Here is a 144,179-nt window from a genome sequence, read left to right as displayed (position 1 = left end):
ACCTTACAGATAATTGTATGTGTGGGGTACAGAGATGAGGTAGTCATTCAAAAATCATTTTAAACACTATTATTGCACACATAGTGAGTCCATGCAACTTATTATGTGACTTGTTAAGCACAGTTTTACTCCTGAACTTATTTAGGCTTGCCATATCAAAGGGGTTGAATACTTATTGACTCAAGACATTTCAGCTTTTCATTTTAATTAGACCGTTGGCTTTCATACTTTTTGATTTCTCAGTGGGGATCAAGCAATTTCTCCAACTGTCAACACACTGTTAACACATTCAAATGAATAGAGGACGCGTATGCGGAGGTAGGTTGAAATTTTGGGGAGGTGTGCGTTCGGGCTGTGCATCCCCTGCTGACAGTGGTCTCAGAGCTGCACAGCTATGTCACAATGGGACGCCGGACTACCGTGTATCTGTATCATTGCACTCTGAATAACTCTTGAAGGGTTTAATCATAGTCCAAAACATGAGTGGCGCAGTGGTCTAAGGCACTGCATCGCAGTGCTAACTGTGCCACTAGAGATCCTGGTTCGAATCCAGGCTCTGTCGCAGCCGGCTGCGACCGGGAGACTCATGGGCGGCGCACAATTGGCCCAGCGTCGTCCAGGGTAGGGGAGGGAATGGCCGGCAGGGATGTAGCTCAGTTGATAGAGCGTGGCGTTTGCAACGCCAGGGTTGTGGGTTCATTTCCCACAGGGGGCCAGTATAAAAAAATATGTATTCACTAACTGTAAGTCGCTCTGGATAAGAGCGTCTGCTAAATGACTAAAATGTAAATGTATGCATATGCATAGCAGTGTTCTATAATATTGTACCATTGGCTTTCATACTTTTCAAAATCTCAGCACAGCTGAAGCAATTTCTCCAACTGTCAACACATTCAAATGAATAAAGGATGCGTACCAGAGACACGTTGGTTGGGAATTGTGGGGAGGTGCATGTTAGCGCTGTGTGTCCCCCATGGATGGTGCCCCGGGGCCCCAAATGCGGTAGTCCGGCCCTGCTCAGAACTGTGTATATATCTCACTGGGACACAGGACTATTGTGTCTCAGCCTCTGTGGTGGACTAGCTTTAAGTTGAAGTCAGTGGCACTTCAAATGTTGATATTTGGTTGCGTTGACAACCAAACACAATTCAATATCACTTTTGCAATACAGTAAATAGCCTGTTAACTTGTCGACAAGTTAACAAATGATATGTTGGATTCTCCATCTAAACCAAAAACGTAAGTACAAAAATAGGATGAAGCCCGTGGCTCAGACGAAACTATCCAAGCATTAGATGCATCTTCTTTATATGCTGATGTTTGGTTGCATTGCCAACCAAACACAATTCAATATTACTTTTGTAATACAGTAAATAGCCTAACGTTAAGGCTTAAGGCTATCTTACAAACTAATAACAGCATTTATTTAATGTTAAAATGATAAATGGGAGATAATGTCTAGATGCTTTCTACAGTGTAGATCTAGTATATAAATCGCCTGGCTGAGCTGATGAGACAACGGATTGCGCAGTCAGATGGAACAGAGTAAATAGGCATTTCAACTTCATAGATTTAGCCAGTGGTAACTTGTGGAATAGACACCAGCTGGAATGCAGTTTTAACCAATCGGCATCCAGGATTAGACCGACCCGTTGTATAATTAAAAACATATACATTCTGTTTTTAGCATCAACAAAACTCTCTCTATCCTCTATCTTGTTAAGAGTGTTCATGTGTGTTGGCCGCGCCCACTAATTGGCCACACCTGATCTTAATGAGTGCTTGTCTTTGAAATGCGGTCTGTTTGAATAGCCTAAAATAAACAGCTTTGTATGCGTAACAAAAACACGGCATCTTAGCTCCATTCTGCTGGAAAAAGTGGACTAATTCCATAAATAGAGAACAGAATATCATAGGTTTGAATCTCACTAATGCTGTGTCACAATAAAAAAGAAATGTGTTTGCATGATTAATGCCTAAGGCAGCGTTTCCCAAACTCGGTCCTCGGGACCCCAAGGGTGCACGTTTTGGTTTTTGCCCTAACACTACACAGCTGTTTCAAATTATCAAAGCTTGATGATTAGTTGATTATTTGAATCAGCTGTGTAGTGCTAGGGCAAAAACCAAAACGTGCACCTCTTGGGGTCCAGAGGACCGAGTTTGGGAAACCCTGGCCTAAGGAAATGAAATGAATTTCCATGTGTCCAATCTGTGCTTGGAGTTCAAAAAAGTTAACCCAAAATAAGCTAGCAGTGTTATTAAAGGTCTAATTGAAACATTCAGTGAGAGTTTTAAGGAAGTTATTCAAAAACCTCAAAATAACCTAGAATTTCCATTATCTTTAATATAACCTCCAAGGAAAACTTTAAAAGAACCAGAGTAAAACGTTCTCAGAACCTCCCTGCTACAGGTCTTCACCAATATAACCGAGCCTGATTACCCGAGATCTGGCCCGGTATATGACTGGGATCCAAAATTCTGTAGTTGACCCTCAAATCTCGGGTTGGATCACGCTCGGTGGCCACGGACCTCGGAACTGTGTGACAATATGTGAAATACCGACAAGATCCAAAATTGTATTTGAAGAAGAAAATATCTTGATAAGAATATCCTAAATATAATTTATAAATCACTTTTGCTACGCATGGCAGAGTTGGTTCAGGTTCCTTCAATATATTAATCTCGCTCCTCCGCCTGTCTGCCTCTCTCTGTCTGGCTTGAGTTCTAGCTATAGGGAACTTGCAACATTGTTTCAACTGGACTGGTGGGCCCTCACTGTTTCCTGCGCCAACGATGTGCTTGCATGGGAGAAGTGTTCAGGAAGCCTATTTTATGACCACTGGAGATATGGGATCAGAAATATGTTGCTAAATCACACCAAGGCGCAATGGTTAGGCCTATCAAGAAGGAGAGTGTTGGAAAGATTTTTCAAATACAGTGAGGAACTATTGACAATGGATATAAAACACTCTATTGACTTTCTGTGTAAGGTGGCGAAAAAATACTTTGAGAAGCTGCGAAGCTCAAGTGGTGGTTAATCAGAAATACTATCAGACATCACCAAATGGGAACTTTTAGGCCTATGGGCCTACATTTGCACACAGGCCAGGTAGGCTACTTCTATGCGGGCTCAAGCGAAATATAAAAATAATAAACATGAACAAAAAGGGTAAACAATTCACATAATTAAATAATGAATGCGCACAAATTAGCAGGAGACAGAGAGTATGGTAATATTTTATGTATCATTAAGGCAAATGTTGGGAAATGTCAAAAGTAAAATTTAGTAAACATGATTGACATTCTATAATTCAGATGTATGTTTAAATAAGCAATATAGCCAATACAGTGTGTAACCATGCCTTAATGTATGTATGTGTATTATTTTTGAGAAAGGGTCTGCCACCAATATAATGAGATAAGAGGAAGAGGTCATATGGAAAAGTTCACATAGCCTTTTTGGAGAAAACAACATGTGACATCTAGACGTTGAAAGATAAGGGTGGCGTGGCCATGAAAGAAGTTAATCAATTATCCTAAGGGTAGTAACAGTATATGCTATCTAAGGATGACTATGCACTTGTATTTGTATAAAAGGAGATCTTTGAGCCAAGGAGAGCCAGTTGTTCCATGGAGCAAGCTCGGCTTTGTTATGCAATAAAGTCTAATTCTTGGATTCACAAGCTCCGGTGTCTTGAGAGATATTTTTGAGTTGATTATTTATTAGTCAAATATTTCTACGACAAGAGCGCATTCTGGAGAAAGACTGGCCTATGCGTCTCCTCCACACACCCTATCCCTTCTTCTTGTATAGACATTTTCAATTAGGGATGTATTTTATGAAAATACTAAGCTCTAGTGTTGATAACAAATACATTATTTTAGATACATCTGAAAATGCATGTAAATGTTAACGTTCACTGCCAGACAAGTCAAAACAATTTTGCTGGCTTTCGTGGCAATAAAGCAGAATTGTTTTATCTTTCCGACCCAATTTGGATCCAATTCTCCCTCGTCTCTGACATATATTGGGTCGAATCTGGTCCACCTCGGATCCAAATCGGATCGGGTATTGATTTTTGTCAGTCTCGATTGGGGATTTCACGGATCCAATTTGGTTCAGATCTGAATTTTGGGATCCGAGAAGACCTCTACTCCCTGCAACCTAAAAATAAACATTCCCAGAACAGGCAAAACGTTCACTTCTGTTCTCAGAACATTAAAGAAACGTTCAGTTTTACCGTTCAGGAAACATATGACTTTGTTCCCACAACAACTGTCAAACCAAAAACACAACTTCCAAAGAACCATAATGTGCTAGCTGGGTTGCACTATTTGATGAAGGTTAGTGACAACACGTTGTTGTAATAAAATACAAAATATCTGACATTGCATTTCCATTTGAACTTTGTTGTGCTTTTACAGTGAGGGAAAAAAGTATTTGATCCCCTGCTGATTTTGTATGTTTGCCCACTGACAAAGAAATGATCAGTCTATAATTTTAATGGTAGGTTTATTTGAACAGTGAGAGACAGAATAACAACAACAAAAAATCCAGAAAAAACGCATGTCAAAAATGTTATAAATTGGTTTGCATTTTAATGAGGGAAATAAGTGTTTGACCCCCTCTCAATCAGAAAGATTTCTGGCTCCCAGGTGTCTTTTATACAGGTAACTGTCACGGATTCTGCCGAGGCTGCTCCTCCTCCTTGTTCGGGCAGGCTTCGGCGTTCGTCGTCCCCGGAGTACTAGCTGCCACCGTTGAATGTTTCTTTGTTTGATTGCTTTTGTCTGTCTATTGCACCTGTGTCCGTTTGTGTCTGATTATGTGTTCTATAAGTTGCCTGTTTTGTATTGGTTAGGTTGTGTGTTGTTTTTCGCCTGTCAGTTAGTGCTGCGTGTTTGCTCTGTTTGTTGTTTTGGAGATTACGCACAGTTTGCGTAATCGCTCGCCTCTGTGTGTTTTTGAGGCCGTTTATTGTATTTTGCCTAGTGGTATACTAGTAAACTTTGTTGGACTAAGCTTCGGTGTCCTGCGCCTGACTTCCACACCACACTTACATCAGCCCTTGACAGTAACGAGCTGAGATTAGGAGCACACTCTTAAAGGGAGTGCTCCTAATCTCAGCTTGTTACCTGTTTAAAAGAGACCTGTCCACAGACGCAATCAATCAATCAGATTCCAAACTCTCCACCATGGCCAAGACCAAAGAGCTCTCCAAAGATGTCAGGGACAAGATTGTAGACCTACACAAGGCTGGAATGGGCTACAAGCAGCTTGGTGAGAAGGTGACAACAGTTGGTGCGATTATTCGCAAGTGGAAGAAGCACAAAACTGTCAATCTCCCTCGGCCTGGGGCTCCATGCAAGATCTCACCTCGTGGAGTTGCAATGATCATGAGAACGGTGAGGAATCAGCTCAGAACTACACGGGGTGATTTTGTCAATGATCTCAAGGCATCTGGGACCATATTCACCAAGAAAACAATTGGTAACACACTACGCCGTGAAGGACTGAAATCCTGCAGCGCCCGTAAGGTCCCCCTGCTCAAGAAAGCACATATACATACCCGTCTGAAGTTTGCCAATGAACATCTGAATGATTCAGAGGTGAACTGGGTGAAAGTGTTGTGGTCAGATGAGTCCAAAATGGAGCTCTTTGGCATTAACTGCCGTGTTTGGAGGAGGAGGAATGCTGCCTATGACCCCAAGAACACTATCCCCACCATCAAACATGGAGGTGGAAACATTATGCTTTGGGGGTGTTTTTCTGCTAAGGGGACAGGACAACTTCACCGCATCAAAAGGACGATGGACGGGGCCATGTACCGTCAAATCTTGGGTGAGAACCTGCTTCCCTCAGCCAGGGCATTGAAAATGGGTCGTGGATGGGTATTCCAGCATGACAATGACCCAAAACACACGGCCAAGGCAATAAAGGAGTGGCTCAAGAAGAAGCACATTAAGGTCCTGGAGTGGCCTAGCCAGTCTCCAGACCTTAATCCCATAGAAAATCTGTGGAGGGAGCTGAAGGTTCGAGTTGCCAAATGTCAGCCTCGAAAACTTAATGACTTGGAGAAGATCTGCATAGAGGAGTGGGACAAAATCCCTCCTGAGATGTGTGCAAACCTGGTGGCCAACTACAAGAAACGTCTGACCTCTGTGATTGCCAACAAGGGTTTTGCCACCAACTACTAAGTCATGTTTTGCAGAGGGGTAAAATACTTATTTTCCTCATTAAAATGCAAATCAATTTATAACATTTTTGACATCCGTTTTTCTGGATTTTTGTTTTGTTATTCTGTCTCTCACTGTTCAAATAAACCTACCATTAAAATTATAGACTGATCATTTCTTTGTCAGTTGGCAAACGTACAAAATCAGCAGGGGATCAAATACTTTTTCCCCTCACAGTAAATGGATCAAAGCCGGGTGATAACACATTTTGATGACAACTAAACCAAAAATCAGACATTGTTTTCCATTGGAATTTGGTTGTGCTTCTAGATGGTTAAAAGGATAGTGATAACACATCGGGAATTCAACAAACTACTGGCTGTCTTTTTGAGTGGTTGAATAAAGGTTGAAATCTCATTGATCAACATCTCAACCAAATGTTAACCAAGTTGAAATGACATGGTTTGCCCAGTGGGTTATTTACAGGCTGTCAGTATGTAATATTATGAAGATAACGAGGGGAAATTCATTCTACAATAGAATGTAGAATGAATGGGATATTTCCATCATATTCCCATCATTGCTATCATGAGTCATGGCCACAACCTTTTCGTACACTTTTGTAATGTTTTGTTTTGTGATTTCCGAGAGCAGGGCAAGGAATAACGTCAGAGCTAGTGCCTGTGCTATCAGCTGATTGGAGAATGAATCCCGATGTGCGTGCATACCGCCATACAGAAGTAAAAGAGTTACGGGAAAGACGCGACGAAGAGGAAGACGGGTATTGTTAATAAATATCAAACAAAAAGTCTGAGAAGTGAACGTTACGTTTAAATATAGGATTTTGCTTTTCCATTCTCTCGCAATGGAATGTCGAAATGTAAGTATCGATCTCTAGGCTACATTTGTCAAAATTATGAAGTGCAAGCATTTGAAATGTCTTATGTTTTAGGCTACTTTGTTAGATGTATTTCATAATGAAAATAACGGGAGACAAGTTAAAATAATGGATATAGTAAATCAATCTGATAAAACGACATTCAGACATTGACATGACGTTCCAATGCACAGTTTTATTCCGACAAAATTGACGTTCCAAAGTCAATGTGATTTTGGTGCGTTTCTGAAAAGAAAAGTACTCCAAAACAAAAGCTGACCAGAGACTCAACACAAAATTGCACAACGAATTTGGATCAATGTAGATATGATGAGACAATGTAATTATTTGGTTGGGCTAGCCTACTAATAATGGAGTTGGGAGAGCAGCTGCAGGCTCAGACTTGCATTATTTGATTGATTTCAAATCAATAGTGCATAGAACTGTTGACAGATCATATGTGTTTAACTCATCAGATGTAATTTACATTTTCAACAGTTTTTGTACTGTTTTAGTAAACTGTGTTATCGGCTGAATTTCATTTTCAGTCCAATGTTCATTTGCATAATAATTATTGGAAAGATTTAAAACTATGCTAAAACATAGGATGAGAAGTGCCAACCATGGGTGGACTGGGACAAAGAATTATCTACACCAGCCCACATCACATCACTGCCCGCAACCCAACGCCCGCACCCAAATGGTCTGCCAAATGCTCAATATAGATTATTATGACAAATTGCTCAAATGTCATAAAAAAATAAGCAGGTCCAAGGACCGCAGGCAGTGTCATAAAAAAAAGTGTTTATAATTATTTAATGTTTTTAAAATGTAAACCAGCCCACCCTAATAAAAGGTGGTCCGGCCCTTCTGACATTTGGCAGAATTGCCAGACGGCCAATTCGCCATGGTGCCAACATTTGATTGGGGGTGGTGAAAAGATATTGTGCAGGGGTTTGGACTGGTTCCAAGAGATAACATTAACCTTATTGACCTTCGGTATAATAAGCACAGGCGCATGCAAATCACTCAGGAAAATCCAGGCTTGAATAAGGACAAACATTTGGTTAACTACTGTATTACCTGTACTCCAATGACTGGTTTGTGCGGTAATGCAGGTATAATGCATTATACACTACATGACCAAAAGTATGTGAACATCTCATTCCAAAACCATTGGCATTAATATGGAGGCTTTCCACTAGATGGCTTTCCACTAGATGTTGGAACATTGCTGGGGGACTTGCTTCCATTCAGCCACAAGAGCATTACTGAGGTCGGGCACTGATGTTGGGCGATTAGGCCTGGCTCGCAGTCGGCGTTCCAATTAATCCCAAAGGTGTTCGATGGGGTTGAGGTCAGGGCTCTGTGCAGGCCAGTCAAGTTCTTCCACACCGATCTCAACAAAGCATTTCTGTATGGACCTCGCTTTGTGCACGGGTGCATTATCATGCTGAAAGGGCCTTCCCCAAACTGTTGCCACAACGTTGGAAGCACAGAATCGTCTAGAATGTAATGTATGCTGTAGAGTTAAAATCTCCTTTCACTGGAACTAAGGGGCCTAGCCTGAACCATGAAAAACAGCCCTAGACCATTATTCCTCCTCCACCAAACTTTACAGTTGGCACTATGCATTCAGGCAGGTAATGTTTTTCTGGCATCTGCCAAACCCAGATTCATCCGTCAGACTGCCAGATGGTGAAGCGTGATTCACCACTCCAGCTGACACTTAACATTGCGCATGGTGATCTTAGGCTGCTCAGCCATGGAAACCCATTTCATGAAGACGAACAGTTATTGTGCTGATGTTGCTTCCAGAGGCAGTTTGGAACTCGTTAGTGAGTGTTGCAACTGAGGACAGATTATTTTTACGCGCTACGCGCTTCAGCACTTGCCAGTCCCGTTCTGTGAGCTTGTGTGGCCTACCACTTTGCGGCTGAGCCGTTGTTCCTCCTAGACGTTTCCACTTCACAAAAACAGCACTTACAGTTGACCGGGGCAGCTCTAGCAGGGCAGACATTTTATGAACTGACTTGTTGGAAAGGTGGCAACCTATGACGGTGCCACATTGAAAGTCACTGAGCTCTTCAGTAAGGCCATTCTACTGCCAATGTAGAATGCATGGCTGTGTGCTCGATTTTATACACCTGTCAGCAACGGGTGTGGCTGAAATAGCCGAATCCACTAATTTGAAGGGGTGTCCACATACTTTTGTATATATAGTGTAACACAGGTATAACGCATCATAAGACTTGTATGACCCCTTATAATGTCTTATTATCATCTCATAATGACCCTGACTGAATACCAGCCACTTTGAGTCAGTTCAAATGAAATGTGGACACATTATGAGACATAACACACCCCTTGTTTATAAGACATTATAAAGGTTAATACATTCTTATAACAAGTTATAAACCATTACACCTGCAGGCTTTAAGTTGAGTGCTACCAAGTTCATAACCTGGTGTCTGCACAAGCCTGCACCTGCAAGGCTGCCCTGTGTACTGTTACCAGTTCAGTGGAGATTCTTGATTCCTATGGCATAGTAACACGCAAGCTTAACCTTTTACTGCAGTGGACTAAATCAGGGTTGTCTTAAACAAATCTACTTTGAAACAAAAGTATACACCTCACACATATGGTTATGGGCTTAAAAAAAGAAGACACCTGTCAGATATAGAGTTGAAATGTATTACATTTTGAGTTTGCATCCCAAGATTACACTTTATATACATCATAGAAGACTGAAATATAACAAAACTGTCTGACATAGAAACACTGGATTTTCGTCTGGTTTTTTGAAACAATGTTTATTAGCAGCTGCATAATGTGTAGCATACTCACTGAACTTGACTCTGTGAATCATTTTAGAAAATGAGATATTCAAAAGCAATCCGACATAGACAACTTGGTCTATTGGGATTTGAGCAAAGAGAGATATATTCAGTAGGGGTGGATGATTTCATGCAAAGTGTTTGGCTTTCATTTTTTTCCGGTAGGGATAGAACCAGTTGGTACATTACACAACTCATCCTTGCTGAACTGTGTGGGCTTGAAAATTGTGTGTTTGTAGGAGGACCTTAGACTTTCGAGAAACTTCAATTATCTGTGTATAATTTGAAGACTTGCTACCATGTGCTTGTGAGTAGAGTAGACAGATGGTAATTTGTATACTAACTCTCACCAGTCATTTGACCTGCATAATTTCAAGATCTGTTATGTCAGAGATGACTTGGTCAATGATTGATAATTACATAAAAAGTATATAGCTTGACACGTAGCTTGGATATTTTGAGCTAGGGTACATTTCTGTTATGTTTCTGCCCAATAACATGGCATTCTATTGGAATATTAAAAAGAGATGGGGTGGCACTTGACCTAAATATTCCCTCTTCAATCTCTTGTTTCCACTCATAGTATACCCACTAAGATGTGTTTGGTAGCTGAACAATGGGTCTTGGGAAATGTAACTGCCACCAAGTTATTTCAGTGGTAACCACCCCTCAAACCACTCCTCGTCTTTGGTTTTTGTTTTGTGACCACATAATTGAAATTTCTACATTTTACATTTTAGTCATTTAGCAGACGCTCTTATCCAGAACGACTTACAGTTAGTGAGTGCATACATTTTCATACTGGCCCCCCGTGGGAAACGAACCCACAACCCTGGCATTGCAAGCGCCATGCTCTACCAACTGAGCTATAGGGGACAATAACTCAGGTCAACAGGTATAATGTATTATAACTTGTTGTAAGTAGGTATGAGCCCTTATCATGTTTAATTAAGCACTCATTAATGCCTAGGGCTGATTATTCAGGATTAATCAGGAATAATGTTAAGACATCATACGGGGTCATATGTGCTTATGTCAATAATGCATAATGATTATGCATTATTACTGCATCATAATGAATTATGGCCTTTGTCCTTAAGTAAAGTGTCATTGTCTGACGTCAGATGGCGTCACTTCATTACCCTTTGCGAGATACGAGACAGATCAGTGCAGGTGGAATCTGATGTAAGACAATGGTAAAGTGTTGGAGGCCATTATCTAAAGATGGGAAAAAAACATCACCCACTAGAGTGGCCTATCGATTTACCTCTGTGAAAGTCAGATAGTTTAGGCCTCAGGAATATTTTATACCTGCGAGGCCACACTTGTTTTCTTTGGCATGAAATTCACATGAGGATGTTGCTTTCATTTCACCAAACTACCATAATGTACTAGCAATCTTCAGTAGACAAGGAAGGCTTCTGGCCTCTGATCCCTGACACTGAAACAAACATCAGCTGTGTCCAAAATGTCACCCTATTCCATATATAGTGCATTACCTTTGACCAGGGCCAATAGGGCTCTGGTCAAAGTAGTGCACTATACAGGGAATAGGATTGCAATTGGGACACAACTGTCCCCTAACAGCCAAGAAGAAATAGATGTGCAGATGAAACTCAAGTCCCCATAGGACCTGGGTGGAGAGACACAGTCAGAGCACAGGAAGCTAATGTGCTTTTAAACAAAGCGTAAGGGATTCTGTTCCTTAGCCTATTCATTAGAGGTGAACAATGCACTCTGAGAGTCTGTTTATCGCTCCGCAATGATATGACAATACAATGCCCAATGTCACTGTATGTTATTGGTATAGAATGATAAATCGACTTATTAGCAATTCGTTTTTTAAGTAAACTTTTTTATTTATTAAGGTATTGTTTATTAACGTCGATTATCTCGTATTTTCCATGTGCAGACGGATTATTAGGGATAAGCAGGTCCCTGTGGTAGCCTATGTTCTGGTACTACACCTACACTGTGTTCTAACCCTTGTCACTCTGTCTTTTTTATTTTCTTGTCTATTTTCAGTTCATTTTTAGCACCATTTGTGCTCCACTTTCATTTGTATCAAAGTGTTTGGAAATTATACCTCATTACTTGGAGTAGCATATTTGGTCCACTTGACTCATAGCCATACTTGTTGCCCAACTCTCCATGCAGACCATACATCAAACCATGTTATAAGAGCTAGATAGCAACCTAAACGTTTATGAGCTATTTATATAGATGACTACAGTAAGTTACATCTGCCCTAGACAGATATACAGATGGTTGGCCAAATCAATGGAGCTTTCTTATAGCCTGTATCTGTTACTGTATTCAGAATTACAAAAACGTTGCCTTCCATTGTTTGGCTGGACAGCAACAAGTTGGCTAAAGCAGAGACAGACATGGCACCCAGGCTAGCTTTCACATTGTACAAGAGAGACAGACATGGCAGAACAGCTGACATTGGCCTTGGTGTTTCAAAGAGAATAAAATAAAATAAATGGAATTCCAGTTAAATTAATTGAAATGGAACCGACCCCATCCCGGTGTTTGTCCCCCTCAGGATAGGTGTCCCAGGACCCACGAGGATGACATCATGGACATCCCCCTGGACGACCCCGAAGCCAACAAGGCTGCTGCCAAGATCCAGGCCAGCTTCCGTGGTCACATGACTCGCAAGAGAATGAAGGAAGACAAACCAAGAGAGGAGGTGAGAGCTTCTGCAGAATTAGGGTAGCAAAATTCTAGTCTACTAAGCTAACATATGAAATTGTTTTAAGATGGTCATACCATGGATCTTTTAGATATTCCATTTTTTTTTTTTTTTTTTTATAACATATTGAATTTGGCATTTACTACTATCGCTCATAGAAACACATTGAATAACACATTCATTCATAAATGGTCAAACAGACAGTCAAAAAATAATGATAAGGAATAAGATTTTAAAGTGTCTGTCCTATATCTAGGTGATAAAAGAAAGCTCAGGAAATATTTGTGTTTTTTGGACACATATTTAAACCCATTTTTTTTGTTAGCTCAAAACTACCTCCATAAACCTGTACCGGGTTACCTTCAAACAAGTCTCGTGACACTTGTGGGGGTTGTAAAGCAAAACGGAGAACACCATCGTGTTCATATGAGTCTCCCCTTTCCACAGTGGGTTCATATTAGCTCAAACGGTTTGGACGCTACAGACAAAAGATGGCACATCGGCGGTACTGACTTCTTCTATTAGTCAAAGATGCAGAGCAAACCCTTTTCTATTATCATACACCAGAGAATGAGGGGAGATCTTAAGTGCCATCTTTTTGTGTTACAGATGTAGGATCTTAATTTGAGCCAGTTTGCTACAGCAGGAAAATAATCCTGGATAAACAGGAAATGTGAATTATTATGTGGATTATAATTAATGGACATTTTTTGTAGGAGTTGATACATTTTTCTTTGGGGCAAATATATTTTTTGAAAATGTAAAGTGGAAATTACAAACTTTAGAAGAGTTTTAAAACATTGAATACACTACAAGTTTGCATTTTAGAGATATGACTTTGGTGCATACACTGTGATCTTTAAGAAGTTATTCTAGTGAATAAATAACTATGCATAATGAAGATCAACTGTATTGTACAATGTAAGAGGTCATACGAAAGTGAGTTACTTTGTATACAGTGTGGTTTGTAATATTAGAGGACTGGGAAAGAAAGTGGAAAATAATCTTTAGTCACATAGTAGTTACATTGATCCGAAGAGAGTGATTCATTACCATGTTATTACATTATACTAATATGCAATAACACTCACTGTCTATCATTCATTGGACACAACTTCAGGTTTCAAATTCCAATAAATCAAAGGTCATGTCATTGATACCCACAGTAGGGATGACTGGCATATATTAGCTGCATTATCAGTACATAATAATTGCCAAGGCATGTTTCCTGTCAGAGTAAAGGTAGTCTTGTTGCTATTACTTACTATTACTCTTAACGTTAGTCTTATTCTTACTCTTTCTATTACTAATATACTCTTAATCGTTGCGATACGCTCAACAGAGTGTTAGCAAACTGTGTGTGTTCCCTCAGGAATCAGTAACCCAGCCAGCCTCCTATCGCCCAACCCCCGAATGGGAAAAAAAGCTTTCAGAGCGATGCTGACTTAATTGCGTGTTGCTAGGCAATAATACAGATGGTATCCAGTTAATGTCATGAGAGTGCAAGATCTCGACTGTGTTTTGTATGAGTAATTAACACTTACACCAGTCAAATACCTTTGTAGACGAGGAAGAGTTTTGTACACATTTTCTATGATTTAATTTACATTTATAAGTTGTTATAGCATTGTTATAGCATTATGTCTGACAGTTCTTCACGATATGATTTACTTCATAATACTATCTTTGATCTTGATGATCTCACAACTTTTAGCACTACACAACTGCTTTTAGCACAAAATATTTAAAGGTGCGCATCTAGGATTGATGTTCCAAAAAGCTTTCTTTCTTTCCATTTTCACAGTTGCTAATGTACTGGTGGTAATATGCTCTCATCATACAGTGAACCCTTTAAAAGCTGTCTTTTTTAGATCACCTTCATTATGCTAATGTTTTGGACCAGTCATATCCTGCCATTCCAGCCTGTGATGCCGTGTGTGTGTGTGTGTGTGTGTGTGTGTGTGTGTGTATGTGTGTGTGCTTTTCAGAAGCGACGGGAGCAGAAGTAGAGGAGAGAGATGATGCGTCAGAGCTTGAACTGCTAGGTCGTGGTTCCTGGCAGAAAGACGCATGCCACTCCAATATCAAGAGCTCTTATTATGAAGAGAAAAAAATGTCACCGTACCGTACAACACAAATAGAACTAGATCTAGGTTTGGAATACCCCCACATATGAGTGAACTCTCTCTTTCTCTAACACACACACACACACACACACACACACACACACACACTCTCTTATTCACAAACACACTCTCCTTCCTCCTATAGTATCAGGGTCGATAAATGCCTATGACCCAAAATAATATTTTACAGCATGATTTTTTTTGTTGTAAACAAAACAAGTGCACTCAAGTGGAAAATAAGTTTTGATGGATTTGAAGGGTGAAGTGGCACTTTGCTCTTTCCAGAGCAAGTGTAATAGCAAGGTGGCAAGGGAATGGCAAGGTGTGGACAGTTGATTTGGGGGAATGTACGTTTGTACTCACTTAACTGGCTATATAATCGTATACATTTTACAATAAAGAAGTATGACTTTTCTGATCTGACAGTTTAATAACTTTTTTAATGTGTGTGTTTTGTGCAACTCTAATAAAGTGAAATTGATTGAAATAGAATTGATAGGACTGCTCAGTACGTAACGTATTCAATTATGTTAACGTTTTATTATTTAGGGACGGATGATGCAATGGACCCATTTTCTTTGTACTTACTCTTTTATTTGACTTTCCTTGGTTGTCTTGGTTGTCCCTGTGTGTATATATATAGTAACAGTAAAGTATCTACATGGTTCAATAAAAACTGCTAAGTGTGAAAGTCTGGCAGGTTTGATTGCTGTGAAAAACGAATAAATAGAGGAATAGCGATTGAAGCAATAATATGAGCGCAATGTACAGTTTGTTACCTTCTTCTTGCCATAGGCCCTTAAGAGCGTGATTTCCTTCCCTTGTGTTGTGGCTAATCAATCTTTTAAACCTGGCAAATTTGTCTCTCATGTAGAACTGATTGCATGTTAAAAATGTATACAGTGAAATGCGCTCACCACTCACTATGTGCAGTCTTGCAGAATAACACATTACAACACCTTTACACTGAATGTTTGGATTCATCTGTTTGGAAAGCTTTTCGGTGGATATGACTTGTAGCCTACTGCACCAAAGGTATGCACGCCCACCAACCCTATTTCTCTCTCTCTATTTGCCCCTGTCTGTTTCACTCACACACACCCATCCACACACAGGCACCTCCCCAACACACACATACTGTATACAACAACAGCAATGATAAAACCCACTCCTGAACACCTTCCACCTCCCACCTTCCCCTTCATCCACCCCCATCCTCTTTTGACATTCTAGTCGCTCCCCACCCTGCATGGCTCCTCCCTGAGCTAATACACTGTGTGCAACCTTATACCAGCAGCACTCATGTTTTAATTACTATGCACAAATCACAATGGACAGGAGAGGACAAGGGAAACTGGAGCGTGTGGTAATTATCCCATCCTGCCTTCCCTTCCGGATAGTAGCTACCTCAGTTATATTTAACGCCAGCTAAAAGGGCACAGGCTGAATCACGCTACCGATGCAGGATTCATACGTTAGCCACATCAGCAACTGTTAAATAAGACAGACCATCACGGTGCTATTGATTGTGGTGGTGGTGGTTGCTATGGAGTTGCTGGAGGGGGTTGGTGGTTTTTGGTTGGTGGTTGATTGTCGTCTAAAAAAGCCAAGCTGCTGTGTAGGGATTTTATCGCCATTTCTTTTGGAGTTGCCATCTCGGTCAAGAAATGCTTGGCTGTACCATAAAAATTTGACCTAGCTTTGCAACTGTTTCTTTGCTTATTCTCAAGGATAAGAATAGTTTGCTGGTGAAATTGCCTCAAGTGTGCCGTTTTCTGAACCGGAACCCCCACCATGAAACAGACACTGTAGTATAGCCGCAGACTAAGCAGCACAACATATTAATTCAAACACCCTCATTACTAACTATAGCTCATGTAGCCAGTTTTGCCATTTGAATTTATACCAGCAACACAACCTCAGATGCAGAAATAGCAGCGACACAACAGCCCCAGCTGTATGCCATGGAGCCGCACAGCAGATATTTTCAAGTTGCACTTCTTGAAGTTGAACCCTCCTGTGTAGACTTGCACTCGGGCCGCTCAGAGCCCAACGGCCTCCCACGCAGGCTCCCTACCATGGAGTGGGAATCAGCTCTGGGATGCTAATGCAGGCTCAAATCACTGAGGTGGGAGTTATGAAAGATGATTTTTTTTAGAGGGTTTCCAATAGCAACCCACCACCGCCACTGTTATCGCCCTCCGCCCCCTCTGGTCTTGTCGGTTTGAAACATGCCACTTGGAGTTGTGGAGAGCGAATGAGTATGGCTCATGTTTAGCAGATTAACACACAGTTTTAAAGAGAGGCATTACCCACTACTACAACTGGGAAGAGCCTGTCAATGGCTAGCTACATTGTTAAAACACAGACACACTGACATAGCCAAACAAACTCACGTGCAGAGTACAGGTAACTGCCAAAATAAAGGAAACAGAAACACCAACATAAAGTGTCTTAATAGGACATTGGGCCACCACGAGCCGCCAGAACAGCTTCAATGCGCTTTGGCAATGATTCTACGAGTGTCTGGAACTCTATCTGGATCTTCCATAGGTGTTCAATTGGGTTGAGATCTGGTGACTGAGACACACACACACACACACACACACACACACACACTTTAAACCTCCTAAACTCCTTTGAGACCCCTCTTTCAAAGTCACTGAGATCTCTTCTTCTAGCCATGGTAGCCAAAGTAATGGGCATTTTTATACATGATCCTAAGCATGATGGGATGTTAATTGCTTAATTAAGTCAGGAACTGCACCTGTGTGGAAGCACCTGCTTTCAATATACTTTGTATCCCTCATTTACTCAAGTGTTTCCATTATTTGGCAGTACCCTGTACTTCCAGGGTTTAACATGAAGGGTTGGGTGTGATGGAATGGAATTTCACCACTTCAGGTTGGGAGACAACACACAATAACTGTTTTTCCAATAGAGATATTAAAAAGCACCACAACCTACAAAATCACAATCTAAGCCCCTTATAAGCAAGGCTACTAAAGTGCACAAAAGTACTACGTCAAATTCACTGTGAAGAAACGGAAGCAAATGGAGCAAAACAAGGAGGGACTACCTGAACTTGTCCAATTTTCATTGTAAAATGTTTTGCTACGGTGTGCATTAATGAATACGACCCCGCTGACTCCTGTAGACACATTTGCTGAGACGGATTCGTTTGTAAGGAGACACATTGTGGGAGATTTTTTATTAAAATGTTCTACGTTTTCTACATTTCTACAATGAAATTATTATTATTATTATTATTTGATTTTTTTTTTGGGGGGGGGGGGTGAAAATAGTTGGTTTTGTCATTATTGGCCACTATTCTTGTAGCTAGGTATTACTGCACTGTTGGAGCTAGAAACATAAGCATTTTGCTGCACCTGCGATAACATCTGCAAAATATGTGTACATTACCAATGTTTTTTATTTTTATTTTATTTAGTCATGTGGCCACTGGAACTTGCTGTGGTGTAATGTCAACAGCAGAGGGTGTCATCAGAGCATAACAACTGTGACAAGTGCCATCAGCCTAGTCTCATAGACTAGATGTAACATAGTAAATGTAAATCCGGGATGCTCAAATTAGTATGATATGTTACGTTTGGTATGGTTACACAAGGAGGGTGTTAGCGAACCCTTCCCCTAACCCTAATCTTAACCCTTTAACCTAACTCCTACTCTTAACCCTAACCCCTAACCCTAACCCCTAGCTAACGTTAGCCAGCTAGCTAACATTAGTGTTAGCCACCTAGCTAGTGTTAGCCACAACAAATTGGAATTCGTAACATATCATACGTTTAGCAAATTCATAACATATTGTAAGTTAAGCAAATTCGTAACATATTGTACGTTTTCTGAAAATCTTAACATCACATAATACAAAATGGATGATGGACACCACAAATTAATACATACCATACAAAACGTAACATATCATACTAAATGGTGTGTTGCAAATTTACGTACAGAATAATACAAAATGCTCTGAGACCAGGTTGGTGCCAGAGGGGATAGATGGAAACAACCAAATAGAGTAACCTAGAGGTCATATTACACCCATTGATTTGTGAAATTTCAATTAATCGACCGAAGGTAACACAGTTAACAAAACTACCTATTGGATACAGTTTATCTCAATATAAGACTATGTTGATATCAATGAGGTCACTTTGCTGAATTATTTTATTTGATAAGGGGGGTCTGCGCTTTTAATTACATTTAGTTAGTAGTTTTACAGTGTCAGAAGGATGATGAAAGGTGACATAATGGATATTCGTGGGACACCCAATGGGACACCCTGCCCCTTACAATCAGTTTCTGCTTCAGTGACTGATCAGTGAGAACAATTGATGCCCTTGCAGCTCCTCAGGAGAGTGAAACTGCAATATTAACACTTCTATACTTCCTCTACCACCTCTGATCTTAATCTGTACTACCGTAATCATAGTTTATTTGATGAGTTCTTAATGTAATGAGTACTTTAAGTGACATTAAAAGTTTGTCAGATGTTTTCAGACCTCTAATGTCATGGGACGTGGTTTCATAACAATAATAATAATATAATTTCATCTTGACATTACTCTACTTTTGAGGCGTGAAAAGATGGAGTAAACTTCAATTTATGAGTGAAATGTCCCTTTAAGGTAACCAAATAAAACAAAAACAATTTCTTCCTCTCACAATACCTACATTATTCAGCAAATAAATGCAATTTTACCAACCCACCTTCGAATGCTATCAATCCCCCTTCCATTCATCAAGAATGCTGTTGTCTGTTTTTAGCTAGAATGGATGTGGGGGCTAACAGAAGTGCTCTTCTATACAGATGATTGACAAGTTGAGTTCCAAAATGTAAATGAGAACAGCCAAAACAACAAAGGATAGTGCCTCCTGTTCAGTTTTCTCAGGCTTTACGATTTTGATAGTATACCTCTCGCTACCACCCATAAACCATGTTGATGTCCAAATACCAGAGAGAATATTTATCATCCCACAGATGACGTTTTTTAAATGAAAAATCTATGGTTATTGTATAGGAAAAACAATGATTTGAGCGAAAATCCCTCTCCCCATTAAGTGTATTTGGCCCATATACCCTGTTGCGTCCCAAATGACACGCTATTTTGGGCTGTTACGGTGACCGTATTACTGCCACACCGGCGGTTATGAGTCATGATGGCAGTCAAATTCCATGTGACCATTTAGTCACGGTAATTAGGCTTCTCCAAGCTCTGATGCTGCTGATGGTCATTAGTAGCCTACCAAACTTGCTAACTGCCTGGTACTCAGCACTCTATTGTCCCTCTAATCACGCTGACATCAATGCAAATGTGATCGAAAATCTAATCAAACACCTCATGAGTGCCCATGAGCTTATTTACATTTACATTTACGTCATTTAGCAGACGCTCTTATCCAGAGCGACTTACAAATTGGTGCATTCACCTTATAGCCAGTGGGATAACCACTTTACAATATTTTTTTTTTTTTTTTTTTTTTTTGGGGGGTGGGGTAAGGGGGGGGGGGGGTAGAAGGATTACTTTATCCTATCCCAGGTATTCCTTAAAGAGGTGGGGTTTCAAGTGTCTCCGGAAGGTGGTGAGTGACTCCGCTGTCCTGGCGTCGTGAGGGAGCTTGTTCCACCATTGGGGTGCCAGAGCAGCAAACAGTTTTGACTGGGCTGAGCGGGAACTGTGCTTCCGCAGAGGTAGGGGGGCCAGCAGGCCAGAGGTGGATGAATGCAATGCCCTCGTTTGTGTGTAGGGACTGATCAGAGCCTGAAGGTACGGAGGTGCCGTTCCCCTCACAGCTCCGTAGGCAAGCACCATGGTCTTGTAGCAGATGCAAGCTTCAACTGGAAGCCAGTGGAGTGTGCGGAAGAGTGGGGTGACGTGAGAGAACTTGGGAAGGTTGAACACCAGACGGGCTGCGGCATTCTGGATGAGTTGTAGGGGTTTAATGGCACAGGCAGGGAGCCCAGCCAACAGCGAGTTGCAGTAATCCAGACGGGAGATGACAAGTGCCTGGATTAGTACCTGTGCCGCTTCCTGTGTAAGGCAGGGTCGTACTCTCCGAATGTTGTAGAGCATGAACCTACAGGATCGGATCACCGCCTTGATGTTAGCGGAGAACGACAGGGTGTTGTCCAGGGTCACGCCAAGGCTCTTCGCACTCTGGGAGGAGGACACAACGAAGTTGTCAACCGTGATGGCGAGATCATGGAACGGGCAGTCCTTCCCCAGGAGGAAGAGCAGCTCCGTCTTGCCGAGGTTCAGCTTGAGGTGGTGATCCGTCATCCACACTGATATGTCTGCCAGACATGCAGATATGCGATTCACCACCTGGTTATCAGAAGGGGGAAAGGAGAAGATTAGTTGTGTGTCGTCTGCGTAGCAATGATAGGAGAGGCCATGTGAGGATATGACAGAGCCAAGTGACTTGGTGTATAGCGAGAATAGGAGAGGGCCTAGAACTGAGCCCTGGGGGACACCAGTGGTGAGAGTACGTGGTGCAGAGACAGATTCTCGCCACGCCACTTGGTGGGAGCGACCGGTCAGGTAGGACGCAATCCAAGAGTGAGCCGCGCCGGAGATGCCCAACTCGGAGAGGGTGGAGAGGAGGATCTGATGGTTCACAGTATCAAAGGCAGCAGACAGGTCTAGAAGGACAAGAGCAGAGGAGAGAGAGTTAGCTTTAGCAGTGCGGAGAGCCTCCGTGACACAGAGAAGAGCAGTCTCAGTTGAATGACCAGTTTTGAAACCTGACTGGTTTGGATCAAGAAGGTCATTCTGAGAGAGATAGCAAGAGAGTTGGCTAAAGACGGCACGCTCAAGAGTTTTGGAGAGAAAAGAAAGAAGGGATACTGGTCTGTAGTTGTTGACATCAGAGGGATCGAGTGTTGGTTTTTTGAGAAGGGGTGCAACTCTCGCTCTCTTGAAGATGGAAGGGACATAGCCAGCGGTCAAGGATGGGTTGATGAGCGAGGTAAGGTAAGGGAGAAGGTCACCGGAGATGGTCTGGAGAAGAGAGGAGGGGATAGGGTCAAGCGGGCAGGTTGTTGGGCGGCCGGCCGTCACAAGTCGCAAGATTTCATCTGGAGAGAGAGGGGAGAAAGAAGTCAAAGCATAGGGTAGGGCAGTGTGAGCAGGACCAGCAGTGTCATTTGACTTAACGAACGAGGATCGGATGTCGTCAACCTTCTTTTCAAAATGGTTGACGAAGTCATCCACAGAGAGGGAGGAGGGGGGAGGGGGAGGAGGATTCAGCAGGGAGGAGAAGGTGGCAAATAGCTTCCTAGGGGTAGAAGCAGATGCTTGGAATTTAGAGTGGTAGAAAGTGGCTTTAGCAGCAGAAACAGATGATGAAAATGTAGAGAGGAGGGAGTGAAAAGATGCCAGGTCCGCAGGGAGTCTAGTTTTCCTCCATTTCCACTCGGCTGCCCAGAGCCCTGTTCTGTGAGCTCGCAATGAGTCATCAAGCCACGGAGCAGGAGGGGAGGACCGAGCCGTCCGGGAGGATAGGGGACATAGAGAGTCAAAATATGCAGAAGGGGAGGAGAGGAGGGTTGAGGAGGCAGAATCAGGAGATCGGAGGGAGAAGGATTTAGCAGAGGGAAGAGATGATAGGATGGAAGAGGAGAGAGTAGCGGGAGAGAGAGAGCAAAGGTTGCGACGGCACATTACCATCTGAGTAGGGGCAGAGTGAGTAGTGTTGGAGGAGAGCGAGAGAGAAAAGGATACAAAGTAGTGGTCGGAGACATGGAGGGGAGTTGCAGTGAGATTAGTAGAAGAACAGCATCTAGTAAAGATGAGGTCAAGCGTATTGCCTGCCTTGTGAGTAGGGGGGGGACGGTGAGAGGGTGAAGTCAAAAGAGGAGAGGAGTGGAAAGAAGGAGGCAGAGAGAAATGAGTCAAAGGTAGACGTAGGGAGGTTGAAGTCACCCAGAACTGTGAGGGGTGAGCCATCCTCAGGAAAGGAAATTATCAAGGCGTCAAGCTCATTGATGAACTCTCCAAGGGAACCTGGAGCGCGATAAATGACAAGGATGTTAAGCTTGAATGGGCTAGTGACTGTGACAGCATGGAATTCAAATGAGGAGATAGACAGATGGGTCAGGGGAAAAAGAGAGAATGTCCACTTGGGAGAGATGAGGATTCCTGTGCCACCACCCCGCTGACCAGATGCTCTCGGGGTATGCGAGAACACATGGTCAGACGAGGAGAGAGCAGTAGGAGTAGCAGTGTTTTCAGTGGTAATCCATGTTTCCGTCAGCGCCAAGAAGTCGAGGGACTGGAGGGTAGCATAGGCTGAGATGAACTCTGCCTTGTTGGCCGCAGAACGGCAGTTCCAGAGGCTGCCGGAGACCTGGAACTCCATGTGGGTGGTGCGTGCAGGAACCACCAGGTTAGAGAAGCAGCAGCCACGTGGTGTGAGTTGTTTGTATAGCCTGTGCGGAGAGGAGAGAACAGGGATAGACAGAGGCATAGTTGACAGGCTACAGAAAATGGCTACAATAATGCAAAGGAGATCGGAATGAAATGAACTAAACATCTGGGAAAGCGAGAGAGCGGGGCCTCCCTCACTTACGTTTCACTGAAACACCCAAATTTAACTCTCCCAACTTCCACCTCAGAAACTATAATTGTTGTAAACTACAGCGGTTCAATGTTTTCTAGGAATAGACTAACTTAGTTTATTCAGCTAGCTAACTTGGTACAGTTTTCTTCCGTGAAAACCGTCCAGGGCACCTAGTCATTTGACGCCACAGCCAACTAGCATGCCGGACTCCAACAACACGGTTTAGCACCAATACTCGGCCACAACAAACCACCAGTGTGTCAACACGCCAAGCAGATCATTCGTGTCCGTGTCTAACGTTGTGGGTTAGTCCCGACAGTAGCTTCGTGCTTCACCGGGCGATACTAACCTACAATAATTACATACAACAACCCACGATAACTACCTACAATAGCTAACTAACTAACTACAATCTAAATACATAGTTTAAGCTTTACTCAACAAAGCCCAAACTATGTATATAAGCCATATAAACCAAGCTTACCTCCCGCCAGAGAGAGACACAACCTCACCCGACGACGACGAAGCACGAGGGTTGCGCTTATGTTGCGCAACATTTCTATAGGCTATGCAATTGCGTGAGAAAACAGAGTTTTGATGGCCTCTATTAAAAAGAGGAGGATCCCATCAGCTTTCTATAGACTAGGCCTGCAAAATTTTATTTATTAACTTTCCTAATATTAAGCACATTGATTCGCTTTAACACAGGAACATAGCCTACCTGGATGGCATGAAAATGAACCATGGGAAATGCATCCTCCATTCGCTATTTAAGTGCATAAATGACATGTATTTTTTTCCCATGTCCCTGTTCCGAGACAGTTGCATGATAATGGTCCATTATAAATCAAAACTAATTTCACACATATATTATTTAGTATATATAAAGACAACATTAAATGAAGAATAGTCTGATGGGTGACAATATTAGCCTATCACTTGTGAATTATGTATTATTACTTGTGAATGATGCCCAGCTTGTGCATTAAGGCAAGAAACAGTTGCACACCTCATGTATCCTAGCCCATAGGCCTATATGTTTTGATAAGGTTTGTATCACAACTAAAGTGGCCAAATAACTTCAGCTTTATAACCGGTGTAGAGCCTAACTGGCATACATAGGAAGTTTGGGGAAGCTAATTTTCACCATAAAAATGCACCTTTATAATAAAGCAGTACATGCATAATGACATTTGCCATCACTTTCGAGAACAGTTTTTTCCCGCTAATTGGTTGCATTTTGGAACATCCGCGCTTATAGCCTACTGCTGTGTGTGTTCATTACTGCGCTTATAATGTGAAAAAATAGTCTAATAGTTTATCAATATTTTAAACTAAACGATCAGCCAAGTTTTTTTGATGCGAGTGGTTGTATTGATTTGGGATCTATCGCATCCCACAACTGTCCCAGAGTATGTTTGGAATATTTATTTATTGCACAGAAGGACAAGTTGACCAATATAATATGTCAACTTTTATACTATGGGGGATAGTAGATTGACATAGACTAGTGCTTTTGCTGTTCGTTAGGCCTACTCATCTTTTTGGCTGATGAAAAGTAGGCTAAATGTGGACAGTTCCTCGGAATTCGATAACAGGGTCACACAGTTGCGTCCCAGATGTGTCTGCCTTCATTCACTTGTAGCCTACTTCTTAGCTGAAATGCCTGTGAGAAGGACCCGATCACATGACGGGCATTGGCTACATCTGAGAGAGCCATGTGAGTGAGAGGTGCTTCGGAGCAAGGCAGCCGGGAGAAGGGAATTATAATTAACCTATTATATTCAGGCCAAGGGCACAATGGCCAGTTTGGCCGCAAAAGGCATGGATTTTTTAGGGTGCATTACGGCCACACAAGGGGGATGCCGGCGAGAAATTCGAGGCCTGGTGAGAATATTATAAAGTGCTTGTCAAATTGTGAATGTGTCACATCTACTCCCGCTCCCCCGCTTGACGTCACTGGTCTACTAACCACCGGTCCTGGAAACCATCATTATGCACACCTGGACTTCTTCACTCCCTGATTACTTCCCCTTTATCTAGCACTCCGTTGTATCACCCATTAGGTAGTATTGTTTCCTGTTTTCATGTTTAGACGCTACTCCTGTTTTTGTATTCACTCTATGTTCGTTCCTATTAAACTCACTGACTGCAACTGCTTCCTGACTCCCTGCGTCTCTGTTACAGAATGAGAGACTGATGAAGTGTGTGCAGCTTGCGACTTTTTTCAAATCATCATTAGAGTCCCATCATGCAGCCTTATAATGTATTAAAAATCAAAACATATAGCCCAATGTTTGTATCACAACTAAAGTTTCATAAATAACTCTAAATTAAGCATATAGGACCAGTTTCTTTGTTAACCGCTCAACACAGAATAGCCGCATGTGCATGCTTCCTTTGAAATCATTTGGATAAAAATATTTGTAGGCTGTGTGTGGAAGCCAGGAGATGCTAAACGTGTTTGTGCTAATTAACGGTCAATTACAGTGAGACGGGCAGTGATTTGCTTGACAATCACCGGCTGACAAAATTTCATGACCGCCACAACCCTAACCCTATTCCCTTTATAGTGCACTACTTTTTACCGGGGCCCAAATAGCACTATAGGGAATAGGATGCCATTTGAGACGCAGACCTTTCCTTTACTCAGCAGGACCATTAGAGGAGGGCCCTCCTCTCTATGCCCCTTATATTGAGAACAGAGGAACAACAAGTGGCTCCAGACTGAGGCAGAGTATAAACATTCAGTTGCCAGGGTAAAACCTGAATAGCCTAGGTCTTGCCATGGCATTGTCAGCTCATTTTGGCCATTTCCATTTCAGGAGTGTATTTGAATAAGCTTAAGTGACGTTTTAAAGGGACATTTATGTATTCATTGAGGTGCTGCACTTGGAATGTAACTCATGCTTAGAAGCTTACTATGCAAGTTTTAAAAGTAGTCTAACTGCAAATCCAGAATTGTACAGAAAATAAACAAGATGTGTGCTTTATTTTCTGTACGATTGTTCTACTAAACACACACACACACGCTGCTGTTGTGTTGCTTTGTTGTGCTGTGCACCCAGTCCTAGTGGAGCCCTGCCTTGGAGGAATGTCTGTGTGCTCTTTCGGGGGACGTGCCCAGAGTTGACAAATCATGCTAATTGTCTGGGAGAGAAACGGAGCGTTAGACCCAAGATGAAGGCAGAGAGGGAGGCTCTCTCCAAAGCCATAGCCGCTCCTCAACTTTTGCTGCTCTGGTGTCTTCTTGTCTCATCACAGTCAGGTAAGGGAAACTATCCCCTGTTTTGGGGCAACACATCTGTGCTGACTTAAAGGAATGTGTAGTGTTCACTTGCAAGGCTAAGACAATGTGGGTGGGAGGTATTTAGAGTGGGGTGGGCAAGTGTACAGTAGGTTGGTTTATGCATATTTTCTGACTGACATATTTGTTTGGCTGATAGGTTGGACACATACATTTTGTGTTTTTCATATCCTACTTGCAAGAATATGTTAAATTATGGCTACTTTAAATGTTTTCATGTAAATTAATCTATTCAATAAAAATATATGACTGTCTTAATCATTCAACACCCCCTAATAAGGCCCCTATTATGAATTTAAATGTCTCAGCATATTTATTGAATGAATTTGATTAGCATATATGCATAAATAGCATTTAATTACAAAAACAACTACATAAAACACAATTTCCATGTCAAACAAGCAAATAAACATTTCCTTGTTGTGTACTAGCTTATATTCCGATAAAACCCCATTTAAAACATTCAAACTGACTGCACATTGCCACACAGTACGTCTTTATATTACTATTCCTAAATTACTAGAAAGAAAATGACACTCTGATGACACTCATAAAACTATACATAATCTGCAAATATAAAAAGAGATTGATGAAGATATATTATTTGGCAGAAAGCAGTCACAATGGGACCCAGATTAAATCCTGGAGTAAAATGTACTTTCAATGTACATTCTCTATTGAGAACGATTTTTAGTCCAGGACTGCTTAGTCTGGGTTTGGGAAACTGGCAAATAGTTTCCTTTAGAGAGTTTAGGCATTCGTTCTGGAGTACAGAAGCTGTTTAGTTCATATCAATGGTATTTGATCTCTGTAGAGCCCATGTGGAAACTACGCTACTCAGATGTCTTCCAGTTGGTTCAGCAGGTTAGCCAAAGCCCTCCACCAGTATTCACGGTGATGTCATTGAACCAAACTGCTCTGTGAGAATGGCACAATCAGAGGATTCTCCAAGATTAGAGGATCATGGTTAGAAGGAAGATGTTGGTTGGTATGACGTTGGCGAAGGACCTGATCTCATGGTATTGAGGTGTGACCTAGATACATAAATGGGAAGCTATATGCGGAGTCTATACTTTTGTACATACACTACCAGTCAAAAGTTTGGATACACCTACTCATTCAAGGGTTTTTCTTTATTTTTACTATTTTTTACATTGTAGAATAATAGTGAAGACATCAAAACTATGAAATAACACATATGGAATCATGTAGTAACCAAAAAAGTGTTAAACAAATCAAAATATATTTGAGATTGTTCAAATAGCCACCCTTTGCCTTGATGACAGCTTTGCACACTCTTGGCATTCTCTCAACCAGCTTCATGAGGTAGTCACCTGGAATGCATTTCAATTAACAGGTGTGCCTTCTTAAAAGTTCATTTGTGGAATTTCTTTCCTTCTTAATGCGTTTGAGCCAATCAGTTGTTGTGACAAGGTAGGGGGGGGGTATACAGAAGATAGCCCTATTTGGTAAAATACCAAGTCCATATTATAGCAAGAACAGCTCAAATAAGCAAAGAGAAATGACAGTCCATCATTACTTTAAGACATGAAGGTCAGTCAATATGGAAAATGTCAAGAACTTTGAAAGTTTCTTCAAGTGCAGTCGCAAAAACCATCAAGCTCTATGATGAAACTGGCTCTCATGAGGACTGCCACAGGAATGGAAGACCCAGAGTTACCTCTGCTGCAGAAGATAAATTCATCAGAGTTACCAGCCTCAGAAATTGCAGCTCAAATAAAATAAATGCTTCACAGAGTTCAAGTCACAGACACATCTGAACATCAACTGTTCAGAAGGGACTGTGTGAATCAGGCCTTCATGGTCGAATTGCTGCAAAGAAACCACTACTAAAGGACACCAATAAGAAGAAGAGACCTGCTTGGGCCAAGAAACACGAGCAATGGACATTAGACAGGTGGGAATTTGTATTTTGGTCTGGAATCCAAATTGGAGATTTTTGGTTCCAACCGCTGTGTCTTTGTGAGACGCAGTGTGGGTGAACAGATTATTCCCACCGTAATGCATGGAGGAAGAGGTGTTAGGGTGTTGGGGTGCTTTGCTGGTGACTCTGTGATTTATTTAGAATTCAAGGCACACTTAACCAGCATGGCTACCACAGCATTCTGCAGCGATACGCCATCCCATCGGTTTGGGCTTAGTGGGACTATCATTTGTTTTCCAACAGGACAATGACCCAACACACCTCCAGGCTGTGTAAGGGCTATTTTACCAAGAAGGAGTGATGGAGTGCTGCATCAGATGACCTGGCCTCCACAATCCCCCGACCTCAAACCAATTGAGATGGTTTGGGATGAGTCGGATGTCAGAGTGAAGGAAAAGCAGCCAACAAGTGCTAAGCATATGTGGGAACTCCTTCAAGACTGTTGGAAAAGCATTCTAGGTGAAGCTGGTTGAGAGAATGCCAAGAGTGTGCAAAGCTGTCATTAAGGCAAAGGGTGGCTATTTGAAGAATCTCAAATATAAAATATATTTTGATTTGTTTAACACTTTTATTGTTACTACATGATTCCATATGTGTTATTTCATTGTTTTGATGTCTTCACTATTATAGAAAATAGTAAAAGTAAAGAGAAACCCTTGAATGAGTAGGAGTGTCCAAACTTTTGACTGGTACGCTATATCAATCTAATTGTTTATGAGATATATCAAAAAGGTGTGCAGACTCAAACATAGAAACATGATACTTGGTACTTTTAGAGGTGCGGTTGTGTCATGTCAATGCAGTTGTGTTGTCATCAGCAGAATCACTGGGGCCCTCTGTCTCCGGGCTCAGCCAATCGGGGAGCTTGTGTTGCTCTGAGGCCTCTTTTCATGGGCTGCCAGGGAGGAAATTGGTCCAAACAATCCCCCCTTTTGTCAGCTTATCCCAGCCATCCAAGAGGACTGTGAGCCGTTACCACGGCGATGCAGTGCTGCCACGCAGGCTCGCTCCAGCGCACTCTGCCCCGACGGAGGAGGGGGCCCGGTGCCCACAGTCGAGTCATCAGCAGCCTGACGCCCACAACAACAGCCAGCAGAGTTAGCTACAGTCATTTGGCTTTCACTTTATAAGCCCACTCTGATCACATACTGTAGGCTATTTCCCTCAAAAAGAAACCTCTGGTCAATCAACTGAAAGAATTGCTGCAAAATCTGTTGGCCATAAGTTAGACAGTTTGAGATATGCCTTGTAGTGAACTTGTTGAACTAGCTAAGGGGCTGAGAGGAAGCTTAGCATAACCCAGACAATAACCTGTTAACGATGTCACACCTTCCATCCACAAATGCATGTCACTTAATCAAGGACGGTTTAGACACGACTGGGATGGTGGTATTGGTGGTGTGGAGATTGTGGACAGTCCAATATTCTTCAGAATACTAACCTTCACAGTGTAATGGAATAGGAAAGGTCCACAGGAGGCTGCTGAGGGGAGGACGGCTCATAATACTGTCTGGAACGGAGCTATGGAATGGCATCAAACACATGGAAACCATGTGTTTGATGTATTTGATACCATTCCAGTAATTCCGCTCCAGCCATTAACACGACCCCGTCCTCCCCAATTAAGGTGCCACCAACCTCCTGTGGAAGTGGGCCAAGTGTCCTTGGGTACACGATCTGGTTAAAGTTTGTTATTGGATGGCTTGATAGTGTAACCAGTGTGAAATGGCTAGCATTTCAATCGTTGAGGTGACAGAGGGTCCCTTGTTCGAGCCCAGGTTGGGGCGATTAAAGGGACGGAAGCAACACTGTTACACCAGGCCTATTTAAAAGACACTTGTAGCAACCTGAAATGGCATTGCAGGTAGGATACACCTGTACCCTATTGCATTGTAATGCATGTATCAGTTTATCCATGTCACACATGCGTGTAAGTGGTGGAACACATGTTCCATTCGTATAAACTGAGACGGGTATAGAATAGAAATCTGCTAAATATACAGTATAACCTGAATAAATAGACTCTGTTCCATCTCCTCTGTATCCAGGAAGTGTCAAGGGGGTCAACATCACCAGCCCTGGCTCTCTGATCCGGGGCACATTGGGCGGGGAGGCTCTCCTCTCCGTTCGCTACAGCAGCTCCAGCCCTGACGCGCCCGTCATCAAGTGGCAGCTGAAGAGGGATGACAAGCCCGTCACCGTGGTCCAGTCCATCGGCACCGAGATCATTGGGAACCTGAGGCCCGAGTACCGGGACCGCATCCTGGTGTTTGAGAATGGCACCCTCCTACTCCACAACCTCAAGCTCTCTGATGAGGGCACCTATGAAGTGGAGATCTCCATCACGGATGATACTTTCACCGGAGAGGGGAGTATCGACCTGACTGTGGATGGTAGGTGGTCCATAGTGTAAGCAGGAGCCTATCTCCTGATTCTGTAGCGTGAGGCAGCTTGATGTACAAGTACACCCCCTGGACAGGATGCTAGTCTATCACAGGGTCTTACCTCCTTAATGCTGAGATGCATTGGGCACCATTTTTAGAGTCTTTGGTATGACTCGACCCTGCAACCTTCCAATCTCAGGGAAGACACTCTAACCACAAGGCAATTGAGATGGTTGGTGCATAGTCTAGGATAAGTTTACTTGTCCTTCATGACATGACTTGCATGAAAGAGGCTCTGCTTGTAGGAACTTCTGGGATTGTCTGTTATAAAACCAAATTATTTTTTATCCTTTTTGTTTATACAGTATTTCTCACATATTTGTATGACCTTAACATTGTCTGAATTGTCAAGGAAAGTGCGGGGGACAATGGTCCAAACCGTGTTGTTCCTGTAAAGTCATCGTCGCATATAGGGTCACCTGAGAAGTTGTTTATGTACACCTGAGTTCATTAGCTCACCTGTAACTCACAGATTTTTTTTCTTCTTAAACTCATCATATCAGTATAACATTTGACCCAGAAGGAACAAGAGATCCTAATCTTTTAGTTGGGGACATGTCTTGACGTGTCTGACTACTATACTTATTCTCCATAGAGCCCATATCCAGACCTTACATCCACATGGAGGCCTCCTCAGTACTGGAGCTCAGCGAGCACTTCACCCTCAACTGCTCCCATGACAACGGAACCAATGCGAAGTACAGCTGGCAGAAAGGCGGGAAACTGTTGACCAATGAGACGCGTCTGCAGCTGTCACCTGACCAGAAGCTCTTGACGATCGTGCGGGTGCTGATGGTGGATGATGACATCTACGGCTGCTCTGTGGAGAACCCTATTGGCAGCATGAAGAGCCTGCCCATCAAACTCACTGTCTATAGTAGGCTACACAGTGGTACTATAGGCTTGAACCAGTGGCAATTCAAAGCCACAATCTGTAATCCGGTTTTTGGTCAAACGGCAACCCTGCCACTTGCTTTGCTATAAAATTGAGGGATGGGGCTGGATGACTCCTGTTATACTCTCTGGCTCTCTAACCCACGATATAGATGACTTTAGAAAGTACTCACTAAATCAATGTAATCTCAGAGCGCTTTTCCCTATAGTCCTACTTGGTACTGGTTCAAGCCTAGGGCATGCAACAAATACTTCACTGAAAAGCAAGCCCTTGTATGTGAGAGAAGGGGTGAAAAAAAGGCAAATGCAACTATAGATAGTTTTTATTTTACTAACTGTAGCCTAATGTACCAGCAGCAAAAAGATAATGCGTGGGAGGGAAGTTGATCACTGGCTATACATCCAGTACATCACTCCATCACAGAGACATGAGTGTGTGCGTGGGATGACGGGGGAGGAAGTACATACTGTAATTCTGCTTGAACATATTGTTAAGTAGTTCTACTGTGCAGTTTGTTTTCCTATTCCCTATATAGTGCACTACTTTTGAACAGAGCCTTATGGGCCCTGGTCAAAAGTAGTGCACTAAATATGGAAAAATGTGCCATTTGGGACACAGTCTATGACCCTCTTCCCCTCCTGACCCTCCCCCAACAGGGAGGAGTTCCCTCTACATCATTCTCTCCACCGGGGGTATTTTCCTCCTTATCACCTTGGTTACGGTGTGCGCCTGCTGGGGGCCATCAAAGAAGTAAGAACCAAACCCACTTTTGTCTCACTCTCTACATGTTTCTGGATGCTTCTGTCTGTTCCCGGTCCTACGGGTTGGGAATACAGTGAGAAGCTTAGTAAAATGGCAGAAGCATATTGATAGTCAAGTTCATTAATGCAATCCAGTTAACGTGATAATAATTATTGAATTATACAATTATTAATCAAATGTTTTATTAAAATAATAATTACAATGTTATAATACAATAATTGTACTGATATACTGTAGTGTTAAATTTGACATGAACAATGTTGTTTTGAACAGTTTTATACTGTATAATTTTAGCACACAGTTGAATCTCATTTACATTGTACGTTTATTGTGCAGAGAGCGGCAGAAACGGCAAATGAAGCCCAGAGGTTTGGCAGGGCTGCCAAGACATTTAATAGAACACCCTGATTATTCCCCAATCAATCATGCAGGTAAGGAACCTACAAATTACTTTGATTTATATTTCCTAATTATTCATAAGAATGTATAAATTGTTTTGCTGCACCAAAGGTTTTCATCCAATGTCATTTTCATCTTGTACAGTTGACGTTGTACCAAAAATGATGACTGAACATGAACACAAGAATCCAGTGGCACTCTACATCCTCAAAGAGGTACCTCTTTAAATAACAAAAAATATATAAAGCTGTCATCAGTATCTGACTCAAAACATAGCTAAATAAACCTTTGTTTGAATAAATTTGAATGTAATAAATCGATAAAATGCCCAGAGATATGGTGGGGGCTTGTAGGTGTTTATTTCTCAACCCTCATTCAGCTGTTAAGATGACTACAATAGCTCAATGTAGAAAACAATACAGCCAATACACCTTAGTATTGTTTGGGACCTGTTCAGAGCATTGTGTGTGTGTGTGTGTTTCTGAGTATTGACTTGGTTTCCCTCGTTGTAGGATTCCCATCAGGGCGACCATGACTCACCCGGCAACATGGGCATGGGCCCCCCCTCTGAACCACCCAGCAGTCCCCCCAGCTACAGCAGCTCCTTGCCCCCCTCCTCACGCTCCCTTGACCCCCCCGCCCGCTCCTCTCGCAGGTACCCCCGCACTCCAATCAGCTCCCCCCCTTCGCATCACAACAATAAGGTGCAGAGCAAGTCCTCCACCCCCTCCCCACCCCGCACTCGAAGCTCCGGGCGCATATTCCGCGCCCCAGTCGGCGTACCGCCTGCCTGTCAGTTGGAAGAGCCCACCCCCACACTGGAGAGCAACGGTACCACTCAGCCGTGATTGTCTATCTACAAGTCCTGGAGGGATAAAGTGTGTGCAGACTTATGTTTCAGCCCAACACTAAGACATCTGGTCTAAATTGAAAACTGTGACTAGTTGAAACAGGATCGTATTCATTAGGCACCAAAGGGAACAAAATGGCCTGAAACAGGGAGGGACTAACTGGAATTGTCCAATAAGAAATATTATTTTTCTTTTTTCGTTGCAAAACGTTTTAAATCATTTTGTTTTGAGTGGCCTAATGAATATGGCACTGGTGTGTTGAAGCTGGGCTAGGAAAAAAGCTGGCACACAGTGTGGCTCCTGTTGTCCACCCCTGGTCAACATGCTCTTCCCCCCTCCATGCCTTGGTGCTGCAGAGAGACATGTATATCTCTGTATGTTCACATGGTGACTGTATGTATATACAGTACCAGTCAAAAGTTTGGACACACCTACTTATTCCAGGGTTTTTCTTTATTTTTACTATTTTCTACATTGTAGAATAATAGTGAAGACATCATAACTATGAAATAACACATATGGAATCATACAGTAACCAATGTTTATTTTTTAAAATCTAAATATATTTTATATTTGAGATTCTTCAAATAGCCAACCTTTGCCTTGATGACAGCTTTGCACACTCTTGGCATTCTCTCAACAAGCTTCATGAGGTAGTCACCTGGAATGCATTTCAATTAACAGGTGTGCCTTGTTAAAAGTTAATTTGTGGAATTTATTTCCTTCTTAATACATTTGAGCCAATCAGTTGTGTTGTGACAAGGTAGGGGTGGTATACAGAAGATAGCCCTATTTGGTAAAAGACCAAGTCCATATTATGGCAAGAACAGCTCAAATAAGCAAAGAGAAACGACACTCCATCATTACTTTAAGACATACGGAAAATGTGCAGTCGCAAAAACCATCAAGCGCTATGATGAAACTGGCTCTCATGAGGACCGCCACAGGAATGGAAGACCCAGAGTTACCTCTGCTGCAGAGGATAAGTTCATTAGAGTAACCAGCCTCAGAAATTGCAGCCCAAATAAATGCTTCACAGAGTTCAAATAACAGACATATCTTAACATTAACTGTTCAGAGGAGACTGCGTGAATCAGACCTTCATGGTCGAATTGCTGCAAAGAAACCACTACTAAAGGACATCAATAAGAAGAAGAGACTTGCTTGGGCCAAGAAACACGAGCAATGGACATTCGACCGGTGGAAATCTGTTATTTGGTCTGATGAGTCCAAATTTGAGATTTTTGGTTCCAACCGCCGTGTCTTTGTGAGACGCAGTGTGGGTGAACGGATGATCTCCACATGTGTGGTTCCCACCGTGAAGCATGGAGGAGGAGGTGTTATGGTGTGGGGGTGCTTTGCTGGTGACACTGTCTGTGATTTATTTAGAATTCAAGGCACACTTAACCAGCATGGCTACCACAGCATTCTGCAGCGATACGCCATCACATCTGGTTTGCGCTTAGTGGTTCTATCATTTGTTTTTCAACAGGACAATGACCCAACACACCTCCAGGCTTTGTAAGGGCTATTTTACCAAGAAGGAGAGTGATGGAGTGCTGCATCAGATGACCTGGCCTCCTCAATCACCCGGCCTCAACCCAATTGAGATGGTTTGGGATGAGTTGGACTGCGGAGTGAAGGGAAAGCAGCCAACAAGTGCTCAGCATATGTGGGAACTCCTTCAAGACTGTTGGAAAAGCATTCCAGGTGAAGCTGGTTGAGAGAATGCCAAGTGTGCAAAGCTGTCATCAAAGCAAAGGGTGCCTACTTTGAAGAATCTAAAATCTATTTAGATTTGTTTAACAACTTTTTGGTTGTTACATGATTCCATATGTGTTATTTCATCGTTTTGATGTCTTCACTATTATTCTACAATTTAGAAAATAGTAAAAATAAAGAAAAACCCTTGAATGAGTAGGTGTGTCCAAACTTTTGACTGGTACTGTATGTAAATATGTTTTATATGACGTTATAGTGCAGTAATGTTTGTCTCAGAACCCAACACCGAACGTAATAATCTCAATAGGTTTGTAAATACACTGTCATCCTCCACAACTGTATGGGTCAGTTTTAGGTTTTAAGTTATGACACGTTAGTTAGCCTACTATTTTTTCTTCCATTCTATTATGTCCTATTCTTTAAGACCTGTTAAATTGTATAATGTAGAAAACCTCTCTTTAAAGATACCAATTTCTTCATATGTTGGTACATTTTGTATTGTGTGGATGTTTGTTATTTAACTAATAATTTTCTGTTTTATTGGGTATCATAGCTGAATAACCATTAAATGTTTTTCCTTTGTATAGATTCATCGAATTTTTAAGAAAATCAAAGGATACATTGTACATATCAGTAGAGATGTTTATTAAAGGCATGATGAGGAGGAAATATTGGTTGTCATTTATACATTTGTTTCACTCAAATTAAACTTCAGTGAATCTTTGAATGTTTCAAACACTTTATCCTCAATATTGTCAGTTTGCATCTTCATGTGAGCATGCAATTTTGCTATTTATCCATGCAGAAATGAATTGGAAAAACAAGTTAGTGTAGCAGATGGCAATCTGTAAAACTCACTCCTCAGCTTGAAGAGTCTCCACTTGCGCTGCTGAATAGCTACTTTTTCAGTGGCGCAACTGTATAAGACGCTTCAGGAGGGCGGTTACGTGTCGAGGCAGAGGTCCTGGGTTCGAGCCTCGGTATGAATGAATCAGGAGGAAGCGGTAATCGCTAAGCAAGCAGCGTGACGTCTTTTACAATGGTGCTGTGTTCCGGATCATCAGTTGTGCTCAGCTCAATGCTGGGGTCGCTGTGGAGTGGGTTTGGGGGGTGAATGTAGCAGATGGCAATCTGTGAAACTCACTCCTCAGCCTGAAATGTCTCTACTGGTGCTGCCGAATAGCTAGCTTTTTGGTGGCGCAACAGGGTAAGATGCTTCTGGAGGGTGGTCAGGGGTGTTAGCGAGGAGGAGGTGCTGGGTTTGAGCCTTGGTATGAGCCGAATCAGGAGGAAATGGTACTCGCTAAGCAAGCAGTGTGACCTCCTTAACATTAGCTTATGTGGGACTTCTTCAGACCGTGGTAGGCTGCACCCATCGTTGTCGACATCAATGTAATCTCTTCTTCTCTCTCCACAGAGAATGTTTGTGCCCTGCAATAAAACAGAGGGGACATACTTTCAACACAGTACAGTACAAGCTTCATGTAATTTGTTCATTTTTGTCAAATGCTCCTCATTCTGTTCTCACACACACACACAGAGAATTTGTTTGCTGATTCACAGTCATAGGACAATAGTATGCCTGTTCAGTGACCACTACAGCTGTGTAGTTGAGGCATGGAGAAGAAAGAAAGTGATTCATCTGCCTATCCCAATATATACATTAATGTATACGTTGGAGTAGAGACATTACACAATTTGTCCACAGAACAGGGACAGATTATTACATGCCTGGATAACAATTACGTGTTGTTACTATGTTTTCTCATGAGAAAACTATGTCACTGTGTACTTGGACTTTTCAGTGGGCCTAAATCAAACTGCCTATTTCCATAGATGGAAATTAGCAATTTATCTGCAAATGTATTTCAAGCCAATCCAGCTTGATTCAGCTACCTGAGAAGAGTTTGACATTAGGTTTCTGTAATGCAATTGTAGCTGACCAGTGTAGAGAGTAACAACAGCTGAAGAGGGGGCCTGTAGTGCAGAGCAGAGCGTCTATGGTCACGACCTGTTCCACAAAAGCCGGGCCTCGGGTCCTGGCACATACACATTCCCCCTCTCTTGGAAAAGTGTATTCACACAAAATAGGCAGCTGCGACAGCAGCACACTTCCAACAAAGGCCTGGGAATTATCGCACCACGGTAGCCGGCCAATGTAGAGGGTGAGAAGGTGGACTCGATCCGTGGACTCAGCGGTGCAGACGAGCACCAGGACAGCGATGTGTGTGTCTGTGTGCAAGCTTTGTCAGTGGTTTATAACCTAAATAAAAGCTTGGCCTTTAGTCGTAACGGCAGTATACTGTCCACCACTTAATTGCTACTTTATTACCATGTATCAAATAATTGTCCCTCTTTTAATCGTGGAGGACAGGAAATACACAGGGGGAGGTTGAATACATCTGTTTAACAGATTCTAACAGCCTAAATATAATTTTATCAACTCACTTTTATGCCTTGGGTGCTTCTGAGCAGAGAGGAAGTTTGGAGCAGGCTGGACTGTGCATGGTTGAGTCAAACTAAATTTTGATTGACATCTGGTACGACCATTCAGATCGCAGATTCTCTAGAAGGAACCAATATAAATTAAGTGTGGGGAGCCAAAATGGTCGCACTTTTAATACGTCACCAACAACAACAAGCGTCTACTGTGGCAGTTGAGAAGCCAAACACACTTGAATAATTCAGAAAGGTTATGTTCACAGATGTAATACTCGCAAATGATTTATAGGCCTCCGGACATTTAATACTCATTTCAACGCTGTTGCAGATCGTGAAACGTATTAGGTTGGTTGAAGAAGTAGCTAGCTAACGTTAACTCAGAAGTTAACAAACGTTGCCTGGATAGCTAGCAATCTGGCTAGCAACATGGCCCCTATAAATCTTAAAGTAAAGGGCACAACCAAAGTTTCAATTAGTGGGATAACAGTACATGCTCAAAGCAAACATGGTCATCGAAATAATGTATTGGCCGAGAGGAATCAAGCAGTTGCACCTGTTGGCGCCTGGGTGGAGAGTGGACAAGACTACCAGGAGGATGAGCATCCAACTGTAAGTGTAGCCGTACATAAATTATTCTACTTGAATAGGTAGCTAGTTAGCATATTTACCTGTTGACTTATTCTCTCGTATGAGCCAGGTTCGTGCCCTGCTAACTGAGGAGCTACAGGTGGAGATGCAACGGGAGAAAGAGGATAGTCTTCGCCGGTTTCAGGAAGAAGTGCGCCGCCGCGTGGCACAACAGGCTCAAATCCTCAAGAGGCGGCAGCTTCAGAAGTCATGCGAGACGGTGACTAGCCTATATTATGTGGATAATGGACATATTGTATTACAATTGCTGTTCATGGTGGAGCACAGTTAGTACGCCAACATCATTTTTAAAAAAACATAAAAACAACAAAGCCTTACAAATGGCAGGAATACAGTTATCTTGTTTTCCAAGTATAGTAGCTAGCTACTACACATGTAAATGACATTGACTATGGGTAAATGAGCACCACCTCTATCAAGAGCCTGCACTGTTTCTCTTTACAGGTGGAGCGTGAGGGGAGAGTACTCCAGCAGTCCAGCGATGCAGCGCAGAGGTTGACCCCCATGAAGAATCCGTTCCCCTACTCCCCACAGCGAGAGCTAGCCATCTGCAGCCCCAACTCTCGCTGGGTCCGACCACAGGGCCATGAGAGCAGCAACAGAGAAAACAGGACAGATCAGCAAACGCATCAGGTGGCTAAACTTATCTGTGATGATCTACATTGACATTTACATGTTAGTCATTCTATTCCATGCATTCAATGGATGTAAGAAAAACATCCACATATCTCGGTCATTGCAAGAACATAAAAAAACTTCTAAATACCAGTAGCCTTGCATAATCTGTGCTTGTTACAGTAAAGGAAAAGCAAGTAGTATTTGTTTTTTATCTGTTGTTATAAAAACATTGAATGAAGCCACACACAAGCACTGAGTGGATATTGTTATTGATTCGAATCTATATCTAACGTGCGTCCACGGCTGCGTTTACACCGGTCTTTTGACCAATCAGATCAGATCTTTTGGGTAAAAGATTAGAATTGGCAGCCTGTGTAAACATCTCCATCATTGAGCTCTGCAACAAAGGCTGCATTTACACAGGCATCCCAATTCTGATATTTTTGCCACTAATTGGTCTTTTGACCAATCAGATCCTTTGTCTGTAATTGGGCAAAAGATCACAATTGGGCTGCTTGTGTAAATGCAGCTATATAGACCTAGGCTACCTACCTGTTTATCCTCAATAATGCCAATGGATTATTTACACAGATGTTGAAGCCATTCTGCTCATATTAAGTCAGTGACATTGCCATTACTTCTGTCATTAGCTCTATAGATAAAATAGGTAATCATACGGGTTGGTTTTGGTATTTCAGCTCAGCAAAGTCATGAGGCAGGTCAGGCACAGACTGGCAGCCTGTCAGACGGTCCGAGACGGAGAAGTGATGTCAGAGCTCCCTGGGGGAATATGGAAGGTGTCTCCTACCAGAGATGTGAGTTTGTTTATACTGCCCCTTTCTAACTGGCCAAAGTCAGTTATTACAAAAATGTCAGATAACCATAGAATTAGAATGAATTTATTCTACCTCTATATATTTGGCCAGCAGCATACCACCCTGCATCCCACTGCTGGCTTGCCTCTGAAGCTAAGCAGGGTTTGTCCTGGTCTGTCCTTGGATGGGAGACCAGATGCTGCTGGGAGTAGTATTGGAGGGCCAGTAGGAGGAACTCTTTCCTCTGCTCTAAAAAAATAAAAATCCCAATGCTCCAGGGCAGTGATTGGGGACATTGCCCTATGCAGGGTAAAATATTGATGTTTCTTTGGATATAACTTTATAATTTGGAACTCTCAATTGCAGGAATACTGTAAGACATTTCATGCTTTCTAACTCAAAACAGAAACCTGTATCTCGGGTGACAAGAGAAGAGGAAGGAGAAGAGGAGGATCATGAAGAAGAAGAAGAAGAAGAGGAAGAGGAGGAAGATATTCCTTTGATTGGGCAACACGACTGCCCTCTTCAGAACTTTGATCCTCACGAGGGTCACAGGAGCAAGACTGTCACCTTTGACAACAATCCGGTCGGTCACCACAAGTGTTCTCTTTTTAACACTTCTCCAATTTCCAAACACTCCCATTTCCCCAAACCCCACACAGTCAATAGTCCTGTGACTCACATCCTTATCCTAACATTCCTTTAGTCAGGCTATAGCAAGTTGTTTGTTTATCAATCTATATAGTTTCCTTTGTAACTCCAACTAAGCGACCCTAAAGGTTTAATCTTTCATAATGCACAACGAGAGGTGCTCAACTCTTACTAAGTTCTGTAAATGAGTCTTTGGGTGCCTTTGTCCAGGAGTCACCCAACTTTTCTGAAAAAGACTGCTTGAAGGCCAAAACGCATCTACTGTGACAGCTAATAATCAATATTTCACACCCGTGTGTGTTGCAGGTGTGTCCGAGGCTCTTTAGTGAGCCTTATCCTGCAGGTCATAGTAATGAGTTTAGTACTGACCATAGAGCTACTCAAGTGCTGTGGCCCCAAGAAGACCAGGAGGAACTGAAGAGACAGGTGATTAAGGCCAGTTAGAACTATATTATAGGGTTTTAGTGTTTATGAATATACACCCCTTCTTGGATGGCTATCAAATAACTTTTATCACTGACCATATTTACACACAGCCCTCCACCAAATCCCCCCTTTAGAGATTAACTAATACTGTATGAAACACAATGATTCATGCAGTACGGTGGCTTAGTGTATTTTCAGCCCAAAAAGTACAACATTTTTCAAGACACACTTTCAACTAGTTAGCATTTAGTAAAATACACTACATGGCCAAAAGTATATGGACACCCCTTCAAATTAATTGATTCAGCTATTTCAGCCACACCCGTTGCTGACAAGTGTATAAAATCGAGCACACTGCCATGCAATCTCCATAGACAAACATTGGCTGTTGTTTGGATGCCACCTTTCCAACAAGTCAGCCCTGCTAAAGCTGCCCGGTCAACTGTAAGTAATGTTATTGTGAAGTGGAAACGTCTAGGAGCCAGGAGAACGCTACCTGCCCGAATGCATAGTGCCAACTGTAAAATTTGGTGGAGGAGAAATAATGGTCTGGGGTTGTTTTTCATGGTTTGGTCTAGGCCCCTTAGTTCCGGTGGAGGGAAATGTTAACGCTACAGCATACAATGACATTCTAGACGATTCTGTGCTTCCAACTTTGTGGCAACAATTTGGGGAAGGCCCTTCCCTGTTTCAGCGTGACAATGCCCCCCTGCACAAAGCGAGGTCCAAACAGAAATGGTTTGTTGAGATCTATGTGGAAGAACTTGACTGGCCTGCACAGAGCCCTGACCTTTGGGATGAATTAGAACGCCGACTGCGAGCCAGGCCTAATCGCTCAACATCAGTGCCCGACCTCACCAATGCTCTTGTGGCTGAATGGAAGCAAGTAACCCACAGCAATATTCCAACATCTAGTGGAAAGCCTTCCCAGAAGAGTGGAGGCTGTTATAGCAGCAAGGGGGGGACCAACTCCATATTAATGCCCATGATTTTGGAATGAGATGTTTGTCGAACAGGCGTCCACATACTTTTGGCCATGTAGTGTATTTGCTTAAAACTTTGGTCTTTGCTTCCACATTTTATAAAATTATACCCCTTGACACCATAAAACAACTTTACCTTAACTCTAACAATGTTTGTTTGTAGCGTCAGTCTCAGTTTCTGATGTACCGGCGCCTAGTCATGGACATTGAGAGAGAACAAGTCAAGGAGCATCAGAGACACAGGAAGCACCTGAGGAGAATCGGAAGGTGACTCGGCACAACCACAATTAACGCATGTATTTCCTCTTCTGGATATACTCTCTTCCTGTTTGAGCCATATGTGGTTTTCAAAACATGTCACTTTTAGTAATCGGTGCTGTCAAATGTTGAATTCATATCAGGGTAGGGGTACATCTCATTTCAATGCAGTCAATTGAGATATTAAACAGAAATTCTAGATTTCCTTAGTTTTTCCAATTTGAATCTGTGTACTTGTTGAATTGACTTTATTTAAATGGAATTAAACCCAACCCTGATTCATATATACATTCATACTCCATAATTGTTTTTGTTTTTTTATGTGGAACAATGTAGATAGTGGCATTACATCCAATTGCTAAATAAGCACACATTTTAATGAAGTTTTGTCTGAATGTCTTTTTCCACTGTAGGATAAAAGCAGAAAAGGAACAGAAGAGGTTGGAAGAGGAGAGGAAGCTGGAGAGACTGCAGCAGCTGGAGGAGGATAGACTGGAAATGGCTGAGAGGGAATTTCTCATTCTGGAGCGACTGAGACTTGAGGAAGAGGAGAGGGCAGAGGTGTTAGAGAAGAAAGAGAGAGGAAAGAAAGATAAAGAAGCCACAAGGTAACTTTATTAATCAATACAATCTGAAATTAAATGGGCTAGATACGGCCCAGAAGGTTTCTGATAATTGTACAGTATCTGTCCCTTTATTCTATCTTCTGCCAAATATTCTGCCAATATATTATTTTTTTGTCCTTGAGCAACACTACTTGAGTGCACTACTCCTCCAAAAGTCACATTGGGAAATATGAAAGACGTTATTCTTTCTAGAAAATACCAGTGTAAAAAGTTGAATTCTGATGTTTGCTCGTGATAATCATGGCAAACAATTTTTTGATACTTTAGAAAACACATACATCTAGATTCTAGCCTACTCCTGACCCTACTCCTAGACTAGAAATCATGCTGAATGTTTAATATCCATTTAAAGTACTTTTTAGTCCAGGAATAATCTGGGTCCAGGTAACCGGCCCTAAATGTGTTTGTGCTGGTGAACCTAGAGAATAAGGCCCTGTGTCCCAGCCTGTGTTGTGTGTGTTATTATGTGACAGGTTGGGTACTTTGACAGAAAATGGAACAATACAGATTGTATTGTGTCCTGTGGCAGGTACATCGAGGCTCTGAGAGCTCAGATGAAGGAGAGGATAGCTCTGGAGAATACAGAGCTCCCTCCTCTCTGTTGCTGCGGAGACAGTTTCTGGGACTCCCATCCTGACACCTGCGCAAACAACTGTGTCTTCTACAACAACCCTAAAGGTACAAACGGCACCACATGTCTCAACCACAAGCCAATAGGCTACCTCCAAAAGAACAGTATGGTAATTATTTGACCTGCTGCAAGCCAAGATAGGTGACTTGCACCCTTGATGTATGTTTACCATGTAGAGTATGTATCATTTCCACATAGAATATGTTCATCAATTATTACGCAACTATGTCAAGGTCCCTCAACATGAACCTACTGACGTTTATCAGTTACCCATTTATAGTAACCTGTTCATTCAAAGTATCAACTTCCTTCCATATTTTCCTCATTTTGATTCTTTCCTATTTTCCCTATTCTAGTTTACCTGCGTCGTGTTCATTAGGGCACGCAATATATATATATATATTTTTAAACATTGCAACCGAAAATGATAAAATGAGGGTTTCTTATTGGGCAAGTCCATTTTTCAGTCCGTTTTCCTACGTTTGGTCCCTGATGAACTCGACCCTGAGGTTCAGTATGATGTGCTATGAATGGGATGGATGTGTTCATGATTCTGTTTGTCTTTCATCCAGCCTATGTCCAGGCTCTGCAGTCTGCGCTGTTGAGCTGTGATCTCAAGGACGGCAGCCACTCCACTCACCAGCGGGCCTCGGCTCGCCAGATCGCCTCCATGCACGCCCTTTCACCCAGGAAGGAAACCACAGCTCACAGGAAGTTAGCCGCCTCGCACAGGAGCAAAAAAAAAGAGGACATTTGAATTTCAGCCCTCTTTGTTTTTTAAAATCAATAATGACCTTTAAACATGTCGTTTTGTCATGCTATTGATTTTGAATCAAACCTTGCCGTCTCTCACTCTTGGATACTTATCAGTTGTTATTCCTTGAAACGTGATGTAATTTATTTTGTATGGTTTTATTTTAATTATCTGTCTTTAACTATGTCAAAGATGTACACTTGGTTTTACTCTGTCCTTAATTGCTGAAAAATTGCTGATTTAAAAACCTGACATTTTATCTTTTGAACCTCGGGATGATGCTTCAGTGGTGTTTTTTAGTCCTATAATGTATTTTGGATGCAGCAGTGGGCGTAATCATGGTAGTATCCTAATCCTTCTTATTACAGTATATATTATTCCATTCCTATGGAAAAAGTGTGGGCTGAAAATGTTGTCAGCTGGTTTAAAATTAGTTTTTTTTTTTTATATCAAGGTATTATTAATCTGTTACTCATTGCATTGTTAGGGTGATTTGTCACTGTTTCCTATCGCACGCAGTAAGATGAGTGAATTTATTTTTTTGTGTTCACCAAAACTGAATGAATGTAAAAGGCCTTCCTACATGATAAAAATGCTAATGTTTATTCATGAAAAATGAGAAGCTAAACTTGTAGGATACAGTGCATTCGGAAAGTATTCAGACCCCTTGACTTTTTCCACATTGTGTTACCTTACAGCCTTATTCTAAAATTGATTTTAAAAAATCTATAAAAAATCCCCCTCATCAATATTCACTCAATACCCCATAATAAAGCAAAAACTGTTTTCTTAGACATTTTTACAAAAAATAAAAACAGAAATATCACATTTACATAATATAAGTATTCAGACCCTTTACTCTGTACTTTGTTGAAGCACCTTTGGCAGCGATTCCAGCCTTGAGTCTTCTTGGGTATGACGCTACAAGCTTGGCACACCTTTATTTGGGGAGTTTCTCCCATTCTTCTCTGCAGATCCTGTCAAGCTCTGTCAGGTTGGATGGGGAGCGTCACTGCACAGCTATTTTCAGGTCTCTCCAGAGATGTTAGATCGGGTTCAAATCCGGGCTCTGGCTGGGCCACTCAAGGACATTCAGAGACTTGTCCGAAGCCACTCCTGCGTTGTCTTGGCTGTGTGCTTAGGGTCGTTGTCCTGTTGGCAGGTGAACCTTAGCCCCAGTCTGAGGTCCTGAGCGCTCTGGAGCAGGTTTTCATCAAGGATCTCTCTGTACTTTGCTCCATCAATCTTTCCTTCGATCCTGACTAGTCTCCCAGTCCCTGCCGCTGAAAAACATTCCCACAGCATGATGCTTCACCGTAGGGATGGTGCCGGGTTTCCTCTAGATGTGACGCTTGGCATTCTGGCCAGAGTTCAATCTTGGTTTCATCAGACCAGATCCTCTTGTTTCTCATGGTCTGAGAGTCCTTTAGGTGCCTTTTGGCAAACTCCAAGCTGGCTGTCATGTGCCTTTTACTGAGGAGTGGCTTCCGTCTGGCCACTCTAACATAAAGGCCTGATTGGTGGAGTGCTGCAGAGATGGTTGTCCTGGAAGGTTCTCCCATCTCCACAGAGGAACTCTGAAGCTCGGTCAGAGTGACCATCGGGTTCTTGGTCACCTCCCTGACCAAGGCCCTTCTCCCCCGATTGCTCAGTTTGGCCGGGCGGCCAGCTCTAGGAAGAGTCTTGGTGGTTCAAAACTTCTTCCATTTAAGAATGATGGAGGCCACTGTGTTCTTGGGGACCATCAATGCTGCAGACATGTTTTGGTACCCTTCCCCAGATCTGTGCCTCGACACAATCCTGTCTCATATCTCTATGGACAATTCCTTCGACCTCATGGCTTGGTTTTTGCTCTGTGGGACCTTATATAAACAGGTGTGTGCCTTTCCAAATCATGTCCAATCAATTTAATTGACCACGGGTGGACTCCAATCAAGTTGTAGAAGCATCTCAAGGATGCTCAATGGAAACAGGATGCACCTGAGCTCAATTTCGAGTCTCATAGCAAAGGGTCTGAATACTTATGTTAATAAGGTATTTCAGTTTTTTATTTGTAATACATTTGCAAAAATGTCAAAAAAACTGTTTTTTCGCTTTGTCATTGTGTGTAGATTGGTGAGGGAAAAAATAATGTAATACATTTTAGAATCAGGCTGTAAAGTAACAAAATGTGGAAAAGGTCAAGGGGTCTGAATACTTCCCAAAAACTCCAAGGCACTCTTACCAGAAAATAACCTTTATTGACTTGGCATCCATTTTGGAAAATTAAAACGAGGTTAACGTCAATGCCACAACTAAGCCTGGGAAACGAGAGCACCTTACCATAAACTATTACTATTAAAGAGTGCACACATTTTTCTGCTTTTTAACAAATTGCATGTGTGTAGTTATAATTTGATGGTTAAGACACCTAATAATTAAAGGTTTTCTCAACGCTTTATTTGAAATTCTGGTGCGTGTTTTTCCACTCTCACTGTCAATGTAACACAGTTCATAAACTCTGTAATCATGAGACTCATCATGACCACCCTCAAGGTGTTTGTACATCAGTAACTTTTCAATAGCCTTTTCACAAACTGTTATAAATACTATTTTATTTTCACACTGACCTTTTCAGCACTTCCGGGGAAAGGAGATATTTAATCAGTTGTACACCTGAATGCGTTCAACCGAAATGTGCCTTATGCATTCAACCCAACCCCCTCTGAAATCGACATCCATGTCATCCGCGCCCGGGGTGCAGGTGTTGTTGGGGGGGTTAACTGCCTTGCTCAAGAGCAGAACGGCTGATTTTTCCACCGTGCCGGCTTGGGGATTCGAACCTATGGTTGATGCGTAACCAAGCTTGGTATAGCTTTGTTTGGCTCAGCAGTGTGTAAAGCCCCCAACATGACCCTAGAAACGTTTCAATTTGTAATTTTAGAGAATGCATAAAAATAGCAATATTTACTTTTCAAAAAGACATATGTATTTTCATTTTCTGCTGTAGGTAGGCTATGCCACATTTCACATAAGACAAACCGTACTTCTCTGCTACTTGAAGAGTTAATGAACGAGATTGTTTTCTCATGGCCCGGTGCCCCGGATGAGTAGAGATTACATTTCAGGTACAATAGAACGGTCTGAAATGTACAAACTCCGTGCCCCCATAGCACCGGGCCATGTAAAACGAACTCGCCCATTCAGTTGTCACTCCTTTAATGCCGTGACGTCAGACACGGGAATCACATGTCTACACACTTCGGAATATAGATTTTGGTGCGGCGTCTGGCCTGAGCTTGGAAAACATTAGGGAAGGACTGCCTTCAAACTATTATGGACACAATCTGTTAACATATGTACACATTTCCATGTGACACGGTAGAGAAGTGCATAGAGTATTTATAAGAACCGGCTTTTATAACGCTATCAGCGGACTCGAGCAAGTATGGAAATCGATGAGAATTCATTGTTTGCGGAGATTCACCCCCATCATCATGAAGTAGGAATAGCCAAACGACTGAAACTTTTTTGATCAGTGCTCGGAGTGTTTTTATTCTTTATATTTTAAATTAATACATTTAAATAAATACAAATAAAAATCGGTGTGTTTTTAATCAAAGAGGAAAAAATATCAAGCTAGAACCTGTGAGAAAAGAAGCTGTCCCATGTAACGTTATCGTTTAAGTTTGTTTTTAGCTAGTTTTAGAGATTTTTTGTAGTCCTAGTTTTTGTACAGATAATAAATCATCAATTGGATGTATAGAAGGCGCACGATATAACTTTTGAAGCCATGTCTGAGAGAAAATTGTAAGCGGTTTTAACACGTTTTACGAAGTTATCTAGGCTACTCCACCAAAGATGAGGTCTTCTTTGGCTCCCGGCATTAGACTTATCACGTCCTTCTCAAGAGAGAGCTGGTAAGTTGACACTATCTTTGAATTATATTGTGACACCCTTTATGTAAACAAAACTAAATGTATTGCATTATACAGTATGTACGTTGATGATGGGGGAGGGGAAACGGCGGTTTTGTCCCTAATCAGCTAGACGTCAATGATTGGCGAGAGATTTGGTGTCATTCTATCTATACATTACTGACATTCTAAGATGGGTAGAATGTTAGGAATTAGTCACGTCTAGATTTAATTTGAGTGTTTCATTAGGTATAGTTAAACCCCATATTCAAAGATGTATTTTGCAAAAAGAAGCATAGGCAATCAGACTGACAAGCATTTTACATGCAAACATCCTAGGTGAAGGCTGTTGGATTTGGAAGGCTGTTGGATTTCTATAACAATTATGCAATCAACGAAGCGTTCTGCATTATTGCTGTCACTGATACAGTATGCTCAAAGGTTTAAAGGTCACAGCAGGTTTAGTCTCAGGCACTACACTTCCTCCCGAATGGCTGTGTCCGAAATGGCACCCTATTCCCTATGTAGTGTACCACTTTTAACGAATAACTCTCTGGTCAAGGACGCATCCTATGTGTTGTGTGCAGTTAGCCTGAGGATGAGGAGGTTACACCAGGTTCTAAGTGAGGCGTTAACTGAATCTAACTGTGGTAAAACCTGCCTTTCCACTCCAGGAAATGTAAAGTCAATACAGAGTGTGCACTGTGTGTGGGTTGTAACTAGCTGCCTTCATGTGCAGTGTGCACCTAGTGTTATGAGGTAGCTAGGTCCCTGTACTGCTCCCAGCACTGAAGAACTCTTCTGAATACCCTGTTTTGTTTCCATGTCAGGTTCCCACAAAAAAAAACAAGCTTATGTGTACTGTACAGACAAGGCCATGTGAGCCCATGTGAGTGATGGTTTTGTGTTCTCCTCAGAACCCTCTCCAGGATGGTAGTTTGAAGCCTGCCTCTCTATCTCTCTCCCCTCTCCCTCCCTCCCTCCCTCCTGGTCCTATGATACTAACATCCCATAATACCCAAGCCCTGGAGACCTCTAGCCTAGACCATGTGAAAGAGACTGTCCTAAAAACTGGAGAGGGTGTGCTTTGACTTACAAAGAGGACGAAGTTCATGGCATGGTATTTGCTTTGGATAACATTAGAATGAGCTCTTCTACTCTCTCTGTCCAGGTACAGAGGTTTCACCCTCTTCCTCACCTTCCTCTTCTATACCAGCTACCATCTCTCCCGGAAACCCATCAGCATCGTCAAGGTAATACACTGACTCCATAAACCTGTATTAAACATTATTGTAATTTAAGGCCACACTGTTCAGCTTTATATTGTAACATCTCTAGGTGTTCTAGGCCACAAACGCCCTAGACCACTTGAGCCGCACTACAATAATTAGCAATATATACTGAACAAAAATATAAAAGCAACATGTAAAGTGTTGGTACCATGTTTCATGAGCTGAAATAAAAGATCCCAGAAATGTTCCAGATGCACAAAAAGCTTATTTATCTTAAAATGTTGAGCACAAATTTGTTTACATCCCTGTTAGTGAGCATTTCTCCTTTGCCAAGATAATCCATCCACCTGACAGGTGTGGCATATCAAGAAGCTGATTAAACAGCATGATCATTACACAGGTGCACCTTGTGCTGGTGTCAATAAAAGGCCACTCTAAAATGTGCAGTTTTGCCACACAACACAATGCCACAGATGTTTCAAGTTTTGAGGGAGCATGCAGACTGCAGGAATGTCCACCAGAGCTGTTGCCAGAAAATGTAATATTAATTTCTCTACCATAAGCCGCCTCCAACGTTGTTTTAGAGAATTTGTCAGTACATCCAACCGGCCTCACAACCGCAGACCACGTTTAACCATGCCAGCCCAGGACCTCCGCATCCGGCTTCTTCACCTGTGGGATAGTCTGAGACCAGCCACCCAGACAGCTGATGAAACCTAGGAGTATTTCTGTCTGCCCTTTTGAGGGGAAAAAACGTATTCTGACTGGCTGGGCCTGGCTCCCAAGTGGGTGGGCCAGTCTCCCAAGTGGGTGGGCCTATGCCCAGTCATGTGAAATCCATAGATTTGGGCCTAATTTATTTATTTCAAATGACTGATTTCCTTATATGAACTGTAAGTCAGTCAAATCTTTGAAATTGTTGCATTTATGTTTTTGTTCAGTATAGTTTGTGAGAAAGTGATTTCATAGTTGCTGTTTTTCTTTCGAGACGTTTAGTTATTTGCCGTCTTTATGCAGGTTGTCTTGAAGGCTGAGTGTTTTGTTTCCTTGTGTGTAATCTCTGGTTATTGCCCCATGCATGTACAGAGTCAGCTGCACAGAAATTGTTCCAGCCTCATTCGGCCGCCAAACCTCAATGGAACTGACAATGAAACCTGGTGTGACTGGGCACCCTTTGGTGAGTCCTCTGCTTGATTCGAGTTCATTGTTAATTTTAAGAAGGAATAGAAATTCTTCCAAAGTGTTTCCAAAACTAATATATTGAAAGCATACCATGTCAGTAGAATGGGACAGCAGATTTCATTTGGATATTTTCTGTGTCATCTTGTTCTGTCCAGACCAGGAGAACTACCAGACACTGTTTGGAGCCGTCGACAACTCCTTCCTGGTTGCTTATGCCATTGGCATGTTTTTCAGGTAGGCAGAATGATGTCAATTATTTGTTTTATGTTTTGTGTGTGTGCTTGCATGTGTGTTAAAACTCACTACAAGGAGTTGACCACATTATGTGTTGTGTGGTTTGACAGTGGGATATTTGGAGAGCGCGTGCCCCTGCGCTACTACCTGACCATCGGGATGCTTCTCAGTGGTCTCTTCACGTGTCTGTTTGGCCTCGGCTTCTACTGGAACATCCACTCGATATGGTACTACGCCTTTGTCCAGGTACAGGTTAAATCTCCTCCAAAACCATTCAGTCACTTGCTCACACTTTGCAGCAGAGTTACCATTTAAACATTTTTGTATCTATTTTTTTTTTCGCCATACCCTACCATCCCTACCCTGATTGGAGTAAACTAACAGACAACAATACTTCTACTGTGGTCCTCTGTAGCTCAGCTGGTAGAGCACGGCGCTTGTAAAGCCAAGGTAGTGGGTTCGATCCCCGGGACCACCCATACACAAAAATGTATGCACGCATGACTGTAAGTCGCTTTGGATAAAAGCGTCTGCTAAATGGCATATTATATTATTATTATTATTACTGCTACTTACAGCTATATTCGCTCACATCTACGGTACATGTAGTTAAATAATACATATATTCCTAATTTACTCTTTCTTCAAGTGCTGGATTTTCACCCTTTGTGGCCAATCCACTATTCATTCTGATCTTAACTCCAACCCCCCGATATCCAAAGATGAACCCATCTTTCCCAGGGAAGTAATATACATCCCTCCATTTTACTATGATGTCTTATGAGGGTCCTGAACTTCCTTATTTATAACATTTCTACCGATATTGCCCTAAAAATAAATACTTTACCCAAGAGTATAATGATATTTCCCATTGACTGATCGTGGTTTTTCAGATCACCTAACAATACCGTTTGCAGGTCCATCTGAACCCTGATATTATGACATACAGTGAGGGGAAAAAAGTATTTGATCCCCTGCTGATTTTGTACGTTTGCCCACTGACAAAGACATGATCAGTCTATCATTTTAATGGTAGGTTTATTTGAACAGTGGGAGACAGAATAACAACAAAAAAATCCAGAAAAACGCATGTCAAAAATGTTATAAATTGATTTGCATTTTAATGAGGGAAATAAGTATTTGACCCCTCTGCAAAACATGACTTAGTACTTGGTGGCAAAACCCTTGTTGGCAATCACAGAGGTCAGATGTTTCTTGTAGTTGGTCACCAGGTTTGCACACATCTCAGGAGGGATTTTGTCCCACTCCTCTTTGCAGATCTTCTCCAAGTCATTAAGGTTTCGAGCCTGACGTTTGTCAACTCGAACCTTCAGCTCCCTCCACAGATTTTCTATGGGATTAAGGTCTGGAGACTCCAGACTCCAGATTCCAGGACCTTAATGTGCTTCTTTTTGAGCCACTCCTTTGTTGCCTTGGCCGTGTGTTTTGGGTCATTGTCAAGCTGGAATACCCATCCACGACCCATTTTTAATGCCCTGGCTGAGGGAAGGAGGTTCTCAACCAAGATTTGACGGTACATGGCCCCGTCCATCGTCCCTTTGATGCGGTGAAGTTGTCCTGTCCCCTTAGCAGAAAAACACCCCCAAAGCATAATGTTTCCACCTCCATGTTTGACGGTGGGGATGGTGTTCTTGGGGTCATAGGCAGCATTCCTCCTCCTCCAAAAATGGCGAGTTGAGTTGATGCCAAAGAGCTCGATTTTGGTCTCATCTGACCACAACACTTTCACCCAGTTCTCCTCTGAATCATTCAGATGTTCATTGGCAAACTTCAGATGGGCCTGTATATGTGCTTTCTTGAGCAGGGGGACCTTGCAGGCGCTGCAGGATTTCAGTCCTTCACGGTGTAGTGTGTTACCAATTGTTTTCTTGGTGACTATGGTCCCAGCTGCCTTGAGATCATTGACAAGATCCTCCCGTGTAGTTCTGGGCTGATTCCTCACCGTTCTCATGATCATTGCAACTCCACAAGGTGAGATCTTGCATGGAGCCCAAGGCCGAGGGAGATTGACAGTTGTTTTGTGTTTCTTCCATTTGCGAATAATCGCATCAACTGTTGTCACCTTCTCACCAAGCTGCTTGGTGATGGTCTTGTAGCCCATTCCAGCCTTGTGTAGGTCTACAATCTTGTCCCTGACATCCTTGGAGAGCTCTTTGGTCTTGGCCATGGTGGAGAGTTTGGAATCTGATTGATTGTACTCCGAGCATGTGCTGACCAACTGGCAAGTGTCTTCACTGACATTTTCAACATGTCCCTGACTGAGTCTGTAATACCAACATGTTTCAAGCAGACCACCATAGTCCCCGTGCCCAAGGACTCTAAGATAACCTGCCTAAATGACTACCGACCCGTAGCACTGACGTCTGTAGCCATGAAGTGCTTTGAAAGGTTTGTCATGGCTCACATCAACCGCATTATCCCAGAAACCCTAGACCCACTCCAATTTGCATACCGCCCCAACAGATCCACAGATGATGCAATCTCTATTGCACTCCACACTGCCCTTTCCCACCTGGACAAGAGGAACACCTACGTGAGAATGCTATTCATTGACTACAGCTCAGCATTCAACACCATAGTGCCCTCTAAGCTCATCACTAAGCTAAGGATCCTGGGACTAAACACCTCCCTCTGCAACTGGATCCTGGACTTCCTGACGGGCCGCCCCCAGGTGGTAAGGGTAGGTAACAACACATCTGCCACACTGATCCTCAACACGGGGGCCCCTCAGGGGTGCGTGCTCAGTCCCCTCCTGTACTCTCTGTTCACCCATGACTGCATGGCCAGGCACGACTCCAACACCATCATTAAGTTTGCCGACGACACAACAGTGGTAGGCCTGATCACGACAATGATGAGACAGCCTATAGGGAGGAGGTCAGAGACCTGGCCGTGTGGTGCCAGGACAACAACCTCTCCCTCAACGTGACCAAGACAAAGGAGATGATTGTGGACTACAGGAAAAAAAAAAGAGGACTGAGCACGCCCCCATTCTCATCGACGGGGCTGTAGTGGAACAGGTTGAGAGCTTCAAGTTCCTTGGTGTCCACATCACCAACGAACTATCATGGTCCAAACACACCAAGACAGTCGTGAAGAGGGCACGACAAAGCCTATTCCCCCTCAGGAGACTGAAATGATTTGGCATGGGTCCTCAGATCCTCAAAAAATTATACAGCTGCACCATCGAGAGCATCCTGACTGGTTGCATCACCGCCTGGTATGGCAACTGCTTGGCCTCCGACCGCAAGGCACTACAGAGGGTAGTGCGTACGGCCCAGTACATCACTGGGGCCAAGCTTCCTGCCATCCAGGACCTCTATACCAGGCGGTGTCAGAGGAAGGCCCTCAAAATTGTCAAAGACTCCAGCCACCCTAGTCATAGACTGTTCTCTCTGCTACCGCACGGCAAGCGGTACCGGAGTGCCAAGTCAAGGTCCAAAAGACTTCTCAACAGCTTCTACCCCCAAGCCATAAGACTCCTGAACAGCTAATCATGGCTACCCGGACTATTTGCACTGCCCCCCCACCCCATCCTTTTTACGCTGCTGCTACTCTGTTAATTATTTATGCATAGTCACTTTAACTCTACCCACATGTACATATTACCTCAACTACCTCAACTAGCCGGTGCCCCCGCACATTGACTCTGCAACGGTACCCCCCTGTATATATAGCCTCCCTACTGTTATTTTATTTTATTTCTGCTCTTTTTTTTCTCAACACTTTTTTTGTTGTTGTTTTATTTTTACTTTTTTTGTTAAAAATAAATGCACTGTTGGTTAAGGGCTGTAAGTAAGCATTTCACTGTAATGTCTGCACCTGTTGTATTCGGCGCATGTGACCAATACAATTTGATTTGATTTGATTGATTGCTTCTGTGGACAGGTGTCTTTTTATACAGGTAACAAGCTGAGATTAGGAGCACTCCCTTTAAGAGTGTGCTCCTAATCGCAGCTCGTTACCTGTATAAAAGACACCTGGGAGCCAGAAGTCTTTCTGATTGAGAGGGGGTCAAATACTTATTTCCCTGATTAAAATGCAAATCAATTTCTAACATTTATGACATTCGTTTTTCTGGATTTTTGTTGTTGTTATTCTGTCTCTCACTGTTCAAATAAACCTACCATTAAAATTATAGACTGATCATTTCTTTGTCAGTGGGCAAACGTACAAAATCAGCAGGGGATCAAATACTTTTTTCCCTCACTGTAACAACCATTCCTGGACCTGACTTCAAAAGCGCGGCACCGATGGACAATACCAGAAAATAGGTTCTATTGATTCTGTTTCCTGCACAAGGCTGACTGTTCAATGCCCCATATATTGTGCATTCTTTTTGTAGCAAGTATTTCATAGTTACCTTTGAATTCAGGCCCGACCTGGGGCATGTTCATAAGTGTACGTAACGGAAAACAAAAAATGAGCGTTTCTTTATGCACAAGTCCAGGTAGCCCCTCTCTGTTTCAGTATCATATGACAGTGATAATGTGAGGGAGGCTGAGAGTGTGTTTCCATGCCAGTGCTTTTCTCAAGGCTGTGTGAAAATATAATGATGTGGGTAACCGGCCCACCCCCTTCTCTCTTTTTCTCTGTCTTTGTATCTCTTTCTTTTTCTTTATCTCTCTTTCTCGTGGGGATACAAAAAGTATCTCGATCTCCCTCTCTTTTTCTCTCATGGGGTCGTGTGTAGGGACATATTTAATGTTGAAATAAAAAGCATTTAAAATCCTAAATCTCCCTCTCTTACTTCCCTAGGCAATGAATGGACTGGTGCAGACGACGGGCTGGCCTGCAGTGGTGGCCTGCGTTGGGAACTGGTTCGGAAAGGGGAAGTGAGTGATACATATCCTTACTGTAGACCGGTTCAGCAATGCTGACTACACAGTATCAGTACCCTCTTTTCCATCTAGTGCAGGGTTTTTACTGTTGCTCAAGGTCAGTCACATGATGTGAAAGTGAATACGAAACTCTCCGATCGGCGCCTTTTGGTTGAACAGGTTTGAGTGTAATGAGTTTTTGGACATTCAAAATAGGAACAATTTACAGGCATCCAGTTCCAAATTCAGCATTTGAATGCCAAAAGCTGTCCTCAGTATTTAGGAAGCAGTCTCACTGTCTCACTGTTCACTGTCAAGCTATACAATGTATCTCAAGGTAAATCCACCTCTCTCATTTCCATCCTATCTGTGTGTGTCTGTCCCTCTCCCTCCAGACGAGGGTTCATCATGGGTGTCTGGAACTCCCACACCTCGGTAGGCAACATCCTGGGCTCGCTCATCGCTGGCGTCTTTGTATCCTCGGCCTGGGGCATGTCCTTCATCGTGCCTGGCATCATCATCGCCTCCACGGGCGTTCTCTGCTTCTTCTTCCTGGTGGAGAGTGAGTGTGACCTCTGACCTCTTGGCCCGTATTCATAAAGCGTCTCAGAGTAGGATTGCTGATCTAGAATCAGTTTTGCCTTTTATATTATAATGAATGGACAGAGGGGGCTTGATCCTAGATCAGAGTTCCTACTTTGAGACGCTTTATGGATATGCCCAGACCTCCTTCAAAACACGCCTCAACATGTCCATAGTGCTGACTGTGAAATCCATTACAACCTATTGAAGCTTGATAGATCATAGTCAAAATGAAATGTTCATTGCCACTATAAGGTTATTATGGATGATACGCTTTTATTAAGCTAGTTTGAAAAAGGATCATGTTGCATTCTCAGGCAGCATTTATCAGAGTTTTCACTGCAGGCATTTCATCTTAAACCTAGACTGTTCACGTTTAGACAAAATGTAAAATGAGAGTTGGCTTGTCCCAAGACTGTATTTTGACATGAAAATATTTGTGAGCAAAATATTTATTCTGTCACAGAACCAGAAGATGTCGGCTGCAGCCCTCCGCAGCACCATGTAAGTACAACCAAAGAACACATTAAGTAATTGGTGTCCTTAGTAGTATAGAGAAGGGCTGCCTTGCTAAAGGCCACAAGGCCAGTTGGTGTAGGTGGCACCTGAGATATGATGCATGGCCCGCTTCACTAATCTCTAGGCTACCAGCCACGCCCAGATTTTGACAATTTTTTTGTGATGACCACCATTTTGTGATTACATTATTTTCCTTTCCTTCGAAATACTTGATATTATAGAGTAATAGAAGAAATGTTAGACAGAATATACTCAACCTTAAAACAGTCAATAGTTGCAGCCCTGGTTAGAACACTGCTAATTGCTGTTCACTTAAAGAACTCATCCAGTAATGAGGAGATCTTCAGCAGTCCTGGTCAGTCCAACTCTATCTCCTCTGAGCCGGCAGAGGAGCACACCAAGGCCATCAGCTTCTGTGGGGCCCTCAGGATACCTGTGAGTGGGGATCACTATCTACTTTCATTTCAAGCCGTTTCAGTCGCTGAATCTCATCAAATGTTACGCAAGTATTCCTCTGGCAAAACAGACACAGGCAATCAACTTAATAATGGGATGTATTTTATGTCAAGCCTTGAATTCCTGTTTCACCTCTGTGTTGTGACTCATTGTTGGTAATTACTCTCCAGACCCACACTGTTGTTATGACAGTTGCTATGACTAATATGTGTGTTGTTATCTTACAGGGCGTGATGGAGTTCTCCCTCTGTCTGCTGTTCGCTAAGCTGGTTAGCTACACCTTCCTCTACTGGCTTCCTCTCTACATTGCTAATGTTGGTACGTGCTCAGTTTAGCTCCTATTTGTTTACAGTTTACATTTACATTTTATTCATTTAGCAGACGCTCTTATCCAGAGCGACTTACAGGAGCAATTAGGGTTAAGTGCCTTGGTCAAGGGCACATCAACAGATTTTTCACCTAGTCGGCTCGGGGATTAGAACCAGCGACCTTTCGGTTACTGGCACAACGCTCTTAACCACTAAGCTATCTGCCGCCCCGTGTCATTTCACCTGAGGGTTCAAATGCTAACAATGTTAATAAGCTGATAATGATTTGCTTTGCATTGTGAGATGCGCTGTAAGTTAATTTGGCGTACTGTGTCACTTAAAATTCCCAATGTTTATTTCCTCAGCCCATTTTGACCCCAAGGAAGCTGGGGACATGTCAACACTATTTGATGTAGGAGGAATTGTTGGTAAGCCTTAACAGTTTTGTTGCTGACTTTATATGGCATTATCTAACCTCTATAGCCCAATAATCTGTAAGATCATATGAGGAACCAGGAAGCTCTTCTCTGATTGACCTGGATGTTTTGTCTACACTGTAGTCATAACAAATTGTAGAAATAACGAGTGGTTTCTGTATTCATTATGAATCACCAAGTAATATACATATGTGGTTTCTGTACAAAGAGCAGGGAGCTTTTCTAAAGCCTCATAAAGAAGGGCAGTGATTGGTAGATGGGCAACAATAACAAATCAGACATTCAATATATCTTTAAGCATGGTCAAGTTAATAATTATGCTGTGGATTATCTATTAAACCACCCAGACACATCAAAGATACAGTCGTCCTTCTAAACTGAATCCTGGCTTAGGAAGACCACCAAAAACTCTGAAATGTCCATCCCCAACTACAACATTTTCCGTCTAGATAGAACTGCCAAAGGGGGTGGAGTTAGCCTGGTCTGTGCCCAAACAGTTTGAGCTTCTACTTCTAAAAATCCACCTCTCCAGAAATAAGTCTATCACTGTTGCCGCTTGCTACAGACCCCCCTCAGCCCCCAGCTGTGCCCTGGACACCATTTGTGAATTGATTGCCCCCCCATCTATCCTCAGAGTTCGTACTGCTTGGTTACCTAAACTGGAATATGCTTAACACCCCGGCCGTCCTACAATCTAAACTAGATGCCCTCAATCTCACACAAATTATCAAGGAACCTACCAGGTACAACCTGGTAAACATGGGCACCCTCATAGATATCATCCTGACTAACTTACCCTCTAAATACAGCTCTGCTGTCTTCAACCAGGATCTCAGCGATCACTGCCTCATTGCCTGCGTCCGTAATGGGTCCGCGGTCAAACGACCACCCCTCATCACTGTCAAACGCTCCCTAAAACACTTAAGCAAGCAGGCCTTTCTAATTGACCTGGCCCGGGTATCCTGGATGGTTATTGACCTCATTCCGTCAGTAGAGGATGCCTGGTTGTTCTTTAAAAGTGCTTTCCTCTCCATCTTAAATAAGCATGCCCCATTCTAACTAAGAACAGATATAGCCCCTGGTTCACCCCAGACTTGACTGCCCTTGACCAGCACAAAAACATCCTGTGGCGTACTGCATTAGCATCGAACAGCCCCCGCGATATGCAACTTTTCAGGGAAGTCAGGAACCAATATACACAATCAGTTAGGAAAGCAAAGGCTAGCTTTTTCAAACAGAAATGTGCATCCTGTAGCACTAACTCCAAAAAGTTTTAGCACCTCCTCCCAGCTGCCCACTGCACTGAGGCTAGGAAACACTGTCACCACCGATAAATCTACGATAATCGAGAATTTCAATAAGCATTTTGCTACGGCTGGCAATGCTTTCCACCTGGCTACCCCTACCCCGGCCACCACCTCTGCCCCAATTACAGAGATCATACGTTTCCTGAAGGTCTTGACCAGGTTTGCACACACTGCAGCAGGGATTTTGGCCCACTCCTCCATACAGACCTTCTCCAGATCCTTCAGGTTTCGGGGGCTGTCGCTTGGCAATACGGACTTTCAGCTCCCTCTAAAGATTTTCTATTGGGTTCAGGTCTGGAGACTGGCTAGGCCACTCCAGGACCTTGAGATGCTTCTTACGGAGCCACTCCTTAGTTGCCCTGGCTGTGTGTTTCGGGTCGTTGTCATGCTGGAAGACCCAGCCACGACCCATCTTCAATGTCTTACTGAGGGAAGGAGGTTGTTGGCCAAGATCTCGCGATACATGGCCCCATCCATCCTCCCCTCAATACGGTGCAGTCGTCCTGTCCCCTTTGCAGAAAAGCATCCCCAAAGAATGATGTTTCCACCTCCATGCTTCACGGTTGGGAGGTGTTCTTGGGGTTGTACTCATCCTTCTTCCTCCAAACACGGCGAGTGGAGTTTAGACCAAAAAGCTCTATTTTTGTCTCATCAGACCACATGACCTTCTCCCATTCCTCCTCTGGATCATCCAGATGGTCATTGGCAAACTTCAGACGGGCCTGGACATGCGCTGGCTTGAGCAGGGGGACCTTGCGTGCGCTGCAGGATTTTAATCCATGACGGCGTAGTGTGTTACTAATGGTTTTCTTTGAGACTGTGGTCCCAGCTCTCTTCAGGTCATTGACCAGGTCCTGCCGTGTAGTTCTGGGCTGATCCCTCACCTTCCTCATGATCATTGATGCCACACGAGGTGAGATCTTGCTTGGAGCCCCAGACCGAGGGTGATTGACCGTCATCTTGAACTTCTTCCATTTTCTGATAATTGCGCCAACAGTTGTTGCCTTTTCACCAAGCTGCTTGCCTATTGTCCTGTAGCCCATCCCAGCCTTGTGCAGGTCTACAATTCTATCCCTGATGTCCTTACACAGCTCTCTGGTCTTGGCCATTGTGGAGAGGTTGGAGTCTATTTGATTGAGTGTGTGGAGAGGTGTCTTTTATACAGGTAACAAGTTCAAACAGGTGCAGTTAATACAGGTAATGAGTGGAGAACAGGAGGGCTTCTTAAAGAAAAACTAACAGGTCTGTGAGAGCCGGAATTCTTACTGGTTGGTAGGTGATCAAATACGTATGTCATGCAATAAAATGCAAATGAATTACTTAAAAATCATACAATGTGATTTTCTGGATTTTTGTTTTAGATTCCGTCTCTCACAGTTGAAGTGTACCTATGATAAAAATTACAGACCTCTACATGCTTTGTAAGTAGGAAAACCTGCAAAATCGGCAGTGTACAGTGGGGGAAAAAAGTATTTAGTCAGCCACCAATTGTGCAAGTTCTCCCACTTAAAAAGATGAGAGAGGCCTGTAATTTTCATCATAGGTACACGTCAACTATAACAGACAAAATGAGAAAAAAAACTCCAGAAAATCACATTGTAGGATTTTTAATGAATTTATTTGCAAATTATGGTGGAAAATAAGTATTTGGTCAATGACAAAAGTTTCTCAATACTTTGTTATATACCCTTTGTTGGCAATGACACAGGTCAAACGTTTTCTGTAAGTCTTCACAAGGTTTTCACACACTGTTGCTGGTATTTTGGCCCATTCCTCCATGCAGATCTCCTCTAGAGCAGTGATGTTTTGGGGCTGTCGCTGGGCAACACGGACTTTCAACTCCCTCCAAAGATTTTCTATGGGGTTGAGATCTGGAGACTGGCTAGGCCACTCCAGGACCTTGAAATGCTTCTTACGAAGCCACTCCTTCGTTGCCCGGGCGGTGTGTTTGGGATCATTGTCATGCTGAAAGACCCAGCCACGTTTCATCTTCAATGCCCTTGCTGATGGAAGGAGGTTTTCACTCAAAATCTCACGATACATGGCCCCATTCATTCTTTCCTTTACACGGATCAGTCGTCCTGGTCCCTTTGCAGAAAAACAGCCCCAAAGCATGATGTTTCCACCCCCATGCTTCACAGTAGGTATGGTGTTCTTTGGATGCAACTCTGCATTCTTTGTCCTCCAAACACAACGAGTTGAGTTTTTACCAAAATGTTCTATTTTGGTTTCATCTGACCATATGACATTCTCCCAATCCTCTTCTGGATCATCCAAATGCACTCTAGCAAACTTCAGACGGGCCTGGACATGTACTGGCTTAAGCAGGGGGACACGTCTGGCACTGCAGGATTTGAGTCCCTGGCGGCGTAGTGTGTTACTGATGGTAGGCTTTGTTACTTTGGTCCCAGCTCTCTGCAGGTCATTCACTAGGTCCCCCCGTGTGGTTCTGGGATTTTTGCTCACCGTTCTTGTGATCATTTTGACCCCACGGGGTGAGATTTTGCGTGGAGCCCCAGATCGAGGGAGATTATCAGTGGTCTTGTATGTCTTCCATTTCCTAATAATTGCTCCCACAGTTGATTTCTTCAAACCAAGCTGCTTACCTATTGCAGATTCAGTCTTCCCAGCCTGGTGCAGGTCTACAATTTTGTTTCTGGTGTCCTTTGACAGCTCTTTGGTCTTGGCCATAGTGGAGTTTGGAGTGTGACTGTTTGAGGTTGTGGACAGGTGTCTTTTATACTGATAACAAGTTCAAACAGGTGCCATTAATACAGGTAACGAGAGGAGGACAGAGGAGCCTCTTAAAGAAGTTACAGGTCTGTGAGAGCCAGAAATCTTGCTTGTTTGTAGATGACCAAATACTTATTTTCCACCATAATTTGCAAATAAATTCATTAAAAATCCTACAATGTGATTTTCTGGACTTTTTTCCCTCAATTTGTCTGTCATAGTTGACGTGTACCTATGATGAAAATTACAGGCCTCTCTCATCTTTTTAAGTGGGAGAACTTGCACAATTGGTGGCTGACTAAATACTTTTTTTCCCCACTGTATCAAATACTTGTTCTCCCCACTGTACCTAGGTGTCTGGTTAGACCGTAAACTGTCCTTCCAGACTCACATTAAGCATCTCCAATCCAAAGTTAAATCTAGAATCGGCTTCCTATTTCGCAACAAAGCCTCCTTCACTCATGCTGCCAAACATGCCCTCGTAAAACTGACTATCCTACCGATCCTTGACTTCGGCTATGTCATTTACGAAATAGCCTCCAACACTCTACTCAGCAAATTGGATGTTGTATATCACAGTGCAATCCATTTTGTCACCAAAGCCCCATATACTACCCACCACTGTGACCTGTACGCTCTCGTTGGCTGGCCCTCACTACATATTCGTTGACAAACCCACTGGCTCCAGGTCATCTATAAATCACTGCTAGGCAAATCCCCGCCTTATCTTAGCTCATTGGTCACCATAGCAACACCCACCCGTAGTATGCGCTCCAGCAGGTATACAGTCATATGAAAAAGTTTGTGCACCCCTCTGAGGCTGCATAATAATTTACTCTGTCGTCACAGAAAATGATCACAGTGGCATGCCATTCATTTTCTAATAAAAGCTGAGTACTGGGGTATTGTCCAGACAAAGATTTTTAGTGTAGCAATATTAAGTTGTATGAAATTAAATCAGATGTGAAAAATAGGCTATGCAAACATTTGGGCACCCTTGTCATTCTGTTGATTTGAATACCTGTAACTACTTAGCACTGATTAATGGAACACACAATTGGTTTGGTGAGCTCATTTAGCCTTGAACTTCATAGACAAGTGCATCCAATCATGAGAATAGGTATTTAAGGTGGCGAATTGCAAGTTGTTGTTCTCTTTGACTCTCCTCTGAAGAGTGGCAACATAGGGGCCTCAAAACAACTCTCAAATGACCTGAAAACAAAGATTGTTCAACATTATGGTTTAGGGGAAGGCTACAAAAAGCTATCGCAGAGATGTAAGCTGTCAGAGTCCACTGTGAGGAACATAGTGAGGAAAAGGAAGACCACAGGCACAGTTCTTGTTATGGCCAGAAGTGGCAGGCAAAGTAAAATATCGGAGAGGCAAAGGCGAAGGATGGTGAGAATGGTCAAAAACAGCCCTCAGACCACCTCCAAAGACCTACAACATCATCTTGCTGCAAATGGTGTCACTGTGCATCGTTCAACAATTCAGCGCACTTTGCACAAGGAGAAGCTGTACGGGAGAGTGATGCAGAAGAAGCCTTCTCTGCACACATACCACAAACGGAGTCGCTTGAGGTATGCAAACGCACATTTGGACAAGCCAGCTTCATTTAGGAATAAGGTGCTGTGGACTGATGAAACAAAGATTGAGTTATTTGGTCATAACAAGGGGCGTTATGCATGGCGACAAAAGAACACAGCGTTCCAAGAAAAACACTTGCTACCCACAGTAAAATTTGGTGGGGGTTCCATCATTCTGTGGGGCTGTGTGGGCAGTGCCGGTACTGGGAATCTTGTTAAAAGTTGAGGGTCGCATGGATTCCACTCAATATAAGCAGATTCTTTGGAATAATGTTGAAGAATCAGTCACAAAGTTGAAGTTACGCCGAGGCTGGATATTTCAACAAGACAACGACCCAAAACACTGCTCAAAATCTACCCAGGCATTTATGCAAAGGAACAAGTACAATGTTCTGGAATGGCCATCCCAGTCCCCAGACCTGAATATCATTGAGAATCTGTGGGATGATTTGAAGCGGGCTGTCCATGCTCGGCAACCATCAAACCTAACTGAAGTGGAGATGTTTTGTAAGGAGGAATGGTCCAAAATACCTTCATCCAGAATCCAGACACTCATCAGAGGCTATAGGAAGCGTCTAGAGGCTGTTATTTTAGCAAATGGAGGCTCTACTAAATATTGATGTGATTTTTCTGTCGGGGTGCCCAAATTGATGCACCTGTCTAATTTCGTTTTGATGCATATTGCACATTTTCTGTTAATCCAATAAACCTAATTTCACTACTGAAATATTACTGTTTCCATCAGTTATTCATAGATAGATCAAAATGAAATTGCTGATCCAAACACCCAATTATTTATAAATGGAAATCCTGTAAATTGTCAGGGGTACCCAAACTTTTTCATACGACTCTATCTCACTGGTCATCCCCAAAGCCAACACCTCCTTTGGCCGCCATTCCTTCCAGTTCTCTGCTGCTAATGACTGGAACGAACTGCAAAAATCTCTGAAGCTGGAGACACTTATCTCCCTCACTAACTTTAAGCATCAGTTGTCAGAGCAGCTTACCGATCACTGCACCTGTACACAGCCCATATGAAATTAGCCCACCCAACTACCTCATCCCCATATTGTTATTTATTTTGCTCATTTGCACCCCAGTATCTCTATTTGCACATCTTCTTCTCCACATCTGTCACTCCAGTGTTAATACTAAATTGTAATTATTTTGCACTATGGCCTATTTATTGCCTTACCTCCATAACTTACTACATTTGCACACACTGTATATAGATTTTCTATTGTGTTATTGACTGTATGTTTTGTTTTATCCCATGTGTAACTCTGTGTTGTTGTTGTTTGTATCGCAATGCTTTGCTTTATCTTGGCCAGGTCGCAGTTGTAAATGAGAACTTGTTCTCAACTGGCTTACCTGGTTAAATAAATAGAAAATAGAAATAAACTGAGCTGCAGGACAGGAATGAAACTGCTCAGGGATGTTACCATGAGGCCATTGGTGATTTTAAAAGAGCTACAGTTCAATAGCTGTGATGAGAGAACTGAGGATGGATCAACATTGTAGTGACTCCACAATAATGACCTAAATGACAGAGTGAGAAGAAGAATACAAATATAACGAATACAAAATATTCTAAAATATGCAACAAGGCACTAAAGTAATACTGCAAAAAAACACGGCAAAGCAATACACTTTTTAGCCTAAATGCAAAGCCTTATGTTTGGGGCAAATCCAACACAACACATCACTGAGTAACTGCCTCCTTATTTTCAAGCATGGTGCTGGCTGCATCATGGTATAGGTACGCTTGACTTCGGCAAATACTGGGGAGTTTTTCAGGATTAAAAGAAACGGGATGGAGCTAAGCACAGGCAAAATCCTAGAGGAAAACCAGCTTCAGTCTGCTTTCCACCAGACATTGGGAGAGGAATTCACCTTTCAGCAGGACAATAACCTGCAACACAAGGCCAAATATACCCTTGAGTTGCTTACCAAGAAGACCGTGAATGTTCCTGAGTGGCCTAGTTACAGTTTTGACTTAAATCTGCTTGAAAATCTATGGCAAGACTTAAAAATGGCTGTCTAGACATGATCCCCAACATCTTGACAGAGCTTGAAGAATTATGAAAAGAATAATGGGCTAATATTGCACAATCCAGGTGTGTAAAGCTCTTAGAGACTTACCCAAGAAGACGCACAGCTGTAATCGCTGCCGAAGGTGTTTCTAACATGTATTGACTCAGGGAGCTAAATACTTATGCAATGACTATATTTTAGTTATTTAATTTTGTAAACATTTTTTACAATGAAATCCATTTTAATCCCATTTTGTAACACAATACAGACCATAGTCATAACAAGTAACTGCTCTAGTAGTCTGCCAGAAGAGTTCATTAGAATTGGTCAATTAATGGCTCCTACTGTATGGTGTCTGCGCACTTCCCATATTATTGATCTTCAATGTAGTTCCCTAAATGCCATGGATTAATTTTTTTCAGATTATGTAGGACTGCTGTCTTCCCCTATGTGTTAAGGGTATGTGTTAAGTGTGTGTTGTCTGTCTGCAGGGGGCATCGTGGCTGGACTGGTGTCGGACCAAACTGGGGGCAGAGCCTCTACTTGCTGTGTCATGTTAATCCTGGCTGCCCCTATGGTGAGTGTGCATTCACACAAGACATCACTGGCTTTAAACCATGTGTAACACCATGGCCATTTTTAGTGTCACTTTATTATAGTACACTTAGGACTCCTTAAATTCTAAATGTGGCATTCAAGGGTAATCTGCACATTTCAAACTTTAGAAAACCGGTGCTGGGCAAAATATACTGTAGATCAAGAAAGGAAAGGCCTGAATTACAAATGTGGACAAGACACTTTTATATTCACTTATGAAAAGGGGCAATTCTCTCTGTCAAAGTTTTGATCACTTAATCACATATATGCAATGTAAATATGACTGCATGATGGACGCAGAAAAAGGAATTTGGCTGCGCTTGGAGCTCTCTGGAATTGGCAGTGAACTTCACCCGCTGCCCAAGCCTAAGAAACATTTTGTGTTAGGTCGTGAGCTCCTTGACAGTAGTGTGTCAATCCGTTTTTCAGCATAGCTCAATGTTTTCCTTTTGGGTCTGCATGTGGGTTAGTAAATCATTAGTAAATCCTTCAAGAGTGCCACATTTTACCCACGATCCAGTCTAAATGTTTGTTTTTGTTGCTTTCCTAGTTGTTCCTGTACAACCACATTGGACAGCATAGCCTAGCAACCACAATCGGTAAGAGTTAAGTTATTTTGTATGAAATTTGACTTTGAAGCCATAGAGCCATTTTGGTCTCAACCCCTCTTACTGAAAACAACATAAATGCTCCAATTTAACACATTGTACATTGTACTTTACTGTGTGTCGGTTGTGTGTTTATAGCCTGTGGATTTCACATTTACGCTTAGTCATTTGGCAGACACTCTTATCTAGGGCGACTTGCATTCGGTACATTCAACTAAAGTAGGCAACCAACATAACAACCACATATCACTATGAAAAGCTTCTTTAAAAATAGCCTTGATCTGCTAGCTAGCGTCCTGTACATGCCTGATCTCCATGTTGCTGTGTTCCTCTGCCCTGTAGGGATGCTGTTGGTGTGCGGAGCCCTGGTGAACGGCCCCTACGCCCTCATCACCACCGCCGTGTCTGCTGACCTGGTAAGCTCATCCATCCCAGACTGCACTGCTGCATGCCACTCTCACATGAGGTCCTCAGCTCTCCCAAAGTCACACAGAGGAGATAAGCTCGGCATTGCCCCCTCACCCCAAATTCCCCAGGTCCCCTGTTAGTCCAAGACTGTGTCTAATGCGTCTTTCCTCGATTCCTCGCATTCTATCTCCCTCGCCTCTTTCTCAAACCGTATTGGAGAAGAAGATCCAAGGTCCCTCCCGTCAGACCTTCACCTTCCATGTGTTTTGAGGAGAGGAGGTGAGGAGAGAGGATGCAAGGAATCGAGGAGAGACACATTTGGAAAGAGCCCAAGTCTTTTATGCAGTCACGGACTGAATGTTGATTCATAATGAGGGTTTTTCCTTTCATAGGGGACGCATGAGAGCCTGAGAGGAAACTCTAGAGCCTTGTCAACGGTCACTGCCATTATTGACGGCACGGGGTCAATAGGTATGTGGGGAATTTCTGGGACACACGGGGGATTGGTACTCTTGATCTTTTTTCTTTTTATTTGATGCTTGTAATTGTCCTCCCGAGTGGCGCAGTGGTCTAAGGCACTGCATCGCAGTGCTAGCTGTGCCACTAGAGATCCTGGTTCGAATCCAGGCTCTGTCGTAGCCGGCCGCGACCGGGAGACCCATGGGGCAGCGCACAATTGGCCCAGTGTCGTCCAGGGTAGGGAATGGCCGGCAGGGATGTAGCTCAGTTGGTAGAGCATGGCATTTGCAACACCAGGGTTGTGGGTTCGATTCCAGTATAACAAATAAAAATGTATGCACTCACTAACTGTAAGTCGCTCTGGATAAGAGCGTCTGCTAAATTACTAAAATGCTATGATGCATTTGTGTGCGCCTGTGTCAATGCATGAAGGAAGGTTTTTATTTTAGGTCACCTATGTTTTGAGATTAACTTCAATGCTCAGTTATTGCAGTGTTATGTGACAATGACTAATTGTATACAGTTTATGTACAAGGTCCATGGCTCATACAAAACTATTTTCCATTGTAAATCATGTTGTGTTCTAAAGGCAGAATTGTTATTATTGTTGTCCCAAATCAAATTGTATATCCAGTCCTGGTTTCAGGTGCTTGGGTTCCCCTGCGCAAGTGTTTCTCTTATTCTCTGATTGTCCTCTAGGTGCCGCCCTAGGTCCTCTGTTAGCAGGGCTGATCTCTCCGACGGGATGGAACAATGTCTTCTTCATGCTGATCACTGCCGATATCCTCGCCTGTTTGGTTAGTTTTTAGTCTTTATGTTTTTATTAACATGTTTTATAAATCACTGCAATATTTTAGCCACATGTACAAAGAGGGTGCTACACCTGTGGATTGTGGACAAAATGAATGATACTCTTAATACCATATGACAGTGTTTCCCGACCCTTGTTTGAGTACCCCCAACAGTACACAGTTTCGTTGTAGCCCTTGACAAACACACCTCATTCAACTCATTTGAGGTTTTGTTGACAAGTTGAATCAGGTGTGCTTGTCCAGGATTGCAATAAAAAGGTGTACTGTCATGGGATGCCACCTTTCCAACAAGTCATTTCGTCAAATTTCTGCCCTGCAAGAGCTGTCCAGGTCAACTGTAAGTGCTGTTATTGTGAAGTGGAAATGTCTAGGAGCAACAACGGCTTAGCCGCGAAGTGATAGACCACACAAGCTCACAGAACGGGACCGCCGAGTGCTGAAGCGCATAGCGCGTAAAAATCGTCTGTCCTCTGTTGCAACACTTCTACTGAATTCCAAACTGCCTCTGGAAGTAACGTAGAACTGTTCATCGGGAGCTTCATGAAATGGGTTTCCATGGCCGAGCAGCCGCACACAAGCCTAAGATCACCATGTGTAATGCCAAGCGTCGGTTGGAGTGGTGTAAAGCTCGCTACCATTGGGCTCTGGAACAGTGGAAACGCATTCTCTGGAGTGATGAATCACGCTTCACCATCTGGCAGTCCGACGGACGAATCTGGGTTTGGCAGATGCCAGGAGAACGCTACCTGCCCAAATGCATAGTGCCAACTGTAAATTTCGGTGGAGGAATAATGGTCTGGGGCTGTTTTTAAATTGTGTTTATAAATATATAGAAACATATATATTTTTCGGAAAGTATTCAGACCGCTTGACTTTTTCCACATTTTGTTATTTTACAGCCTTATTTTAAAATTTATTAAATAGTTTTTTCCCCTCATCAATGTACACACAATACCCAATAATGACAAAGCAAAAACAGGTTGTTATACATTTTTGAAAAAAAAACCCGGAAATATCACATTTACATAAGTATTCAGACCCTTTACTCAGTACTTTGTTGAAGCATCTTTGGCAGCGATTACAGCCTTGAGTCTTCTTGGGTATGACGCTACAAGCTTGGCACACCTGTATTTGGGGAGTTTCTCTCATTGTTCTCTGCAGATCCTGTCAAGCTCTGTCAGGTTGGATGGGGAGCGTCGCTGCACAGCTATTTTCAGGTCTCTCCAGAGATGTTTGATCGGGTTCAAGTCCGGGCTCTGGCTGGGCCACTTATGGACATTCAGATATTTGTCCCGAAACCACTCCTGCATTGTCTTGGCTGTGTGCTTAAGGTCGTTGTCCTGTTGGAAGGTGAACCTTCACCCAAGTCTGAGGCCCTGAGCGCTCTGGAGCAGGTTTTCATCAAGGATCTCTCTGTACTTTGGTCCGTTCATCTTTCCCTCGATTCTAACTAGTCTCCCAGTCCCTGCCGCTGAAAAACATCCTCACAGCATGATGTTGCCACCACCATGCTTCACCGTAGGGATGGTGCCAGGTTTCCTCCAGACGTGATGCTTGACATTCAGGCCAAAGAGTTCAATGTTGGTTTCATCAGACCAGAGAATCCTGTTTGTCATGGTCTGAGAGTCCTTGGGTTCTTGGTCACCTCCCTGACCAAGGCCGGGCGGCCAGCTCTAGGAAGAGTCTTGGTGGTTCTAAACTTCTTCTATGTAAGATTGATGGAGGCCACTGTGTTCTTGGGGACCTTCAATGCTGCCGACATTTTTTGGTACTTCCCCAGATTGACACAGTCTCGGAGCTCTATGGACATTTCCTTCGACCTCATGGCTTGGTTTTTGCTCTGACATGCACTGTTAACTGTGGGACCTTATATAGACAGGTGTGTGCCTTTCCAAATCATGTCCAATCAATTTAATTTACCACAAGTGGACTCCAATCAAGTTGTAAAAACATTTCAAGGATGATCAATATAAACAGGATGCGCCTGAGTTCAATTTTGAGTCTCATGGCAAAGGGTCTGAATACTTATGTAAATAAGGTATTTCGGTTTTATATTTTTTATACATTTGCAACAATTTAATCCATTTTAGAGTAAGGCTGTAACGTAGCAAAATGTGGAAAAAGGCAAGGAGTCTGAATACTTTCTGAATGCACTGTATGTTTAAAAACAGATCTATTTTAGTAAGCTATGTTGAGTGTGCTGTCTCCCTGTTTTCCAGCTGCTGTCCAGGCTGGTGTATAAGGAGGTGAGGGGCTGGTGTGGACACAGCCCCAGACAAAGAGGGTGAGCCGCTCACAACTACACCACTGGGAATCATATAACCATTCAGGAAACCCAAATTAATGTTAGTCATAAAATCATACCTGTTTTATCCAAGGAGTGAACAAATACTGGCTACTTCACTTAAAAGGGGCAAAACACAAAATGCAATTGAACTTGAGTGTGGACTAAAATGACTATTCCTTTAAATACAGGTCAAAGCCACAAATAGAGTTTAATGTGTCAAATCGGAGGGCCTGTTGTCTGGACCTCTGGCAGTCGCTATGGTGGTGCCACAGGGTTCAATTCTCGGGCCGACTCTATTCTCTGTGTATATCAATGATGTCGCTCTTGCTGCTGGTGACGCTCGGATCCACCTCTATGCGGACGACACCATTTTGTATACATCTGGCCCTTCATTGGACACTGTGTTAACAAACCTCCAAATGAGCTTCAACGCCATACAACACTCCTTCCGTAGCCTCCAACTGCTCTTAAACACTAGTAAAACTAAATGCATGCTCTTCAACCGAACACTGCTTGCACCCGCCCACCCGACTAGAATCACTACTCTCGGCGGGTCTGACCTAGAGTATGTGGACTACAAATACATACAGTGGGGAGAACAAGTATTTGATACACTGCCGATTTTGCAGGTTTTCCTACTTACAAAGCATGTAGAGGTCTGTAATTTTTATCATAGGTACACTTCAACTGTGAGAGACGGAATCTAAAATTCCAGAAAATCACATTTTATGATTTTTAAGTAATTAATTTGCATTTTATTGCATGACATAAGTATTTGATCACCTACCAACCAGTAAGAATTCTGGCTCTCACAGACCTGTTTGTTTTTCTTTAAGAAGCCCTCCTGTTCTCCACTCATTACCTGTATTAACTGCACCTGTTTGAACTCGTTACCTGTATAAAAGACACCTCTCCACACACTCAATCAAACAGACTCCAACCTCTCCACAATGGCCAAGACCAGAGAGCTGTGTAAGGACATCAGGGATAAAATTGTAGACCTGCACAAGGCTGGGATGGGCTACAGGACAATAGGCAAGCAGCTTGGTGAGAAGGCAACAACTGTTGGCGCTATTATTAGAAAATGGAAGAAGTTCAAGATGACGGTCAATCACCCTCGGTCTGGGGCTCCATGCAAGATCTCACCTCATGGGGCATCAATGATCATGAGGAAGGTGAGGAATCAGCCCAGAACTACATGGCAGGACCTGGTCAATGACCTGAAGAGAGCTGGGACCACAGTCTCAAAGAAAACCATTAGTAACACACTACGCCTTCATGGATTAAAATCCTGCAGCGCACGCAAGGTCCCCCTGCTCAAGCCAGCGCATGTCCAGGCCCGTCTGAAGTTTGCCAATGACCATGGGAGAAGGTCATGTGGTCTGATGAGACAAAAATAGAGCTTTTTGGTCTAAACTCCACTCGCCGTGTTTGGAGGAAGAAGAAGGATGAGTACAACCCCAAGAACACCATCCCAACCGTGAAGCATGGAGGTGGAAACATCACTCTTTGGGGATGCTTTTCTGCAAAGGGGACAGGACGACTGCACCGTATTGAGGGGAGGATGGATGGGGCCATGTATCGCGAGATCTTGGCCAACAACCTCCTTCCCTCAGTAAGAGCATTGAAGATGGGTCGTGGCTGGGTCTTCCAGCATGACAACGACCCGAAACACACAGCCAGGGCAACTAAGGAGTGGCTCCGTAAGAAGCATCTCAAGGTCCTGGAGTGGCCTAGCCAGTCTCCAGACCTGAACCCAATAGAAAATCTTTGGAGGGAGCTGAAAGTCCGTATTGCCCAGCGACAGCCCCGAAACCTGAAGGATCTGGAGAAGGTCTGTATGGAGGAGTGGGCCAAAATCCCTGCTGCAGTGTGTGCAAACCTGGTCAAGACCTACAGGAAACGTATGATCTCTGTAATTGCAAACAAAGGTTTCTGTACCAAATATTAAGTTCTGCTTTTCTGATGTATCAAATACTTATGTCATGCAATAAAATGCAAATTAATTACTTAAAAATCATACAATGTGACTTTCTAGATTCCGTCTCTCACAGTTGAAGTGTACCTATGATAAAAATTACAGACCTCAACATGCTTTGTAAGTAGGAAAACCTGCAAAATCGGCAGTGTATCAAATACTTGTTCTCCCCACTGTAGGTGTCTGGTTAGACTGTAAACTCTCCTTCCAGACTCACATTAAGCATCTCCAATCAAAAGTTAGATCTAGTTCGCAAACAAAGCCTCCTTCACTCATGCTGCCAAACATGCCCTTGTAAAACTGACTATCCTACTGATCCTTGACTTCGGCGATGTCATTTACAAAATAGCCTCCAACACTCTACTCAGAAAGCTGGATGTAGTCTATCACAGTGCCATCCGTTTTGTCACCAAAGCCCCATATACTACTCACCATTTTGACCTGTACACTCTTGTTGCCTGGCCCTCACTACATATTCGTCACCAAAGCCACTGGCTCCAGGTCATCTATAAATCACTGCTAGGCAAATCCCCGCCTTATCTTAGCTCACTGGTCACCATAGCAACACCCACCCGTAGTCTGCGCTCCAGCAGGTATATCTCACTGGTCATCCCCAAAGCCAACACCTTTGGCCGCCATTCCTGGAACAAACTGCAAAAATCTCTGAAGCTGGAGACTCTTATCTACCTCACTAACTTTAAGCAGCAGTTGTCAGAGCAGCTTACCGATCACTGCACCTGTACATAGCCATTCTGAAATTAGCCCACCCAACTACCTCATCCCCATATTGTTATTTATTTAGCTAATTTGCACCCCAGTATCTCTATTTGCACATCATCTTTTGCACATCTATCATTCCAGTGTTAATACGAAATTGTAACTATTTTGCACTATGGCCTATTTATTGCCTTACCTCCATAATTTACTACATTCACACACACTGTATATATATTTTCTGTTGTATTTTTTACTTTTTGTTTTGTTTACCCCATATGTAACTCTGTGTTGTTTTTATCGCACTGCTTTGCTTTATCTTGGCCAGGTCGCAGTTGTAAATGAGAACTTGTTCACAACTGGCTTACCTGGTTAAATAAAAATTAAATATAAAATAGAGCTACTCCACAGGGCTTTATACATTAGCCTTTCCCTAGAGGTTAAGGGTGCTCATTATTCTACTCCAAAGTGGCCTCCAGGCTGCTGATTAATTGGCCAGCTTTAAGTGAAAAATTGCAGTTGCACCTCAGGCTATTTTTAGAGATCAGAAGTTGTCAATTACGATTAATCTGGGACCTTGATTGCGTCTTGAGAGTTGTATATTTCCACCAGGTTCCCATAGGATTTAAGACATGATTGTCTTGAGTTGGTGTTATTAGACACTGGATCAAATAAAATCAAATGATCTACATATGTTTTTTAATATATTAGTCAAATGCTTACTTACGTGCCCTTCCCAACAATGTAGAGAGAAATAATAGAAAAGTAAAAACACGTAATAATAAATACACAATAAGTAACGATAACTTGGCTATATACATGGGGTACCAGTACAGAGTCAATGTGCAGAGGTACGAAGTAATTGAGTTGAGTATGTACATATAACTTGGAATAAAGTAACAGATAATAAACAGTAGCAGCAGTGTATGTGATGGGTAAAAAAAAAGTTTGTGCAAAAAGGGTCAATGCAGATAGTCCGGGTAGCTATTTTGTTAACTATTTAACTAACTATTTAGCAGTCTTATGGCTTGGGGGTAAAAGGGTCCTGTTGGTTCCATACTACGCTTGCCGTGCAGAGAGAACAGTCAATAATTTGGGTTTAGGGCCTTCCTTTGAAAATGTTTAGGGCCTTCCTCTGACACCGCCTGCTATAGAGGTCCTGGATGGCAGGGAGCTCGGCCCCAGTGATGTACTGGGCCGTACACACTGCCCTCTGTAGCGCCTTGCCGTTGGATGCCAAGCAGTTGCCATACCAAGCGGTTATGCAGCCAGTCAAGATGCTCTCAGTGGTGCAGCTGTATAACTTTTTGAGGATCTGAGGGCCATGCCAAATCTTTTCAGCCTCCTGAGGGGAAGAGGTGTTGTTGTACCCTTTTCACGACTGTGTTGGAGTGTGTTGACCATGATAGAGCCTTAGTAATGTGGACACAGAAGAACTTGAAGCTGTCGACCCGCTCCACTACAGCCCGTCAATGTGCATGGGGGGCGTGCTCGGCCCTCCGTTTCCTGTAGTCCACGATCAGCTCCTTTGTCTTGCTGATGTTGAGGGAAAGGTTGTTGTCCTGGTACCACACTGCCAGGTCTCTGACCTCCTCCCTACAGGCTGTCTCATTGGCATCGGTGATCAGGCCTACCACCATAATGTTGTCGGCAAACTTAATGATGGTGTTGGAGTTGTGGGTGAACAGGAAGTACAGGAGGTGACTAAGCACGTACCCCTGAGGGGCCCCCGTGTTGAGGGTCAGCGTGGCGGTGATGTTGTTGCCTACCCTCACCACCTGGGGGCGGCCCTTCAGGATGTCCAGGATCCAGTCGCAGAGGGAGGTGTTCAGTACCAGGGTCCTTAGCTTAGTGATGAGCTTGGAGGGCACTATGGTGTTGAACGCTGAGCTTTAGTCAGTGAACAGCATTCTCACATAGGTGTTCCTCTTGTCCAGGTGTGAAAGGGCAGTGTGGAGTGCATTAGAGATGATCTGTTGGGGGCGGTGTCTGGGATGATGTTGTTGATGTGAGCCATAACCAGCCTTTCAAAGCATTTCATGGCTACAGATGTGAGTAGTCATTTAGACAGGTTACCTATGGCGTTCTTGGGCACAGGGATAATGGTGGTCTGCTAGAAACAGGTAGGTATTACGGACTGTGTCAGGGAGAGGTTGAAAATGTCACTGAAGACACTTGCCATCTGGTCACCGCATGCTCTGAGTATGCGTCCTGGTAATTCGTCTGGCCCAGCAGCCTTGTGAATGTTAAGCTGTTTAAAGGTCTTACTCACATCAAATGTTATGCAGAATCGTCTCTTCTTTATTCTTGCACAACATCAAGTAACGGATTCTTGATTACAAGTACCTTTCCATGTTAATGCAGATCTATATTAACGCTGGGCAACTGTGCTTAAGAGCCATTGTTACAATGTGGCTGTTTTATCACAATATCAAATCATTTCTGGGTAACAATTTAAGTACCTGACTTTGATTGTTTTCAATTAAAATGGTCAAAAAGACACCGCTTCTTAGCAAAGAGCAATTTCTCAAGCACTAATTTTGCTAGGGCTGTCTGGGAGTGGGGAGGGGACACTGAACTAGCTAATGGAGTTTTGAACGCTCTTTCTTATTGGTCCCACCAAAACAGGCTGAAATTTCAGACTGTGTTTTCGAACAACTCTTTCACTAAAAGGGCTTTATCATTTTCACAATTTGACAGTATTATTCCATCCTCATAGTGTGGAAATTATAAATAAAACACAGAAAAATCTAGTTTTTGACTGCACTGGGCCTTTTTTGGAAACTATAGTAGGACTACATTACCCACAATGCACCGTGTAACATGTCTGGTTTTGTCATAATGCAGTTACACTACAGGCCAAGGTGTCCGTCTCTTTGTGCTACAAAACGGTGTCGAAGGTAAAAGGAAGCTGTATCCACCCCATTATCCACAACTGTGCATGGCGCCGGACACTCTCACGCTGTCCCTTTTATTCCAAGTCCCAAACTAACCCTCATATCCTGTGAAATAATGCTGCTTTCAAATAAAGCAAGACTCCATCCCCAACAACAATTGTGCACCTCATGGCTCTATGCTGCCCCCCATTTATTCCACCTCCCAAACTAACTCGATAGCATTAGCCTCTCTCCAGCAAAATTGTGAATAGGCTAGGGGTCATATTGACTTGCAAATTCTTTTGGAGGGTATACTCAGTTGAAGATTCTGTGGTGGTTCCTTCACCGCCAGTCCTCAAATATGAAATTACATTGAATTAATCAGATCCAATGATCTGGTGCCTATGTTAATGACCGGAATAGGTTTGCATTCGGTCCATTCTGAAATAGGCTAATCTAACCTTGTGTTGGCAGGTTCAAAGAAATCTGAGTGGCCGTCTGGGACAAGAGACCGTATCACACCTGCGAGGAAGGACGCAGGAAAAAGGACCCAGTATTAATCCCTGAGGCACACCACGATTCATACAGTACTGGTCCTTTCATCCTTCATCCTTCAGCCTTAATGGACCCAGACCCCGTCACCAGCGGATGAAAGGAGCTGAAAAAGGAGGAAGGGGCCATTGATATTCTGGGATCGTCTGATGGAGAGAACATGTCCCTTCCTCAAGTAGCCGCAAAGCTCTTTCTCTTTTAAACAACTAATGCCTTTCTTATAGCCCCTCTCGGGGCTGTGTGCGTCTTTTATCATAGAAATTCTGTGCACACTGTGCATTTCCCCAATCTCCTGCCTCTAGTTAAGATCACGTGCCAGTATTGGGCAAGTTACATTCGGGGGAGCTCATTTTACACAGCCGGGGGACAACAAACTACATAAGCAGCAAGGGAGGAGTTTTTAATCAAGTGCTGTGGCGGCGAATGTCATCACTAACTAAAACACAACAGAACAATTGTCTGACAGATCAAAAAAGCAATAATCATTTCTCAGACGGCACCATCACATTATTCTATTTGTTTCTGATGCAAATAGTTGTTGAAATGTTTGTTGACCAATGATAATAATAATAATATAACATGCCATTACAGGCTTACAGTCATAATGATTAGAAGTTAGTTAGTATCCACCATGTGCACTTCGTTGTTTCGTTTTTGACTCCACCTCTCATAGCGGGCCAAGTCGTCAATTTTGAGCAGGGTGTGGTGATACTGATGGTTTGTCGGGACTAATAGTTTCTACGGTTGTGGATAGATCAGGAGTTCCCAAACTTTTTGGGCCCGCGACCCCCTTTTAGATTCTTTTTGAGACCCTGCCATGTAAAAAAAAAAAAAAAGGTGATGTAATAAACGGCCAACGTTTACTTTTTTAATTGTGTCTATGACCGTCTATTACAAATTAGTCTGACAGCACTTTTGACAGTATTTCAATCTGAAAGAAGTATGGTTTGAAGTGAATGAAATGCATCAGAAAGGTATTGGAAAGTTTAGAAGATCATCAGGCAATACGTTTTAGAATGATATTCTGTGTAGAAAAGAACATAATCATTGATGATGTTCTTTTCCCCCCAGTCTGATTTAGTTAGCGCCTAGTCTTTTGCACTCTGTTCTAATGAGTCCTGCGTGGCTTGTGGGCATTGTAGAGGGAAACAGAAGACACGTGTTCCTGAGAGTCTTATCTTTCAGTGATGGGTTAAATATAATTTGGTAGCTTAAAGATGGAGCCACGTTTGTAGGAAGAAAACAGAAACCGCTATGTTTATTACAACTGCAACTAGTGGCTTCTATGAAATATGCACAATTTCAGACTTTCTCTCGCGAACCCCATTGGGAAATGGTGGGCTAGATGGAGTTAATCTACGGAGAGAAGTTTCTGTAACTAGCAGGTTAGGAGAATTAACGTAGCAGCTTAAGAGAATGAAGTTAAGGTTAGGAAAAGGGTTAGGCTTAGCTAAAATGCAACGGCTGTCAACAACTGTTGTCCTCGACGCGACAACTAGATGGAGCTGTACTCCATCTAGCCACAATCGTAGAAACCATCAGTCCAGACAAACCATCAGTATAATAGCAAGGGCATTTGACTTTTGCCGTCGGGCTCCTAGATTGCAAGTTGAGCACTAACTCCTCCCACGCGGCCAACAGCCGGGGGACCGGGCCATGCAAAACGAGCTCACCCAATGTTTTCATGTGTGACTTTGATTGTAAGTGTATCTGTTTCAGTGGCACGTAACAACTACTCTCCTACATATTTATTTGGGCAGGGAAGCTAAAACTTTTAATTTGGCTGTATACTCCAGCATTTTGGATTGGAGATCAAATGTTTTGAGATCAAATGATCCGACAATACATAATGTCACCTTTTATTTTAGGGTGTTTTCATACAGATCTGTTTAACCATTTAGAAATGAAAGCATTTTATGTATCTAGCACCTCCATTTTGTAAGTATTTGGACAAATTCAATTAGTGTATTAAATTTAGTCAAGTTTAGTATTTGGTCCCATATTCCTAGCACGCAATGACTACATCAAGCTTGTGACTCTGCTAATTTGTTGGATGCATTTGCTGTTTGTTTTGGTTGTTTCAGAATTTTCTGTGCCCAATAGAAATGAATGGCATTGTGTCATTTTGGAGTCACTTTTTTATTGTAAATAAGAATAGGATATGTTTCGGAACACGTCTACATTTTAATGTGGATGCTTCCATGATTACAGATAATCATGAATGAATCGTGAATAATGATGAGTGAGAAAGTTGGAGGCATAAATATCATACCCCACTGTTATTGATAATGGTGAACGGTTAGCATGTTTTGGGGGCATGATCTTTGTGCATCTAACTTTCTCACTCATCCTTATTCACCCTCAAATAACAGGTGACATTCTGTCTTGTAGGCTCATATAAAACATTTCATGTCAAATCCAAAATGCTGGAGTATAGAGCCAAATGAAAAGTTTTAGCTTCACTGTCCAAGTAAACACCTAGGGGACCAGTGTCCACTTGGTGTTTCATTCCTTGTAGATATTTATTTTTTGTTTAAAATTTTAGTCATTTAGCAGACACTCTCTTATCCAGAGCGACTTACAGTAGTGAGTGCATACATTTTCATACTTTTTTTGTACTGCTCCCCCGTGGGAATCGAACCCACAACCCTGGTGTTGCAAGCAGCATCCTGTACCAACTGAGCATCCTCGCTAGTGGAGGTGATAATTGTACTTCAGTGACCCTCTGTTGCTTTGTTGTAGTCAGATGTGTTGCTAGAGGTGGCGTAAATAAAAAATTAAGGAGGGATGCACATCATTGTAGTGCCCCAAATGAAGTCCGACGTTATGACATGCATAAGCTATGCAGAGGGCAGGCTTTATTATGTTGTTATATGACTAATATTCAAAGTAGGTTTAGAAAAGTTTTATATGATGTAGTGTATGTACATCTGATGTCTGATTAAGCTGAATAAATCTGAGCATGACCAACTGTATTTCAATTCCTGAAAAGGGCATGTTTTACTTTTATATAGAATGAATATTCAAAGGGGAATTATTTATTAAAAGGAAGTCTACCTAAAATCTGAAATGTAAAATGCAACTCCTCACTATAAAAACAGTTGACTGGTGTAAACATGCTCCAGGATGTTTTTATCTTGTCATATTTTATGTAATGTGGAAAATTGGTAACAGCACAGAAACGGCTGATACTCGCTTATCTAAATCCCATATTACTCAAAAACATCTATTCTGATACCACATCACCCATGGCTGCATCTCAAATAGCACCCGATTCCCTTTATAGTGCACAACTTTTGACCAGGGCCCATAGGACTGGTCAAACAGTGTACTATATAGGCAAAATGGTACTATTTGGGATGCACTAAACTTCTAACACCATCTGGACCTTTCATTTCCACGACCCTAAGTGAACTATTAATTAATCAGAACAAGCCCACTTTATTAATTATGTTAATGATGTATGAATGTGGTTTGAACTCAATGTGGAGACACCTGACGTGCACCATTCACCATTCAAATCTGAGGTAACCCATTGAATAGGCATTACCTAATCAGACCATCAAAGCTGAACACATGCACATGATGTCAATGTTTGATTCTATTCTACCACCGTGGGTGCATCTCAATAGTGTTTCCTCGCGTCCTCTTTCCTAGCCGCCTCCTCAAATTGTGTTGGAGGCGAGGAGAGGACGCGAGGACTCAATTAAATACTATTGAGATTCTACCACCATGATCTGAATTCATAGTTTCCTGAAAGGAGTGGATGATGTGAGAGGGTCAGGGGATAGCCTACTTCGCCGTAGTAACGGTACCTTAGCAACTGCAGAGTTTAATGGGTGATATTTAAAGGGCTGGTAGTGGATCCCTCCCCCAGGTTTCATACAGGTTGTATTCCATCCCCCTTGCATATCAACAGGCAGGAGAGGTTTGCTTCTGACAGTGACTGACTGAAGTATGTAAGTCTAGTTTCGTTAGATTATTTGCAAGATGAATTAGCATTAAGATGTTTTTGATCTTGATATTATTTTTTGCTACAAGAGTGTCTTTATATTTCAATGTGTTATGTACCAACTGGTTGACAGGAAAATGCTAATATTTATATTAATCTATTAATTTATTTATTCAAATATATGCAATTAATATTTTTAAATGATGATAAATAAGGTTACTTTTACTTGCTTTTCATGGTAATGATCCAGCATGAATGTAATAAATGGAATGGATGAATAGCTGCTCTGAATGAAAAACATAAAACTTTTTTCCACACATATAATATTTCATATAATTTATTAATTTCAACCTAGACATCAACATCTGTATTTCCTTCTGTACCTGCATACTTACTCTCAACCCCACGGTACACCACAATGACATGAAATTAATTGTAGACAGGTGAGCATGGTACCAACGATCCACATGAGTAAAGGACAACTGTCATTTGTGCCTTTCCCAGTTCCCATTTAATTTTTTCATAGAGAGACGAGGAGCGAGGGACAAAGTCACTATGGGTACCAGCTCCTCATCATACGCACCCAAGACGGTCTACCTAGATGTGGATGGGAAAATGCAGAGGGTGAGTGAGACTAGAAATCTGTATATAATGATGAGATGCTCATGGTCCAAAATAAGCCCATATAAACGGATTGGGCTTATTTTTAACAGATTTTGGCAAGAGTGAAACCTCTCGCTTCGCCTCTTCCTCTCTGGTGAGACTGAGTGACAGAACTTATGATCCTGGTACACCAGCTGCCATTATCAGTTCATTACAGCTGATATAATGCAAATAATATCAACAACAATGGCATGCATGTTTTTAAGGCATTATATAACACTTTATAAGGAGGAGCTTTAAGTAGTGTAACTGAATCATAAGTATTGAAGGGATGCTTGAGGTATTTAAATTATATTAATTTGTAATTGTCATGACTGAGGATGGAAAGAAAGTTGAAGGAAAATGTGTTTTGGTTTTGACATTGATTGCCATAGCGGATTTTTAGATACAGCAAATTACATTGTAGTAAATGTGAAGTAGTTTGATGGATAGAACTTACAACTCAAACCACTTGAACTCTCTCTGCCTTACATGTGGCCACCTTGTGTTAATCTCCTGTGAGAGTATGGGGGCTCTGGTCAGGTCAAGAGGTGACGAGAAAAGACGGGTGATGTGTGTCCCAGGTGGTTGTGACACAAAGGCAGCCGTAACACCTAGAGTGAACATGCTCTGTCTCTCATCATTATTGATATTCATTCTATTGGTTTCAGTTTACAACACCATAAGGAGTTTACGGTTATAAAGAAAATCATTACTTGAGGAGTATTATTTATCTTCAGTATCCCTGAAATACTTTGTATGTGCAAATACAGTACCAAGACAGTATTAAGTATGAAGATAGACAGTTTGATCTACATCAGTACTATTTGTATCGATATTTGTATTTAATGTTTTTGCCAATGTTTTTAGGTGATTTTCAGTCGATACTGCAGCCCCTGTGACATCCGAGAACTGCTGTGTTCTTCCTCTAACATAGCCAGGTCAGTGGCACCTCACTGCCCTCTTTCACTCGCATACATACAGATGTAGGATCTTAATTTGAGCCAGTTTGCTACAGCAGGAAAATAATCCTGCAGAAACAGAAAATGTGGATTATAATTAATGGACATTTTTGTAGGGGTTGATATATTTTTCGTAAGGGGAAATCAAGTCTGAAATTTCAAAGTGGAAATTACAAACTGCAGAAGCCTTTTAATCCACAAATACACTACAGGTTTTACATTTCCTGCATTGCAGGAAAGTTCTCCTGCAACAGGGTGGTCAAATTAAGATCCTACATCTGTACACCCTTATGTCCTGCACTTATCAACAACGTTAAATCAATATGCTAACTGCCTAACATTACTTATCATGCTAAAACTCTTGAGTTTGCATTATGGATCTCCTTGCCTTTGAAACTTGCATTGTCTGTCCTCATAGTTTAAAGTGTTCTTTTATTTACCATTTCTCTTTTCCCCACTTAACATGATGCAGCCTACAATACTTTGATGTATTTAATACTTTGTGTAATACTTTGATTTTCCTCAGAAATACAGCTATAATGCTGATGGACTCAGAGGGAGCGTTGGTCTCCATCGATCCCACAATGCCTACCAACACCCCAAAGTAATGACACGTGTTTTTGGAAACACTTTATTTTTTACAGTCCACTGTTTGCCCTGGTATTTATTCAGACAATACATTGTGAATAGGTAATGACCTTATATTAGTCATTGGTTTGGTGTAGACATACGTAGCAGAAAGTTTACATTATTAGCATATAATCTCCTATAAAAAAAAAAATAAAAAATAAAAATGTAAACAACAACAAAAAAATCTGCTGGAACAATACTGTAAGATAATATTGTGACTCTATGTAGGTAAACGTTTTTCCAGATGGTTCAAGCTAAATCACTTAAATTGGAGGGTGGGATACTAGCTGCAATTACAGTGTTTACTGAAATCTGCCATCTGTTGTTGTTGTTTTCTCTCATCGCAGCTCCCTGTACAAAGTAATGCCTCAGTCGACTGGTCAGCTGGGAGGTACGCTACAACTCGAAGCATTTGCGAATTCTATCATTTCCAGTCACATACAGTAATGGTAAATAGATAATACAGAAGCAAATTCAGAACCACAGAAACATATTTTTCCTCCTTTCAGACAAAGAAGACATGTTCCAGAATGTTTTGTCTCAGGTGGCAGAGCAATTTAGCAGGTGATATAGAAGTATTACATTTTTTATATTTTAGTCATTTAGCAGATACTCTTATCCAGAGTGTATTGTTTAGTATAGTTTATCTGCTCAAGTTTGAAAAGAAAATATCTGTGGCCATCGCACCAATGTCTGGTTTTGTCTCTCTTTTCATTGATCTGTTCAGTCTAATGTGTTGATTTTATTGATTTTATTTGTAAGAAAATAAGTATAAAACATAGGTGTCAACTGTTGCCTAGGCTCACACAGATTTCTGCTCAAGTAAAGGAGTTATGTTTTCCTCCATTTCTGTTTCAGGGCTTTTAGAATCAATGAGTTGAAGACAGAGGTGACCAATAGGCTCGCCATGTTGGAGAAGAGAGTGGAGTGTGAGTGATGCCGTTACTGTATTAACGTTGGCACCACTGGCTTTAGTTTGTGGGAATATTCACACATACACAGTATATGCAATATAAAAATAGAATATATAAAAATAATATATAGTTTTTGTTGTGAAATATTTAATACTGTATACAATGACTCTCTGTTGCAGTAGAAGGGCTTAAAATGGTGGAGATTGAGAAGTGCAAGAACGACCTGAGGAAATTACGGGATGAGATGAACTCAAAGGGAGGAGGAAGGTCAGACAACTGCAAATAAACCAAATTAACATATCAGATAGTAGCAGTAATAATAATCATAATAATGAATTAAACAGAATCCAGAGGAATATGTTTACATTTACAACATTGAAGTTTAAAAGGTCAATGTTGGTATGGTCAATGTTGAAAATATTATATAGAAGACGCTCTTAAATCCATGATGATTGATTCAAAGGGCCTTTTAAGGGCCCAAAGTAACATATTGTTCAGTAAATTTCCCTTAAAGGGGCTATCTGCAATTGCTACATCCATTTTTGGATTGTTAAATTAATTATATCCATTGATTCTTGAAGAATATAACTTATAAATGCCTCATGAGCTAAGTTCAACTGCCGTACCCCTTCAGAACCCAAAATATAAGCATGTTTTACAATTTTTTTTGTAAACAATGTAATTGTAAACAAACACTGTATAGCCTCAAAACATGGTTAAAACTATAATGGTTTAACTGCAGGTTGTCTCATTAATACTGTATGTGTGGTCTATTATGATTAAAATCATGTAAAATAAGAGCCTCTTAAAATGTACTAAGCCATATGTTGCCCTTAAATCAGTGTTGATTGAAGGCCCATTACATGAAAGACCCTTGAATATGTTCTTATATATACTTAACCTAAAGGCTACAGCTCTTCTGTTTTCCCCAATGTTGCTTCTTATTATTAGAGTGACTTGTGGCTGCAAATATAGCTTCACAGGGGACGGCAAGAAACTGTCCCCAAGACGAGATGTCCCAAATTACCCAAAGGTAAACAGTTAAAGCTGTGTTGGAAAAACTTGTCAATAATCAACTGACTGGCTTTCTTGATGTCTATAGTATTCTCTCTGGTATGCAATCTGGTTTCCATTCAGGTTATGGATGTGTCACTGCAGCCTCAAAGGTCCTAAATGATGTCACCATTGCCCTTGATTCTAAGCAATGTTGTGCTGCTATTTTTATTGACTTGGCCAAAGCTTTTGATACAGACGATTCCATTCTTGTGGGCCGGCTAAGGAGTGTTGGTGTCTTTAAGGGGTCTTTGGCCTGGTTTGCTAACTACCTCTCTCAAAGAGTGCAGTGTATAAAGTCTTAACATCTGCTGTCTCAGCTACTGCCTGTCACCAAGGGAGTACCCCAAGGCTCGGTCCTAGGCCCCACGTTCTTCTCAATTCACATCAACAACATAGCTCAGGCAGTAGGAAGCTCTCTCATCCATTTATATGCAGATGATACAGTCTTATACTCAGCTGGCCCCTCCCCAGATTTTCTGTTAAACGCTCTACAACAAAGCTTTCTTAGTGTCCAACAAGCTTTCTCTGCCCTTAACCTTGTTCTGAACACCTCCAAAACAAAGGTCATGTGGTTTGGTAAGAAGAATGCCCCTCTCCCCACCGGAGTTAATACTACCGCTGAGGGTTTAGAGCTTGAGGTAGTCACCTCATACAAGTACTTGGGAGTATGGCTAGACGGTACACTGTCCTTTTCTCAGCACATATCAAAGCTGCAGGCTAAGGTTGAATCTAGACTTGGTTTCCTCTATCGTAATCGCTCCTTTTTCACCCCAGCTGCCAAACTAACCCTGATTCAGATGACCATCCTACCCATGCTAGATTACGGAGACATAATTTATAGATCGGCAGGTAAGGGTATTCTTGAGCGGCTAGATGTTCTTTACCATTCGGCCATCAGATTTGCCACCAATGCTCCTTATAGGACACATCACTGCACTCTATACTCCTCTGTAAACTGGTCATCTCTGTATAACCGTCGCAAGACCCACTGGTTGATGCTTATTTATAAAACCCTCTTAGGCCTCACTCCCCCCTATCTGAGATACCTACAGCAGCCCTCATCCTCCACATACAACACCCGTTCTGCCAGTCACCTTCTGTTAAAGGTCCCCAAAGCACACACATCTCTGGGTCGCTCCTCTTTTCAGTTCGCTGCAGCTAGCGACTGGAATGAGCTGCAAAAAACACTCAAACTGGACCGTTTAATCTCCATCTCTTAATTCAAAGATTCAATCATGGACACTCTTACTGACAGTTGAGGCTGCTTCACGTGATGTATTGTTGTCTCTACCTTCTTGCCTTTGTGCTGTTGTCTGTTCCCAATAATGTTTGTACCATGTTTTGTGCTGCTACCATGTTGTGCTGCTGCCATGTTGTTGTCATGTGGTGTTGCTACCATGCTGTGTTGTCATGTGTTGCTGCCATGCTATGTTGTTGTCTTAGGTCTGTCTTTATGTAGTGTTGTGGTGTCTCTCTTGTCGTGATGTGTGTTTTGTCTTATATTTTTATTTTTAATCCCAGCCCCTGTCCCCACAGGAGGCAATTTGGCTTTTGGTAGGCCGTCATTATAAATAAGAATTTGTTCTTAACTGACTTGCCTAGTTAAATAAAGGTTAAATAAATAAATTAAATAAAAAATAAAGCATAATAACCAGTACACCTTTTGTTGATGCTGAACAAATGACTTCCATTACTCTTTGCTCTACGTCTACAGTATACTCTATCCCAGGAGACCATAGAAGCTCTCAAGAAACCTACATTTGACGTTTGGCATTGGGAGCACAATGAGGTTGGGGATATTTCATGTAGCCTAATTTGGGCAAATACGCATTGCATGAATGAATGAAAGAAAAATGTATTTTTATCTGACAAATGATTATTTTTGCTCTGATACTTTTTCCAAGGCAATCTATAAAGATAGCTAATCGCGGTCTTAGTCACAATTGCTATGTGTAGCGTTAAACATATTCTGATAGTACTAATTACTGTATTGTGTTTCCAATGTGTAGATGTTAAGCTGTCTGGAGTACATGTATCATGATCTGGGCCTGGTGAAGGAGTTCAATATGAACCCCATCACACTGAAACGATGGCTGGTGAGTGAGAGCCACACGTGGAAACCCCTATCTTTACCCAAGTAATCATTAGCCTCAATTTCCATTCTTTATCTCATGAAAGAAAAAATATGCACTTATGAGCTGACTCAAAATGTGCACACTATTAAAATGGGCTTGATTTCTTGTTTGTATGATGTTTGTTGCTTTGTGTTTCAGCTGGGAATCCAGGAGAATTACCGCAACAACCCGTTCCATAACTTCCGCCACTGCTTCTGTGTCAGTCAGATGATGTATGGAATGATTCACCTGTGCAACCTACAAGTGAGAACACACCTCAGATAGTGTGTGGGTGGTTGTGTGGGTGGGTATGTGGCACACTGACTCTAGCTGTGTTTCTCAGGAGAGGCTCACCATGACTGACATGTGCGTCCTCATGACAGCTGCCGTGTGTCACGACCTAGATCACCCAGGCTACAACAACACGTAGGTCACATTACATATACCTTTTTTTAAATATATACAGTGCCTTAAAGTATTCACACCCCTTGACTTATTCCACATTGTGTTGTGTTACATCCTGAATTCAAAATGGATTAAATGGGATTTTTTTCTCACCCATCTAAACACAATAACCCATGATGACAAAGTGAAAACATGTTTTTAGACATTTTTGCAAATGTATTAAAAATGAAATACAGAAATATCTCATTTACATAAGTATTCACACCCCTGAGTCAATACATGTTAGAATCACCTTAGGCAGTGATTAAAGCTGTGAGTCTTTGTGGGTACGTCTCTAAGAGCTTTGCACACCTGGATTGTACAATATTTGCACATTTATTATTTGAGAAATTCTTCAAGCTCTGTCAAGTTGATTGTTGATCATTGCTAGACAGCCACTTTCAATGTCTTGCCATATATTTTCAAGCTGATTTAAGTCAAAACTGTAACTAGGCCACTCAGGAACTTTCAATGTTTTCTTGGTAAGCAACTCCAGTGTATATTTTGCCTTGTGTTTTAGAATATTGTCCTGCTGAAAGGTGAATTTGTCTCCCAGGGTCTGTTGGAAAGCAGTCTGAACCAGGTTTTCCTCTAGGATTTTGGCTGTGCTTAACTCTATTACGTTTCTTTTTATCCTAAAAAACTCCCTAGTCCTTGCCGATGATAAGCATACCCATAACATGATGCAGACACCAGCATGCTTGAAAATATAAAGAGTAGTAGTAAAAAATAAAATAAAAAATAGTAGTCAGTGATGTGTTGTGTTGGTTTTGCCCCAAACATAACGCTTTGTATTCAGGACATACATCTCATTTATTAGCCAATTTTTTTGCAGTTTTACTTTAGTGCCTCATTGCAAACAGGATACATGTTTTGGAATATTTTTATCTGTTCATGCTTCCTTCTTTTCACTCTGTCATTTAGGTTAGTGTTGTGGAGTAACTACAATGTTTTGTTGATCCATCCTCAATTTTCTCCTATCACAGCCATTAAACTCTGTTTTAAAGTCACCATTGGCAAAATATACACTGGAGTTGCTTACCAAGACAACATTGAATGTTCCTGAGTGGCCTAGTATCCAGTTATGACTTAAATCGGCTTGAAAATATATGGCAAGACTTCAAAATGACTGTCTAGCAATGATCAACAACCAACTTCACAGAGCTTGAAGAATTCTAAAAAATAATAATGTGCAAATATTGTACAATCCAGGTGTGCAAAGCTCTTAGAGACTTAACCACAAAGAATACTTTGCTAATGTTAAGCAAATGTTTACTCCTGGACTTATTTAGGCTTGCCATAACAAAGGGGTTGAATACTTATTGACTCAAGGCATTTCAGCTTTTCATTTTTAATTAATTTGTAAAAAGGTCAAAATGTCTATTCCACTTTAACATTATGGGGTATTGTGTGTAGGCCAGTGACACAAAATCTCAATTTAATCCATTTTAAATTCCAGCTGTAACACGACAAAATGTGGGAAAAAGTCAAGGGGTGTGAGTGGGCCCCGTGTAGCTCAGTTGGTAGAGCATGGCGCTTGCAACGCCAGGGTTGTGGGTTCGTTTCCCACGGGGGGCCAGTATGAAAATGTATGCACTCACTAACTGTAAGTCGCTCTGGATAAGAGCGTCTGCTAAATGACTAACATGTAAAATGTAAATGTAAATACTTTCTGAAGGTACTGTATATATATTGACAGTAGCAGCACCAGCCATGCTTGCAGTAGCTGTTGATTTAGAAGGCTCTTGTTGCTATAGTAGTGGTGTCAGCGTTGGGGTGTACATTTCTTTTCAAATCAGTCAATTCAGGAAATAAACTGAATTTCTATTTTATTTATTTAAAAACATTCTCATGGAGAATTGGAATTAGAATTGAAATGTCAGTTTACTTCCTGAGCTGACTGAATTTAAATGGAACCCTAGTTGTTCTATAGTAGTGAATAGCTGTGGTTGTAGCATCCTCCATACAGTAGCCTATATGACCATAGCTATCATATAGATATATGAACACATACAGTACTCCTGTGCTAATGCTATGTCCTGTGGCAGGTACCAGATAAACGCTCACACAGAGCTGGCGGTGCGCTACAACGACATCTCGCCCCTGGAGAACCACCACTGTGCCGTGGCCTTCCAGATCATCTCCATGCCAGAGTGTAACATCTTCGCCAACATAGAAACGGAGGCCTTCAAACACCTCAGACAGGTGAGGCACCAGGTTTCTCACAGCAAGGGCCTCACTGCAATATGAATAACAAAGCATTTGTGAAGTAGCATGTATTATAGTTTAGAAGCTAAAAATGGGGTTTAGTTACGTTAGGTTAAACATACAGTGAGTGTACAAAACATTAGGGACACCTTCCTAATATTGAGTTGTACCCCCTTTTGCCCTCAGAACAGCCTCAATTCATCGGGGCATGGACTGTACAAGTTGTCCAAAGTGTTCCACAGGGATGCTGGCCCATGTTGACTCCAATGCTTCCCACAGTTGTGTCATGTTGGCTGGATGTCTTTTGGGTGGTGGATCATTCTTGATACACACGGGAAACTGTTGAGCATGAAATACCCAGCAGCGTTGCAGTTCTTGACACACTCAAACTGGTGCGCCTGGCACCTACTACCATACCCCGTTCAAAGGCACTTAAATATTTTGTCTTGCCATTCACCCTCTGAATGGCACACATACACAATCCATACATACACAAGTCTCAAGGCTTAAAAATCCTTCCTTAACCTGTCTCCTCCCCTTCATCTACACTGAAGTGGATTTAACAAGTGACTTCAATATGGGATCATAGCTTTCACCTGGATTCACCTGGTCAGTCTATGTCATGGAAATAGCAGGTGTTCCTAATGTTTTGTACACTCAGTGTATAGCCTACCATGAATAGAAACCAACGTTATTGTAAAATGAATGGTATTACACATCACCACCTAAACATAGGGATAGTTTCGCACAGAGGATGGCTTTTGGTCGTGATTTTGGTCAGGATTGGTTTCTAGTATAGTATAATGATATTATTTGCGACCTTGGCAGGCTATCATCACTCTCATCTTAGCCACAGACATGGCCAGACACGGTGAGATACTGGACTCCTTCAAGCAGAACGTGGACAACTTTGACTTCACCAACGACGAGCATGTGAAATGTGTATGTATGCATTTACGTATATCCTCAAGTCAGGGTGGTCATGGTTGATATACAGTATGTGTCAAATGTATTGCAGAGACTTTGGCGGAAGCCCAAACCCGGGTCTAGCAATGGACAACCCAGCACCTTAGCCTTAATGCCAAGACCTCTTGACAAGGTTGTTAGGTGTTACATCCATTATGTTTGAGGATTGTTGTTGCGTCTCTGTGCAGCTAAAGCTGGTGCTGATCAAGTGCTGTGACATCTCCAACGAGGTGAGACCCACGGAGGTGGCCGAGCCCTGGTTAGACTGCCTGCTGGAGGAATACTTTATGCAGGTGAGTTACTGCTCTTTTGAAAATTATTGTCAATTAACTCACCATTATTTTAAATAATAACAGTAATTGTGAAGAAAAAGTATAGTCTTGACTAATCTGGGACACACAGAACAAAAATCATGCAAATTAAGTTCTGGGGGGAGACATGTTAGAAAACACTCTTACAAGACTAGCAAAGTCTCCACCCCTCCAAATGAAAACTCTCAGCCAGTTTCGGGCAAGTCTATGGGCCAAATGTACCTTCCCCTTCCGGAATTCAAAGATGCAGAGCCTATGAAATTTAGATTTGTCCAAATGATCAGTGACGAAACATCAGTGTACCAGAACAAAGTTCTCATTAGTCATTGCATCCTGTCGACAGATGCTACTACCATTTATGGTACGTGCATCTGTCCACGAGAGATGTCCACGAGTCTTGAACAACCTTCAATGTTGCAAGGAAGTATTTTCACCTTAAAAATATTTAAATTTCTTATCTCATGAAATCACACAAATCCTTGGTTTAAGGCAAACTATATATGCTTTTGCCAATGTGTGTGGGGAGGTTTGCCCCTTTCTTTCCAATGAGGAAAGAAGCAAATGTTCTGTATAGGCTTTCATTATCTGTTTTTGTGTTCAGAGTGACAGAGAGAAATCTGAGGGTCTCCCAGTAGCTCCGTTCATGGATCGGGACAAAGTGACCAAACCCACCGCTCAGATCGGCTTCATCAAATTTGTCCTCATTCCAATGTTTGAGACTGTTATGAAGGTGTGTTTCTTCTTCCGAGTGCGCCTGTGACTGGGTTAGATCCAGAGATGGGATTCAACAACCCAAAATGTCTGCCAACAAAAATGTATGCTATAACACTGTGGGACGGTTTCCTGGACACCGATTAAGCCTAGTCCTGGACTAAAAACAAGTGCAATGGAGAATCTCCATTGAAAATGCTTTTTAGTCCGGGACTAGGCTTAATCGGTGTCTGGGAAACTGCACCTTAATCTATGGATGTAAATCAGTGGCAGCAGGTGACTTAAAAAATTAAGTAGGATAATGGATGAAAACTATTTTGGGACAAAAAGCTAATGGGATGACAATCTTTCATGTTCTGAGACACTCTTAAATGACTACATCTTAATGTGTGTCCTAGCTCTTCCCCCAGATTGAGGAGATTATGGTGCAGCCTTTGCGGGATTCTCGAGACCACTATGAAGAACTAAAACAGATTGACGATGCCATGACAGAGGTAAAACCCTTCTCCTCACACCTCGTTGACCACAAGAATTGAGGTCAATCTCATTTGCATTGTTTGTTAAAAATAAAAGGAAAAAACATGGAATACAATATGGCTGACTCATTATACAGACTCTTGAGAAAAAAAGCAATTGAGAACATTGGCATTTGTAGTTAAAATTGTGCGCTGAATTATTTTCCTGAATTGACTGAAGTTAAGCTGAATGTGTCATACCCATTGAAACTGGGGGCCCTTTTATGCATTTGTTTGCTGAAAATATAAAATATATGTTTCTTCAATGCATAATTAACTAAAAGATATCGAATTTGGCCATCAGTTCCCCTTTGAAAAAAGTGCATGACACCTCTGCCTCAGCTTTGCTTTCCTTGTATTGTGTGTAGATACAGTATGTCCTGTTACAAGGCACTACTACAGCAGGGTAGCACTGACAATAACTGGCTCAGGGGTGACGTTTCCCCTATGTGCAGATCTAGAATCAGCTTCCTCAGTCCTAACCTTAACACTAGTGGGGAAACTTTTAAACTGACCCAAGACCAGCGTCTAGGGGCAACTTCACCCTACACCCAATAACTGTGGCCTTGGACCTTATACTATCTACCAGCTTTATTACTCTATAAAATCCCTCCTTGTGTTAACATAAAGGTGTCTTTTGTTCTACGAGGCACAGAAGAAAAAAACTGAGAGCAAGTCATTAGGAGGAAAGAAGAAATAAACCTGCAAACTCTTTGGTACCTTATAAGTAAGTTTAAATGTTAGATAGATCTGACATGTGCCCTCCTCTTTCCCTCTCTGACCAAACTTTATCCCTCTAATGATGTAGTTTACATTTATCCCAATATGAACAGGATATTTAGAGGGGACCTGATCCTAAATAAGCACTTCTACTCTGAGACATGTGGCCCATATAGCATTAGTAGGCACTAGAATGGCTTCAATAGTGAGTGTCATGTCACATCTAGTGGTCATACCAGTGTTACCATACGATTTATTAGGCTTCAGATGAAATAAATTGATGAACTTCACAGGGTGGTGAAAGTGCACAGTGATCTTGATGCTCCTTTCCAATAAATATCGAGTGTCTTATTCTGGTGACATGATGATCGATGCTTGACTTCCGTTTGACAAATAAACATTCTCGCTCTTATCCATAATAATCTCGTCATGTAGACGCAGGTGCCAAGACCAGAGTAGGCACATTTGCAATTTAACGGAACAGTTTTTGTGACAAAACTATCGGTAGAGTTGCAAAATGCAATGGACATTTTTATTCAGTACATAAAAACGTAAGCGAAAAATAACATTCTGTGTCAATGGAAAGCCAAAACCCCTGCTCATGCAAACGTTGTGATTAGAAGGTCCTGTGTAGATTGTATTTTCAACCAGCAACTATCAGAAAATAATAGTGATATCTTTTTTTACAATGAGGAAACAGTGTTTCATCAGCTGTTGTACAATATGATACAAAACACAGGAAAATCTGAATTTTGACTGCACTGGTCCTTTACATCAACTCATATTACATAGCAGTATTGCCTATTTATCATATGATTTATATTGTTATGTCATTCTATAAAAGGTAAAGCTTTTATACTAACTTTTATACTAACTATTTTAGAAAAATAAAGCAGGCATATTGACATGGCTGTTATATTGTAAAGAAGTGTGTGTGTAATTATGTCATTGATTCCCCCCCCTCGTTTGAAACCTAGTTCTGTGTGACCTTTGATCTCCAACAGATGCATATTATGCAATCCTTCTCTCTTATCCTGTTCTCCTCATTTGACCCTTGACCTGATGTAGAAATCATCCAGGATCACAACTCTGGAGGCTGGGATCTGTTGTGTCCTAATCATGTACTTTCCTCCCCCTTGAATTGCATGTGTTGATATGTCAGCTGTGGCTGGTGTCATTTTAAATCGGAGGACAGGTTCATTGTAATGGCTATCATTCCATTCAAGCCATTACTATGAGCCATCCTCCCTTTACCTGCCTCCACTGTTAAATGTATTATCTGTATATTAATCTGCCTTTAAATAAGATCCCATTGATGGATGGATATGTAAATAACACCTCACATTACAATGTAGATCTTCTGATGTACTGTTAGAACGGTTGTAACACTTGTTGAAAGCCATAATGTGACAAGGCATAACATGAGACATAAATAGAATAAGTAATTTGACAATTTTTTGTGTCATGACACAGTGTTGATGTTAACTACCATGGCATTTTGTAGTAGGCGCTATGTTGTTAAATGATAGTGTTGACTGTCTTATGGCTGTGCACTTACACAATGACCCTCATTCCCAATTAACTGGTTATGCCCACCTCTTTGTTTTCTGGCTTTAGAGACCTCGGATGGTGTTTCCATTCCGAGGGGGAAGCAAGGCATCTGCCTGAGCAACCGTCTTGGCTTGGTTTTGGCCATAGAAAAGGAGACTCCTCCCCTAATACCACAACTTCCTATAGTTATGTCCACTACTTCCTGTGTCCAGCCTAGGCAAGTAGGGTGAAGAAAAATATGAATTAACCAATCAGCACCTTCCTTCTCTCCTTAGCCCCACCCAACATAAAGCGAGAAGAGGAGAGAAGACGACAATGATATTATATTGTTTGGCCTTAGGGATGGCCACACTGGTGCTGGTTTTGTTTCTTCCTCTTCTTTTTTCACCAGCTTTTCTTTTGGTAGAGAAGGATGAAACATTTAGGGACAAATATAAAGAGATTGTATCTTCTAAATTAATATGTGAGGTAGGTTAAATAATAGTATTATAATATGGATTGTATTTACATAGGGCTTTTCATTGTATAGGGGTAACGTACTGTACCTCAGCCACCTTATTGGCATTTTAAAGCAAAGACAGAGTTGGAGATTAGGGATATATAGCAGGTCTGCAGTATTTGAACTTAGCCAGTTTTGTAGAAATCACTACATGATTTACAGTGAAAGGACAAATACATTTCTACCAGTGTATATTTTGACACGTGCGTGTATGACTTTGCATATCAAATAAAATAGCAATACTTATTGGCCGATCATCTCCTAGATGTATGTCTTTATTTTAATGTTACTTTTAGATACACTTGCATCTCCTGAGAAACTTTCAGTGACACTGAAGGTGGAGAGGTCAGTGTGAGACAGCTATTACACTACATTGTATTTCTCCACCTGCTGGTTATTTGGTACACCTTTTCCTTTCTGAGGCCCAATGACACTTTTTTGTCACACTAGTTATACACTTTAGAAGAAGTCATCCATCATCATTATCAACCTGGTCTCATACATACTGTACACACAAACACCCAGAAGCACCAGCCAGCCATAACACATTCACAATGCGGAGTGATATAACATCACAACTTTCTATATCAGGGAACAGCAACTAGATTTAGCCGCAGGACACATTTTTTTTTTGAGAGAGATGTTCAGGGAGCCAGAACATAATTACAAATAATTTGTAGACTGCAAATTGACAGCAAGAAGGCCAAACAGATATAATATTTGACTAAAACATTATCATTTCAAACCTTGCTTACATTTTGTATACGATCACATAAATCCAATCAAAATCAAATGAAATGTTTTTTTGTCACATGCTTCGTAAACAACAGGTGTAGACTAACAATGCAGAAGGAAAGAAAAATAGAGAAATTATATTTAAAACATAACACTAAATAGTCAAAGTTATAATAATATACAATGAGTAACGATAACTTGGCAGTGAGTAATGATAACTTTGCTATACACTGTAGTGTTTTCACGATACCAACATTTTACTAACGATACAATACCAGGCCAGAGAAATAATAGAAAAGTAAGAACACGTAATAATAATAATAATAATATACAATGAGTAACGATAACTTGGCTATGAGTAATGGTAACTTCGCTATACACACACTATATCGCTCTATTATGCGTCAGAATACTTGGTAACAGATTTCCAAAATTAAAATGACTGGTAGTTGATTTGCTGGTGTTTTTAGTCTTTTATGTCCAAAAATTAATTATTGTTCTTTTTTTTAACCCTTTATTTATTAAAAAAATGTCTCAGAAAACTTGGGGTGCCAAATAAAATCACCCACGGGCTGCCAGTTGGGGAACCCTGCTCTATATGATGATAATAATTGCACTACTATGAAGAATCTGTGAAAAAGATTTCAGGTTGTTTTGTGGTTCTATCCTCAACTCTAGTGCCACCGGCAGGACAAGGTGGGAGATGCGGCTCCATAGTCCACTGAACTTGTCCAGGTCTAACATGTTGTAGGCAGCTGGGTAGTTGGAGTCGAGGAACCTCTTCTGGAGGTAGTCTTTCACCATTTCCTCCACATCGATCAGACTGGCTGGCAGCTTTTCCTTCTCCTCTAGAAGCACGGTGAAAATGAGCAATGCTTTCTTGTAGGAGGCGTTCTCGGGGTCGCAGTAGCGGTAGAAGATCAGTGTGGAGCCTGGGGGCAGATCATCGAAATGGTGGATGACGGCCACAGGCTGGTCCCACTCAAAGGCTTTTTGCAGCTGGCCGTCGATGTCCCGCTTGACTCTGTCGCCGTCCTGGTCGGCCTTGCTGACCTCGTCGATGTGGAAGACAGAGCCATTGAGGGAGGAGGAGAAGGCGGAGGCCAGGCGCTGGGCCTGGCAGTGCAGTGTCCTCTTCGCCCTACTGCCCGCTGTCAGCATCAAGGTGACCGGCTCTGAGGGCTGGGTCGTCTGGAGGTGCCTCCCCAGGTGGATCGTACTCCTCAGAGCACTGGCTGGGGAACACCTTCGTCACTCTCTCTATCTCCCTGAGGAAGGTGTATCGCTGTCCCTCAGGGTTGAACAACCTCACTGCCAGGAAGGCCAGCAGAAGCCCCAGCAACCCAGCAAGGATCAACGCTCGCACATTATCTATGGAAAAAGCAGAAACGGGTAGATAAGGCTACTCTATTTGACAATCATTCCGTACACCTAAAGCTGAGTTCACAGAGACCATCTGAGAAAATCTAGATTAATCTCAACTAGCTGGTTTAGATTTTGTAACACTGGAATCTGTTCACATAGAAAATCAGACAAAATCCGAGACTGATCAATCCACATGTTCAATCTTTCTAAACTGAGAAATCTCAGTTTTAGAACTTTGAAACTGGATTTTGTCAGATTTTCTCTGTTTTTTTGCCCTTTCTCAGATGGTCTTTGTGAAAATAAAGTAATTCCTTTTTCACCACAGCAACCACCCAAGCCATAGACTGTTCTCTCTGCTTCCACACAGCAAGCGGTGCATCAAATCTGACACCAACAGGCTCCTGAACATCTTCTATCCCCAAGCCATAAGCTAACTAAATAGCTTACAAAATGGCTACACGGAGTGAGTTTAACCTAATTTTGCACTGTCTCTATGCACACTCACAGGGCCCTACACAGTTACGCACACTGACACTCCAACACACATACAATCACTCACTCCATCGTTTGCTCACACACACATAATATGCACATACATATATACTGACTCTACACACACGCACACCCACTCACATACAATCATCATATACGCTGCCGCTACTCTGTTTATCATATATCCTGATGCCTAATCACCTTACCCCTATACATACACTATATACACAAAAGTATGTGGACACCCCTTCAGATTCGTCTATTTATTTTTTATTTTTTTTTATTTCACCTTTATTTAACCAGGTAAACCAGTTGAGAACAGGTTCTCATTTACAACTGTGACCTGGCCAAGACAAAGCAAAGTAGTGCAACAAAAAACAACACAGAGTTACATATGGGGTAAAAAAAACATAAAGTCAGAGATACAACAGAAAATATATATACAGTGTGTGCAAATGTAGCAAGTTATGGAGGTAAGGCAATAAATAGGCTATAGTGCAGAATAATTACAATAGTTTCAGCCACACGCGTTGCTGACAGGTGTATAAAATCGAGCACACAGCCATGCAATCTCCATAAACAAAAAAAGGGCAGTAGAATGGCCTTACTGAAGAGCTCAGTGACTTTCAACGTGGCACAGTCATAGGATGCCACCTTTCGTCAAATTTCTGCCCTGCTAGAGCTGCCAATGTCAACTGTAAGTGCTGTTATTGTGAAGTGGAAACGTCTAGTAGCAACAACGGCTCAGCCGTGAAGTAGTAAGCCACACAAAGTCACAGAACGGGACCGCAGAGTGCTAAAGCGCGTAAGAATTGTCTGTCCTTGATTGCAACACTCACTACCGAGTTCCAAACTGCCTCTGGAAGCGATCTCAGCACAAGAACTGTTCGTCGGGAGCTTCATGAAATGGGCTTCCATGGCCGAGCAGCCGCACACAAGCCTAAGATCACCATGCGCAATGCCAGTGTCGGCTGAAGTGGTGTAAAGCTTGCCGCCATTGGACTCTGGAGCAGTGGAAACACGTTCTCTGGAGTAATGAATCATGCTTCACCATCTGGCAGTCCAACGGACAAATCTGGGTTTGGCGGATGCCAGGAAAACGCTACCTGCCCGAATGCATAGTTTGGTAGAGAATAAATAATGGTCTGGGGCTGTTTTTCATGGTTCGGGCTAGGCCTCTTAGTTCCAGTGAAGGGAAATCTTAACGCTACAGCATACAATCACATTCTAGACGATTCTGTGCTTCCAACTTTGTGGCAACAGTTTGGGGAAGGCTCTGTCCTGTTTCAGCATGACAATGCCCCCGTGCACAAAATGAGGTCCATACAGAAATGGTTTGTCGAGATAGGTGTGGAAGAACTTGATTGGCCTGCACAGAGCCCTGACTTCAACCCCATCGAACACCTTTGGGATGAAAATTGGAACGCCGACTGTGGGCCTAATCGCTTCCATTCAGGCCTAATCGCCCAACATCAGTGCCCGACCTCACTAATGCTCTTGTGGCTGAGTGGAAGCAAGTCCCCGCAGCAATCTAGTGGAAAGCCTTCCCAGAAGAGTAGAGGCTGATATAGCAGCAAAGGGGGACCAACTCCATATTAATATCCATGATTTTGGAATGAGATGTTCGAAGAGCAGGTGTCCACATACTTTTGGTCATGTAGTGTATCTACCTCTATCGATCCAGTATCCCTGCACTTTGTAAATATGGTACTGGAACTGACCCTGTATATAGTATGCTTACTTACTTTACCGTGTTCTTATTTTTATATCTTGTGTGTTTTTGTTCTACCTTGTTACTTTTAGTATTACATTGTTATTGATCACTGCATTGTTGGGGTGAGAGCTTGCAAGAAAGGTATTTCACTGTACTTGTGCATGTGACATTAAAACTTGAACTGTACTGTGGAAATTTGCACTGCACATTTTATGAATGGATAACCCATGTTATCGTACTCATTTTTTGTTTCCAATTTATGTAATCCATGTAATCTACCTCTAACTAAAGCTTATTTTTTTGTGACCAATTTTTTATTATTAGATTTTCAGTCAAGGGTACAGGTACAGTACATGATTATAGAATTGTATCTACAATGTCATTTATCATCAGCATAATCATCATTGTTTCCTTAATCATTCATTATAAAAGTTATACTAGTTTACTTTAATTGCATAAAGGCCTAAAGGTTGCAGAAAAACATGTTAAAGAATCCATAAGAAACCAAAGTAACTGCCTGGTAATAAGCTAAGAAGGAGTCTCCTGAGTGGCGCAGTGGTCTAAGGCACTGCATCGCAGTGCTAGCTGTGCCACTAGAGATCCTGGTTCGAATCCAGGCTCTGTCGTAGCCGGCCGTGACCGGGAGACCCATGGGGCGGCGCGCAATTGGCCCAGCGTCGTCCAGGGTAGGGGAGGGAATGGCCGGCAGGGATGTAGCTCAGTTGATAGAGCATGGCGTTTGCAACGCCAGGGTTGTGGGTTCGATTCCCACAGGGGGTATGAAAAAAATAATAATAATGTAAGTCGCTCTGGATAAGAGCGTCTGCTAAATGACGTAAATGTAATGTAAATGAGAAAAAAAGAGGAGGCCAGAGGTTTCAAATTGCTAAAAGCTATTCTGAGCCATATTCATCCTCTTGGGAATCCCTTTCGTTAGAGATTTCTCAACCTTCCTTCTATGGTTTTCATATTTCAATTTGGACTGTATTCCATAAGAGGCATATTATTTTGGCATTTAACTTTTGCCCATTTCCTCCCTGCTTGACAAGTGAGATGCCAAGCAGTCGCTTGGCTGAGCCATGATGGGGGTTTGGATGTCTCAACTCTCTGACTTGATTTACGACTCAAATGTCACTCAGTTCAGCATTACACATACGGAAAGTAAAACGTCTACAGTAAAATGTCCTCATAACTTTCTCTCTCCCCTTCTCTTTCACCTCTACCCTCAAAACTGAGTCTCAAAGAAGATTGAGGAAATTAAGTAACCTACTGTAAGCTCACAGACACAGTATCAGGTTACTTTCAGCAAAGCCCCCTGGATAACTCATCTGTTTGGCCAACAAAGCAGTGACAAATCACTCCCTCAATCACTCTGCTCACCTCCCCTGAAATACCACACTGCCTGAAATTAAGTGTATTTTAACTGCAATATAAATAACAGTTTTGTCAATTCAAAAAGCAACTCTCCAATGAGTTCAGAGAGTTTGAGTAGCCGTGTCTCCGTCACTCTCAGCCAAATATTGAAAGCCGAAGTGCAGATCAGGTGACACATTCTTGTTGTTCCCTTATTTGGGAATGGTGTTGCCCTAATGAAGTGTGCGTGTGTGTGTGTGTGCTTGTGTGTGCCCATTTGATGGGAAGTTTTGAAAGATTTCAGAAAGGTTATAGATAATATAACCAAATAAAATATTATTTGTCACATGCTTGGTAAACAACAGGTGTAGACTAACAGTGAAATGCTTACTTACGGGCCCTTCCCAACAATGCAGAGACAAAGATAATACCTTCATTGTAGAATAATCCGACAAATTGAGATATTTACCAATGTACTTACAAAGTTTGCAAGAGTATTGCATTTTAAACTCAACGAGGAAAATGTGATGCAATAAAAGTATAACAAAAATGAAAGACGAACAATCACTCTTCACATCTGCTTCGGTAGATAGCTGATGTGTGGTGAACGTTTGGAACCAAATAGTTGCTTTGCATCACCCAGGTGCCAAGACTAAATCAAAAATAGGTGGCAAAATTATCACTGGTCAGTTACCCCGATACAATAAATTGCTTTTAAAAAAAGACTGGTTTAATGAGAACACACTGGGAAAAAACGACCTCTTCCAATTCAAGGTTCTCGCTGCTAACCTAGCGAATCTGCAGTCTACTGCACTCAAGGCTTGCCTTGCCCCCATCAGAGGAGAGACCCAGAGAGCCCGTACCATGGAAAATGAATGCTGGGTAAAAAAATGCAATGAATACAACATGCTGACAAAAACACGCACAGATTCTACGATGCCGTCAAGTCCATCTACGACCTTCAAAGAAAAAACATAAACCCGGTGAGATCCGTAGATGGACCCACACTCTGATCCTAAAAAGATGGGCTGAGCGCTTCAGTACCCTTCTCAAAAAGAGCAATTCAACAGAGCACTCAACATGCTACCCAATGAGTTATAGATCTATCATTCTACTTAAAAGCAAGTCTAAGAAGCGGTAGATATGTTCTATGGGTGCTATTTCAATGTTTCCCGTTCATAAGTTTAGTTTTTCGTCTTTTACTTTCAGTTTTGTACACCAGCTTCAAAACAGCTGAAACAACAATATTGTTGGTTATGGAAAATATATTTTACAGCGGTTTAGATGGTATAGAATAATTATCTACACTATACTATCTTATTTTGTCACATAAACTGAAATTAGGCGAACTATTAGAGTTTTAGCAACCAGGAAATGGCGGAGCGATTTCTGCATAGTGCAACTTTAATTTGTAAAAGGAGGAAAAGACGGGTGCCGTGCCGCTCTCATGTTTAAACATGACATACCATACTCAATGGCAGCAATGTCATGTTCAAATCATCCTAAAATAACTGTATTAAGCTACACAATCAATTGTAGACACTTTGGATGATTTGGATATGAAATTGACATTAACTTGCATTGGTTTCTGGACAGAAATGCTAAACGTTAGCATTTGGAGATAGGGGCCAGGTAAACAAAACCAAAGCATGGATTGCCATCTTACCTTGTCCATAGACTGCTTACAGTTTAAGAAACCAATATGTCATTTTGTAATTTGGGTGATCTATGCCTTTAAAGCTACAATCATTAGTTGCTAAATCCATGCTTATAAATTGACTTATAAATTAATAATACCCCACTGGGCAAAGTTGTTTCCACGTCATTTCAACACCAGAAATCTATGTGATGATGTTGAATAGTCATCAAAGTAAGGGCATTTCGTATTTTTTTCACCCAACCTTTAACCTAAATCCAATGACCTGGTGAAATGTTTTGTAGATTTCATTTTGAATTCACTTTAGTTGACTACTCAACCAAATGTAAATCAAAACTAGACATTGAACTGATGTCTGTGCCCAGTGGGATATACCCATCAATTCTTGAAGAATATAAGTTAAATGCCTCATGAGCTTAGTTCAACTGGAAAATATAAGCTTGTTTTCCTCCAATGTTTGTAAACAATGTAAATGTAACCAAACACTGTTTAGCCTCAAAACATGGTGATCATTTTGCCATTTTGGTGCTGACACACTAACATATTGAGGGGCAGCAGACTATCAGAGTTCGAAGTTCTAGCTATGGAGGTTTTTGAAACTTTTGGACAGACTGAAAAACGCAGAGGTAATGTCACTTGCTGTGGACGAGTTAACGGACAATTCTGACATTGGACAGTTGTGCTTTTGTAGTGATGGGACTCTTTTTGGTCAACATCGGGAACCGAATTGCATATGTGGAAGAGACGTTAATTTGGCTCCCTGATTTGCATACTGTTACTATTACTTTTTGAGCTCCAGACATCGATCATCTGCAGATAAATTATAAAAACATTATTTGAAGATGGTAATTCCGTAATGCAGGAACAATATAGTGAGAAGAGAGCCTCATTCTGGTCCACACATTTTTTCAGTGCCTTCAATTTTGTCTTCATTTCTTTTTTTTTGCTGCCCATCTAATAATTTGGTCAAGTAAAAATGTATTTGAACTCACATTTCACGATCTGACATAATGGTAGGCAACGTTTTAGACTTTAATTTGAGATTGACAATTTGTTCATGGTTTTATATCAATTTCTAAGCATTACTGAATGAAGAGCCGTCTGGGAGATAAATGAACGGCTCTTTTAGGTGAACGAAGCCAAATGATCCGGTTTACAGAAAATACACAGAATGCCCATCACTACTTATTTGTGAGATTGTTTGATGATGTAGAGTGCTTTTGGGAGGACACTACTGGTGAGATATTTGTTTCCTTTTTCAATGAGAATGGACTGGATTTGGCGCGAGTTAACATACATGTCACAGATGGCGCTCCGTCTATGGCGGACAGGGTATAGCATCTGTCTTCCTGGCTATCGGCTCTCACAGCAGATGAGATCACTATACCAAAGATATAGACAACTGACAAGATACATGTCTCTCCGCCCTAACAATGGGAGTCGTCCACAAAGCGGCACGGCGGGCTGTCTATCTCCCGCCTATCCTTTCTTTGGATTGGTGGTTACATCTCATTATTGTAATCAGTTTTTAATATTTGATGAGGGTTGTTGAGGTCAACCGTCTGCATTCACAGCAAAGAGACGCTATTCTACTAGTCTCATGTCATGAATATGCATAGCCATCTCAAGACAACTCCGATATAAAGTGTATTTTCTCAAAGTTGCCGGGGTGTCACGTGTCCTACTTATATCAGTACACTCGTAACAACTTTAGTACTACGAAACTTCTATTCGATCAAATAAACCTCATGTAGTAGGGTGAGTGTTGGAAAAGTGGGACACTTTCTGAAAATGTGCTTTGCGGAACAGTTTACAGAATCATGCCATTGTCTTAACCCCCAACATGATACCATTCTAGATAGTGTAGTGTATTAAGATTATGACTTGGTTAATGTTTTCAAGTGGAACCTGAGGGGATGTATATTTAGGTTCAAAGAGAGACGTTTTTAGTGTGACGCCACATAGGACAGTAGAGGGAGCCATTTTGTAGTGACACCCCTGTTCATTGGAGACAGGTGATTGGACAGCAGAGGGAGCCACCCATATTTTTGCATACCTTATAAGTATAGGCTAGAGACAAAGGGGGTTAGAACAGACATATTATCTTTGGACACTGTTCTCCAGACACTGCAGGTGTCTGTAAACTTATGCTGAAATCTTGTGATATAAATAAAACGTATAATCAAAGTACAGCCTAAGCGGACTCTTTGTTTGACAGCAATAACTACCAGCATTGACTCGACACTACAATTGGCGACGAGGATGGGATCGGTCTGCATCTTTCCTGTGTTGCATTCATGAGCAGCGAGGTGACTCCCGCTCAAGCCGGCTTAAGGTGAGATTCCTCACAAATTTTGGGCGCTAGTTGGTTCGCTGGCTTATGGGTGTGTGCGCTGGGGAGATGTACCGTGTAAATTACTTGTGTGTGCTGATGTGGTTTTGTTGCTGTCGACTAAGGGTCTGTCATAAATATTCTAAATTTTGTTTGCTCTGGTAAACGGCGCAAATAGGGGGGAGTGGCTATAGAAATATGTGGCTTGAATAGGAATTGAAGAACAATCGATGGAAGTGAATAAGGCAGAGATACGTATACACATTAGGGCATTGCGAATCTGGAAAGACCTCTAAACGAGGCGATCTTAGGATGGGCCGAAAATCCTCTAACGCATTATGTGTTTTGGGGTCAGTCTGGGACTGGTTATAAATTCTATTGCAAGTTACTGCTCATCTTGTATCCGACGGGGTATATGTTTGGGGGAACCTCTCATAGAATATCCAGAACTCACGGCAGCATAAAGTTAGGGACAAAGGAAAAAGGAATTTAGGCGCAATGTAGGTTACAGTGCTACATGTTACATGCCACATGTTACATACATGCTAAGGCTAAATGCTAATGCTAATTATGCTGCATGCTACATGCTAACATGTGACCTTAGAGGGCCATTGCGATGGAATAAAGCCTCTTAAATTATGTTTGTGTGTGTAGAATTTAGGTTCTATGCTTTGTGAGCTCTGTTAAATGTTGTTTGACTATGAGGAGAAAACAGAGTTACAGCGGGACTGTTAACTTTCTGTTTGGGTTGGGGAGAGAGCTGAGGCGCTCCCTTCAACGGTGAAATCGTATTGGTGAATGTACTGCGCATGCGTGTGATTTTACGGCACTACATTACGACACGTGTGATTTTACGGCACTAGATTACGACACGTGTGATTTTACGGCACTACATTACGACACGTCTGATTTTACGGCACTACATTACGACACGTGTGATTTTACGGCACTACATTACGACACGTGTGATTTTACGGCACTAGATTACGACACGTCTGATTTTACGGCACTAGATTACGACACGTCTGATTTTACGGCACTAGATTACGACACGTCTGATTTTACGGCACTAGATTACGACACGTCTGATTTTACGGCACTACATTACGACACGTGTGATTTTACGGCACTACATTACGACACGTGTGATTTTACGGCACTACATTACGACACGTGGGATTTTACGACACTAGAGTGACGTAGGGGTAAATAAGTCAATCCTCTGATACACTGTGCTGTGGGGAGACACAGACACAGACGGAGGAACAAAGATTTAGACATTTAGAGTCTAATGATGTATTCTGGTTGTTACATCGGCTGTTGTTTAAAGATAAAACTGTTTTTTGTGACCTATTGAATTGATAAATGAGAGAGAGATGTTGACAATTAAAATTAAAATTATTAAGTAAATAAATAAAATTAAAATGTTATTGAGCTATTTATTCCTGAGTTAATTCTTAGAGCGAATGTGACTGGAGGAATATTGAATGGTTGAAGTGACTCAGTGATTGCATAAACTGCTAAATTCTTGTCTGTTTCTATGCTCTTTTGTCATATGAGAGGCGATAGGACGAGAGGAGAGAGAGAGAAAGAGAGGAGGTGCTGACGTGTACATCACGTGACAAGGGGTGACGCGACAGAGGATCGAGTCAAAATCAGGCTAGTGCTGTTCTGTTTACAAAATCTTCCCCTACAGGATATTTCATGTTATAATAATAATAATATAAATAATAATAATAATAATAATAATAATAATAATAATAATAATAATAATAATAATAATAAATAATAATAATAATAATAAATAATAATAATAATAATTATGTTATGACAATTTCGCAAAGACTTGGCAAAAGACTGATTGAATAAAAATTGCATTTTGGAGTTTCTGTGAATGAGTGGGTTTGATTAGAGTTCTGTTGGAAATCGACTACTGACATTATTCTGTAAAATTAAGATAATTGGATGCTTATTGAGCAATGGGATTTATGAGTACTGTAGTGTTGCTGGATTATAGATATTATACATACCACCTTCAATCAGGAGGGGTAAGATAGCCACTAATTGATAAATTAGTAAAATAGGAAATATAAATAAAAAAAAATATTTTTGATTATTCATAAATTTATTGAGTAATTGTTTAATTGGGGAAATTTTTTTAAATTAATTATTTTTGAATATTCATATTTGTATTGATTAATTTGTATTATTTGGATTTAAAAAAAATAAAAAAATAAAAAAATGTGGGGTTTATATTAAAAATTAAAGGGAGGAAGCCATAGGCTATATATTCTAAAATAATAAAAATAATGCACATTAAAGGAATATAAAAGAGTTGTTACAATGGGGAAAAAGTATATCAGGACTAAGAAGGTAATTACACCTGTTGATATAGTTGAAAATAGTAAACATTGCAATACCATTAACTAAAGGTTGTCTGGAAAAGGGAACAAAAGTTGGCCTGACATTGAACAACCATAGCTAGTAGAGGGAATCTTAACCCTGACGTCATCAACATGATGAAAGTGATTGAATAATAGAGAGGGGAGAAGCAGAAACGACCATAAAGATAAAAGAAAACTCCAGAAGGAAGAAAATGAGATGTCTGGAAGAGAAGAGTGAGGTTAAGGAAGATGGAACTTGAAGATGATGATCAGAGTGATTGAGAAGAGATCATGGGTGGATATGACTCTGTGATCAGAAGGAAGTTGGCAAGAGAGGAAAGAAGAAGGATACTAGAGATTTGATCTCTGATGGAAGTTGAAGGAAGAAGGATACAAGAGATTCGATTTCTGATGAAAGCAAAGATGAAGACAGCGATGGAGATTTGGAGATTAAAGGTGCTTCATATTCAAGAGGATTTTATCCAACAATGATTAGCAAAGAAGAAATAGAAAGAGATATAGACCGATGCGTATCATGCCTGGATAAAGCGAATAGTTTAGAAGAAGTAACACAACTGGAGGAACAACTCTAGAAGCTGAAGAAAAGTAAGAAGATGATGGAAGATGATATTTCGAGGACATAACTTAGAATATAACCTTTTGAAGAATACTGATATGTCAACAACAAGAAAGAGCAGGACCAAGAAACTCTCAGAAAACTCAATCAAATACAGTTGGAGAAGAAGAAAGAGAAGAAAAGCTTTGGTTATGAAGAATCAGGGTGAACCAAATCAATAATCACTGCTATAGCTTCAACTGAACAAGGTCAAATGCAATTGTACCAGCCACAACAAGTGGTATAAGTTGTTTCATATCCACTGCCAGTTTCTGGACAGACACAGAATTGGAGAGGAAGAGGACGAGAAGGCTTAGAAGGAGGAGGAAGGTTTCAGCTACACTTCCAGCAACTTTTAGAAGCGTGTTATAATTGTGGACAGGTTGGTTACTTTACCTGTGAGTGCAATGCGCCAGGAGGAAACAACAGAGGAAATTTCTGAGGAAGATAAAGGAGCAAGTGAAGATCACCTGTTCTCCAGGTAAACCCTTAAAGGAGCAAGGATTCTAGAGTGCCTAGAAGATCCGAAGGGGGGTGTCAGCTGATAGCACCAATTAGGGAAAAAATATCCAACAAGTGAAGTGAAAATAAAAAGGACTAGGAGAAGGAATAGAGGAAAAGCTTTTATCTGTGTTGAGCCTAAAGAGGTTAAACACCTCACTATGTAAAATTAACTAATTAGGATAGGGATTTGAGAAGGTAAAACAGTTGATTACTCTTAAGGAACCAATTGAGATCTGCTATAAAAATCAAAGAGAAATTAAAATACACATACTGATATTAGAACATATACCTATTGCATTGTTGGGAAGAGATGCATTGTGTAAATTGAACTGTACAATAAGATGTACACTAGACGGCTGTCTGGTAGAAGATTTTAAAAGAGTAGGGTTTTTGGGAATCATATCTGCTTGAAAAGATAATATCATAGGAAGGATGACAATCTATTAGACTGCCTATTAGGCAATCTGTCTGGAAAATAAAGTTAAAAGGGGTGACTGTTATTCTTGGTTACATTCCTACACCAAGAGGGGAAAGAGATTTCAAACTAGGCTAAAAGATGTTCGATCGTTTGCCAAGTCTGTGTGTAAAGAAGTCAGAAGCAGGTGGGGACTTCCCAATCACATATTCAAAAAATTGGTGGTAAAGGGATTTTGTGAATAAATCAGTGGAAAATGAGTTTTTAAAGGTTAGGAGGAAAAGTTAGAAAAAAGTTAGGAGAACTAGGGTTGAAGGAACTCTAAGACAGTAAGCTAAGTTTCAATGTTAGTAGGAAGAGGGAGTGAATGGAGAGAACTAGTGGTGATAGATGGAAATACAAGTAAGGAGTTAAAAGTCTTAGGGAGAATGGATGAAGTAGCAACAAGGACATCAACACTTCAGTCTATTATAACAACAGTGAGAAGCAATTTAACTCTTTCAACATTGATAGTTATTAAAGCCATAAATATATCGCATTTGATTACAAGGGAACCAATAGCTCCAGCACCAATTTTAGAAGAAAAGACTGTTATTAGGGTTAGGATGGGTGATACAGCTCATCTTCCTTGTAGCTGTGAGAGATGGAGTGGGGGAGGGGACGTTCCTCCCACATGGAGAGATAATTATGGAGAAGAAGTATTGTTATCAGGACCAGATGTAGAAGCTGTGCCCCCTAGTCAAAGGAAGTATATTTTGTACAACGATATGAAGTGGAAGAGGGTTATGAGTGATTGTTCACTTATTTTGCGTAATGTTACAGAGAAAGATCAGGGAGAATATATGTGTACTTATCTAGTGCAAGCATTAAAATTTGTTCCGGTTAAGAATTATTGGTTAAAAGGCTATGTAATTCGTAAAGTGACGCTTATAATGGAAGAGTTGAAGTCTGTTGAAGCTTCCACAGTCACCAAAGGAGTTCAGGAGAAGTATATTACAGTAGCCACTCCAACAGTAAATAATACACAGGGGATATCGGTAACTTTCCCACTAGAAGTAGTTAAGGGTGTTAATACATCAACTAAATCAACTACTTTAATGGTAACTTTGAAAGGGATTAATGGTACGACGGCAATAACAAATGTAGGAAGTATGACACCGACACCAACAACAACTTTTCTGAAATTAAAGGATGTAGCAAGAGTGACTCAGGAGTTTATGGTACGGATGGAGAGTGCTGTCAATGGTAGTAAGGATAGGGTTAAAATAGGAGAGCTGATGGTGGTAGAGAAGAATATAGATTCATCTGAAATAGTGCAAGATACTATCATGGAGGTACAGGATGAGTTCTTTGATTTCAACATAACATCAGAAGATACATCTGATCAATACCGCTCGTTAGGGAAAAGAGAAACTAAATGGAAGGCCTATGGATTTGATTCTTCTGTTTTGAAGATTAAAGATGAATGGGCAGGTAGGAATCTTTGGTTCCAACAGTTAACTCATTCTGTAAGATCAGTGAGGAATCTTGAGGGTCCATGTCTGTTGAGAATTCCAGCACCAGGCACGTGGGGTTCCATTTTAGAGACGGTCGCTCAACCTCTATCAAGTACGTGTCAATCTTATGCTTTGTCATGGCTGTTGTATCAGCAACAATCATTAACAGATAAAATAATGTCGTTGTCAAAACATTTGTTTAAGCCTAGGTTTAGGTGTTCTTGGTTAAATGAATTACCCTATGTGAATTTGTTAGATGGGAAGGAAAATCAGGTAACAGCGAACCCTGAAGCATTGGAGGTGAAACCAGTGAGGGCTAAAAGTTGTTTTTGTTCTAATAAAACATATGATGGAAAGGGTATGTTCATGGGAATATCTGATGACTTTGGGTAAGCATGAACATAAGGATAGAGATGAGAAATATAATGTTACTTTTTATGTTCCCGTTAGTAAGAACAGCAGGACTTTGATGGTGGAAGATCAGATTTTGCCTGGCAATGTGACTATTGGGAATTTTAGAGATATTTGGTGGGTTTGTGGTGATAAAGCATATATATTCTTACCCTATGGATGGACAGGATGTTGTTACATGTCAACGTTGAAGCTTCCATATGAGGTTTTTACCATTAAAAGAGGGGTAGCACCGGACACAGATACATCTGATTCTAGGTTTGGAAATAGGGTGAAAAGAGACATGGCGACATTTCATAGTCTTGAAGCCTACCATTGGAGGATAAGTCTAGGAGAGAAGTGGGGACTTGGACTTTTTCCATGGTATGGTGTAACATTTTTGGCAGATCATATTGATAATATTACCTATACTTTGCAGGGGTTTGCAAATGAAACAATAAGAGGGTTTAACCTTCTGTCAAATACTCAAAGAAGTCACAGACTGACGCTGTTGAAACATGACATGGCTCTTGACTATATTTTGGCAAAACAAGGTGGCTTATGTTTGGCTATGAATCAGACGGGGGATGATTGTTATACTTTGATCCCAGATAGTTCAGATAATATCACTAATGTTATAAATGCATTGAAGAATATAAGGGATGCATTTGGTAGATCTGAAGGAGCTGGATGGCCAGCGAAGTCTTGGTTGCAAGATCAGTTAGGCCCAGTGGGAACAGTGATGGTTCAGATTTTAGTAGCAGATTTGATAGGACTGTGTGTGATGTTTTCTTTTGTAATTTGTTACTGACCTTTGAGAAAGCTATGATATTGAGATAGGTAGGAGTAGTGATGCCTGGAGACAACACTCAGATGCCGTTGTTGACTGTTCCTGATCTGGATGAAGATGGACAAGTGGGACTGGATGGAGTATTGATGGATAAATATCCATTTTGATTATCTTATAATTTTTCAAATGTTTTTCAATATTAGTGTGATTTTAGTATTTTGTTATGAATCAAAGGGGGGAAATACAATGTGATTCATTTATATATCATTTTCTATATCATTTTTATATTCTTAGTTGATATTGATGTTTTAATTTGAATGTGTTGTTTTGCAAAAGATACTGTTTGGTCTTTTCTTTTCTTCCAGAAGCATTTGGGGGAATATGTAGAGATTGAAATACTCAAACAGGGACAATATGAAAGGAGAATGACTGGAGGAGATGGAACAAGGAAGGTGTGGAAAGATTCCGATTCCATCATCAACGATGCATTGGAAGTCGAGACTACGGGGGAGAGGAAGTGTAGTGGACTACATTCCAGTGTCTGCAATGAAATATAGACATATTTGCATGTGTAATACATAATGTGTGTCATATTCTTAGGTATTAATTTTTGTAGAATGATATTTGATGTTATTGGATACATGTGGGGATCTTAGATGTTTTTGTTTATTTCGTGAATGCTTAGGGAAAGGGAGTCTAGGCAGGGATAGAGATCCACAGTAGGGTCCGATGGGTCGACCAGCCTTAGTGTGGATATTTTTTGGATAGTATTTTGTTTGCTGGGGCTTTCATGTGTATTTAATTACATCATAGTTTCAAATGCATTGATAAAGATTTATGAATTGATCTGGAGTACCTAGGTGGTTGCCTGGGGCAGAGGGGCCGTGAGAGAATTTTACTGTCTTGATTGATGGATGGATATTTGGAAAGAAGGCTGCCAGACAGTTTTTCGCTCTCACACTCCATAAAGATTTGTTCATATTTCATAGTAATGTATTCACACTTCATAAAGATTTGTTCATATTTCATAGTAATGTATTCACACTCCAGAGGGAAATGTTTTTGGTTTATTGTTAAAGATACTCAATAAGATAAATTGTTACTTGTCATAATCCTATTCTGTTTGTTTTCGAGACTTTTAGTTAGTCTCGAAGGGGGGAATATGTAGTGTATTAAGATTATGACTTGGTTAATGTTTTCAAGTGGAACCTGAGGGGATGTTTATTTAGGTTCAAAGAGAGCCGTTTTTAGTGTGACGCCACATAGGACAGTAGAGGGAGCCATTTTGTAGTGACACCCCTGTTCGTTGGAGACAGGTGATTGGACAGCAGAGGGAGCCACCCATATTTTTGCATACCTTATAAGTATAGGCTAGAGACAAAGGGGGTTAGAACAGACATATTATCTTTGGACACTGTTCTCCAGACACTGCAGGCGTCTGTAAACTTATGCTGAAATCTTGTGATATAAATAAAACTTATAATCAAAGTACAGCCTAAGCGGACTCTTTGTTTGACAGCAATAATTACCAGCATTGACTCGACACTACAATAGTTTAAGAACTCTACTAGACTATACAAAATAAAAAAATTAAGAAATATTAAAAACAGGATGGATGACTCTTTTTCAAACACATATTGTCCTGAGACCACATTTTTTCTGTTGATACTGGCAAATTGGGACACCTTGATTGGCAAAGTGGGACACAATTCTTATTGTAAAGAAAGGTCAAATAGAGAGTATGTGAGTAATTTCTATATTTTTTATGATAAACTTCAATTATTAATACAAATTAAATGTATTAAAACATTATTTAGGTATTTTTGTAGAACATTAAGAATTATAATTTATTATTCTTATTGTTATTCTTATTAGGCTATTATTCGTATTATTATCATCATACTTGGTTATATTATATGATGTAGTTTATATGTAATTTTGTAGCCTATAATTAAAATACAATTAACTTAATCTAAGCTTATCAGCTCAACATTCTCAACACTATACTCTAGTGGACATTTTGTAGAATGAAACCAGAAAGACCTCAACCCTCAACAATTTCAATTACTGTTTTATTGTCAAATACAGCAAAATAAACTTTTTTTGTCATTATATACCTGTATGGTTATGAATATAGCTATCTACAGTGGGGGAAAAAAGTATTTAGTCAGCCACCAATTGTGCAAGTTCTCCCACTTAAAAAGATGAGAGAGGCCTGTAATTTTCATCATAGGTACATGTCAACTATGACAGACAAAATGAAAAAAAAATCCAGAAAATCACATTGTGTCAAGGTGCTGATGTGGATGCGGTGGTGAAGTCAAGCGCAGGACACAGAGGAATAAGTCAAGACGACTTTACTAATCACATCTACAGGTACACACAAACAAACGGCCTCCAAAACACAAGAGGCTAAACAAATACGCGAGTGCGTAAAATCACTCGAAATGCCAAGGTACCGAACCTATACATCCATGACAGGTTTACAATAACACACAAAATACAAACATAACATAGGGGAACTTATAGGTGACATAATCAATACAGAATACGAAACAGGTGCACTAACTAGACATGACAAAACAAACATCGAAAACATCAAACGGTAGTAGCTAGTACTCCAGGGACGACGAACGCCGAAGCCTGCCCGAGCAAGGAGGAGGAGCAGCCTTGGCGGCATCCGTGACAGTACCCCCCCCTTGACGTGCGGCTCCAGCCGTGCGCCGACCCCGGCCTCGGGGACGGCCAGGAGGACGCAGAGCAGGGCGTGTGGGATGACTCCGGTGGAACTCCGTCAGGAGGGAGGGATCTAAAATGTCCCTCCTAGGCACCCAGCACCGTTCCTCCGGACCGTACCCCTCCCACTCCACGAGATACTGCAGACCCCCCATCCGACGTCTCGAATCCACGATGGACCGGACTGAGTACGCCGGAGCCCCCTCGATGTCCAGTGGGGGCGGAGGAGTCTCCCGTATCTCATTGTCCTGGAGTGGACCAGCTACCACCGGCCTGAGGAGAGACACATGGAACGAGGGGTTAATGTGATAATCATTAGGCAGTTGTAACCTGTAACATACCTCGTTCAATCTCCTCAGGACTTTAAATGGCCCCACAAACCGCCGACCCAGCTTCCGGCAGGGCAGGCGAAGGGGCAGGTTTCGAGTCGAGAGCCAGACTCGATCTCCAGGTGCCTACACTGGACCCTCACTGCGGTGGAGATCGGCGCTCGCCTTCTGCCTACGGATAGCCCGCTGCAGGTGTACATGCGCAGCGTTCCATGTCTCCTCCGAGCGCCGAAACCACTCATCCACCGCAGGAGCCTCGATCTGGCTCTGATGCCATGGTGCCAGAACCGGCTGATACCCCAACACACACTGGAAAGGGGTCAGATTAGTAGAGGAATGGCGAAGAGAGTTCTGGGCAATCTCCGCCCAGGGGATATACCCCGACCACTCCTCCTGCCGGTCCTGGCAATATGATCTCAGAAACCTACCCACATCCTGGTTCACTCTCTCCACCTGCCCATTACTCTCAGGGTGGAAACCCGAGGTAAGGCTAACCGAGACGCCCAAGCGTTCCATGAACACCCTCCAGACTCTAGAGGTGAATTGGGGACCCCGATCAGACACTATATCCTCGGGTACCCCGTAGTGCCAGAAGACGTGGGTAAATCAAGCCTCAGCAGTCTGTAGGGCAGTAGGGAGACCCGGCATTGGGATGAGACGACAGGCTTTAGAGAACCGATCCACAACAACCAGAATGGTGGTATTCCCCTGGGAGGGGGGAAGGTCCGTAACAAAGTCTACCGAGAGGTGAGACCACGGCCGTTGTGGAACGGGAAGGGGTTGTAACTTCCCCCTGGGCAGGTGTCTAGGCGCCTTACACTGAGCGCACACCGAGCAGGAGGAGACATAAACCCTCACGTCCTTAGCCAATGTTGGCCACCAGTACTTTTCGCTAAAACAGTGCACTGTCCGGCCAATACCAGGATGTCCAGAGGAGGGTGACGTATGAGCCCAATATATGAGACGATCCCGAATCTCGAGCGGAATGTACTTCCGCCCCACTGGACACTCTGAAGGAGTAGGGTCGGTGCGTAACGCCCGCTCGATTTCCGCATCGACCTCCCACACCACCGGTGCCACCAGACAAGACTCCGGCAGTATGGGAGTGGGCTCAATGGACCTCTCCTCTGTGTCATATCGCCGGGACAGGGCGTCTGCCTTACTGTTCTGGGACCCTGGGATCTAAGTGAGCTTAAACACAAACCGGGCCAGAAACATGGTTCACCTAGCCTGACGAGGGTTCAGTCTCCTAGCTGCCCGGATGTACTCCAGGTTACGATGGTCAGTCAGAATGAGAAAAGGGTGTTGAGCCCCCTCAAGCCAATGCCTCCACACCTTTAGGGCTTGAACCACAGCTAGCAGCTCCCTGTCCCCCACGTCATAATTACGTTCCGCCGGGCTGAGCTTCTTAGAGAAAAAAGTGCAGGGCCGGAGTTTAGGGGGCGTGCCTGAGCGTTGAGACAGTACAGACCCAATACCGGCCTCTGACGCGTCCACCTCCACCTGGAACGCTAAAGCGGGATCCGGATGCGCCAGCACTGGAGCAGAGGTGAACAGGTCCTTCAGTTTACCAAACGCCCTGTCCGCCTCAGCTGACCACTTCAAACGCACCGGGCCCCCCTTCAGCAGGGAGGTGATGGGAGCTGCTACCTGTCCAAAACCCCGGATAAACCTCCGGTAGTAATTGGCAAAACTCCTGTGCGCTCCTCTTCCCCTGTCGGAGGTGGAACAGACGCTCCCCCGCCGCTTAACCCTCTGGGGGATGATCGAAAACAGCCCTGAAGCGGCGGGAGAACTCCGCGTAGCTGATGGTGGCGGCGTCTATTCCCCTCCATTCGGCATTGGCCCACTCCAAAGCCTTGCCGGAGAGACAGGAGATGAGGGCGGAAACGCTCTCGTATCCCGAGGGCGCCGGGTGTATGGTTGCCAGGTAGAGTTCCACCTGAAGGAGGAACCCCTGACACCCGGCTGCGGTGCCATCATATGCCCTCGGGAGCGAGAGCCGAATCCCACTGGACTCCGGAGCTGGTATGATGGGGCTGGCCGATGGTGGTGGTAAGGTAGGAGGAGGTGTGGGCAGGCCTTCTCTTTCCCATCGGCGTAGAGTGTCCATGACGCCTTGCATGGCGGAGCCGAGTCGCTGGATCATGGCGTCCTGGCTGCTGACCCGATCCTCCAGTGACTCGGTCACCGCCGCTGCTCCTGCTGACTCCATAGGTGGTGTGTTATTCTGTCAAGGTGCTGATGTGGATGCGGTGGTGAAGTCAAGCGCAGGACACAGAGGAATAAGTCAAGACGACTTTACTAATCACCTCTACAGGTACACACAAACAAACGGCCTCCAAAACACAAGAGGCTAAACAAATACGCGAGTGCGTAAAATCACTCGAAATGCCAAGGTACCGAACCTATACATCCATGACAGGCGGACAATAACACACAAAATACAAACATAACATAGGGGAACTTATAGGTGACATAATCAATACAGAATACGAAACAGGTGCACTAACTAGACATGACAAAACAAACATCGAAAACATCAAACGGTAGTAGCTAGTACTCCGGGGACGACGAACGCCGAAGCCTGCCCGAGCAAGGACGAGGAGCAGCCTCGGCGGCATCCGTGACACATTGTAGGATTTTTTATGAATTTATTTGCAAATTATGGTGGAAAATAAGTATTTGGTCAATAACAAAAGTTTCTCAATACTTTGTTATATACCCTTTGTTGGCAATGACACAGGTCAAACATTTTCTGTAAGTCTTCACAAGGTTTTCACACACTGTTGCTGGTATTTTGGCCCATTCCTCCATGCAGATCTCCTCTAGAGCAGTGATGTTTTGGGGCTGTCGCTGGGCAACACGGACTTTCAACTCCCTCCAAAGATTTTCTATGGGGTTGAGATCTGGAGACTGGCTAGGCCACTCCAGGACCTTGAAATGCTTCTTACGAAGCCACTCCTTCGTTGCCCGGGCGGTGTGTTTGGGATCATTGTCATGCTGAAAGACCCAGCCACGTTTCATCTTCAATGCCCTTGCTGATGGAATGAGGTTTTCACTCAAAATCTCACGATACATGGCCCCATTCATTCTTTCCTTTACACGGATCAGTTAGTCTCTCGAGTGGTGCAGTGGTCTAAGGCACTGCATCGCAGTGCTAGCTGTGCCACTAGAGATCCTGGTTCGAATCCAGGCTCTGTCGTAGCCGGCCGCGACCGGGAGACCCATGGGGCGGCGCACAATTGGCCCAGCGTCGTCCAGGGTAGGGGAGGGAATGGCCGGATGTAGCTCAGTTGGTTGAGCATGGCGTTTGCAACGCCAGGGTTGTGGGTTTGATTCCCATGGGGGGCCAGTATGAAAAATATAAAAAATAATGTATGCACTCACTAACTGTAAGTCGCTCTGGATAAGAGCGTCTGCTAAATGACAAAAAATGTAAAAATGTAATGTCCTGGTCCCTTTGCAGAAAAACAGCCCCAAATCATGATGTTTCCACCCCCATGCTTCACAGTAGGTATGGTGTTCTTTGGATGCAACTCAGCATTCTTTGTCCTCCAAACACGACGAGTTGAGTTTTTACCAAAAAGTTATATTTTGGTTTCATCTGATCATATGACATTCTCCTGTTACTTTGGTCCCAGCTCTCTGCAGGTTATTCACTAGGTCCCCCCGTGTGGTTCTGGGATTTTTGCTCACCGTTCTTGTGATCATTTTGACCCCACGGGGTGAGATCTTGCGTGGAGCCCCAGATCGAGGGAGATTATCAGTGGTCTTGTATGTCTTCCATTTCCTAATAATTGCTCCCACAGTTGATTTCTTCAAATCAAGCTGCTTACCTATTGCAGATTCAGTCTTCCCAGCCTGGTGCAGGTCTACAATTTTGTTTCTGGTGTCCTTTGACAGCTCTTTGGTCTTGGCCATAGTGGAGTTTGGAGTGTGACTGTTTGAGGTTGTGGACAGGTGTATTTTATACTGATAACAAGTTCAAACAGGTGCCATTAATACAGGTAACGAGTGGAGGACAGAGGAGCCTATTAAAGAAGAAGTTACAGGTCTGTGAGAGCCAGAAATCTTGCTTGTTTGTAGGTGACCAAATACTTATTTTCCACCATCATTTGCAAATAAATTCATTAAAGGATTTTTTTTCTCTCAATTTGTCTGTCATAGTTGACGTGTACCTATGATGCAAATACAGACCTCTCTCATCTTTTTAAGTGGGAGAACTTGCACAATTGGTGGCTGACTAAATACTTTTTTCCCCCACTGTAGCTGATAGCAGATTTGAGGAAAACTATATTAAACATTTGATCCTATTTATAAAATGGATTTCTGTTAAGAAAACATGTATTTAATAACCCCCTGGAATATTTTTTCTGAATTAAAATGTCCTAGAGGAGTGTCCCAGTTTGAAAGTAACAGGGTGTCCCAGTTTGAAAGTAACAGGGTGTCCCAGTTTGAAAGTAACAGGGTGTCCCAGTTTGACAGTAACAGGGTGTCCCAGTGTGACAGTAACAGGGTGTCCCAGTTTGAAAGTAACAGGGTGTCCCAGTTTGAAAGTAACAGGGTGTCCCAGTTTGAAAGTAACAGGGTGTCCCAGTTTGAAAGTAACAGGGTGTCCCAGTTTGAAAGTAACAGGGTGTCCCAGTTTGAAAGTAACAGGGTGTCCCAGTTTGACAGTAACAGGGTGTCCCAGTTTGACAGTAACAGGGTGTCCCAGTTTGAAAGTAACAGGGTGTCCCAGTTTGAAAGTAACAGGGTGTCCCAGTTTGAAAGTAACAGGGTGTCCCAGTTTGACAGTAACAGGGTGTCCCAGTTTGACAGTAACAGGGTGTCCCAGTTTGACAGTAACAGGGTGTCCCAGTTTGACAGTAACAGGGTGTCCCAGTTTGAAAGTAACAGGGTGTCCCAGTTTGACAGTAACAGGGTGTCCCAGTTTGACAGTAACAGGGTGTCCCAGTTTGACAGTAACAGGGTGTCCCAGTTTGAAAGTAACAGGGTGTCCCAGTTTGAAAGTAACAGGGTGTCCCAGTTTGACAGTAACAGGGTGTCCCAGTTTGACAGTAACAGGGTGTCCCAGTTTGACAGTAACAGGGTGTCCCAGTTTGACAGTAACAGGGTGTCCCAGTTTGACAATAACAGGGTGTCCCAGTTTGACAGTAACAGGGTGTCCCAGTTTGACAGTAACAGGGTGTTCCAGTTTGACAGTAACAGGGTGTCCCAGTTTGAAAGTAACAGGGTGTCCCAGTTTGACAGTAACAGGGTGTCCCAGTTTGACAGTAACAGGGTGTCCCAGTTTGACAGTAACAGGGTGTCCCAGTTTGAAAGTAACAGGGTGTCCCAGTTTGACAGTAACAGGGTGTCCCAGTTTGACAGTAACAGGGTGTCCCAGTTTGACAGTAACAGGGTGTCCCAGTTTGACAGTAACAGGGTGTCCCAGTTTGACAGTAACAGGGTGTCCCAGTTTGACAGTAACAGGGTGTCCCAGTTTGAAAGTAACAGGGTGTCCCAGTTTGACAGTAACAGGGTGTCCCAGTTTGAAAGTAACAGGGTGTCCCAGTTTGACAGTAGGTGACTGGCATACTGGAACACTGTCAAAATGTCAATATTCTAAAAAGGTGAGCGTAGTAAGAATTTACAGTCATTTTGATTTACTATTACATCCCATTATAAAATATCCTTTCATAGTTTTTCATAACCTTAACATTATTTACCTCAGAACCCTGTCATTTTACTTACCATTGTGCCTCTAGAGACAAGTGTCATTACACAGGATGCCACGCCCACAATGATGACGCCATGCCCATTGAACATCTTTTTTATCATCACATACTTCCTCACTAACACACAGGCATTGATTGTTGGTTATGTTATTGTACACATTTAAAGATATCCATTACAAAGTTTAAGTGTCCCACTTTGCCAGGTGTCCCACTTAACCAATACTCACCCTAAATAAGCCATAAATGTTTATGTTGACAAAATTCTACACTCTTATTGACCTCCATACATAAACTCGTTGCTTGGTGGGCGAAACAACGAAAAACGCCACCTGCTGGAGAGAGACAGATTTTCTGCCGAGTTGGGCCTCTCTTCGTCTTCGTCTTCCTCTCTGACTACACTGCCTGATACACCAGAGCCTGCTTTGCGCTAAACTTAGCGGTGAGTAAAAAAAAACATGGACTCAGTTATGGCTATCTTAAACTTTATCCGATCAACATCGCTTGTTTTGTAGTCTGCTGAGCATCATGATCTACTTTTATGTAATGATGTGTTAGGTGGCAAAGCAAGTGTAGCAATGCTCTCAAGAGAGTATGTGAGCTTAGGGAGGAGATAGTTACTTTTCTCCGTGATTGCCGCCACAAGAAAGCCAACACATAGGCCTATCTAGCGAAAATGCTTGATGAGGAGTTCGTAGCAGAGGTTTGTTTTTTGAGTGACTTGAATGGACTGAATTTGTGACTACAGGGAAAGGACAAAACAGTTATGGGTTAGTTTATCCTCAAACAAAATGCTCAATTTCCCTAAATACACTGTGCAACTATATCCAGTCATCATCATCAGCACAGATCAATGTGATGTCTGAGTTTTTAGATAAACTGAAAGCTACATTTTGCAAAGATATTTGATTAGTTTAATATAACAGAGGTGATGCAGTTTGTTAGGGACTCATTCTCTATTGATGCGGGGGGATAATTCTCAGCAAAAGCTAAACAAAGTTTTAGACTGAGCATATTATTGCAGAGAATTTCCCAAACATAAGAGCATTGGCGTTTTTTCTTCTAACGATGTTTGGATCAACATACACCTGTGAATCCAGCTTCTCTCACATGAATGACATAAAAACGTTCCTCCCTGTCAAACGTGAATCTTTATCACTGCCTGCTATAACGTTTCAGGAGAAGACCCAGATGAAGACAGTGTCGAAGTAACAAAAGTTTATTACAAAACCAGGGGGCAGGCAAACGACAGGTCAAGGGCAGGCAGAGGTCAGTAATCCAGATCAGAGTCCAAAAGGTACAGAATGGCAGGCAGTCTCAGGGTCAGGGCAGGCAGAGGTCAATAATCCAGGGTGGTGTGACAAGGTAAAGAACGGCAGGCAGAATGGTAAAAAAGGGGAAAACTAGAAAACAGGAACTTGAGAAAGACAGGCGCAAGGGGAAAACCGCTGGTAGGCTTGACAAAACAAAACGAACTGGCAACAGACAAACAGAGAACACATGTATAAATACACTGTGGATAATGGGGAAGATGGGCGACACCTGGAGGTGGGTGGAGACAATTACAAAGACAGGTGAAACAGATCAGGGTGTGACACCTGCAGGTTGCCCTGACTTCTTATGTCCCAAAGTTTTCTGCTGTTTCCCAATATGAAACGTGCAATTTCTCCCATTAGAAGGGAAACAAACAATTCTGTGTTTTTCTTATGGTAAAAACAAACACAGGAAATTATGAAATGATAGCTATAGAACAGAATGTGATGCTGGTCAACTGAGATATGCCATGTTTAAAAGGTTTTCTATGTTTAAAAAAATTAATAAGACATTGAAAATAATGAAAGGATAAAGAAATAAAAACAAAAGATGAAGCTGTGTATCTACAGTGCATTCGGAAAGTATTCAGACCCCTTGACTTTTTCCACATTCTGTTACGTTACAGCCTTATTATAAAATTGATTAAATAGTTTTTTCCCCTCATCAATCTACACCAGGGGTGTCAAACTCATTTTAGCTCAGGGGCCACATGGAGGAAAATCTATTCCCAAGTGGGCCGGACCGGTAAAATCATGGTATATATAACTTAAAAACAACAACTTCAGATTGTTTTCTTTGTTTTAATACTATCAACATAAAACATCAAGCTGGAGCCTGAGGACAGTGTGTCCAAAATAGTACAAGCACAACATCACTATTAATCATAAAACACCTCAAGTTTATTTGAAAATTCTAAAGAAAAAGAACACACAAACACACAATGCCTCAGTGATTCACAGAACTGTTTCACAGATCACAGAACTATTTCAGGGTGTCTCATGCAGCACTTTAAGTGGGGTTGCATAGTTTATTTGACTCCTGATACCTGGCATCTTTTAGCTTTCACCAGCGCATCAATATCAGGCGTCACATCCTGAGTGGCAGCCAACTTCAGGATGTGATTCAAGTGCTTGTGCGTGAGCCTTGAGCGCAGCTTTGTTTTATTTATGCTCATTACAGAGAACTTGCTCACAAAGATATGTGGTTCCAAACATGCACAACAGTTTTGCAGCGAGGGCTGTCAAGTTGGGGTAACCTGGCAAGAGATTCTGATAAAATGTGTCCAAGCCAGCTGCGGCAAATTTGCCCTTCAAATCCGAGTCACACTGCAAGTGTATTATTTCAAGTTGGATGCTGACGGGCAGATCAGAGGGATTCACGGTTAATGGCGAACAAAAAACGTTGAAGTCTTTCTCCAGTTCACCAAAAATCTGAAAGCGTTGCTCAAACTCCCTTAACAGTCCCGTTATTTTATCTTTGAACCGCTTCATGTCTGCCACATGTTGGGTCGCGCACACATTTTTCAGACAGGGGAAGTGAGCTGCATCACCACCGGCGAGTTGTGTCTCCCACAATGACAGCTTCAACTTGAAAGAACATATGCTGTCATAATACTGCATGGCAACTTTGTTGCACCCTTGCAGCTGTTTGTTCAAGTTATTCAGGTGCTCTGTAACATCCACCATAAATGCAAGGTCCTGCATCCATTCTGCGGAATGAAATTCTAACACTGGTTTGCCCTTTTCTTCCATGAACTGTTCAATTTCTTCTCATAAATCAAAGAAACGCCTCAGCACAGCACCTCGGCTTAACCATCTTACCTCAGTGTGGTATGGCAGGCCATAGATGTGGTCTTTCTCTCTGAGAAGGCTGTCAAACTGACGTTGATTCAGGCTTCTGGATCGGATGAAATTAACAGTTTGGATGACCACCTTCATGACGTTATCCATCTTTAATGACTTGCAACACAAAGCCTCCTGGTGCAAAATACAGTGAAAAGTCCAAAAATCACGTCCTCCATTTGCAGATTGCACTTTCTCGCTGAACTTTGTCACAACGCCTGTTTTTTTCCCGATCATTGAGGGCGCACCATCTGTAGCCAGGCTGACAGCGCGGGACCAGTCCACTCCGACCCTGTCCAGCGCGCTGACGAGTGCAGTGAAAATATCAGCTGCTGTCGTTGTATCTGTCATCGGCACCAACTCCACGAACTCCTCGGTGACGGTCAATGTGTCATCAACTCTGCGGATGAAAATGGCCAGTTGTGCAACATCTGTAATGTCCGTGCTTTCATCAATTGCAACCGAAAACGCAATAAATTACTTTACTTTTTGCTTCAACTGGCTGTCCAAATCCACTGAAAGATCGGAAATCCTGTCTGCAACTGTGTTTCTTGTCAGGCTGATATTTGCAAAAGCCTGGTGCTTTTCAGGGCACACAATCTCCGCTGCCTTCATCATGCATGTTTTTACAAATTCACCCTCACTAAATGGTTTTGAAGCCACTGCGATTTCATTAGCAATGAGGTAGCTAGCTTTCCCTGCAGCGCCACTGATGTCTCGGCTGTGAGTAAACACAGACTGCTGTTTCTTCAGACCCGCCAACAGTTCATTCACCTTCTCTCTTCTCCGCTGTCCTTGAAAGTTGTCATATTTGTCGGCATGAAGAGTCACATAGTAGCGACAAAGGTTATATTCTTTCAGCACTGCAACATGCTGTGAACACACCAAACATACAGCTTTCCCATTCAATTCCGTGAATAAATAGAAGGATGACAATTTTTCTTGGAACACTCTGCGTCCACTTTTCTCTTTTTTGACAGAGACATATTGGGGCAATGAGGGTGCCAAAGCACATAATGTTAAAAGTAGAAGCCGTAATAAATATCGCGGGCACAACAAAGTAGCTCATCCGGACTGGCTGCACTTGCTTGACCTATTTGCTCTGCCCTGGTATAAACAGTTTGCTTGCTTAACACAATTGCTATTGCGCCATCCAGTGGACACAATTGGAACAGCAGTTTTTTTATTGAAAAATTGCAGCTCATTTTTATACTTTACAAAATCATCTCGCGGGCCGGATTAAACCCGTTTGCGGGCCTGACGTTTGACACCCCTGATCTACACACAATACCCCATAATGACAAAGCAAAAACAGGTTTTTAGAAATATTTGCTAATTTATTAAAAATAAAAAAACGGAAATATTCAGTTTACATAAGTATTCAGACCCTTTACTCAGTACTTTGTTGAAGCACCTTTGGCAACGATTACAGCCTTGAGTCGTATTGGGTATGACGCTACAAGCCTGGCATACCTGTATTTGGGGAGTTTCTCCCATTGTTCTCTGCAGATCCTCTCAAGCTCTGTCAGGTTGGATGGAGAGCGTCGCTGCACAGCTATTTTCAGGTCTCTCCAGAGATGTTCGATGGGGTTCAGTCCGGGCTCTGGCTGGGCCACTCAAGGACATTCAAAACTTGTCCCGAAGCCACTCCTGTGATGTCTTGGCTGTGTGCATAGGGTCATTGTCCTGTTAGAAGGTGACCCTTCACCCCAGTCTGAGGTCCTGAGCACTCTGGAGCAGGTTTTCATCAAGGATCTCTCTGTACTTTGCTCCGTTCATCTTTCCCTCGATCCTGACTAGTCTCCCAGTCCCTGCCGCTGAAAAACATCCCCACAGCATGATGTTGCCACCACCATGCTTCACCGTAGGGATGGTGCCAGGATTCCTCCAGACGTGACGCTTGGAATTCAGGCCAAAGAGTTCAATCTTGGTTTCATCAGACCAGAGAATCTTGTTTCTCATGGTCTGAGAGTCCTTTGGTTGCCTTTTGGCAAACTGTCATGTGCCTTTTACTGAGGAGTGGCTTCCGTCTGGCCACTCTACCATAAAGGCCTGATTGGTGGAGTGCTGCAGAGATGGTTGTCCTTCTGGAAGGTTCTCCCATCTCCACAGAGGAACTCTGAAGCTCTGTCAGAGTGACCATCGGGTTCTTGGTCACCTCCCTGACCTTCTTCCCCGATTGCTCAGTTTGGCCGGGTGGCCAACTCTAGGGAGAGTCTTGGTGGTTCCAAAATTCTTCCATTTAAGAATGATGGAGTCCACTGTGTTCTTAGGGACCTTCAATGCTGCAGAAATGTTTTGGTACCCTTCCCCAGATCTGTGCCTCGACACAATCCTGTCTCTGAGCTCTATGGACAATTCCTTCGACCTCATGGCTTGGTTTTTGCTCTGACATGCACTGTCAACTGTGGGTCCTTATATAGACAGTTGTGTGCCTTTCCAAATCATGTTCAATATATTTAATTTACCACAGGTGGACTCCAATGAAGTTTTAGAAACATCTCAAAGTATGATCAATAGAAACAGGATGCGCCTGAGTCTCATAGCAAAGGGTCTGAATACTTATGTAAATAAGGTATTTCTGTTTTTATTTTCAAATTCACACATTTCCAAAAACCTGTTTTTGCTTTGTCATTATGGGGTATTGTGTGTAGATTGATGAGTAAAAAATGCATTTAATCAATTTTAGAATACGGCTGTAAGGTAACAAAATGTGGAAAAGGGGAAGGGGTCTGAATACTTTCCGAATGCACTGTACAACAGACAGGAGAGTATAAATGAATTAATGTGATGCAGGTCAACTGTATTATAAGTACAAATGTGTTCCATTCTTTCAAAAAGTTGACACACTGAATTACTCTTAAAGCACTTAAAAATCTTCTTTTAGCAACATGTACACTACCGGTCAAAAGTTTTAGAACACCTACTCATTCAACGGTTTTTCTTAATTTTTACTATTTTCTACATTGTAGAATAATAGTGAAGACATCAAAACTATGAAATAACACATATGGAATCATGTAGTAACCAAAAAAGTGTTAAACAAATCAAAATATATTTTATATTTGAGATTCTTCAAATAGCCACCCTTTGCCTTGATGACAGCTTTGCACATTCTTGGCATTCTCTCAACCAGCTTCATGAGGTAGTCACCTGAAATGCATTTAAATTAACAGGTGTGCCTTGTTAATTTCAGTTAATTTGTGGAATTTCTTTCCTTCTTAATGCGTTTGAGCCAATCAGTTGTGTTGTGACAAGGTAGAGGGGGTATACAGAAGATAGCCCTATTTGGCCAAGTCCATATTATGGCAAGAACAGATCAAATAAGCAAAGAGAAACGACAGTCCATCATTACTTTAAGACATGAATGCTGTCGCAAAAACCATCAAGCGCTATGATGAAACTGGCACTCATGAGGACCGCCACAGGAATGGAAGACCCAGAGTTACCTCTGCTGCAGAGGATAAGTTAATTAGCGTTACCAGCCTCAGAAATTGCAGCCCAAATAAATGCTTCACAGAGTTCCAGTAACAGATACAGCTCAACATCAACTGTTCAGAGGAGACTGTGTGAATCAGGCCTTCATGGTCGAATTGCTGCAAAGAAACCACTACTATAGGACACCAATAAGAAGAAGAGACTTGCTTGGGCCACGAGCAATGGACTTTAGACCGGTAGAAATGTGTCCTTTGGTCTGGAGTCCAAATTTGAGATTTTTGGTTCCAACCGCCGTGTTTTTGTGAGACGCGGTGTGGGTGAACGGATGATCTCTGCATGTGTATTTCCCACCGTAAAGCATGGAGGAGGAGGTGTTATGGTGTGGGGGTGCTTTGCTGGTGACACTGTCTGTGATTTATTTAGAATTCAAGGCACACTTAACCAGCATGGCTACCACAGCATTCTGCAGCGAAACGCCATCCCATCTGGTTTGGGCTTAGTGGGACTATAATTTGTTTTTCAACAGGACAATGACCCAACACACCTCCAGGGCTGTGTAAGGGCTATTTTACCAAGAAGGAGAGTGATGGAGTGCTGCATCAGATGACCTGGCCTCCACAATCCCCCAACCTCAAACAAATTGAGATGGTTTGGGATGAGTCGGACCACAGAGTGAAGGAAAAGCAGCCAACAAGTGCTCAGCATATGTGGGAACTCCTTCAAGACAGATGGAAAATCATTCCAGGTGAAGCTGGTTGAGAGAATGCCAAGAGTGTGCAAAGCTGTCATCAAGGCAAAGGGTGGCTATTTGAAGAATCTCAAATATAAAATATATTTGGATTTGTTTAACACTTTTTTGGTTACTACATGATTCCATATGTGATATTTCATATTTTGATTACATTTACATTTACATTTACGTCATTTAGCAGACGCTCTTATCCAGAGCGACTTACAAATTGGTGCATTCACCTTATAGCCAGTGGGATAACCACTTTACAATATGTTTTTTTTCTTCTTTTTTTCTTTGGGGTGGGGTAAGGGGGGGTAGAAGGATTACTTTATCCTATCCCAGGTATTCCTTAAAGAGGTGGGGTTTCAAGTGTCTCCGGAAGGTGGTGAGTGACTCCGCTGTCCTGGCGTCATGACGGAGCTTGTTCCACCATTGGGGTGCCAGAGCAGCGAACAGTTTTGACTGGGCTGAGCGGGAACTGTGCTTCCAAAGAGGTAGGGGGGCCAGCAGGCCAGAGGTGGATGAACGCAATGCCCTTGATGTCTTCATTATTATTCTACAATGTAGAAAATAGTAAAAATGAATGAGTAGGTGTTCTAAAACTTTTGACCGGTAGTGTACTTTTAATAAAAGGGCTTCATAAGATTATAATTGTGATTGTGCATTGTTTTTTATACCAGTCTTAGGAAGAGTAATCCCATGTAGAACATTTCTGGCCCCCCTGTAAATAACCTTTTTCAAATCTGCCCTCGTAAGAATATAGTTAAATATAGTGTGGTGTTGGTCAGGTGACAGGATTATTTGTACTTTCAAGACAACTGGGAACTCAGAAAAAAACTAGGTCAAATCATGAGGTCAGTGATCTTCAGGTCGGATAGTCGGAGCTGTAGAAAGATGCCTGAGTTTCCGACTTGGAATTCCGAGTTGAATGACCATTCAAAAAGATTTTTCCCAGTCAGAGTTTTTTTCCAGTTGTCTTGAACGCACTGAAGTTGGAAGTCTGAGATTTCCGAGTTCTCAGTTGTTATATGAGGGGCTACTGTCATCATAATGTCTGTGATCTGGAATATGTCCTCCTCAGTCAGCGGCTGCATCCTGCCAGTGCAAGGGTGGCCATAGCTCTGGTGCGTATGCCACAGAAGTATGCAGTCTGCGAAGTATGCTAAGCAACACATGACTGCCTTTGACAAACCCCCATGCAGCAACATGCTCCATGGCTGGATCTGAAAACTATAACAGCTGTCAAATCCTTACTTCCTCCACGTTTGTTTCCTCCAATTCCTCACGTTTCTCTCAAAGCACATTGGAGAACAGGAGTCCAATACTGACCAAGGTCCCTACCTAGGAACTTATCCTCCAGAGTAAGGCATTCTTAAAGACATGCTCCAGTACTTTGGCAACTATTAAGTATTTTTAAACCTCCCGCTTTGGGCTGGATGTGTCAATGTGTAGTTCATACATACATAATCTATGAACAGAATTACTGTCTTACCTCAATTAGCCACAACATCTCTAGTTTGAAAGCTGTGCTGCGCCATTTTACCCACATTTCCCCCCAGGTGGGCAAGCCTCCTAGCAATTCAAGTTCCTCGCCATTTGAGTGACAACTAGCAAGAATCACACACAGCAGAGAGAGAGAGCAATGATGTGGTGCACCTCATTTGGAGGACCACTTTTGGCTGGTGGGTGCTACTTTCAGAACTACTGGCAAAAAAAGTATACAAGTACCTGAGAATCCCTTTAAATTGATAATAGAATTCCTAGAAATAGAGCCAAAACTATGCCACCTCATCCTGTATTCAAAAGTACACTGTAAAAAATAAAGTCTCAAAACACCATGATCGTGTAATGAAACCATGAAAAGTAGTGCACCTAAGATGAGATCTGGTGTTTGGAGGGTGTTTGAATGTAAACCCAATGTAAGTGTTTTCATACACATAATGTGTTTTAAAACAGAAATGTAGTACTCTGAAACACCCAAAGTGGTTCTTCAACCTGAATGTTGGTGTTTTTAAGAGAGTGTTGTGAAAACACTTTTTGGGGTTTCAGTGCATGTTAAAAGGCAGTATCAAAATACAAAAACTGTGTTTCTCATACAATCAATGGTTTAGAAATGCAAATGGTTTATAGCCTAAATATTGATTGATGATAAGGGTCTATGGATAATTTTTTTTGTGGAATTACACCTTAATTATTGTAATGCTTTATTTTGACATATTAGAAACAGGAGTGGCAGTAAGAAATTATTCTGGGGTGAATTAAAATTGACAAAAAACAACAACCAACATATACTTAATAAAAATGAATGCAAGTCGTGCAGAGCCCGTGGTCTAGCGGTAACGCATCCGGTTTAGACAGGTCACACCTCTCCCCACTCCAACCCTTCAATCTGTTTCTCCCACCTATCTGTATCCCCTCTGTCATTTCATAACTTTGTCAATAATGTGTCAAAATATTCATGCAAGTCGTTTCAATGATTTGTTAATTTCATTTTACCAAAATAATGTATTTAAGTCCAACTTTTAATATGTTGCTCAAAATGTAAGTATCTTTCATAAGGATAACCAAAGAGAAAGACAATAGTTATTGAACCCATTGGAAGTCTTTGGTTTTTAATCATTTCCTATCTTGACACGTGACTCTGTTTTTAGAGGATTGTGAGTAATTGAAAATGTTTAGACTTTATGATTCTTTCACACAATGTTGTATACATGTTTGAAGAAAGAAAGGTACTTTTCTATATTAGTATTAAGCTTATTGTGCCATGAGATGTAATGGATCATGATGAACGGATATCAAAACCGTCAGGCAAATTGACGTTCAATGAGGACAGCACCCATTCCCACATTCATGATTTTAAGTGGAAGAGGCAAGTGCAGTCCTCAGTTCTTGCAGTTCAACCTCCAATTACTGCTGATGGTTTGGACACTTTTCTTGACAATGCCTGCCAAAACAGTATACAGTATAATGGCAAATGATAAAATACATAAAACAATGTTAAACATTAAGACACTTCAGAAAAAGGGATCTAATTCGACACTAGACAGGATTCAAAACATCATAATGGTGTTTAGAAGCTTTAGAGAGAGGAAAACACCAAAAGAGAAGGGATCTAATTCTGCACGAAACAGAACTCGAAACACCAAAATAGTGTTTTCAACCTTTTCTGTTAATGCTCCCAGTCCCTGGCAAGGTGTTGCACAATATTTGATTTAGTGGTCTTACAACACACCATGTAATGTTTCATAACATCTCAGGATGATGTGTTTCAATACGCCAGCAAAGTTAAGGTTTCATCTCCTTCAAGTTGGTGGCAGCTCAGTTCAAATCAAATCAAATCAGATTTTATTTGTCACATGCGCCGAATACAACAGGTGTAGACTTTACAGTGAAATGCTTACTTACAAGCCCTTAACCAAAAATGCAGTTTTAAGAAAAATACGTGTTAAGGAAGAATCCCGTAACATATTCCAGTCTGTGCTAGCAAAACAGTCCTGTAGCTTAGCATTTGTGTCATCTGACCACTTCCTTATTGAGCGAGTCACTGGTACTTCCTGCTTTTATTTTATTTATTATTATTATATATATATTTTTAATGTATGTAGTTCTGTCCTTGAGCTGTTCTTGTCCCCAGGAAGAGTAGCTGCTGCGTTTCCAACAGCTAATGGGGATCCTAATAAAATACCAAATACCAAAGCAGGAATCAGGAGGATAGAGTTATGGTCAGATTTGCCAAATGGAGGGCGAGGGAGAGCTTTGTGCGCATGTCTGTGTGTGGAGTAAAGGTGGTCTAGAGTTTTTTTTCCCTCTGGTTGCACATTTAACATGCTGGTAGAAATGAGGTAGAACGGATTTAAATTCCCCTGCATTAAAGTCCCCGGCCACTAGGAGCATTTATGGCCTTATACAGCTCGTTGAGTGCGGTCTTAGTGCCAGCATCGGTTTCTGGTGGTAAATAGACAGCTACGAAAAATATAGAAGAAAACTCTTGGTAAATAGTCTGGTCTACAGCTTATCATGAGATACTCTACCTCAGGCGAGCAAAACCTCGAGACTTCCTTAATATTAGATTTTGTGCACCAGCTGTTATTGACAAATAGACACAGACCGCCACCCCTTGTCTTACTGGAGGCAGCTGTTCTATCTTGCTGATGCACGGAAAACCCAGCCAGCTGCATGTTATCCATGTCGCCGTTCAGCCACGACTCCGTGAAACATAAGATATTACAGTTTTTAATATCCCGTTAGTAGGATAGTCTTGATCGGAGCTCATCCAGTTTATTATCCAATGAGTGCACTAGTTGTCTCTAGTTTGGTGATACAAAGCACTTCATTTTACAGTGTAAATTAAGAACAGCAATATTTGTCTCTCTCTCTCACAAGGCTTAAAAATCCTTCTTTAACCTGTCTCCTCCCCTTCATCTACACTGATTGAAGTGGATTTAACAGGTGACATCATTAAGGTATCATAGCTTTCACCTGGTCAGTCTATGTCATGGAAAGAATGTTTTGTACACAGTTAGAGAGTTAAAGGCTCTGCATGGTCAATCCGACATCTGAAGTGGCCGTACAGCATTTACCTCCGCAGACTTCAGGGCTTTCATACTTGCGCTTAGTGGAGCAGAGTCTCATTGCAAAGGGTCTGGATACTTACGTAAATAAGGTATTTCTGTTTTTATTTTTAATACATTTGCAAAAATCTCTAAACACCTGTTTTCGCTTTGTCATTATGGGGTACTGTGTGTAGATTGATGAGGACAATGTTTTATTTAATCCATTTTAGAATAAGGCTGTAACGTCAAGGGGTCTGAATACTTTCCGAATGCACTGTACATATGGCTCTGACTGGAACAATTGGCCTGGGTCGTCATAGATCCAAGAGTCAAAAGGATTCTAGGATTCTATTCACCAAGGCTCTGAGCTCTGTGAGAAGGCAAGAGAGCACTCTGCCCTCGCGTGTTCAAACTCTCTTAGAACTACGTGCTGACATTGCGAAGAGTGATCAAATCTTTTCAAAATGCTAAAATCTTCCAACATAGATACTTGAACATGACTGTATTCTCAACAAAGTTCATCTTTGGTTCAGTATCTTCACAGATGATTCAGCATCAATCCAGAAATCAGGATAGAGGGGCTGAGTGAATGTGGTCTGGACTCATGGAGGAGGGACATTGTGCCAGAGACGTTGTAGAAGGACAGAGTTCCTGGTCTGTGGTACAGGTACACTCCTACTACTCTGGAAGAGTGGGGTACATGTATGGCAGTCCGTTTGTTATTGTGGTATAAAGAACAGACAAAGATAGAACAACAAACCGAACTCCCGGACTGATCATTGCCTCCAAACCAACACTCATCACCACGTCCTCTCCTGCTGATCCCTTTATATGACACGGCTATATAAGCCTTGAACACGCTCCACTCTACCTCCCAGTAGGTCATATGAGGTCAATCTGTCTGGATGGTCAAGATAGGGCTTGGCCTTATTACTCCATGGACTCCACTTAAACGTTTTATTCCCCTCCGACAGAAACAGACAGTTATGAGCTGTGTTGGGATCCAATGTCGGATGTTTCTGATCCAGCCCCAAACCTTTTGGTGTTCAAAATATTGTTCAGTCTGATATGAGTTTCCATAACCACACATCATTTGCGCTATGCAGTATTAAAAAAAATACAGATAAAATGTTATGACAAAAATAAACTATACAATATCCTGCACTAGGCAGTAGCAGGCACTGCAAGAAGCCCCTGGAGTGACACAGGGCTTGCTGTGATTGGTCGAGATTTCACAACGCAGTGGACCGCTCAAATTGTTTGACCCCTCCCCCACCCCTACAGCACCGGTTAGATGTCAATGTCATCACTCAGCAAAATTGCTTTCCCTCAGTCAGAGCCTGCAGCATAACACAGAGCAAATATGAATATTTGGAACTTCTTCCGAAAGAGTGGCAAAAAAAGCAAGCAGGTTGAGATAGCAGTGAATGAGGTGGAGAGGGCAGAACAGCCAGAAAGTCAAAGTGCAGCAGCAGCAGTAGAGTTAGCCACAGGTTTGTGAAGAGTTGGTGGTAGCTAACTAGCTAGCCTCCCTCAACATGAGGGTTGGCTAATGCTAATAAGTGAGCGTTAGCGATCAGCATCCCTTAATCTATTTGGTGTCAGTGAGAGTTATTTAACAGTATATTAAGTGAATGGACAAGCGAAAGATGTTGATATAAGTCATGATATTAGGAAAAGTGTTTATTTCCAGCCACTTTGTTATCTAATGGCTGGCTAGCTAGCTGAGACCGAAGAGATGAGAGAAAATTTTTCTGACTGAAGCACATCTTCTGACAGTGACACAGTGCCCCCCTGTGGACTGAAGCTGAACTTTACTACAACATTATATTTAACCCAGTTTAAAATTAGCAATGCTGAGGTGGTAGAACTGACTAAATTAAATGAATCATAGAGGTCTGTCACGACTTCCTCCGAAGCTGCATCCTCTCCTTGTTCGGGCAGGCTTCGGCGTTCGTCGTCACCGGCCTTCTAGACACTGCCGCTCCTCATCTCATCATTCCATTTGTATTGTCTTGTTTATTACACACACCTGGTTCATATCCCCTCATCAGTACCTGTATAAGTGTTCCCTCTGCCCCCTTGTCTTTGTGTGTGATTGTTTATTGTGGAGGATAGCCCTTTCCTGCAGTCAAATGACCTAGTGGCCTCATGGGTGGAATGTTCTTAATTTTTTTCATAATTTCATAATTCATCAAATTGTATACAATTGAACTCCGGAAATCCAATGTTTCTATGTCAAACGGTTTTGTTATTTCAGTCTTCTGTGATGTATATAAAGTGTAATATTGGGATTCAAACTCAAAATTGAAGTTTCAATTTTCAACTCTATATCTGACATGGTACAGGTGTTTTCTCTTTTTAAGCCCATAACCAGGTGTGTGAGGTGTATACCTTTGTTTCAAAGTAGATTTGTTTAAGACTACCAAGAAACACTCTGTGTGACCCTGATTTAGTCCACTTCAGTAATTAAGTTATGTGTCCTCAAATGTTATGTAATCTAAACATCTCACATTAGCTTGTAGAACTGACTAAATTAAATGAATCATAGAGGTCTTATAAATTATTCCATTCTACAGGTAAAAATGTTTTGTTCATGTCTCTTTATATTCATATAGCTATGGGGCTATGTAGCTTCTTAATGTCATGTTTGGAGTTGTGTTGTTGGAGTTGTGTTGCTACCTGCCTATGTGGCATCTAAATGAGTCAGAAACATGTATACTACTATCAAAATTGACTACAAAGTGTAAATATTGTCTAATTTACATTGTTACATTTACATTACATTTACATTGTTACATTGATGGTCCCTAACTAGCCCCGGCGATAGGCTATCCAAAGTCAGTCAGGTCGCACACCAGCCGGCTGAAGCTAATTGGCTAAATAACACACACACAAGACACCCACATCAAACCACAGTACCACAACCCGAAACCAACTCACATTTGAATTCACACGAGACACCCACATAAAACCACAGTACCACAACCTGAAATCAACTCACATTTGAATTCATACATGGCCGCTAGCATTTCTTAATTAACCAAATCTAAAACGAGGCCAAATCAGGAAATGCAGTCGCCTTTTAAAACAAACTAATGACATCTTGCACCTCTACCATAATAACTTTCAGATGAGCCAAGGAGGAAGAAAGATGAGAACAGCATGCAAGTGGAGCACTTAGAACAGCAGCAACCAGGGGCAAATGTTAGGGGAGAGGATGATTTAGGTGACCCAGACACAGGCCCCCAAAAATGTATGCTACCCCAGTATCCCCTAGACCATTTTGGATTGCAAAACTAAAGAAACACACCAGACAAGACACAGAGACAGCAACAGAAGAGAAGATGATGGAGAGAGACACCAGACAAGACACAGAGACAGCAACAGAAGAGTAGATGATGGAGAGAGACACCAGACAAGACACAGAGACAGCAACAGAAGAGAAGATGATGGAGAGAGACACCAGACAATACACAGAGACAGCAACAGAAGAGTAGATGATGGAGAGAGACACCAGACAAGACACAGAGACAGCAACAGAAGAGTAGGATATGATGGAGAGAGACACCAGACAAGACACAGAGACAGCAACAGAAGAGTAGATGATGGAGAGAGACACCAGACAAGACACAGAGACAACAACAGAAGAGTAGGATATGATGGAGAGAGACACCAGACAAGACACAGAGACAGCAACAGAAGAGTAGATGATGGAGAGAGACACCAGACAAGACACAGAGACAGCAACAGAAGAGTAGATGATGGAGAGAGACACCAGACAAGACACAGCGACAGCAACAGAAGAGTAGATGATGGAGAGAGACACCAGACAAGACACAGAGACAGCAACAGAAGAGTAGATGATGGAGAGAGACACCAGACAAGACACAGAGACAGCAACAGAAGAGTAGGATATGATGGAGAGACACACCAGACAAGACACAGAGAAAGTAACAGAAGATGGCCGATGGAGAGAGAACAGATGTGGGTTGAGCACACAGTAGACCGTATCACTTCAAGCTGCGCTATAGATTCTAATTAGTTGTATTTATTTGCACAAATTATAAGAGGTGAAATACAGACAGTGAAAAAGTAAAACATGGTTTACAAAGAATTTGCAGGTGAGGTGAAAAAGCCTGTGAAATTATTGTTAAAATAATTGTTTACTTTTATACTTTTTACAAACAGAACAGGAGCGAGAGAGAGAGATAGAGAGAGAATGGCACCGGAGGAGATGGCTGCCGTTTTACGGCCCTCTAACCAATTGTGCTATTATGTGTGTTTTTTCGCCTAATTTGTAATTCATTCTGTACATAATGTTTCTGCCACCGTCTCTTATGACCCGAAAATAGCTTCTGGATATCAGGACAGCGATTACTCACCTCATATTGGACTACGATTTTTTCTTCAACGAGTCGGACACGAAGGATATTCTACAGATACCCGACAAGGCCCAAATCCCTGTCATTCGTATGAGAAAGAGACAGAGATATCGTGGACGTAGGTCGGGGTGTCTTGTAAGGATCCGACGGCGAGCGAGTAATCGGCCTCTTCCATCAATCCTATTAGCCAACATACAATCATTGGAAAACAAAATGGACAACCTAAGATCAAGAATATCCTACCAACGGGACATTAAAATATGTAATATCTTATGTTTCACCGAGTCGTGGCTGAACGACGACATGGATAACATACAGCTGGTGGGATGTACGCTACATCGGCAGGATAGAACAGCTGACTCTGGTAAGACAAGGGGTGGCGGTCTGTGTATATTTGTAAACAACAGCTGGTGCAAAAAATCTAATACTAAGGAAGACTCAAAGTTTTGCTCGCCTGAGGTAGAGTATCTCATGATAAGCTGTAGACCACACTATTTACCAAGATAGTTTTCTTCTATATTTTTCGTAGCTGTCTATTTACCACCACAAACCGATGCTGGCATTAAGATTGCACTCAGTGAGCTGTATAAGGCAATAAGCAAACAGGAAAACGTTCATCCAGAGGCAGCGCTCCTAGTGGCCCGGGGACTTTAATGCAGGGAAACTTAAATCCGTTCTACCTCATTTCTACCAGCATGTTAAATGTGCAACCAGAGGAAAAAAAAATCTAGACCACCTTTACTCCACACACAGAGATGCGTACAAAGCTCTCCCTCGTCCTCCATTTGGAAAATCTGACCATAATTCTATCCTCCTGATTCCTGCTTATAAGCTAAAACGAAAGCAGGAAGCACCAGTGACTCGGTTAATAAGGAAGTGGTCAGATGACGCAGATGCAAAGCTACAGGACTGTTTTGCTAGCACAGACTGGAATAGGTTCCGGGATTCTTCCGATGGCATTGAGGAGTACACCACATCAGTCACTGGCATCATCAATAAGTGCATCAATGACGTCGTCCCCACAGTGACCGTACGTACATACCCCAACCAGAAGCCATGGATTACAGGAAACATCCGCACTGAGCTAAAGGGTAGAGCTGCCGCTTTCAAGGAGCGGGACTCTAACCCGGACGCTTTTAAGAAATCCCGCTATGCCCTCCGACGAACCATCAAACAGGCAAAGAGTCAATACAGGACTAAGATTGAATCCTACTATACCGGCTCCGACGCTCGTCGGATGTGGCAGGGCTTGCAAATTATTACAGACTACAAAGGGAAGCACAGCCGCGAGCTGCCCAGTGACACGAGCCTACCAGATGAACTAAATCACTTCTATGCTCGCGTCGAGGCAAGCAACACTGAAGCATGCATGAGAGCATCAGCTGTTCCGGATGACTATGTGATCACGCTCTCCGTAGCCGATGTGAGTAAGACTTTTAAAAAGGTCAACATTCACAAGGCCGCAGGGCCAGACGGATTACCAGGACGTGTACTCCGAGCATGAGCTGACCAACTGGCAAGTGTCTTCACTGACATTTTCAACATGTCCCTGACTGAGTCTGTAATACCACCATGCTTCAAGCAGACCACCATAGTCCTTGTGCCCAAGAACACTAAGATAACCTGCCTAAATTACCACCGACCCATAGCACTCACGTCTGTAGCCATAAAGTGCTTTGAAAGGCTGGTTGTGGCTCACATCAACACCATTATCCCAGAAACCCTAGACCCACTCCTGTTTGCATACCGCCCCAACAGATCCACAGATGATGCAATCTCTATTGCTCTCCACACTGCCCTTTCCCACCTGGACAAGAGGAACACCTACGTGAGAATGCTATTCATTGACTACAGCTCAGCGTTCAACACCATAGTGCCCTCAAAGCTCATCACTAAACTAAGGACCCTGGGACTGAACACCTCCCTCTGCAACTGGATCCTGGACTTCCTGACGGGCCGCCCCCAGGTGGTAAGGTTAGGTAACAACACATCTGCCACGCTGATCCTCAACACGGAGGCCCCTCAGGGGTGCGTGCTCAGTCCCCTCCTGTACTCCCTGTTCACTCATGACTGCATGGCCAGGCACGACTCCAACACCATCATTAAGTTTGCTGACGACACAACAGTGGTAGGCTTGATCACCGTCAACGATGAGACAGCCTATAGGAAGGAGGTCAGAGACCTGGCTGCGTGGTGCCAGGATAACAACCTCTCCCTCAACGTGATCAAGACAAAGGAGATGATTGTGGACTACAGGGAAAAAAAGAGGACTGAGCACACCCCCATTCTCATCGACAGGGCTGTAGTGGAACAGGTTGAGTACTTCAAGTTCCTTGGTGTCCACATCACCAACAATTTATCATTGTCCAAACACACCAAGACAGTCGTGAAGAGGGCACGACAAAGCCTAATCCCCCTCAGGAGAATTAAAAGATTTGGCATGGGTCCTCAGATCCTCAAAAGGTTCTACAGCTGCACCATCGAGAGCATCCTGACTGGTTGCATCACTGCCTGGTATGGCAACTGCTCAGCCTCCGACTGCAAGGCACTTCAGAGGGTAGTGCGTACGGCCCAGGACATCACTGGGGCCAAGCTTCCTTCCATCCAGGACCTCTATACCAGGCGGTGTCAGAGGAAGGCCCTAAAAATTGTCAAAGACTCCAGCCAACCTAGTCATAGACTGTTCTCTGTGCTACCGCACGGCAAGCAGTACCGGAGCGCCAAGTCTAGGTCCAAAAGGCTTCTTAACAGCTTCTACCCCCAAGACATAAGACTCCTGAACAGCTAATCATGGCTACCCGGACTATTTGCATTGTTCCCCCCACCCCACCCCACCCCACCCCACCCCCTCTTTTACACTGCTGCCACTCTGTTTATTATCTATGCATAGTCACTTTACCTCTACCCACATGTACATATTACCTCAATTACCTCAACTAACCGGTTCCCCCGCACATTGACTCTGTACCGGTACCCCCTGTATATAGCCTCACTACCATTATTTTATTTTACTGCTGCTCTTTATTTTTATTTTTTACTCATCTATTTTTTACTTAACACTTTCTTTTTCTTAAAACTGCATCGTTGGTTAAGGGCTTGTAAGTAAGCATTTCACTGTAAGGTCTACACCTGTTGTATTCGGCGCATGTGGCAAATAACATTTGATTTGATTTGAGAGAGAGGGGGGGGGGGGGTTGGGTACTGTGGGATTATTTAATCAGTTTGGACAAGTCAGAGTCTATGTTTGTAGTTGTTGAGTGGATTTTGGCAACACACTGTAGATGTATGTGTTCCAAAGTAGAGAGTAAAGAGTGTTCCAGAGTAGAGATACCCACAGTAGCAACTGTACTGGCAGTGTCTGCTGTGGCAGGTGGGAAGATGTAAATTACCTGAAAAATATGTAATCTCTCAATGTTCATCTCAAAGTGCACCAAATTCATGTATTTAGCTGTTGAAATTCCTTCTTTTTTTTGCTGAGGGAGAATGCCCCCGGACCCCCCTACTGGCTTTGGGCTAAGCCCCAAATGTCTTCAAATCCTAGAAACGCCCCTGTGAAAACACTGAGGAAAATCTCTAGCACAGTCTCCTAATGTATAACAGTAACAAATGGGAGAGACCCTGAGAAGGAAGCAAGCAAACGATGCACATTCCTCAACATGTTGATGTTCTATTTGTTTTTTGTAATTTATATAATGGCCATGTTACTATATACAATCAGGCCCCCAGTGTCCGGTCTGGAGCGTTAAGTCATGAGCTCAACAGGTGGGCTACAGCGTAACAACCTAGGGGTTCACAATAACTCTGCTCCGCTAAACGCAAGAAGTATGAAAGCCCTGAAGTCTGTGAAGGCTGCATCGCAGTAAATGCTGTACGGCCACGTCAGATGTCGGATTGACCATGCAGAGCCTTTTAGCTATTTTTTTTGTGCCATTCAGCAACATGACGCGCTTCAAATTAAAATACTTCCGGCCTCATGCGCCATCAGGAGTTTTCCATAGGAATACGTGGATGACGTCAGCGCTATCACTATCTACTAGTTTTAATGTATACAACACAACATGTATGTGATTGTGGCCCCTGTATTTACAGAGACTAAACACCCCTAAACCATAGCTCTGACCAGTGCCTGTAAATCAAACACACAATAGGAGCCAAAGGGGCCCTACACTCTGTCTCCATCTGGAAATGAGAGGCCCCTTAGTGAGTCGCACAGTTATAATGAAACCTCCTCGGGCACCACACACCATCTATGAGCTCAATGCAGTATTTGTCCCAGCAAATACTGTAGATTAGATAGATTTAAAAACAAAGCAATGATATGAACATCCTAAATGTATACTGGTGCTGGGACAATCACACAAGACCAGAGGTCAAAACCTTATAGATCATGAATTTGCCTTTAGGAGCAACAATCCTTTGTACAGGTTTCCTTTTCTCTTGTAACATTTCATAATTATGAGCAAAGTAAGCTACTTCCATGAACTGGGATGCTCACTGAGCTCCCGTTGGCTTTTTGTACTGGAATTTGTACAGCCATTTCTGAACAGAGCCTGTGCCCAGCACTCAGAAGGTGGCAGACCAAGCTTTTGTCTTTACAAAGCCCCCAAAAGATTTAGAAAACAACGATTTTGTAAACCCTGATATAGCCTATTGCTGATCACGGAAATGTGGAGTTTTGCAGTCTGGCTAAATTGATCTCATGGAGTTATATAATCTGATTTGTTGAGTCATTTTGGCTTGTTTTTCTTGTTGAAGGTTCATGTAGGCAAAACTATGCTCAGAACTTGACACCAACATGTTGAAGTAGTCTGCCTGATTTCCTCAAGCTTAGAAATTAATCACTTTTTAGTTTTCATTAAGTTGCTGTTAAACCTGTGTAATAACACTGTAATTAGAAAACATGTCTTACCCAATCATACCAATTTAATGTTTTTTTTTGGGGGGGGGGCAGATTTCAAGTTGACCTCTCCTTTGCTTGGCATGATCGGTGTCCTAGAAAGGTTTGGTCAAGCTCAATATTTACTTTCCCTACACTTAGGATAACAATTGGGCCATTTGGTGTAAGAACAGATCATTCATTGCGGTATATGATTAGAATAGAATACTTGCAGCACGCCCATGATTGATGCACTTACTGAAATGTATTATTGTGCAAACTATTCTATTGGACCAATGAGTTAATTTGTTCTGTAACAGATCGTGTCCTTGGCGCCTCTCGGCGAGTATTGTTTGGGGAGTGATATTTCCTTAAGCTTTGCGAGCCCGCAATTGTCACCAATATGCCTACAGCGCACTTGCCTGGCTACCCAAACTCATTGCTTCGGCCAAACGTCACGCCCACGAAGTTTCTTGTATGGTGTGCTATCTGCTTCCTTGCGTTTTGGTACACCAGAAGTACATTCATTTCCAATGGAACGCTGCGTTTGCCTTGCAGCATTGCGTTGCAGAGGCAGTTGCAGTGCGTTCTGTGTGGTGCATACGTTGGATTTATCGAAAGTATGCATCAAACTGTATGCGTAAACGGGTTGACAGAAATGGTACCAGAAGGTGAATGTTGAACTTTTGTTGCACACATATCTAGATGATGCTGCATACTATTTTGCGCAATAACGGAGTCGGTGTGTTCAAAGCATGAACCTTACCCTAAATAAACTATAACCCTTACCTAACCCTAACCTTAACCGTTTAAAAATGTTGCTTCAATGGAGTAGGGACGTCTTAAGGGTTCTGGATAGCACGGACCTTTCTCTTGTATGTAGTGAACGAAAAGGCAGCGGAAGAATTCAGTTTGAGTCGTCAGCCAAACAACGCACTGAGCGAAGTAGCAAGCACTGCTTCGTCGGTGAAGTCGTGACAGGGACGCAATCGTAAACTCAAAAGAGGACTTCAATTTTTCATCAACCAGGCTTGCACAATTCAAGTCTGCTTGAAGTCGTCTGAACGAAGAGCGCACATTTTACAGTAAAGATTATGCGCAAAAACGTTATCTTCACATGTACTCTGATGACTTCAGAAACGCTACAATGTATCATAATATAGAACGTACTAGGTTGGCTACACAACGCAGAGATTTCATAACAGTGATTTCAATCTGTGGATCATAGATTGAAATTCATGCAGGCTTTTCGGTCCGGGACTTTTCGTTTACTTGGGAAAAACTCGTGACCGATTTCAAGATTATTTACACCTAGGGTAGTCGACAGATTTTTTATAGTTAAACTTCAAGTTCTTCCATGAGTTTGGGAATGTATGCGAGGGAGATATCGGCAGTGGCAGCAGTTCTGATTTCTCTACTAGTGGTAAATCTTTTTGGGTCGCTTGGAATTAGTTCAGAATTAAAAGTACGAGTGCGTTTAAGTGATGGACAAATTGCAGAGGAGATTTTGGAAGCAGACAGTGAGAAGGATTCCATAACAGTCGAGTTCAAGCAAGGAGATGGTACTTATATTACTGTGGTATTTGATTTCAAACGGGTGAGTGAAGTCAATATTCTAAAATGTAAATATTTACAACAGTTTTGAAAAACTGTAATATGCTACATATTATGTTACTACCAATGAACAACCACACACACACCAGTACATTACTATTATATATATATCCTGGACATTCTATTATAATTGCCTATCCATTTTCTATAGACCTATATCTATTTATATATATATGCTGCTGTATTGCATACAGTATGTATAAAGATATATTTTCATAATAAATAGCTAAGAAAAACAGTCCTCTTGGACAGACTTGAAATTCTATCCTAATTGTTATTGTCTGTGAACATAGGCACATTTCTTTTTTTAGGATTGACCATTATTACAATAAATCAATCAAATGTATTTTATAAAGCCCTTTTTACAATAGCAATTGTCACAAAGTGCTATACTGATACCCAACCTAAAACCCCAAAGAGCAAGCAATGCAGATCTACACGCACAGTGGCTAGGAAAAACTCCCTAGAAAGGCAGGAACCTACAAAAAAACCTAGAGAGGAACCAGGCTCTGAGGGATGGCCAGTCCTCTTCTGGCTGTGCCAGGTGGAGATTATAAGAGTAAGGCCATTTAGGCCAGATCGTTCTTCAAGACGTTTCAACATTCATAGATGACCAGCAGGATCGAATAATAACCACAGTGGTTATAGAGGGTGCAACAGTTTAACACCTTAGGAGTAAATATCAGTTGGCTTTTCATAGCCGAGCATTCAGAGGTCAAGACAGCAGGTCAGAGAGAGAGAGAAAGTCGAAATAGCATGTCCATGACAAAGTACCACGTCCGGGGAAAAAGGTCAGTGTTCCATAACCGACAGACAGGAGTAATCAGGCCAGAAACAGCAGGTCCGGAACAAGGTAGTTTCATAGCCGCACAGAAGACAGCAGAACTGGATCGGCGGCACAACTGGGTGGACTAGGGACAGGGACAGCCAGGAGTCGTCAGGCCAGGTAGCGCTGAGGCATGGTCCTAGGGGTCAGGTCCTCCGGGAGGGGAGACAGAGAGACAGAGAGAGAGACACCCAGGAGCATTCAAGGGAGCATGCCTAAGATCACACAGGACACCAGATAGGACAGGGGAATTTGAGATC

General features: G+C 42.2%; 6 protein-coding genes and 1 long non-coding RNA gene across 8 annotated transcripts in view; 6 read left to right on the top strand and 1 right to left on the bottom strand.

The window, feature by feature from the left end:
* Nucleotides 1-6,909: 6,909 nt before the first annotated feature.
* LOC311142186 lies at nt 6,910-15,463 on the top strand. The gene is made up of 3 exons (XR_014614274.1): nt 6,910-7,057; nt 12,440-12,586; nt 14,578-15,463. It is a non-coding gene; the product is annotated as an uncharacterized lncRNA (long non-coding RNA).
* Nucleotides 15,464-26,421: 10,958 nt separating this feature from the next.
* On the top strand, nt 26,422-33,901 carry LOC311142833 (hepatic and glial cell adhesion molecule-like; the record flags this gene model as incomplete). The annotated part of the gene is made up of 7 exons (XM_084178530.1): nt 26,422-26,569; nt 30,602-30,946; nt 31,593-31,874; nt 32,549-32,642; nt 32,991-33,085; nt 33,198-33,268; nt 33,566-33,901. The coding sequence occupies exons 1-7, from the start codon at nt 26,482-26,484 to the stop codon at nt 33,899-33,901; spliced, it is 1,311 nt and encodes a 436-aa protein (XP_084034656.1). The 5' UTR covers nt 26,422-26,481.
* Nucleotides 33,902-38,253: 4,352 nt separating this feature from the next.
* Nucleotides 38,254-45,281, top strand: LOC311142554 (uncharacterized protein). The gene is made up of 10 exons (XM_084178231.1): nt 38,254-38,677; nt 38,766-38,915; nt 39,161-39,349; nt 40,033-40,149; nt 40,556-40,735; nt 41,107-41,226; nt 42,373-42,476; nt 42,881-43,075; nt 43,623-43,771; nt 44,297-45,281. The coding sequence occupies exons 1-10, from the start codon at nt 38,495-38,497 to the stop codon at nt 44,479-44,481; spliced, it is 1,572 nt and encodes a 523-aa protein (XP_084034357.1). The 5' UTR covers nt 38,254-38,494; the 3' UTR covers nt 44,482-45,281.
* A 2,456-nt stretch (nt 45,282-47,737) lies between these two features.
* LOC311142446 (glucose-6-phosphate exchanger SLC37A2-like) lies at nt 47,738-80,091 on the top strand (the record flags this gene model as incomplete). Of its 2 annotated transcripts, XM_084178093.1 has the most annotated exons (18): nt 47,738-48,377; nt 49,546-49,627; nt 50,693-50,783; nt 50,944-51,022; nt 51,133-51,268; nt 55,802-55,878; nt 56,259-56,425; nt 56,912-56,949; nt 57,283-57,399; nt 57,648-57,738; nt 58,094-58,156; nt 66,317-66,402; nt 66,973-67,021; nt 67,373-67,446; nt 67,831-67,909; nt 68,597-68,694; nt 70,929-70,993; nt 77,039-80,091. In XM_084178093.1, exons 1-18 carry the CDS (start codon nt 48,319-48,321, stop codon nt 77,052-77,054), a joined length of 1,467 nt encoding a protein of 488 aa, XP_084034219.1. In that variant the 5' UTR covers nt 47,738-48,318. The 2 variants fall into 2 exon arrangements, with proteins under 2 accessions (XP_084034219.1, XP_084034220.1); XM_084178094.1 differs by lacking the exon at nt 77,039-80,091 and having other exon boundaries at nt 70,929-70,997.
* Nucleotides 80,092-81,623: 1,532 nt separating this feature from the next.
* LOC311143028 (high affinity cGMP-specific 3',5'-cyclic phosphodiesterase 9A-like) lies at nt 81,624-95,568 on the top strand (the record flags this gene model as incomplete). The annotated part of the gene is made up of 19 exons (XM_084178825.1): nt 81,624-81,692; nt 82,581-82,651; nt 83,199-83,276; nt 83,650-83,693; nt 83,812-83,866; nt 84,161-84,231; nt 84,396-84,483; nt 85,168-85,249; nt 86,987-87,061; nt 87,282-87,368; nt 87,546-87,650; nt 87,730-87,812; nt 89,879-90,035; nt 90,867-90,980; nt 91,193-91,297; nt 91,917-92,045; nt 92,425-92,520; nt 93,191-93,268; nt 94,879-95,568. 18 exons carry the CDS (start codon nt 81,624-81,626, stop codon nt 93,239-93,241), a joined length of 1,560 nt encoding a protein of 519 aa, XP_084034951.1. The 3' UTR covers nt 93,242-93,268; nt 94,879-95,568.
* Nucleotides 95,569-96,640: 1,072 nt separating this feature from the next.
* LOC311142619 (torsin-1A-interacting protein 2-like) lies at nt 96,641-132,269 on the bottom strand (the record flags this gene model as incomplete). Its single annotated transcript, XM_084178280.1, has 2 exons — nt 96,641-97,237; nt 132,246-132,269. The coding sequence occupies 2 exons, from the start codon at nt 132,267-132,269 to the stop codon at nt 96,641-96,643; spliced, it is 621 nt and encodes a 206-aa protein (XP_084034406.1).
* A 10,567-nt stretch (nt 132,270-142,836) lies between these two features.
* LOC311142451 (out at first protein homolog) overlaps nt 142,837-144,179 on the top strand; it is a gene marked incomplete at both ends in the record, with an annotated part of 15,194 nt that continues 13,851 nt past the window's right edge. The window contains one exon of the mRNA XM_084178099.1: nt 142,837-143,076. Within this exon, the coding sequence (XP_084034225.1) occupies nt 142,837-143,076 (240 nt within the window). The remainder of the gene's footprint in view (nt 143,077-144,179) is intronic.

Source organism: Coregonus lavaretus, assembly GCF_964263955.1.
Source record: "Coregonus lavaretus genome assembly, chromosome: 15".
Classification (NCBI taxonomy): domain Eukaryota; kingdom Metazoa; phylum Chordata; class Actinopteri; order Salmoniformes; family Salmonidae; genus Coregonus; species Coregonus lavaretus.
Note: the sequence above shows the minus strand (reverse complement) of the source record. Positions and strands in the feature narration are given on the sequence as shown.

Bases quoted from the DNA above. Each gene is read 5' to 3' on its own strand.
- LOC311142554 (XM_084178231.1), top strand. From the start codon at position 38,495: ATGGCCCCTATAAATCTTAAAGTAAAGGGCACAACCAAAGTTTCAATT. The intron at 41,227-42,372 runs GTGATTAAGGCC...GTTTGTTTGTAG, and splicing joins AGGAGGAACTGAAGAGACAG to CGTCAGTCTCAGTTTCTGAT. The intron at 42,477-42,880 runs GTGACTCGGCAC...TTTCCACTGTAG, and splicing joins CACCTGAGGAGAATCGGAAG to GATAAAAGCAGAAAAGGAAC.